The sequence below is a fragment of the Electrophorus electricus genome, chromosome 20, assembly GCF_013358815.1.
Source record: "Electrophorus electricus isolate fEleEle1 chromosome 20, fEleEle1.pri, whole genome shotgun sequence".
In the NCBI taxonomy this organism is placed as follows: Eukaryota; Metazoa; Chordata; class Actinopteri; order Gymnotiformes; family Gymnotidae; genus Electrophorus; species Electrophorus electricus.
Genome location: NC_049554.1, coordinates 10,003,338 through 10,125,837, shown reverse-complemented (window position 1 = coordinate 10,125,837; position 122,500 = coordinate 10,003,338). Strand labels below are relative to the sequence as shown.

Sequence of the window (122,500 nt, the reverse complement as noted above, 5' to 3'; positions counted from 1 at the left end):
AAGATAACGATAGTAAAATAACAATACTAGTAATAGTACGATAATAGTAACAATGGTAAGATAGTAAATGATAGTAAAATAATAGTAATATATAACAGTTAAAATAAAATGTAAAATAAAACTTTCGGTTCTCATATTTACAATAAGGACTACCTATATGAAAATCTTGAACCAGGATGAGGAGTAAAATTGGTGTACATGACAGTCTTCGAAAACTAGTGAAAGGGTACATAGCTAATATGAAACATTCATATTTACATTTAAGTCATTTAGCAAACGCTCTTATCCAGAGTTCATTACAAACGTGCTATATTTGAAACGAATACTAACAGTCACTGCCTCTTTTTTTCCCTTAGCCCTATAAAACTATATTTACCATAAACCCTGCAGCAACTACAGACAATAAATTAAAACCTTACCTTCTGATTAAAGGTTTTTCAGAATTTCTGTCTGGCCTCCTTTACTACGTCGTTTCTCCTTTATCTTAAAGCTGTGCAAAATTAAAAGTGAAACGAAGTACTTCAGGAAGTAACTCAGCAGTTATCATGATTGCATAAAACATTTGCCTTGAGCTGGTAAAAAAAAAAAAAAAAAAAAAAAAACCAACAATAAAATTTAAAAAAAAAAAGGTTTGACATACACATAATTAACCTCAGCATGACTGAACTACAGTATCGAGTAACACATTTCTGTTTATTAGGCTATCGATGTTCCTTCTTTTGTAGTACCAATGTTTTTTAATCTAATATAAAAATGATGGCTTTGAGGTTCTTCTTGGTACTATAGACGTATATTCTGTATATTTGTTATACGTATAATTCAATTGTAGTTTCTGTATTTTTTATCGTTGTTATAAATCCTGTTTCCGCCAAGTTATAAGATAGATGGCCAGGTAAATGTCCAGAAAAACAACGCTGGACGAAGTTCTGCGAAAATTCGCTGATCAGCAAATGAGTAGCCTATTATCATAGACTGTGTATACACCATTTTTAGCATGAATTATCGGAGGATCTGCGCAGTTATTGCCTCCCCTTTCGTCCCAACCGCGTGTAAATAGCTATCGTAGTTTTCAAGCGATTGTGCGCAGATCAACAACATCTGCGTTATTTGAACGCAACCCAAATTCGCAGCTCTAGAGCATTGTCGTAAAACACGTCGCGAAACGTTTTTCTATGTCGCGGTGGACATATTCTCGGTAGCTAACTTAGTAACATTATTTGTAGTTTCTGTGACTAAACATACGTATGGCTAAATCAGTAATTGTAAGATGTTAGTAAGCCCAACATTAATGTTGATTAACTTATACCCCCGTTGCCTGCCCGATGGTTTCGGTTTAATTTTTCCTTGATTCATCAGATAGCGTAGCTCATTGCTAGTTCAAAAGTGCAGTTCGACTGTGTGGCGTACAACATTGTCTGTCGTTAATGTCTTTCTGATATAAATATTTGTGCTTTAGATTTCTGCAGTGTATCATTATGTTCTTAGGGAGGCTGCAACTGTGTCGTCGGTGCCAAGTCACCCTTCATTAGCTAGCTTGCTAGCTAACCTAGCTGGTTATTCTGATTCACCTTCTTGTTTAACAGGGCAGTGTTGACGCGCTATGGATGAGGAACCCTCGTCTTATGAGCGAGTCGCGTATAAAAACGACTCCGTGTATCACTATATGAAGATTTGTCTGTAAGTTGTTTTTAGGTCTTCGGGCCTTTCACCAAGTATCCTTCTGAGGGTTTTGACCAAGACACAAGCGTCTTAACGATGTTTCAGTGACCATGGAGTACTTGTTTGTTAGTAGATCATCAATGACTACAGCGTGGTCACACTGCACCAGACGAACTAGCCCGTCCTGCCACACTAAGCCATAAACTGATTCCTGCTCTCATAAATCACCCTCCTCTCATTAATAATGTGTAACAGTGCTTTTAACGCAGGGTCCTCGTGTTGCGGGCGTTGTTTAGACTTATTTTATGGACGTTGGGATCTGTGTCAGTAAAAATGTGGCCCCTGAGGACTGAGTTGAAAAACATCGTTGAATGTAGTACCGAGGTCAACCTCAGTAGGTTTACACTTTTGTCCAATTTAGAGATTGTGCAAACTTTTTATTTTTCTCCCACATGAAATTTTTGGTCATTACTCAGAATATTTGGGAACGAGAGAAAACCACTCAGTGCAGAACAATTCAAGCAACTGATAATCTCTGGACTTAAAGAGTTGTATGGAGAGGTAAGGACTTTAAGTCTGCAGTGGTCTACCTGATGAATCCACCACATTAATATATAAAAATACAAATAATCATGTTGTTGAAGTGTAATTTAGTCATGGTAGTTTCACTTGAAGAGTAAGATTAGCAGTTAAATCATTCATTACCTGGTTGTCTTACAGGTAGGAGCTGCTTTCCCTTTTGATGTGCTAACGTTTGACCAGTTTGTACTGTCGGCCATACTTCGTGTGTACAACAAGTAAGCCGCAGAACTGAGAAGTTTTACTGAAACGAATTCAGAGTGGAGTACTCTCTCAAGTTTATTCTTAATCTGTTGTGGCATGCTTATAAAACACATATTGCATAACAATTTAGAAATGGTGTATAATATGTGATTATTATTTTTTTAATGTATGTTTGTATTTTGTTTATATTACGTTTATTTTTGTCTTAGTGGTCTGGTGAAGTTGTGGAGTGCACTAACCTTGATTGGATCATGTGAAAATGAATCATGTGCTTTCAGAGTCACCCAGGTAAGTTCTTCAGTTAGCAAACTTATTTTAGTTTTGAAAAGTACTGGTACAAGCTGTCGCTCGTTAGCTAAATTGCGGTTTCGCAATTGGTTCAACTGAACCAGTAAACTCGGCAGGATGTAAAGTTCGAAGGGTTTACTCTAGCAAACAGAAGTTTAGGTGACAATTTACTAGACTCATTAAACTGGATATACCATCAATTTACTTTTATTCTGACCCGATGATTGACAAAGGATGATTTTTGACTTCTTCAATACTATGCCAATTCTTGGAATAATAATCATTTATATGGAATTTATTAAATAAAGTTTACAAAGTGTTTTACATAGAATAAAATGGAAGAAATTAAAATAAAAATATAGAACAAAGAATAAAATACAACATCAGAAAATAAAGCACAGGAGTCACAAGTTAAATAAAATAGTTAAAATGTTCCGGATGGATGGATAGATTTGTTGTGAGTTAGGATGCACTATTTGGCAGAGCTCTTATGATTTAAAAAAAAAACAAACAAACAAAAAAAAAAACTAAAAAATTAAAAAGGCAGAACTAAAAAAAATAAATGGATGAAATTCACATTCACCCATCCATACACACTCCCATTACACCCACCACAAACATATGTACATGTTGTCTACGTATATATTTTTTTACAATAAATATTTTAGAGAATAATTATTTCACAGGATTTGCTACATAAATATTGCACAAGAGTAGCTATTGTAGAATGAATATTGCACAGTCATTACACAGTATCTGTTATATAGGATAAATCTTTCAGTGCCGAGCTCAGTACAGTGTTGTAGGGTTCAGTGTACAGAGTTCATTTCTTTATAGAGTTCAGTGTGCTTATAGCCTTAGGGTAGAAACTTCACAACTTGTGTAGTGTGAAGAGTATGTTATAATGCAGGAAGCTTTCAGCTGGCTTCAGGAGCTATAAATATATTCAGAGCAGGCAGATGAGTGTTGGTAAGCTTCTGGACTGTGTTAATAACATGCCATCTTATTAGCTGCCCTGTAAAATCAATGATCAGGTTCTTTTTTGTGTGTGTTTAATGCGAAGTTATTGTTTAAGCACCTGCTTGTTAACCTCTGCACCTCCTCCCTGTAAGATGATTCATAACCCTCAGTGGTCAGGCATCTGTTGTGCCATCTGCAAATCTGATCATCATCTTTGTGTTGTGGGTTGATATACAGACATGTGTGCAGGAAGTAGAGAATGAGGTCAAGGTGAAAGAGTGATGGGGGCCCATTCTGACTGTGCTTGGTTTGATAGAAAGTCTTTTATCCAGAGGCAGATGTGTTTGAGGCCCAGGTTGGACAGCTTGGAGCTAGCCTGCTGGGGATGATGGTGTTAAATGCAGAGCTGTAATCAGCAAACAGCCGTGCATATGCTCACCCTTGTTCTAGGTAAAGCAGTACAGTATGGAGCGCAGTGGCAATGGTGTTATCGGATTATTTATTTGCCCAATAGGCATACTGGTGTGGATCCAGAGTGGGTGGAAGTGCAGACTTGATGTATTTAAGGACTAGTCATAATTATTGGCATTAATGCAACTGGCATATAGTCATTGAGGCAGGTTATGGCTGTCTGCTTTAGGACTGGCACTATTTCAGATGGTTTTTGTGCCAGGGATAAACTGAAGATGTTTGTAAGCAAGCTGTCAGTTAAATATTAATAGTTTTTTTTTTTTATATATATATAGGCCTGTTCAGTTTTTCAGAACAGTACAAGGAAAAATGGAAAATTAAATGAGCCAAAAATAAATCAGCATTGTTTAGAAAACTAGAGCAGATACCTTAATATTTTTATAATATATTTAATTAGTGGCCTTAAATAGGCTATTGCAAATTATCTAAAATACTAGACCTGTTTAAATTAGTAGTACCCTTTTAAACCTCTGGAAAAGTGACAGCTAGTGGAAGTTGGGTGATCTTTGAAATGAGGCAGTTGTAGTGGTTTTGACAATCTATTAAATCACAATGGATAAAATTAATTGGGGCATCACCCTGGTTAACATGGAAAATTTGTCATGTTAATTTATTAATGATTTATAGTTCAGTCTCAACTCATGGAAGTTGCAAATTCGATATGTGATTATTTCTCGCCTACTAAACATTAGAATATCACTTTTGACACACAGACGTAATAACCAAGTTATGTTTATTGAATAAGCATAAAGAGGAAAAACATTAAGTTCATTAGAATAACAATCCTAACAGGCAACCAAGTGAAATTAAATGCAGATAATTCATGGTGGATAAAGATAGCTGGATAATGAAGGGAATAAATTAATAAAGGGAAAAGGGACAAAACAAAAAGGGAAAGGATACTGTTTAAACAACTTCTAGGAATGACCAACCAGGTAATCTACTTATCCAACAACAGGACCAACAAAGGAAACTTATTACTGAAACAAAATTCATGATACAGGCATAACTGAAATATCAGATTATAATAGTTTAATTGATTAGTCTAATTATTAATAGTCAAATTATAGTGGTGAAGAAACAGTATCACAGATGCGAGGAAACAGTTAACTAATCCAATTTGAACAAAGTCACTATTGATACCAACTGGTAACAAGAAGGGAAATGCCAGTTCTTATGACTCGCTAGCATCTGCGGTGGTCCAGATTGTGTGTATCTAACTTTGCAGCGGTAGGTTAGTGTGGCACTGAAATTGGTGTCCTTTCTTTGAAATTGTCTGGTGGCTCTGAAAGAGAGTCTCAGTTCCTTGAAGTCATTCTGGTGGTTCTGAGGGAGAGTCAATGATTCCTTGAAGTCGTTCTAGTAGCTATGAGAGTGATGAAGGCCGATGACAGTGAGGAGACTGTGATTCTTAGACCTAGGGATTGGATCTTCGGAACTGGCTTGGACATTGGACAGGGAGCCAGCCATAGCCTTCGTGGGCGGACCTTTCCGAATCAGTAGTCTTGGTTCATTACTGGCCGTACCATGGAACTTGTTTTAATCAACTTACTGAGTTTGCTCGACATAAGCCAGGATAAGTACATTCAGATGAACACACAAACAATAAGAAACTAGTCAACTAAAAAAACAAAAGAAACAAAGAAAACATCAACATTTATATATGTTGAACAAACTAAGGTAGCCCGGGTTCGAATCTTTCTAGCCGTTTAACAAAAGGTTATAGACCTAGTTTAGAAAATGAAAAACCAAAGTCTTTGTCTAGCCTCGCAGAAGCTCGTTGAGGGGGTTTGCCTTTCCACCTTTTCCTGTTTTCTCAAGTAAGCAGCTCCCCGATTAACACCTCGTGCCAGGCTAAGTGAGAGCAGCCGAACCATTCCAGGTACATGTTGGGCAACAGGGCATGCCTAGTTAATGCATATTCAGTAGTCTTTGTTCCTGTGATGGGGGAGAGGAATTACTCTAGGACATTAGGAATACATAGGATCCACCAGGAAACAACTATAAAAAACATAAAGAAATTTATACATCACTACCCATTTATGCCTTCTTGTCTTGGAATGAAGTTCATAATAGAACCCTGGGAAGGGTCAAGTAATTGTATAATCAATTTAATTAGTTTCCTAATTTCTAGAAGTTACAAAATACTAACTTTAATATATTGTCTAAATGGTTCATCTAGGATTTCTGGTAAACACAACTAGGAGTGAATAACAGTTTGTTTACAATATGTATGCGGTAAGCAACACACAAATTAAGTAATCTGGGTGAATAATGAAAATTAATAAGGAACAAGTAATGAACAGAATAATATGACAACAAATACTTATAAAATAACAGGAGGAAATGTCAGAATTTGGAGATTATAGTAAAATAACCATACATTACTGGTTGATTATCATTGGACATCATAGTAGGTTAAATGGCAAGTTGTTACTTTGTGAATCTGTGGGATGAGAAAAGTTGGAGAGGGGGTTGAGGATCAGAATGCCAGGCCATCTTCATTGCTAGGCTGTTTATGGCCTTGTTACTCAACCTCAAAGCACCAGCAGGTCGTGGGTCTTGTCCATGGCCTGGGGTAGGAGAGAGCCCCACTTTGACCAGGTCAAAATTTCATCAGGGGAATAATTTGTAGTGTATCTACACTACACAGTATATGGGTTTATCTTAAATACGTGAGAGCTAAACCACAGGCTCCAAGGACACGGTGTTGTGTGATGATAAAAAGTGCCCTTCTCTGGTTTATGCTTGAAACCATGGCTAATGATAGAGCAGTAGCCTTGCAATGTCTTATGTGCATCATTTGCTTCCTGAATGGTGGTAGTGAGTTTTTCAGGATTCTTACAAGGGATGACTCTGTACCATTTTCAAAATATTATAAATGTGTGTGTGTGTGTGTTTTCCTCTGAAGGATATTCACATTGTAACCAACATACTGAGTATGCTTATGGTCTTCAAATAATGTTTATTTCCGTTTAGCCTTTTACAAGCTGCAGAGGAAATGCCTTTCTGAATCACTTTGTTGAAAAGAGCAAACCTTTCCCTGAATTGCCACTTTATATTCTCTACCCTTGCAGGTTTCTCCATTCTTATTAGCCTTGTCTGGAAATAGCCGTGAGATGGAGGTGCAGTAGCCTTGTTGTGGTCTAGAGGTGGTGCTCCAAAAATGACTTTCATTTTGAGAAGAAGCCTGTTTGGCACAAACTTGCGCCACGCCATAGCTGCCTGTGGGGCAAACAGGCTTCCGTCGATGGAGCCACACAGCTGCAGGGCTCTTCACGTTGATGAATGCGCCTCGCTCACCAAGGCTTTCACTACCAGAGATGTTGCACTGTTCGCTCAGCTAACTGGAGACACCAACCCACTTCACCTTGACCCAGAGTTCGCCAAAACAATGTCTTTCAAAGCCCCCATTGTCCATGGTGTGCTGATTAACGGACTCATCTCAGCAGTTTTGGGGAGCAAAATGCCCGGCCCAGGCTGTGTGTTTGTCTACCAGGAAATTCGCTTCCCGGCACCTTTGTACGTTGGAGAGGAGGTGGTGGCCGAAGCAAGGGTGAAAAAGATCAAAATGTCTTTTGCTTTTATTTCCGTTTCCTGCTCGGTCAGAGACAAAGTGGTTATGGAAGGGCAGGTTGTGGTCATGATGCAGGAACACACAAGAGAAGAAGTGTGAAGAAGTATTTCCTGAATTTAAAAGTTGCACATTGCTCTTTCAGTTTTTTCCCTTAAGATTCCTATTTTATTTTCTACTTCTAAATTTATTTTCTATTACAAATTTGATAAATTGGCTCTTTTTTTTTTAAGATCAAATAATCTTTTCCCCTTTACAAAGGCAGTAGATGGAAACTGATGTCTTATGATGTCTTAAAGGAGTCACAATACTTGCCAAAAGGACAGTTGTTTAAGTCCTCAAAACACCTGAAAAATCTCCTTTTCAGAAACAAAAAAAATTTAAAAGTATAGTCCTGTGATGTTCTACCAGTAAAATGAATAACTCCCAAACCATGGTTTCTATCAGGATTTATTGACTATGTACACAGACGTTTACAAATAACTGGGATTTACTGTGTAATAAGGCGCTCTATTCAAAACGTCCTCAACAAAGATGTAATACATGCACATATATACTGTGAGTTTTATCCTCCAGCTTTTAAAAAGGAGATTTATCTGTTTCTAAATTTCAAGTGAAATCCCTTTAGAAATGCTCTGTGCAGCAGTATAAGAAATAAAACAAGTCAACTTTCTTATTAGACAGTGTCTGGGTTGTCCTGGTAGTTGGTGGTGTGGATTAACGCCTGTTCAGGTCTTCTGAAATCATCACAACCAACCATTAATCAAAACTAGAAGGGAGTTTCGTTTTTCCCTCTCTCCTACTCCCATGTGGTTTGGTTCTAAGGCTACTGTTAAGGGTGGTCAGAGAGCTTAAATTTGACATCCCATGCTTATTTTCTAGATTGTCCTGTTAGATGCAGCAGGGCCACTTGTAAGTAAATGATTGTATGAATATCACGTCCTCTTCTGTTGAGCAAGTTTTCACCACCACCGTCGTAATGTTGATTGTGCCGTTATAACCGGGCACTACATTTTGACGTATTAAAATGTTTCATTTTGTTTCCTTGAAGTGTTCCATGACCGTTTTTTCTGAAATTATCTTGCCACCTGACGTAATACATGTATTGTGCAATGACATTTAGCAGTATAAAACACTTTCTTGTGGTTCATGTTTGTATTTTATCTTATTTCGTCTACGTGTTTCCGTTACCGTTCAATACCGTAGGAGGCATCGCAGAGGTCTGCGTGTACTCTTACCCACTGAGGCGGGATCGTTGCGGTAACGTTTAGTCTACTGCTAGCTAGAGGAAGTAATGCCAGTCTATCACCCTCCGTCACAATTACGAATAATAAGAAGCTTTTTGGTTGAAGGACCTTCCAACCTAATTACGTATTGGTACGAGATATAATTAGTTACTAGTTATCTGTGGTTCACCGTAATGGCTTTCATGGAGAAGCCGTCAGCTGGGAAGGTTCTCCTGGACGACACGGTTTCGCTGACAGCGGTAATCGAAACCAGTCAGAGCTTACAGTCTCATACAGTAAGTGAAAGTGGAAAGACTACGTTAACATCACCAGAATGAACGCAGATAATTTAGGAAGGATAACCTAGCTAGTTTGTGACGAGTGGTAATCTATCCTGGGAAAATAAGGACCTAACCTACCTAGCTAGCTAGGTAAATGGCTAGCTTTATCTGTCTAACATACCCCAGTTGGTAACCTAGCTGACTAGATAACAAAGTGTCTAGTTACTAAGATAAAAACACAGTTGTGTATCATAGCTAGCTTGCTAAGTTACCTATCAAGCTAGTTAACTAAATAATGTGAATGTCATACAGCTAGCTAGTTATGAAGTAGTTAAACTATTAGCGAGGAGATATTTTAAGTAGCTAACAAACTATACGCAGCTAACGTAGGTTGGCTAACCTAGCGTTAGCTATCTGACAATTTGCATTTCACAGGTAATAGCTAGGGTTAATTAAGAAACTGACTAAATCCTTATTTTTAAGGTTTGCTTTAGCTAGCGAATTTGCTAGCTATCTAGGAAATTTCAGTTGCTAATTATCGCTAATAGACTTGTGATTAATTCGTAATCTAGCTATCTTATCTCATGTTGTAAATAAGATTCTTAAACCAACGGGAGTAGATTTTCGATCTCACATCTTGGCTAGTACCGAAGGCGAGCAGGCTTACTGTTATAGTTTTCAACGCGACCTGCATTTTCGTCATTTCTCACCCATTTAACCCTAGGTTAACTTGGTTAGCTCGCTAGCGGACTACTCCAGTTCAGATAGTATGGGAGCTGCATTATATTATTATTATTAAGAACATTAACGCTAACGAGCTACCAGTTAGTTAATCTACTTGTTAAAATACACACTTCAAATGGCTTTTATAAAGTTGCAGATCTCAACGTTTGTCATTATTCTGGTTGCATGTAAAATGTTGACGCCTCACGCATCGAATTGGCGATTTTCGCCTAGCTTCAGGAGCAGGCATATTAATGTATTAGTCACTTAATAATAATGGTGTAAATTTGTGGTTGGATTTGTAGTCTAACGAAAATGTTTTTGAGGGGAAAAACACTAAATGGAAGTAGCTAATTGAAAGGGACAGACGCTTTCCTCACACACTAGAACCTGTTACACCTTAACTTTGGATCTCCAATTTATCCCCCTTCTAATTTCGATATGATTGTGTTTATTCATTATGGCCAATAAACCACAGAAACCAGTCGTATATTTACATGACACTTGAGGGGTTAACGACCTTGAATGTTTGTTTAGCTATGAAACTTCCTGTTGGGAATTAACAAATGCTTCATTAATGTAGACTAATAAATATTAGTCCTAGACAAAGTCATAGATATTTCCTCACTAACCAGCACTCGTGCTATTGTGGATTTGTCAGTATTTTTAATATGGATCTTTATTACCAGGAATACATTATTCGTGTACAAAGGGGAGTCTCCACAGAAAACAGCTGGACTGTAAGTGAACTGGATCAACTCAATTTAGTTGAGTAAAGGCTTGTATCTTACATCCTTCCCTTTTTGAGAAGTACAGCTTGGGGCCAATTTTATGAACTGGAGATCCTGCTTGAGCCCCCACACACGATACAAATGTTAAATGGAACTAAGCCCGACATCCTAAAATTCACACTTGATTTATTAAAATGAATCAATTGGTTTGCAGTTTTACTGCACATGCTCAAATGCTCAAAACCTTGTCAGGTCAGCTGACATGGTAATAATTTACATTTTAGTTGTAAAGCTGGTTTGTTTATAAACTGAGTTTTGAAAAACAGTGGCACCCATTTTTGTGTGTAATATGCACTGAGATCTGTGCACAGGCTGTACTTGTAAGCAGAGTTTCCATTTCTCTAAGTTTGTCCCTAGGTGCATAACTCTTAAAAAAGATGTAAGTTGATATACATTTCTTTACATCAGTTACCAGCTAAACAACTTGATAAATTTGCAAAAGTTAAAAAATAAATGTTGCCTTTCTTCCTGTTTGAGCTTTAGCTTTTTAGGTAATAACTTTAAAAAAGTTTACTCTAACTAGACTGTACTGCTGTACTGTATCTTCCCCCTTATTCTTTTTCTGGTTAAAATATTGTTTGTAAGAGAAAAATATGTGATGCATATAAAAATAGATATACACACAAATTGATGTATATTGTTTGAAAGAGAAAAACTACATTTGTGATTTCACATCTGAACTATTCTGCTGTCAGTTTCTCTGGTAAAAAAAAGTTGGGTATCGATAGCTGTTGTATTTTTTATTACTGAAGGAATTTTTTTTCCCTCTGATATTTGCAGGTCATTAGGAGATACAGTGACTTTGACATGCTTAATAATAGTTTGTTGGTGAGTAAAAAATTCTGATTTCTTTGTTCATGAAACTGGATTACTGACTAGTATTTCCACTGGCGGGACCAGCGGTAACGCTGTAGTTTTCACACAAATTGAGATGTTTTGCTGACTCTTCAACGGTGTATCTCCTGTGAATTCCCAGAACCCCCTCTTTCCAGTAAAAGCATTTTTGGGTGCATTGTTTTTCTCTTTTTGTCCCTTCTTTCTTACTGTCCATGTACTTTTTATGTCTCTGTCTCCCCCCATTCACTGCTTACTTTCTTTCTCTACTTTTTGCGTCAGATGTCAGGCCTCAACCTGCCACTTCCTCCCAAAAAGTTAATAGGGAACATGGACAGAGAGTTCATAGCCGAGCGACAGAAAGGTCTTCAGGCGTATCTGAACTTTCTGACGCAGCACCACATCCTCTCAAGCTGTGAGCTGGTCAAAAAGTTCCTTGATGCTAACAGTTATTCTGCAAACTACACAGGTATGCTCATAGGTTAATTACTGGAGGGGTTGGGAGGCTGCTCACTTGCACTAGCAAAGAAACTTGGTAAACCAGGTAGAACATATGTTATCCATAAAACACAAAAAGCAAAATCCCTGAAGAAAGAATATTTGAGATTAAATGAGTGTAATAATGATCTTGAGCAGGCTTTCACTCATGGATGACTTGGAGTGACTTGGTGAACAAAAAAAAAAATTTAACGCATTAATTTAATAATCATTATTGAATTGAGCTGGGTGAGTGTCTATGCTATGATAATGAAAAAAAATAAGTTTATAGTGCCTTTCACAAACCAAAGGTTGCTTTACAGTGCAAACATTTAAAGGCAAAACTGGTGAACAAAGTAGGTCTTAATGGATAAAGGACATATATGGTTTTGTAGAGAGAGTGGTAGAGAAATACACAGTTTAGGTGCAGCAGCACTGAAGGATCTGTCACGCATAGAAAAGAGGTTGGTGTCAGGGACTGCAGGTGGACAGCTGTTGGAGGATCTGAGAGACCAGGGATTTGTAGGGTTGGATGAACTTCCTATTGATAAACTAGGGCCAGCCCATGAAGGACTTGGAAGTGTGAAGTGAGGAGTATTTAGTGGGAAGTGTTTTATATGGCATACATGATGCAGGTGTTAATCAGCGCAACTTGCTCTAAATATGGGTAATCGCTCTAGCTGCTGCATTTTTAATAAACTGAAGCTTGGTTTTGGCAGGAAGACCAATAAAGAGTTACAATAAGCAACGTGAGAAAAATATGAAGGCATGATCATGAATTTTGGCATCACTAAGTGTGAGTAACTGCTGAAGGTGTGCCACATTATGAAAATGGGGGGGGGGAGCAGAGCAGAGTGCATGCTTTGGACATGTGCGTGTTGTTACTAAATACAGTAATACTAACTGATGAATCATTTTTGCCTTTTCTGTTGTTGGTTCTAATGTAGTTTCTTAAACACTTTTTTAAAATTTGCAGTCCCAAATATCCCATATAACACAGTATTTAAATGTCTTCTAAATTATATCATTAAATAAATGGTTGTAGGATATCTGCACATATGTTTATATAGATCAATATAGGTTTCCCTGTGCTTATATAAAATGCAATAAATTTGGCTTTCTACTTCTGGTGACTGCGTGTGTGCGTGTGTGCGTGTGTGTGTGTGTGGTTTTCTAACTTTCAAACTTATCTTTTCCAGAAATAGCCTTACAGCAGGTGTCCATGTTCTTTAGGTCAGACCCAAAATGGGAAGTTGTTGAGCCTTTAAAAGACATGGGTAAGTCAAAAAACCTTGTCCAGGTGTCAAGGGTGGTATTACCAGTAGCACTGGTATGGCAGCCTGACGGTTCTCTCTTGCTCTGTTTTGATATGTTTGTGGATGTCTGTTTAAACCCGTCACCTGTGGTTTACAGTAAAATCACAGTGCTTATAACAAATGTTAAAATCACATTATGTGAAATTTATTTGTTTCATACATATTTTATTCCAATGTAAATATTAGAATATTTAATTACTGTTTAATTATGTCAAACTTACAAGGTATGTGGGCCTGTATGTGGGTCTTTTTAATTCTACTTTTTAGTCACAATTTTTCCTTTCCAGTGTTTGTGGGGTTTTTTCCCCCCCTTGTGTTTTAATATCACAAAGATTATAATAACAAAGATTTACCAGATTCGACATTACTGAGGAGTTAAATAAAACTGGCAATGTTGTTGTTTTGTTTTTTGTTTTTTTGTTTATGCAGGCTGGAGATTGCGAAAACGGTACTTCTTGGTCAAAAACAAAGAGCAGATCAAGGAGCGACAAGTCTTAATTTGGGTTAGTTGTTTTTTGGGGTTTTTTTTTTTACACTTCAAACCTACTCTGATGCAAGTGTGCTCTCATGCTTTTCATAAGCACAGTGTGATCCTGTATCGTTGTCCCACATTGCTTAATTCTGCTCATTGCGTAACATTGACTTAACATGGGTTTGCTGGGGGATATTTGTACAAATCATTGTCCCCAAGTAGTACTCGGTTACCATGATACTTCCTCTTTGACGCAAGTTCCTATAATTAACAATTGTTTGTGAGATCCAATTAAGCAAGCTTTAATGTTATGGACTGGTTGCCTTGTTGTTCCTGCCTGCAGGTTGACTTTGGTCCAGATAAGTTCTTGTGTGACAAAGATCTGCAGACCACAATGAAGCTTCTGCCTTCTTTGACTGTGAGTCTTCCTCTTGGATTTTTAGCTGTTTGTGTATGAAACATACTCTAGTAAGTGTGTTCAAATACTGTATTAAAAAATATTGGCCTCTATTCATCAGTGTTGCATGGAAAAGGAACATAGATTTGAGTGCTATTACTCCACATATAATTTCATAGTGTTGTTGTGTGACATTGAAATGAACAACTCACTTATTTGCTTATCCCATGCACTCTAAGCAAATACATGCCAGGTCCTTATTTACATATAATTTATCCTCACAAACATTATTTACATACAATTTCCTAATTTAGCGTGAGATGCAGTACTGAACCAATAAAAGGAAAGTTTTCAGCAGATTTTCTAGAAATGGAAGAAAAGAAGCAATACAACAATGTAAGACTAAATTGGGGAGAGAAAATAGTTTTTACTGATTCTCAATTGGAACTCTTGTGTGCAAGGGTGCAAGTATTGACACACATCTTCTGGTAGCCTCAAACTCTCTTCAGAGGAAAACACAGAATGAAAAGTTTCAAGCCCTTGCCATTTACACTGGCCAGACAGTTGTAGCCAGAAGTTTTGAGACTGACACAAATTGTGGTTTTCACAAAGTCTACTGCCTTAATTTCACATTTTTTTGCCTCAGATGTTTATATGGTATAGTGAAGTACAATTATAAGCATTTCATAAGGGTTTTTTTATTATTATTATTATTATTTGTAAGACTTTTTATTGAAAAATACATGCAGTTTAAGCAAAAACGTAACATTTACTGTGTTGACCCTTATTTTTAAAGACTTCTGCAATTCGCATTCGCATACTGGACATCAGCTTCTTGGCAAAATCTTGACTGATGGCAACCCATTCTTGCCTAACAAACAAACAAAAACTTTGGAGCTGTGTGGTCACCCAGCAGAGATTATTGCTTATATAATAGTAGGCCATAATATGCAAACCAGTGAGAACAAGCCTAGAGAACCAGCCTCCCCCTTGACTGCACTGTCACCCCAAGATACACCCATGCTGGAGCACCTCAGTTATCAAGACCTAGACCCTTTTGGGTCTGCCAGGCTGGCACTTCAACCCTAATTTCAGTGGTTAATGTACTTGACATTGTATTCAAAAGGTTACCAGTTCAAGCCCCAACACTGCCAAGTTGTCACTGTTGGGCCTCTGTGCAAACCTTCAAATGCTCAGGTTGTACTCAGCCATGATTGTAAGTCATTTTGAAGACATTAACATCATTTAACTGACGCTTTTATCCGAAGTCCCTCTGTAAGAAAGGTTTATCACCTCTCCAAGGACACATGGCCCAACTTTATGACCCTCCAGACCTGGCCTGGGGAACTCAAAGACCATAAAACATCCCTCTTGGAACTTATGGAGAAATTCACATTCCAGAATACCTAGATCTGCATGACTTATTCCTGAAGAGCTACTGGATTTTAACCTTTCCTATACAAAGTGTCCTTTCTCGAGCATCGCAACAAGTCCAAACTCAAAGAAGGAATATGTTTCTTTATTATTTTTAATGAATAAGAATATTTGATTGTGTGGACTATGAATCATCAGCCTTCAGTGACTGCAACAGGTTCCTCAACCTGGAGATTGTATGGCCCACCACTGAAGGTTGTGATGCATATAACATTCAAAGGAAACTTAATTCTGAGCAAAATGTAACTAGTCTCATTACTGCTGAACTGTTATCACAAAGTTTGCTGCTTCCGTTTTTATGGTGGCAATTTTCATTAACTCTAGATTGTGAAGAGTGATGATATGAATTGCAATTAATTGCAAAGTCATTCCTTGCCATGAAAATGAACTTAATCACATGGAGCACCATGTCACAAGGCAAAAGTTATAACCAAGTGGCTCAGTGAACAAAACATTTAAATTTTGGCTCCGTGGCTAGGAAACTCCCCAGATCCCAATCCCGTTGAGAACCTGTGGTCAATCCTCAAAAAGAGGGTGGACAAACACAGAAATTGTGACCAACTCCAAGCACTGATCAGGCAAGAATGGGTTGCCATCAGTCAAGATTTTGCCCAGAAGCTGATATCCAGCATGCCAAGGCAAATTGCAGAAGGGTCAACACGGTAAATATTAAGTCTTTGCTTAAACTGGATGCATTTGTCAAAAAAAAATTTTATTATTTTTTTTTATTATGAAGTGCTTATAATTGTACTTCACTATACCATATATGCATCTGACAAAAGGGTTATGGCAGGCAGTAAACTTTGTGAAAACCAAAATTTCTGTCAGTCTCAACTTTAGGCCATGACTGTATACATGTATGCTGACTGAATTACTTACCATTCCAGTGGCAGGATTTCCATGTGTATTATAATTGCTGTTTTATGTAAGATTCGACCATATCAGCATTTTTGCAGATTTTAATTTTCCCCTAGATTTAGCCTACAGGGTCTCTGACCAGACAGGTTTGATCCTACAGATATAGGAATGACAAAACTATGTGGAAAACCTATTTGTAAGCTTCCATTTTATAATCAATAATTGATTTTACAGCTTTTGATGAAAAAGGGCCCTTCTCAGTGCCTGAAATTCTACTCTTCTTGCCAAACCGAACTGGTCTAATAATACTGCTGTTGCCTTTCCAAATTGCATTACAGCCATAGTCTGGTTTTTCGAGAGTTATCCAGAATCATCTGGATAAATGTGCCATGCATCCCCTCCATCTCCTTGTGTAGTTACTAATGATATGATGAAAATAATATGTCAAGACAGTGTGTGAACAGTACCTCATTACCAAGGAAAAGCACCCAGCCATGCTGTGCTCTGCCCTGCTCATGAAGAGAAAGATCACTGAAACCTCGGTGGTGGTGGTAGTGCATTTTGTTTTGTTTTTTTTGTTTGTTTGTTTTTAGTTACCCCACCACCACCACCACCACTGTTTCTGTGCATGGTGTTTCCCAGACAATCAGTATATGATGTTCTTTTTCTTTGCCTAAGCAAAATGACCGTCTGAGTTTTCTGTTTCTTCACTATTGCTGTTAACTACTTGCACTTGTTAAAGGAAAACGTGCCGACATTTAGCCTTTGTAACTGTTTGGGTTTTCTGCTTCCTTATTTGGCCTTACAGCATCCGTTCATCTGTCCAGTCATGTTTGCCTCTACTAGTGAGTCTTCAGCTTTAGTGATTCGAATGTTCAACGACAAAGGCACGCTTAGGGATCATATTTGCAAGGTTTGTTTCATCGCATTTATTTTATTTTACATTTCATTATGATGACAATTCTAGTGTTTGCAGATGTTTGTGCAGTCGCACAGATGTTTCTGTGCAGTCACCTAATCTAACTTCTTTTTTTCATCTCTCCTGGACTGATTCTGTAGGTGAAGCCAAAGGAACCATTCCTGAAGAAGTACTGTAACCCCAAAAAGATCCAGGGTTTGGAGCTCCAGCAAATCAGAACTTATGGGAGACAGATTTTGGAGGTCTGGTTTTATAACTTTGCTGGCTAATGGTAGAGAAATTGGTTACAATTGGCAACTATACGACTTTTAGCACTGTTGTATGAATGTAATTCATTATTTACTTTTGACTACTGTGGTAAAAATAACTGCGCTGTTCTGTAATCTAATAAGTGTGTTTACACTATTTTCTGTCATTTAATTTGAGCTTCTGTGTCTTTTGTTCACTCTTGTTTCATCATATCTCTCTTTCTATATTGATGTAGGCTTTAAAATTCCTTCATGATAAGGGATTTCCATATGGGCATCTCCATGCCTCCAACATTGTCATTGAGGACAACACATGCAAACTCCTGGACATAGAAAACTCCCTGCTAGGGCTTCCCTCTTACTACCGGCCATATGTAACGCAGTTTAGAAAAATTAACGTGAGTTGCTTTTTTTTGTTGTTGTTGTTTTGGGTTTTTTGTTTTTTTTTTGTCTTGTCCCATTCTTCAGCAGTGCTGAATGCAGTCATTTCTTTGTTTAATATGTATTCCCACTGCACTCTTTTAAATCGAAGGACTGTTTCATCATACTTTTGACATAAGTCATTGCTAATTATTTTTAACATTGTTTCCAGACCACAGAAAGTATTGACATCTACTCTTTTGGACACTTGCTGTACGAAATGACGTACGGGAGGCCTCCTGATGCAGTTCCAGTTGACCAATATCCGTCTGTAGCCTACATGTCAGTTGGTCAGTTGGCTAGACCACTTCCTCTGATTTTTTACAACTGGCACAGGAATTATAAATGTATGTGAGAGTTTGTTTAACTTAAGGTTGTGCTGCCCTTAGTCTCGGTCCTGCAGTCCATCCTGACCACCGAGGCATGTAAAACAGGGATGCCCACTGTGTCTCAGCTCTTACAAACACCGTGAGTAGTTATACCAGTCACATCTAGCTTTTCCTACTGCTGTATAATGATGTGGGAAAAAAAGTACATTTCCACACACACTTTGTTCCTTCACAGCCTGTTTAGTGATGTGCAGCAGTTCAACTCAGAAAAGCCCCAGTTCAAGGTATTTCTACATCTTGGTTTACAAATATATTTATGTGCAGAATCTGTACTAATAAATGAATGTGAATATTTACACATCCAACATACTGGAGTATTTTTAAATATCCGGATTCTCTCAGTCTTTTAATTTTGCCCCCCCCCCCCCCCCCCCCCCCCCTGATGTATTTTATGACAGGACATTATTTATTCTTCTATGTAAATCATAACAAAGTACAGGTACTGTCTTATCTGGAATCATGCAATGTGTCCTCCATATAACACAGATCACATCCAAATTGAAGGAGGCCTTAAAATCATCGAAAGAATGCTTGGAAAAGCGTCTCCAAGAGGAACAGAGAGCAGTCAGTGCATTATGTTTTATCCATGCCTGCTTTCATCAATTCATGATGTGCAAAAAAAACAGGTAGGGTGGGTGGGTGGGTTGTTATAGGTCTTTAACTTTTTGTCTACTGGTGCAGATTCATCAGCACAGAAGACTGACACGGGCAAAGTCGCACCACGGCTCTGAAGAGGAGAAGAAGAGGAGAAAGATCCTGGCACGAAAGGTAGAAGAATTACTACAGGGTCAGAAATTTAGACAAAAAAAACCCCCAGAAAACACAGAACCTACGCTGTCACCAGCAATTCTTGTAGCCAAACTTTAACCTAATGCTTGATGAACGATTTTTATTATCACATTTATTGTCATTTGAAAGGTCTCAAAAGTAAGTACAACATTATACAGATACGTATATGATTACAACAGTAAGTGAATAAAACAGTACATCCTCAGAGGTCACATCAATCAGAAGCTCTGGTTGTGTGTTTGTTTTTTAAATACACCTTCAACGTGAACTCCCTCGCAGTCTTCAGATCTATCCACTTTGAATTGGAATGTAGCGCCACTAGTGTTACAAAATGTTCTTATGCAAATTTTGTACAATTATACATTTCCATTACAGAAGTTACAAAGTGCTGCTTTAAAGGTTGCGGTCTACGTAGGCAACAAAATTAAGAGCACAAATGAAACTGCTTTTGATTTTTCTGTTGCTCTCAGAAATCCAGACTGTCCACATATGAAAATGATGAGGATATTTCTGTGAAATACAACAACAACAACTCTGGTAGGTTGATTTTTATTTTATTGTAATTAAATCATTTTTGTTTTACACACTGACATGGTTTTCTTGTCAGTATGAAATTTCTGTGCATTGACTGGTTGTTTAAGAGAGTATTGGTTGGATATAGGCTATTTTGCTGCAGATTAAACTGAGGAAAGTGTGTGTGTGAGTGAGAATTTCCCAGGATCAACAGGCAGTTTCACTAAAGCCTAAACAAAGAAACATAAGAATACCTCTGACGCTTATGAGCTTGCAAGTGTACATGCACATGAGGCCACAGCTGATTGTGCCAGCATAGTCACCTGCCTTTGAACCCGTGGACCATTTCCTAATGTAGTAACAGTGTAATAGCAATACAGTGTAATGGAACTGTCACTGCACAAATGATGAGACCTTGAACTTGCATGTCCTTCTGCCAGGTTCAGGAGCAAGTTCTCCACCTACTTGCCCTTCTTCACCCACTCCTCCAGCAGGTATTTCAGTTTCTCTATATGCTACATTCTGAACTTGCATAATCCTTATGGTTAGGAGCCAGGATTATTGCAGTCGTCTAATTTGACAGCCACAGATAAGGTAAATGAAAGAGTAAGTTTCCAATTTGAATGTGTAAGCAAAGCTACAGTCTCTGAGCAATCATAAGTTTAAATAAATAAATAAAAATTGCCCCCCTGTGGTAAGAGATGAGTAGTGTAAGTAACCATTGCACCACTCCCTGCATACATTAGTTTTTCTTTACTTCAAAAACCTCTGTTCAATAATTGCTTTAAAATGTAATCTTGTCTTTTACTTCAAATATGTGACAGTTAATACAAATATTTTATTCACTCCTCTTTCTCACTACTAAAAAAAAAAAAAACATTTTTGTAAACCTGACCCAGTTGTACATTCTCTAAAATGACTTATAATCTTTGAATGCAACACCAAGGCTCCACACCAGACATGTGTTTTGGATCCTCTCATTCTAAAATGAACAGTAACATGTATCTGCCTCTTTTTCCTCCTCTTCCGCTGTCTTCAAAGTAGAGCATGCACCATTTTGAACGTGTGTGGGGTAAAGTAATTTAATACTAATTTCTTCTCCTCATAAAGTTGCAGTGCACCCTTCCTCAGTAGCAGTTTTTCTACCCCCCTGTACCCACAAAAATAACATCGGGCTCTGTGGTAACATTATTTGTTAGGATGTTCATCACCTGAAACCTCCACGGAGCATTAATCTATGCTTATAAATCTGGCTTACTGATGAGGGTTATTGCAACTTTAAGACTTCACAATCTGCAATGGACTGCTCATCTGCCATTTGTTTATTTTAATTGTTTATTTGTTTATTTTCTATGTGCATTTGCAGTGTGAGATGCTCGTAATTTCACAATGGAAGCAGAGTATACAGTACATTTTGATGCTTTGACTTTGTGTATTGTGATTCCATAAATAGTTGTTTGTTTTTGTTTATTTTCTGTTTAATGGCAAGAAAACCTGACTAATTTGGTGGTGTGATTTTGATTTGAAGAATTAAAATCTTGTCTAATGAATCATCTCACATCTTTCATCATTCAAGATTATACATTTGTTGCATCATGTATAGAAAATATGAAAACGTCAGTGTTTGCACTATTAATGAAGTGTAAAGGCTGGATAAGGAGGTTATAACAATTATTGTCACTGGTTCACTCTTTAAAAAAAATAAAAAAAAAAAAAATCTGGCAGTGGACGCTTTATTAGTAAGATATCTTTGATGCAGTTTAATTGTTACTGCTTTGGGTGAATTATTAGCATAGCCATGGCATGTGGCTGTTTTATCTATAGTTCTTTTATTTTCAGAACAGCCCATAGGAGTTGTGGAATTTTGTCTCTCTGTGCAGTTGCCTCTATTCATGCAGTGTTTGTTGTGTGGCAATCGCAGGTGTCCAGCAAGTGACTCCGCCTCTCCCACCACCACCTCCACCTTCAGAGAATGAATCCAGCCCTCCCTTCCTCCACCCGCCCCCTGTGAATGGCGAGGGGCGGAGTGCTCTCCTCAGTTCCATTCAGACCTTCAGCAAAGGCAGACTCAAAAAAGCAGAGACCAACGATCGCAGCTGTCCACACATCTGAGACACTGAGACTTATCCTGTGCAATTAGCCCATGGCCTGTTCCCACAAAGCATCTAGGGTTTGGTCAGGCCGAGATTGGTCAGGCCGAGATTTTTTTTTAACTGGACTGCAATGCTTAATTTCTATTTAGTTTCACTCCTATACCAGCTGCAGATCGGGGGGGGGGTGTAGTATGAGGTTTCATGACTTACTATGTTGCTATACAGAACCCAGTCCTGGAAACTAGAGCTCATATGTGTGTTAACACACATCCTACAGTCATATTACTGACCTCGATAAAACACTCACTGCAGCTGCAAAACATTTTATGATGCATTTTCAGAAATGTAACACATTTTTATTAATTTCATGCAGAAACATCTTTTTAAGTACTTTGGCTGGTGATTTAATTTTGATAGTTTTACTTCTCATGCAAATGCAATTTATTTTTAATTTAATGTTATGTGGAGGCCTTTTTTTTTATGAGAAAATGGGAAGAAATACTTTAGGGTTTGTGCCACATTTAACCGTTGTGCCTATACAAGACAAGTGGTGTTTCCTATTTATGGAATTATGAGCTGTAAATAGTTAATTCTCCAACTAGCAACAGTAAGAATTATTATGCAAGATTACAATCAATTTGTAAGTTATACAAATTATGATATTTCCAATAATTAGACCGTTAATCCTGTCCCAGTACCCTCACATAAACCTTAAAAGGAGAGGGTTAGTCTTTTAGAACATCTAATCAGTCTTGATTTTGTCTGGTATAGATATTTGTGTTGAATACTTGCTCATTAGTCTCCATTCAATGTTGGTTACGTGAAGGACAATTCAGAAAGAATTTGATGGGAGTGTTGACTGAAAATATTACTTCTCTTGCACAGATGGAGAGAATGACTTAAAACTCCACAATCATTGTTCACTTGGATAAAGTACTAAGAAACCTGATGGACCTGATGATTAGCGTGAATAAATGTCCAGAAAAAGCAATGTTCCTCTATAGTTATCTGCCCATTTGTATATACATCCATGCATTTGCACTGCAGACAAGAAAAAGATTAAAGGTTTTCAGTGAAACCATGGGCTACTTGTACTCAGAAGTAAATTATATTGGCAGAAGAAAATCAGTTTATTTACAGCACTTTACCACTGTTTGTCATTGGTCTTAAAAAGAGGTATAAAGTTTACATGAGATTAAATTATGTAAAAAGATGGTAGGATGTAGGGGAGATGGGATGAATATATTTGAAATTGAAGATTGTGTGTTTGCCATGACCACTGTTGTAATCACTGGAGGTGTATCGTCAAGCTGTTAAAAAGCAAAACATGGTCTTGTTTCCCATTATATAAGACTTGTGTTGACAATATTTTAACAAAATGGTGTTGTGCTTTTGGATGTTTTCAAGTAAAATGAAATAAACAGTGCTTTGTAACATTTACTTTTCAGATGTGCCATTGTGTCAAAATGCTTGTGACTACTGAATTTGTCTGGCATGTATTTAATGCAGTTGATTATCCTGGCTTTGGTCAAAGCTAAGGTCATATGCACAGCCTCTATTGTGAATTCAAATTAGTAGTGGGGCTGATTATAGAGCCTTTCCACAGAAGAACTGCATAGAGAATGCTGCTTTCTCTGTCTTTGTATGTATGATTAACTGACGATAATATTTGAGCCCTGTCAGGGAAGGAAAAAAGTCAGAATTTGGGTACGAATAGAAAATAATTAAAAATACCGTACTAGACACATTGAGCAAAACCAGTAATTGAGACCAATTCTAGAAAGACACTGGTTTTACTTGTGACAGCTAGTCTATTGGTTTACAAGTGACAATCAAATGTAGGGTAATGGCTACAGTTTAATAATTGTAATTTAAATAATTACCAGGAGCTGTGAAAAATACCCAAAAGGAGCGGTCATTGCAATTGCCAACAATCTTAAGGGTACTCAAACTATCAGCTATTACAAGGCTTCATATGCAGAATGAAGCTGAAGACATAAACCATTCACCTGCAAATAACTAAACTGAGATCATTATTAGCATGGTGGAAATATAAATGCGCACAACAAAAACATTTCAGACAATCTGAGACACTTCCTCATTGAAACATTTCAGATGATCTAAAGGACATTTTGTCATGGGTTGGAACACTGGAGACAGTACCATTCTTTAGGTATGCACAGCAGTTAACTCATCTTTACTGGTGATGGAAAGGAAGTGTCTGCATTAAACATTTATTTACTACAAAATGCTTCCAGATTGAATAGGTGGTGTTTTACAGAGCAGTTAATGGAAAATATATGGTGTCCAATTTATTACCAATAAAGCATTCATTCTTTATACCAAAATGCACAATATGTTCAGAAACCCATTACACAAACGAGCTAAAAAGGCTTAAGAAACAGCTTGGCAAACTATCTGAAAGATATTGTAGTACTGTATGTTTAATAGCTGCATACTGTATAGTAAAAACATTTCTACTGTTTAGGTACAGTGTACACTCACCACTCCATTAGACCACTCCATCTTGTAGGGATATAATTTTAATAATAAAATAAAATCCCAGGTATGACTACATCAATCTCAACCCAGCAAAAGATGTCCAGTGTTAAACAAGATGGAGGCAAATTTACCATACCAACAGATGGGCTACCCTCTGTATTTTGGTCAATGGTTGTAGACACAAACAACCTACCCCAGGGCTGCTAGCTAAGTTCTACACCGTGATCATAGAGTCAGTCATCATCACTTCCATAACAGTCTGGTGCAGGTCTGCCACTAAATATAACCTTCACAAACTACACCATCAGCTCTGCAGAAAAGACAATCGATGCAAACCTGCCTAACCAGCAAAACTAGGAAGTGGGCACTTAAAATCACCTCACACCTTAGACAGAACCTATTCCAACTCTTTCTTAAGGGGAGTGTGCTTAGGAGGGTCAAAACTATCAGACCACGGAAAACCTTCTGACCAGAAACGGTCAGAGGTGCATAAAACCACATTTACTGACGTCTGTCTGTCTCACTACCACGCCCCCATGATTTCCAATGACCAGCAGAGTTTTCATTTTGAAACTAGATGCCCGGTTTCACGCGATGTTCACGTGAAATCTCACGATACAGAATCACGAGAGGCCACGCCTGTAAATAGAGGACACAGGACAGACTAAAGATGGCGTCGTTGAGGTGCTTTTTTCGCTCTGGGAGGGTAAATACCATCATTCAAGGTCCTTTTTAATAAATGAAACTATTGGTAATTCATGTATGAATCGTTCTCTCTTTTGCCTCAATCACAGAATGCTATTTCAGTCGTCCTCCGAAGGGAGTTTCATAAGACTTCGCCGGCTACCTTGCAGGTTGGCATTGATTGGATGCTCTACCCTTCATTAGCCATTAGCTAAAGCAGCTGTAGTTAGCTATGCTAGCTAACCTAGAGATGTCAATATGTAGGGTACGAGCTAAGTTATATTGCTAGCTACAGACAGAAATGGTGTGCTGAGGGGACTGGACGCTATAAACGTTACGATTAAATGCATTAAAATTCTTTGTATTGCTAGAGTTACTGTATGAATGTACTTGTATAGCTAGTTTTCTACCTAGCCACTTGTGTTCACCGGCAAGCCAGTTTGCATATGCTCAAGCTATCCAAACAGTAGTAGATAGTGTAGAGGCTAGTAGTTGGTATGTTGCCAGTAGTTGGTATGCTAACTGAAGCCAGTTGTCAAATGAGAAGTTTGACAGTAAGCTATGCTAACGTTTCTGTCTACAGATTGGATCTGTAGGTAGATCAGTTTGCTATAGCCATTATAAAGTAGCTGACAAAATACTTCCATTTCATAGATTAGAGTCAACTAGTTTAGTTTATAGCATACCAGCTGCAATCTCTCAAACTAGCCTTTATATCAATATTACTTATGTCACAGCACTTGCAAGATCCAAGCATATCAGACAATTTCACCTCACCAGTCATACTCAAGCTCTGCTATTCTTGGCCATTACTTGTGAATGCCTGTGTTATTTCCCATTGTGTTACAGATAATATAAAAAAGCTGACAGTTTTATCCAAAGCGTCTTACAATTCTGACTGAACTTTAGTAATTGAGGGTTACGGGTCTTGGTCTGGGGCCCAGCAGTGGCAACCTGGTGGTGGTGGTGGTGCAACTTGAACTGGCATTCTAATTAATAGTCAAGTACCTTAACCACTGAGCTACTACTGTCCCCAGATAGAACACTAATGCTGATCAAAGCAATAAATACTCTTGCCGGAGACAGTTAATTCTATGCGGAGATATTCGGACAGCATGCTGATTTGCACTCATTGTAGGTGACCGTCAGAGATGCTCTGAACCAGGCCATGGATGAGGAGCTGGAGAGGGATGAGCGCGTCTTCCTCCTGGGTGAAGAAGTTGCACAGTATGATGGTGCCTACAAGGTCAGTAAGGGTCATCTTGTTCAGAGCAAGCTTTAGCTCTTTCTCCATTCTCTCTGTACTGCTGTACTGCTACCTCTCATTGCATTGAAATTTGTCAGCACAGGTGAGTAGAGGGCTTTGGAAGAAGTATGGAGATAAGCGCATTATTGACACACCCATTTCAGAGGTGAGCAAGATTTGTCTAAGCATAATTTTTGCCATTTTTTTTCTTTCCTTAACACCACCAGGCAAAATGACTTAACTTTTGTAGTAGCCTATTCTAAAAATAAAAAAATTGTGCATGTGTGGGTGTGCTCCCCGTGGTTGTTGGTTTTAAGTTAGTAAAAACCACTCTAAGGTTGCGTTCTATATAGATTGACAGTGATGTGTGTATGTATCCAAATAACTTTAATCAAACTAACTTTAAACAAGAAAAGTTTGTTTCAAGAGTATTGTGATGGTTTGAGGTCTTCCAGAGGAAGACCTGTAGTCTGGAGTTAAATTAAACATCACCCCATCCAAAGTGAGCTCTGTGTGCCAGCTCATAATGTCTTCTGCGTCACTTAAATAGAACTGAATAGATATTATTAGCTATTGATAATGAAACATATAATTACCATAATTTTAAAATATTCTTTCCATTTTTCTTTATACACAGATGGGCTTTGCAGGAATTGCTGTAGGTGCTGCCATGGTGAGTCTTTTTCTTCCTGCAAGATGCAGTCTTTATTCCCCCCCCCCCTCCCTTAAAGGCAAGATTAAAGTTTAAGGTATTACATAATATGAATTCTGTATTCCAAGTTTTTTTGCTTGGATTCACAGTAAAATGGTAGTGGAAAGTAACACACATCCTCTTGCCTCCATTTTCAGGCTGGTCTGAGGCCAATCTGCGAGTTCATGACCTTCAACTTCTCTATGCAAGCCATCGATCAGGTCATCAACTCGGCGGCAAAGACATACTACATGTCAGCCGGTCTGCAGCCTGTCCCCATTGTCTTTCGGGGGCCCAATGGTGCCTCCGCTGGGGTGGCAGCCCAGCACTCGCAGTGCTTTGCTGCCTGGTACAGCCATTGTCCTGGGCTTAAGGTCTTAAGCCCCTGGAGTGCAGAGGATGCCAAGGGCCTTCTGAAGTCTGCCATCCGGGATGACAACCCTGGTAAGGCTTGTTCTTTCTTTTGCACTTGGCTTGCCCAAGTGTGACTTAGCAGTGACCTTTCTCTGTCCAGGAAATAAGACCATGTAGAAAAAAATGTTTTGGTCATAAAGTTCTTTACCTTAATTAGGTTTGGATTCATTTAATTATTGCATTTAATTTTGTTGAAAGATCATCACAACTTTGAAACAATAAATTATATTCATTAACTTGACTAAATCATATGCAGTCTAGATAAGCTGTAAACCAGTACAAGGACACAATCTAACACAAATGTTAATACTAAAATAAATATTACTTCAGTGTTAAAGTTTCCAGTGAAGGTTGACAGCCTTGTAAGTTGTGTTGATACTTTGGTTGTTTGGGTTTATATTTCACAATATAATATGGCCAATAATGCTAGACATTACATTGACACTAAAAGGTTGGAGCTGTGTTGGGAGTCACATTTTCCTATTTATAGGGTTGTTCATGTATTTGAGATTTATTTGTTTGAGAGAATAGCAAAACACCAGCCCTCTTCTCCTTGAGGAGCCTTTAAGTTCATCAAAGATGATTTCAAAGGAAAACTCTTAAGTTGTCTCAAATACTATAGATAAAAAACAGTATCTATAATGAGGGAGAGAGAGGTAATTAGAAACAGCTGTCTATTTGGTAAAACAATTTCTATATAGTTTATCTTCATCCATTGTGATATTGTCCTGTGATGCACATTTAAAGATCATTTTCAGAAGTTACTGGTGAGATAAATGGTTGCTTTCTCAGTTTATACTATCCTTTGGAAAACACTTGCATACACTTGCTACATACACATTGCACACCTTGACACACTATTTTTGACTGTTTTGTTTTTCTCTCTTCTCACATCTGATCTTTTTACCTTGACTGATAACATCCATGTTTGCAAGTGAGGTGTCTGTTATTGGTGTGAACAGACCTCTACCCCGAATGTACCTGAAGGTGCACATTAATGAAAACATCACTTGTGTTACCCAAACATGCACGTGCGTGCACATACACCACCAAAAGATGTCATATTTGTAAATGAGTCCATCAGTGAGATGTGTAATTAATTTCATGGGGGGTAAGAATTTTTTTTGATGTTCACAGTACTCAAATCTGTGTCAGATTTGGGCCACGTCCAATCTGTAATGTAAGCCTGTGGCCTTCTGGTCAGACTGAATCGTTTGTTATGTTGTCATATTAGGGCGTGGCAAACTGTGCTTCACTGCACTAATCCAAATTGTTCACTTTTTTTTAATTGATTTCAATTTTCGGGTTTAAGTGACGCGTGGAGCTCTAGCTGATGTCATGGAGATAGGGATATTGCACCTCCTTCTCGGTTTTCTGCAACAGGAATGTGTTCGGGGAGGTTAGGCTAAATTGGACTTTATTTTTCCCCCTAAAAGAAGACAAACACTGCCATCTAATAGCACAATGTATCAAACTCCTTTTCTTGCATATGTTAAGTGTGTAAAAATTCATAAGAATCTGTTTGGTGAGGAACACCTAAAGCATGTTTATTTGTGCTTTAAAATGAAATACTGTTAAGACTTTTTCTCTCTGATGTCAAACAGTGGTGGTTTTGGAAAACGAGCTGATGTATGGTGTGGCTTTTGAGTTGTCCGATGAAGCTCAGTCAAAAGACTTCGTAATACCCATCGGGAAAGCAAAGATTGAGAGACCAGGTGGGTATGAGCCACCAACGGATGCCCCATACCTGTATACGTCAGCTATGTTTTCACTAACTGCTGAATTTATAATGTGTTTTGGGTGTTTCCATACAGGAAATCATGTCACTCTTGTGGCACATTCCCGAATGGTGGGTTTTTGTCTTGATGCTGCTGCTGTCCTGGCCAAAGAGGGTGTTGAATGTGAGGTGAGCTGCTTTTTTTTTTTTTTTAAGTTTAAATCGAATACTGCTGTGCTGTCTTATTAAATATATGCACATAAAATTCTATTATATACATTTAATATATTTGAGTTGTATTTTAGTGATACCTTTTTGCAATTGAATTGCAGGTCATCAACCTGCGAACAATCAGACCTCTTGACACAGATACTATTGAAGCTAGTATTATGAAAACCAACCACCTGATATCTGTGGAGGGAGGCTGGCCCCAGTTTGGTGTTGGAGCTGAGATCTGTGCCAGAATCATGGAGGGTAAATGTTTGGCCTTTGTTTTGCTTGGATCCTTTTTTATGTGGCTTGTGCTTCACATCAGACATTCCAAGGGCTTCAGCCATTGAATTATATATGTAATATGTAATGTAAACTCTCCTGTCCTTTCTAACTGCAGGTCCAGCATTTAACTACCTAGATGCTCCTGCTATCAGAGTTACTGGAGTGGATATTCCAATGCCGTATGCCAAGATTTTGGAAGACAACAGCGTGCCACAAATCAAAGATATAATTTTTTCTGTAAAAAAGACATTGAACATGTAATATTGCAGGCAGCAACCTTTTTCACTTCTCAGTCAGGAAATGTCTACAAACATTTAATGTTTCTCATATACCAAATAATACCTATAGGGGAAACATTAAGCATAGTTCAGTACTACAAAGAAATGCACATTGGTCTTTCTGTTACATGAGGGGTCTGGACTGATTCAACAATGATGACACCATACTTTGTATTTGGATCATTTCTTATGTCTCTGAAGATAATTGGTTTGTTATGAAAGGGATATTTATTGGGGATGGGTGAATAATAGCCTTTGTCTTTTGTGCACTTCAAAATTCCTGTCTAAATAATGGAAGCAGAAATTATTCAATAGACAACATCTCAATCAAAATTGTATTTATATAGTGGTTTGCTAGAATTTGACAATTTGAATGTCTACTGGTGGAAAAAATGCCCTGTAAATTCAATGGGAAAATAGGGTGGCACTGACATTCAAAATAAGATATTTTATTGTTTTTAATAAATAAACTAATCATTTGCTGCTTAAGCACCACCTGGGCTATCAACTGCTAGAGAACAAGGCAGCATATAGATAAAGTAACTCTGTATAAGTTCTTAAAGCCACAATAACCCTGCAACTCATATATATCTATCTCCCAAACAAGCCAGACGAAGCAAGGAATGCAAGAGATGCTGTTCGAGATCTGTCATTGGTTTCTGGGCCCTGGTTATTTCAGTAGTGATGGAGAAGTGGCTGCAACAGATCTCAGAAATGATATCAGTCTCAGCCCAGAAGAGCACCTTCCTAGAACAGGGAAAATACTGGGCCATGCCCTCAAACTCCCAGGCCTCTGATAAAGTAGTGAAACACGTTTCACTTGGGACTGCCACCTCTAATACAACTGCTGTTTTCTGCAACTTGTCTACTGTCATGATGTTTGGTTGATTCCCCAGTACTTGTTAATCTGTTTGGAACTGCAGTTATTTCCTGGAATTCCTCATTTACTATAAAGTAAATATAACGGTGAATTGTTTCATAGATCATTTGTGTTAATGTGTAACAGCCGATCATTAAAAAACACCAAGTACTTGTGTCAGGCTGTATGATTCAAACACTTTGGTGTGGTTTTTTACTAAACTAAAAGAATATAGACACTTGGGCTCAGTTATGAACATGAGTGTAGCTATTAACATCCAAAGGTATATCTCAATATAAGCATACTATCAATTAAAAAAAAAAGATTTTAAAAACATAGTTATGTGAGTGTGTTTATGTTATTACAACACAGATGATCATTAGTTTGTTAGCATGATAAGTTTATGACAAAGATGAACAGACTTGTGAAAAGCCTGTTTTAGGGCCTACATTACCAAAATGATACAATTTAGCGCTAGTAGAGCTGGGTCAGAATTATTACTGGTTTAGTTATTCTTTTCAAAGACTTGTGATTAAAAAACCTTGACATCACAAGCTCTTCCTGTACCATTCTCAGCAGTCAAAACCAAATCTTGATTTAGACTGGGGACACTCAGGCTCTAATTCTTACACACTACTTAGATGCCTGTCACCTCATAAGTAAACACCACAATTAGACGAAAAAAATATACCCTAAACCATCAAGAAGTCAGAAATAAACTCTCCTAATCCAACTAGAAGTCAGAAAGAAACTATGAATAAGAGTATGAAAAATTCATTCATCAACATTCAAGGAGTGAGGGAAACAAATTTAAAATAATCCCGTGGTAATCCCAAAACGTCCACACATAAGGGAAGGGAGGAAAAAAAGTATGTTGTGATGCGTCCAGGGATTTATCAATATGAGATGAATAATGTTTTATAGAACACTCTGGAAATTCTACCCTGTTAGCCTACATCCTGTATGCAGGCTCAGATCCTGTTAGACATGCATTGTATTTCAGAATCTGAAGTGAGCACCTAAAGAGCAACTAGATATAAGATGGCAATAAAAAAGCAATAATGTAAATAATAATGTAAATAAACTTTCAAAGGGAAAGAAGGGGGACATTCTATAGACAAACAAACTTATTTCCATGTCAAAGTTTTGTTTAATACAGGCTTGGTTACATATGAAGAACACATTTATTATTCAAAAATTCAGAGTAGAACAGATTCCACCACACGAATGGAGAAATTGTATTTCAGTATTTTTTTTAATATCTGCTGTAGGTTTTTTTGCTACCGCCCAGACAACTACTGAACCTATTTGTGCTATATCTTTAAAATTCCACTTTTTATTCTGTTGTTTCTCTGGTTTTTCTCTGTGTCTAGTTTCAAGTCATATGCGTTCTCCTGCGTCTTTGAGCAAATCTTTTACATTCTTCAGTATCTTTAGCAAACCGTAGAGGTAGCCTACGTCACGTACAAACCTAAAAACCAGATAGGCCTAATATGCTGAGAACAACTACAGGATGATGGCTCAACAGTAAGGAACCTTTTACTTAAACAGCTCCTTACTATAGTTAGCTCGAAGCTTAATTTTGAATAGACTAATAACAGAGGCCTGGAGCATCATTTCATCATAACATCATGTGAACATCCTGTGCTGACTTTATAAAAGGTTTGCACGTTTTTGATCTTTTTATGATTAAAAAAAAAGCACCTTCAAAGGTGACCCGCGACAATATTTTATGAATTTGCCCAAGCGTATGCTGAAAAATCATATAAAACATGTTTTAACAAAATAGTGAAATTATGGTATATGAAACTGCCAACATGGCTTTGATCCCAAATGATTAACTTATTTTGGTTATACAGGCCATCAGAACCGCAGATTGGCTCCATCGTGCACGGAAATCAAGCAGCCCGGCTAAGAACAATGGTCGTCGATATTACGACGCATTACGACTGAAGAGGCGGAGTTTAAACTCGTAAATAGCCTTTCACTCGACCGTGACTGAAAGTGTGGGACCTGGAGGTATCCTCCACCTAACGAGACCAGAATCAGGTTAGCGTTTGGTTGTTTTGGTTTATGCACAAATTGTTTATTAATTGTCCATCACGTGATAATACACCGACTCATCGAACGCGCACAGAATTATAGTCATAAACTGGTGGACGTACTCGAAACCTCTGCGGAGCGACGTTAGACTAGCGCAGCAACATATGACTATGTGTCACGTATTTTTTGTTCAAGTTACCGAAATCCACTCGTAGGGTTCTGTTGCAACGCCCCATGTTTGGGAAGTTTGCAGATATGTCAAGGGAGGAAAATCCAGTATGGGGATGGGTGGATCCCACCATCGTTCTGAACTCTCCGTTTCGTTAGCTATTTATATTTGTGTTTGTCGCCCGTTGTTTGCTTTGCTGAATCAATTATTTGTTAGAAAGGAGCATTTAATGGCTACACACCCACACCCACCCACTGTGTGTATATGTGTGTGTGTGTGTGTGTGTGTGTGTGTGTGTGTGTATATATATATATGACAAATGAACAAATGAAGTGATAACATGCATGTTATAGTGTAAATGTTGCAACATGGGATTCAGAGTTCACACTGTTCGAGTGAACCTGCGTCACTCAGATGCGTTGTAGAATTGACGATGGCTGTATAGTGCCACTACACAAACAACCCCAGTGTGAGAGTGCATATGCAGAGGATATGGGAAATATATCAGCTCTCCAAACACCATACCTTTATTGATTGAGGGCAGTGGTATCTTAGTGGTTAAGGTACTTGACTTGTAATCAGGAAGGTTGGTGGTTCAAGTTGCCACTGTTGAGCCCGTGCGTAAGGCCCTTAACCCTCAATTGCTCAAGTTGTACTCAATCATAATTGTAAGTTGCTTTGAATAAACGCTTCAGATAAATGTATCTGGGCTATCTTTTAGTCTTGTGTTCCAGATGACTACATTGCATGAACAGATAGAAAAGGAATGTGTCTTTCAAACTCAATTCAGTAGTTTTCATCTAAATCAAAAGTAATCCAGGCACAATAATATTTACAACCTCCTGCTACCTGTGAAGTGCGTGCAGCAGCCACTTTACAAAATTCAACTGCAGTTATTGCAGGTCCAGACAGCCTGCAAAAATGTCTGCATTTAGACTAAGTAAAGATGGCTTGTTCATACTCCCCACTGTTTGAACAGGAAGTTGTCTGTACTGCAGAACATTTGAAATGTGTTAACATTTGCCTTTCTATTATCAGAGGCTAATGAACAACTCACAGTATGGCAAAATGCTAAGTCAGCCACATGCTATGCAATTACACACAGTCCACGACAGTGAGGATTTTATGATTGGTGACTTTATTTTCCTACAATATAATCACTGTAATCTTTGGGGCTTCTTGGCATCACTTACTGAATCTCTAGGAAGTTAATAATTTCAGAGTTCTGGATTGAATTTTGCAACACTGCCACTGCTGTATATTTGTGTTACAGATGTTTATAGCACTAACAGGAAAGTCTACACAGAATCCATTCACCCCATCCACTGCTTTGGGAAGGAGCCAAGAAGTGCTTCAAATGGAGAATGGAGATTGGCGATACGTTGTTAGTTTTGTCTTTCACTTCCATACCAAAACTCATAGTTATTATTACTTTGAGGCCAGTGGCCTTAGCACTATAATTATGTTACAAGCCAGTTTTGCATCTGATTGTAGCTTAAAATTTGCTGCTCAACATATTCTTTTCTCACAGAATATCAAAAACAGCACAATATAGCTATTTTTCTCTTTGTTGATGATGGAAATAAACAAGATCCCTATATCAGTGATGTCATTAGACTTATTTAGAAGTTAAGAAAAAACTCCTTGCAACCTAAAGCAGGAATCTCAACCCAAAGCAGGTTTGTGAACAGTGTCATTGTTTGAAAAAACATACTGCTTGTTGTCTAGGAATGAGATGCTCAGAACTGTGCTAAAACAAATATTCCGTTTATGCATATTGTCAATGATAATTTATTAATTTTTTTGTAGATGACAGATCCAGTCACCCTAAATGTTGGTGGCCATATATACACTACCTCTTTGTCTACACTACAACGGTACCCAGACTCCATGTTGGGAGCCATGTTCCGTGGTGATTTCCCCACAGCACAGGACACCCAGGGAAACTATTTCATAGACCGTGACGGACCACTGTTTCGTTATATTTTGAATTTTTTGAGGACTTCAGAACTGACTCTGCCATATGACTTCAAAGAGATGGAGCTCTTGCGTAAAGAGGCAGACTTCTATCAGATAGAGCCACTGATCCAGTGCTTAAGTGAAACAAAACCACTCTATCCATTGGACACCTTTGAACAGGTGGTGGAACTTTCAAGCACTCGAAAGCTATCAAAATACTCAAATCCTGTGGCAGTGATTATAACCCAACTCACCATTACAACCAAGGTGCACACACTACTTGAAGGCATCTCAAACAACTTCACTCGGTGGAATAAACACATGATGGACACCAGAGATTTTCAGGTGTCTTTTACCTTTGGACCTTGTGACTATCATCAAGAAGTGTCCCTTAGGGTTCACCTTGTGGACTACATTTCCAAGCAAGGTTTCACCATTCGGAACACACGCGTGCATCACATGAGTGAGAGAGCCAATGAGAACACAGTGGAACACCACTGGACATTCTGCAGGCTTGCACGAAAGGTTGAAGACTGATTAATATTGCCAAGGTGCCCTGAGTTTTGCTTATGAATAACTGATCAAGGCAACATATCTTGGACACCATTATCTGTCCTGTGTTGCATACTTTATAACTTAGTTTTCGCCGTAAACACGCAGAATTGAAGGCCTGTTAGGGAGTACTACCTAAGAGTAGTAGGTTTTAAGTTAGTTTTAAATTTTAAGTAAGTAGTAAGTAATGTGCCATGATGACAAGAAGGAAAACCTCACAGTGGTCCCTTAGCTGAGATAACACATTTTTCTTTCCAAAACAGCAGAAATAACATTTGAGTTACTAAATAATCTGATGCTGTGAAGAGCCAGCAGGAGAACCAGATAACTAGTATTGAATTATTAATATTCTAACTTCATATAACTAAGTTAAAAATGCAACAAGAGCACCTACAACATTACTAAGCAATGTATCTTTTTTAACAGTGGTCGTTTATTTTTATATAAATAAAATTTGAATTTAATAATTAGTGGGCCCTTTAATATTTATTGATTTATTTATTTACATTTTTGTAATTTAGTTCATTTAATGTTTGATATCTGTGTAATAATAGTGTGTAGGAATGTCTTTATTTTGAGAGCAAAGCTCATATGAAAAATAGGATTTGGTCTGAATAAAAGCTAAATATCAACACTATTTTTCACATTCTTTCGATCTTTCAATTTTTTCGTCATTGTTTGATTTTTTCTGTTCCTGTTCCAGTCCTTGTTTTGGTTTACACTGTTTCATTAGTTTCACCTGCTTGTTATCCCTCATTACTCTTTGTATATATACCCTGTGTTTTCTGTCCTAGTTTACTGGACATTGTTAATCCATGCCTCTTTGGGATTTCGCTACCTGTGGTGATTGTATTCCTAGTCTCTTTTGTGTTTGCTTGTCATAGGTGTTTAGTTCATACTGCTGCTTATGCAAGTCTTATTATTTGGAGTAACCTATTTCCATTTTTTTCTTCGAGTGTTTTGTTTCCCATTTTGTATTCCTGGACTCTGTGTTGGCTCTATGACCCTGGACTGTGATCATGATTCTGAATTTGGATTTGCCCCTAATAAACCTTGCTCTTCTTAGTGAATGCGTCTGCCTCCTAATCGCTCACCATTACACAAATTTCATAGAATACATCATAAACATGCAGTTAAGACCTTAAAATGTCTGTATTTAAAAAGTGGATCAGCACCTTAAGTAACCTTTTTGGTTAACATTAATGAATTCCTGCTGCATTATGCAAAATTATTCCTGATGCAAAATACCACCTTTTTAGGACAGCGCCATAAGGTTTTGGTTTTTGACATTTAATATCTTTGAACCTATATATGCTCTATATAAAAGTATATTTATCTTGTTAATATATTTGTCCATACATTGCTGTTCACTTTGATTTGTAGTGCTTAATGTGTTTTTTGTCTTGATATGTTAATGTTAGTAATATGAGATATGTGGGTTGTTTTTGCTCATAGATCTGTCACAGAGATAAAGTTGTGTCCCTTGCAATACAAAGCAAATACTAGACTAATACTTTAAAAAACCTCAGTTGTGGTGTTGGGATGTCCATTGAAGTCTTTGTTGAATTTCAACATAAACACAGTGCTTTCTACTTAATTAGATAATGATAAGGTGATCACCTGAACCAAATCATATATAATAAGCAATGTGAAAGACTGGTGGATACCAAGCATGCCAAGATGCATGAAAGCTGTGAAAATCAGGCTTATTCCACCAAATATTGATTTGTGAATTCCTAAATTAGAACTGTGTTGTTTATAAATGAAATAGTTTTCTATGCATTATACCTGAAAAATACTGCAGTATTTTTCCTCAAATACATGTGTAGAAATACCAACATATACATATAATTTATATATATATCCTTTGATGTGTCCCTTGAAGTATCCATTTGTGATGTGAACAGAATTTGGTCACTCAGCTGGTAGAGCAGGTAGAACAACACCAAGGTCATGGGTTTGATTTCCAGGGAGCATGTATTTAATTCTCATAAATATAAATAAGTAAAATGTGTGCCATATTCTGAACTATGGAAAACTTCAATGCCCTAGAGAAATCATTAACTGCACATTATCAAAGGCCACAGTCTGTGATTCAAAAGTAATTGACATATTTAGCACAAAGACCAACATTATGTTTGCTTATTCTTACTCTTGGACAGGTCTGAATATTAGGAACTGTGATATGTCTCTAGATATATGCTCTAACAGCACCCTTTGAGTTAGTAATTTATTATTTTTTAGTTTATGAGTCAGATACATCGTATTTGCAAGTTGTTCTTCAGTTTAATAGCAAATTAAAAGGCCTGGTTCACACTTTGTTGGCGTTAATACTCTCCAAATACTTTATTTCAATCTAGTCCTTGAGCCATCTAATAGAGTTGGGAATTGTATGAAAATACTCACCAACAACTCTGTTACACACACATAGCTTGCATCTACACTTACAGGACAATTTATAGGCACACCTATCTATAAATGCAGTTTATAAAGAGTTGTATGCCTACAGATAACCTCGACACCTGCTGTAACCCAGCCACTGATTTATACATGTGTTGTTACCTGGGAATCAACAAGCAGACTAGCTAAATATCTTGGATATTGCAGGGTGTTTAGTGTGCTGATACTACAATTGATCACAGAATTGTCTAAAAAAGTCTAAAATACCAAAGTGTTTTGCACAAACACAAAGAAAGTTTGCATAATAAAGTACAAGGCTGATTCTGTATTGTGATGCTTCTGGAAATCAGACTGAAATCAGTTGTGCTTGTTATTCCTATTCACAAAAGGTGAAGCTGGTGTGCAACAACTTTCTCCAAAACCTTGGACAGAAATGCTGCGTTGGAAATAGAGAAAATGGAGAGGGGGATCAAGATGTGCTTTATTTACAAAAGAATATTCTAATCTGTTGAAACAGTCGATATTAAACATTAAACCATTTCTGTATTCAAGTAACTGACTCAAGCTTAGCTGAAAAAGGACATCCGTAGCCATTTGTTGGAATATTTATTTATTAGTGCAGTTATCTTTTCAGCATTAATTATTGGGATGCACCATGTGGTTTTGTTTTTCTCTCCGATGTTTTAGTTTTGTTTCCCCTTAACTAATTTGTGTATCTTCGCCTTTCCTTGTTTACCTGTGTCTCATTTCCCCCTAAGTATCCTGTGTATTTATACTCATCGATTTCCTGCCTTAACTGTAAATCTTGTGTTCAGTGTCTCGTTTTTTTCCTCTGCAATGATTAGTTATCACTCTGTATTCCAGCTTTATATTTCGTTAATATAAACTTATTTCTATAATATAAAGTGATGACTATATTTTAGAGATAATCAGAGATAAACTTATTTTTCTAATTGTAACAGTTCCAACAAGAACAAGGCGAGAGACAGAATGCAAATGCAGGAGACGGTTTATTGAGCTAGGGTAACAAAAACACGGAAGGCTATTAAACAGAGGCAAGGGGAAAACATTAAGGCAAAATAACACACGAAATAAGCAAACGGGAAAGTAAGGGCGACGACAGTACTAGCGAGCCTAATCTAAACACGACGGAACAACCCTAACATATCAAACACAGAACCACAACCATTCAAATAACGATCGGTCCAAAACACAGGGAACACGACATGGATTAAATACATGAATTTAACAAGGCAGAAACGAGGGAAAGGTGTGAGCAATCAAACGAGGGGCGGAGAAAACGAAATTACGGCATGGAACTCAATATACACACGACAGGGAAAACACGGAACATGGAAGCTGGGAGGAACACTAATAAAGTGTGTGGTGGATATACATTTCATATCAAATAGAATCAGATATTTTAAAGACCACAATACTGTGATAAACGTTATTTCGATACAAACTCTCTACTAATATGGGCCTTCCAGAATGATTGGCAACCCTATAAATTCCTAAGAACAAAATCTAATAAAAATATAGTAATAATCATCATCTAATTAAAATATAGTAGTAATCATCATCTAATTAGATTATACCTTAGCTATTACAATATGCTATTATTAAGAACAGAACTCTTACCTGGTCATCATTACACTACATTTCACAGTAAAGTGACATAAATATATGACCTATATGGAATGTGCATGTGTTGTGCCTTATAGAGTGGGAAGACTACTGTTAAAGGCAGAACATTCTCTAATGTTGGTGGACATATCTCTTGTTACCAAGTCAAAATTATTATTACTATAATCAGATTCAGTGAAGCCAAAATTAAAATTTGTTTGTGGTGACTAATGAGGAAATTATATCACCTTGCCATTTAGAAAGCTTCCGATAAGAAGGCCTCTACATTAATTAAACCATAACCATAAGTTTACTGAACACAATTAGAGCTCTGACAAAAGCCTTGATCATTGGTCAGATGGGACCATATGACAGCTGAGTAAAAGGTTGTGGCCACGAACACCAATAGCTGGGAATGGCAAAAAGAGCAGGAGCAGTTTGAAAGAAAAAACAATCCTTGCTGTGATATTGTGCAATTATGAAACTGTAAGCATTTCACTACTTTTCTAATGACTGAAGAACCAAACTCAATGAAAGGGTAATTCATGCTCAAAACAAAGGCCATGCAATAGTTCTATACCCAGGGCCTTATAATAAGTAAGAAAGTAATTCAAGAGAGTAGAAAATACAGGCATGAGAACCCAGAAACCAGTCAGAGGAGTGACAGGACCCAGAAGGAAGCAGGACACAACAAGAGTAAACCAAATGATAAGCACAAAGACAAGAAGAACAGGCAGAACAAAACCCATCAGATGGCACATGGACTAGTGACAAAAATTGAACAAACAGAACTGGCCTGGATGGACACAAAGAACACAGTAGTTCACAGTCCAGGGAACACTGAAAACCACCCAGAGAGCAAGAGCGAAGAGGGAAACAGACAGGGCACCAGGTATGGGTTGACCAGACATGACAGTCCAGGCTTGTGAGGAGCAGTCTAACAAACGTATAGGTTGAGACAGGTTCAATGCTTATGGAGGTGATAGCAGGTCGGGTGTACAAGGAGACGAAGGTTGCCATGTCTGGCATGAAGATGAATGTAGGTCAGATAGATGAGGATTCTCTGGATGGCTATTCTGATGTGGAGATGAGGACATGCCAGTCAGATGCAGAAAAGAAGGCCAATTGGGCTGACATGAGGATTCTGGCTGGATTGGAATGCATGGAGACCCCAGCAGGGTTGCAGACCTAAACTTCAACACAGACACAGGAACACGTTGAGACATAGACATGGGAACAGACTGAAACATAGATACACACAGACACACACTCAGACAAACACACAAACAAACACTTGGTAAATTCCTGGCAAAAGAGCTTCAGTTCCTAGGTGTTGAGTTTTGAGATGAACTTTAGAGATGACTTTAGAGATGACTTTAGAGATGAACTTCGTTCAGGCACTACTACCTCTTCTTTTCCATAACACTCTCATAACTACATAATCCGATGCAAATACAAAGGGAACTAATGTGTCGTAAAGTATTCAGGTGTCTGGGAGAATTAAATATATCTCTATCCAAGGGAAGGCATCCTTCCCCTCCTAGGAATACTGAGCTTCTTGTCACAGTGACTCATAAGTAGTTCATTTTAAAGTAGTCCAGACATATCTTTAGACTCCTAGCATCTGAATATTGACTCTGTCCATACTTATAGCCTTCCTTTTGCTAACAAGTTAAATTAGACCTATTATCCATGTGTTTGTAGTTTACTGTAGGGTTGGTGTGGAGTTGTTATATTAGTATGCATTGATGAATGAATAATTAATCATAAAAACATTATCTAAAGCAAAAAATACAGTCTACAGTATGAAATACATAGGTCTATGGTATGATGATTAGGGTTAGGGTTTTTGTGACCTTGACTAGCAATTAAAAATTAAAATAAAAAGCTTGAGAGTAACACCATAATAAGCTAAAATCATTATAAGCTTATATTAATTTCTATATTTGGCTTTTGAATGTTTGTAGGCCTACTATTATTAATACTCTTGCCTATATAAACATAAAATCAATAGTTAGCTAAACCTCCTAATGTAAAAGAAGAATGTCTTCATTATGGCCAGAGTCCATGTATTTAAAATGTTTCATACAGTTGCCTTAACTCCAAACACTAATAAGTTACTGTTACAGATAATGACAGAATGATCTTTTCTTTGTCTTACTGAATGGAATGTTGCCTGCCAGTTCACACACAATCTGTTGTTAACATGCCTAAATTACAGTTGTACAGTGGAAGTCCTGATGATGCAAGGTGATGCAACAGATGGGCTTTTATTTATTTATTTTTAAAATGATTTGTCCTTTAATTTAATCAGGTGAGTCATTAAGAATATATTCTGATTTAAAATTGTGTCACTGGATATACTACTTAAAAACACAAAAGAGGGATAAAATAATATAAAAAATAAATAGACTATGCACTATGAGATATTAGTCTATTAAAAATATTATAGCAATCATAAATAAAAGGTGCAACATGAAATGACAAAAGACAGCCGAAATGAGCATGACCACAACATTCAAATAATGCACCAGTGATAGGACCCAGTAATAGATCCAGTAAGTACCAATTGCACCAAGGTCATGGGTTTGATTAACATAGTATACATGCAATGTCATACTGATAAATATGTAAGCAATAACATAAGTAGAAAAGCTTGGTTCATTTTTAAAATGTAATTTACATATTTTTTTAAATAGAAATTGAGAATTTTAGTTTGAATGTTTTTTGTCATGTGTTCCAATCTTAAGTATAAGCAACTGTGTGACATCAGCAGGGAGGGAGCAAATTTCACTCTTTTGCACACAAAAACGAGAAGTAATGTGCAGCACTGGATGAATGTATGGAGAAAAAACGTAGAAAAACAGGTGCAAGCAGTCAATAATCAGGTGATAGGCAGCAAGGCAGGAGCGATGTGTGTGGGAGTGACAGTATGCGGGTCCATCAGGTGGGGTGCCATGTACACCATGACAAACAGCCTTACATACCCATCATTGAGTGACTACTAAAATGTCATTTTTAAAGTTTTCAGACCATGCTATAAGGTGATGTATTTTAGATAACTTCCGTATATGAATATCTGTTTGTAGGTACAGCAGAAGAAAACAAGACAACGATGACCAAGAGAACAACAATTGGGAACTTAGTGCCACTTTCTGACATTCAATGTATGTCCATTTGAGCCCACAGGTAAACTCAAATATGCCCTTCAAATGTTTCAGGGTATGTGACATGCTGACAGGTTTTTCTGATTCAGTTGTATTTGAAAACCCAACCCTAACCCTAGACTGAGGAAAACAGGCCTTACCTGAGCATAATGGGTACCAAGCAAGCCTTAACCTGTTAAAGAATCCAATGCTTCTTTTTCCTGAAATTCTTTGTTCTTACATTGGTTCACCTCATCTACTGGATAGGTCCTCTAAATGCTAGCCACTTAGATGTTTGCAATGGTGGTTATTATTAGGGGTTATTAAAGTGGTCAACCTAGATATAGGGAAGTAGAGAAAGGAGTATTTGTGAGGTTGCAGGGTCATATTGATCAATGTTGTCATGTTCGCCACTGCTTATGCATAGTGGTTCACCTGGCAACGCCTCTGTTTAGTTATTTCCTGGTTTTGTTTCCTTGTGTTTCCTTGCTTTGGTTTCTTTTGGTTCCACCCCCTAGTTAGTTCTATTACCTATCAGTTATTGTAATCACTTGTATTGTGTTAGTCCTCGTTAGTCTCTGTATTTAAACCCCATGTTCTTTATCAGTCTTTGTGAAGTCTTGTCAACTTGTGTTACGATTCTGAGCTGTTTGTTGGCTCTCTGCCAGTTTTTGGATTGCTCTCTTTGCCTGTTCCCTGTCTGTTTTGTTTATATCATTGACTGATGTCTGGATTTCAAACCCTGACTAGTATTTGGATTAGGACTGTGGAATTTACTTGTTCTCTTATAAAGCTGCATTACTGTGAGCGACTCCATCTCTGCACGTGCTCAGAACATTACAAAGGGGAAGTACTAGGAACTGTATACAAGTGGCCTTGATGTAGTAGTCAAGTCAAGTCAGATTTATTAATATGGCGCTTTTTACAACAGATGTTGTCACAAAGCAGCTTTACAAATGTTCGAGTCCAAGCCCCAAGTGAGCAAGCTAAGGGCGACAGTGGCAAGGAAAAACTCCCTAGAGCATGAGAAAGAAACCTTGAGAGGAACCAAGACTCAAAGGGGGGGCCCATCCTCCTCTGGCTGACAACAGTCATCACAATATTAACAATATAAATAAGGAACAGAATAAATAGTAAAAGTGAAAAATAAATTAAAATAAAATTAAAAATAAGCAATTTAATGTCTAGTCCAGGTTTCTAGAAGTCCTAGTCTGGTTCTGATGGTGTGTGCATGCCCGAAACCCATCCCGCAGAAGAACGTCCATCATGGGCAACAGAGAAATAGTTGGCTGGGGTGGAGGTGTGGTGGACTACAGATGGGGACATCAGGGGTGGTGGGAGTAGCCATGGCAGCTGAGACAGGTTGAGGCTCAATAACATCATGACATCAGGGGTAGGTATACCTCGGCAGAAAGAGAGAATAGATTATTAGGCATGTCTAGGTACAAATGTGTGTAAATTAGAGAACTTTAATGTGCAAAGATGGAGCTATGGCAGCTAAAAGGATAGAGCCATAAGGAACCACAAGCATGAGGGCACCCTGGAACATCAGCATTCTGCCACTCTCAGGCAAGAAACTTGAGTGACAAAAGAGAGGTGACATGACAGCATCATAACATCCCAGTTTACCAAAACTCTCAAAGCTCATGGACACCCAGAGCTACAGCTTTACCTAAGATGGGAAATAGTTATTAAAATGCCTGACTGTACAGATATGTTTTCAGCCTAGCCTTAAATATTCAGACTGTCTGACTCTCAAACATTTACAGGAAGGTTAGTCCATAGTGTGGGAGCTTTATAGAAAAGCTCTGCCCCCTGCAGTAGATTTTCTAATTGATTGCCTATTCTAGTCTATTTTCTAGTAGTTTTACATCCTCAGTATCCCAGTAAAGACACTGAAAATAATCAAAATATTTAATCAAAAAGGAAGAAAAAGACAGGTTTTTTTGTTTCTGTTTTGGCTCGGTTTGTGTTGTGGTTGCTTTTTGTTTTTTCATCCTGAACAAAGTCTCTATAAAGCAATGATATTGCTGCACACTGATATCAAGGAATCGCCGGCTACCGTGTTGTCTGGCCCTTGGATGTTTTTTCTGTTACTCTCCAGTGGCTGTCTTGCAAACTACAGGTGACAGCGTCAGTTTTCCTGCCTTGGTGCCAGTCCCATCACCTGTCTCTTCACTTGTCCCATCTACTGTTTCAACCTAAGCTCCAGGCCCTCAGTGGTGGTGTGGTTCTTATGGCCACAAGGTTCGGTATGTTTGCAGTCTATTTCCAAGCTAACAATTGCCATGTGGTTTTGATTTAACTGTTGTTTCCGCCCTTGGCTGTGTGAAACCCCACCCTTTATTGTATTCAACTGCGTCTCATTTCACCTCAGTTTACCTGTTATTTTGTTGTGTTTGTCAGCTCATGGTTGTGTTTTTTGTAGTGTATATTATGTTAATATTTAAGTGCAGTTGTGTTTGTTTTCTGTGGTTTTGCTTTCTGTTTTATTCCAATTTGGGTTAGATTTTGTTCTGGTTGCTTTTTGTCTTTTTTTTACTTTAAATTAAATCAAACTGTGATTTAATGCAACAAGTTTGGTGAAGCAGCCAGGCCAGGCAACTGGCTATGCCATGTCAACAAGCTTTGACATGTCCTTCATTATGTCTATATCAGTAAGGATATTATTAAGACCATGCACAAAATTTGGCTTTAGAATGCATGCATTGGGCAAATGGTAACAGCAGATCTGACCTCAACAGAGTCCCTACTGATGCAGTTCATAGACTGGTGCATATTTTGCTTTCTGGCTGGCAGGTCTTCAATCACATTTTTTTCCTTAACTCCCCCAATTCCTTAAAGCCATTTTCAACATTCTTTTTTTTGCTCTAAGACCTTTGACTTAAAAAAAATTAATGCAATTTTTTGCATGAGGGATGGCTGAGTTCTTCTTGCTTTGCTGATACAGAGTGACTCAGCTGACTCAGAACGCTCCCCTTCCCACTGATCACGTGGTACGGCCTGCCGTGTGCAGTGGGAGTTCTTCCTTGGTTTATTGTGACTTGTCCTATTTGTAACCACACCCACTTGTTAGCACACACCTGCACCTAGTTCAGTGTAGTTTGTGTATGTATTTAAACCTCTGTTGGTGTATGGCTCCTTGTTGGTTATTGTTCATGTTACTTGTTTGTGCTATTCATGCTGGATGTTATATGCGAGTGCCATTGTGTTTATCGAACGTTGTAGCTGCACCTCCAAACCCACCACTGAATGCTACAGCTGTGCCTTCAGAGCTGTTGGACCCACCACAGAGCATAACTTGACTACCCTGGGAGAGGCTCGGACTTTACCTTTCCCCTTCATGTACTGAGAGACCTCCCTTGTTGGTGGCTCCTAGCCCGCCTTGTGATGAGTGGGCACCAGACGCTGCTGTGCTGTTTGTGTATATGTACACACAGCAGCCTGGGGTTTGCTGTCCTGGAGATGGATGCATCATGAGCCACGCCCATTGGGGGGGGGGTTGTACTGTCATGGAATGCTCGCCTTTGATCACATGGTACAGTCCAGTGTGCAGTGGAAGTTCCTCGTTGACTGTGTTCATTTTAGCTTGTCCTATTTGTAACCATGCCCGATGGTTGGCACACACCTGCCCCTAGTTCAGTGTCATTTGTGTATGTATTTAAACCTCTGTTGGTGTGTGCCTCCTTGTTGGTCACTGTTCATGTTACGTGTTTATGCTATTCGTGTTCGTGTTAGAAGTGGTCATGCTGGATGTTATATGCGAGTGCCATTGTGTTTATTGTATGTCGATAAATGTCTGACCCCGTCGAGGGAGTCTGTACGTCCTGCTCCTTGCCCTGCTTTTGACTTTTGGCGATGCATTGAGAATTTGATAGTTAGGAGAAAGCAATTTGGAAGCAAGAACAAAAAGGGTCCATTGATGTGGATTATTAGTGCATGTGTACACTCACTGGGGAGTAAGGTATATTTGAGGGTGTTTTCCCATTACTGAGGCTGAGCAAAGCAAATATGTGTGGGAACAGAGCTAATCGGAATGTAAACAAAAAAAAAAAAGTCCACCATTCTCTCCTATCATGTTTCTTTTTGCTATCTCTCCAAAAGAAAGAAACCAAACTATTACTAGGTTTCAGTTAGTATTAGCTCTTGGCCTTTGTTTCTTCAAACATTTTCTTCAAGAAAGCCTACTTATATATGGCCTTTTGTACCCCACCTTGGGATCTAGTCCGGTACCTTTCCTAATACGTTCTAGAAAAAACTTGATATTTTTTTAAGCCCTGGCAACAACTAAGTTATAAAACGGGATTCTTGGCAAAACTCTAAGGGGATCCTTTCCATACTCTGCTTCTCGACTGCATGCACTACTCTGTTTTTTTGACTGCTTCAACATTCCAGTGCACAAGGTACACTGGATCATACAATCCAACACATCTAACTAAGCTTATAGCCTAACACATGGTCCGATGTCTGTTCTTACATTAGCTCCTTTAGATTTCTTTCTAATAAAGAGAGTTCAACATAATCACATTTTAGAATGATAAGTGGTTAGATACTTAATTTATTCACTATTCATACATACACTGTTAACGGCCCGAATGGCGCAGGGTGTGGAGCAGGACACACAGACTCCCTTGACAGAGACAGACGTTTATTAACATACATACCCAACAGTGGCACTCACATATAATGTAAATGGTGAACACAAACAGGGGCATTGACAATGTGAACACGGACACGAACGAAGGCAATGTGAACAGAGGCAATGACCGACAGTGATGCACACACCGACAGGGTTTTAAATACATAAACACAGAACAACATTAACTAGGTGCAGGTGTGTGCAAACACATAGGCATGATTACAATCAAGACAAAAACAAGACAATCCCATTGCACGCAGCGGGCCGTACCACATGAGCAGTGAGAGGAGAGCGTTCCGCGACATACACACAATAGTTCACAGAGAGGGCTGTCATATTATAACAATGAAACTTTTTCATGCACCAATACGACTGAGGAAAAAGTAAATTTTTCCAATAGTTTTGTCTTTTTTTACATTGTCATTATTGTGCAAAAATCAAACCACAAAGCAGGCAACGAGAGTCAGCATCCTGGGTGGTAGAGAGAAAGAGAAGATAATCTTTATTGTCACCATAAAGGTATACAACAGAGGAGTTCCGTTGAGAACAACTTAAAACCTTAAGTCTGGAGTCTTCATTTATCCTTGTTCTTACCTTCTAAAAAGTACCATTCCTCCAATCCTAGCCTGTCCTTTTACCTGTTTATCTTTATTGGCCCCTCCTCCCCAGCCCCAGCCGAGAGTGTTTGGGGAAAAATACCATTGTTTACTAATATCTGCTTAACAACCACTTTTCTCATGCCATTGTATACAATACAACTGGTCAAAGGTTTTTTAAAAATTAGGCCCCATGCCCTTCATGGTCCTTGGCCTGGTAGCTTTAATGTCTGAGCCTCAAACTTTTACCTATTAGGCCTCAGGCTTTAATGTATGTTCAGAAAACTAGCACCCACCTCCAACCAACAGATGAACATGGATGAAGATGTTGACCATTTACTGGAAATCCATTCTATAGTTTGATAGACTAGGAAAAGATACAATATCATTACATCTTTTCATTGTCTGCGTAGACTTAATGCCTATGTAATATCTAACCTCTCAAGTTTATTTATTAGTTTTACTACCTTGACAAAATAAAAAGGAGTACTTCTAGTAAGTGTTCCATTGACATTAATCACTGGCATGGCTCTTTCTGTGTTCCATTTCCCATGTAAAAAGCACAAGTTCTCTTTGAACACACCATTTTTAAACTCTGAAAGATTGAAAGACATTGAAAGACTTTTTAATTAGTTGTGAGGTACTCTAAAAGGATTTCCCCAAAATAACAAATAAGCTGTAAATTGGTGAGGTTGGCTGAATACAGGCTGAATACAAAATAGCAGTATGTTTATTATTTTTAAGTGATCATTTATTCCTGGATAGGGTGCCTTCAAATCAGCAGCAACCAGGCAGTAATGTTCCTCCTAATTTTACAGGTACCATTATTACAGTCTCAAGTGGACACAGGTATTACCAGTACTTTGTCTTGAATTTTACTGTGGCATCCACCTTGTGTAGTAGAACAGATATGGGCAGGGATAATAATCATACAGCATAGTCATCTACATCAGAGAGGGTCAGCGGTTTCAAATTATATTGCCAAAAGTATTCACTCACCCATCCAAATAATTGAATTCAGGTGTTCTAATCACTTCCACAGCCACAGCATGCAGACTGCTTCTACAAACATTTGTGAAAGAATCGGTCATTCTCAGGAGCTCAGTGAATTCCAGTGTGGTACTGTGAGAGGATGCCACCTATGCAACAAGTCCAGTTGTGAAATTTCCTCGCTACTAAATATCAGTCAGTCAACTGTCACTGGTATTATAACAAAGTGGAAGCAATTGGAAATGACAGCAACTAAGCCACAAAATGGTAGGCCACGTAAAATGACAGAGTGGGGTCAGCGGTGCCGAGGCACATAGTACACAGAGGTCGGCAACTTTCTGCAGTCAATCGCTAGACCTCCAAACTTCAGATTAGCTCAAGAACAGTGCGTAGAGAGCTTCATGGAATGGGTTTCCATGGCTGAGGAGCTGCATCCAAGCCTTACGTCACCAAGCACAATGCAAAGCATCAGATGCAGTGGTGTGAAGCATGCCACCACTGGACTCAAGAGCAGTGGAGACGTGTTCTCTGAAGTGACAAATCACGTTTCTCCATCTGGCAATCCAATGAATGAATCTGGGTTTGGCAGTTGCCAGGAGATCTGTACTTGTCTCACTGCATTGTGCCAATTGTCCCAACGTTTGGTGGAGGGGAGATTATGGTGTGGAGTTTTTCAGGAGTTGCGCTTGGCCCCTTAGTTCCAGTGACAGGAACTGTTGATGTTTCAGCATACCAAGAGATTTTGGACAATTTCATGCTCCCAACTTTGTGGGAACAGTTTGTGGATGGCCCCCTCCTGTTCAAACATGCCTGCGCCCGAAAGCACAATGCAAGGTCCATAAACACATGGATGAGCGAGTTTGGTGTGGGAGAACTTGACTGGCCTGCACAGAGTGCTGATCTCAACCCGACAGAACACCTCTGGGATGAATTAGAGCGGAGACTACAAGCCAGGCCTTCTCGTCCAACATCAGTGTCTGACCTCACAAATTTGCTTCTGGAAGAATGGTCAAAAATTCCCATAAACACACTCCTAAACCTTGTGGAAAGCCTTCCCAGAAGAACTGAAGCTGTTATAGCTGCAAAGGGTGGGCCAACATATTAAACCCTACGGATTAAGATTGGGATGTCACTCAAGTTCATATGCATGCGAAGGCAGAAATGCGAATACTTTAGGCAATATAGTGTATTCTGCAATTAATAAAATCCACCGATGCCTGTTGATCTTCAGGAAACTGAAAAACTTCGGAATGTCACAAATAGTTCTCACCAACCCCTGCAGGTTTTTGTTTTGTGTGTGTGTGTGTGTGTGTGTGTGTGTGTGTGTGTGTGTGTGTTTTCACCATCACTTTTAACAAAGTGTAAGGGCCCCAGTGCCACGGAGTAGGACGCACAGATTCCCTCAACAGTGATGGACGTTTATTAACAGACGCATACAACATTGGCACTCACATACAACGTAAACGATGGCCACAAACACGGGCATTGACAATGTGAAAGTGGACATGAACAAAAGCAATGACCGACAGTGATGCACGCACCAGCAGGGGATTTGGATTATTCTTCAAATGTATTAGTTAATTATAATCATCACTTGCCATCACAAAACCGCCTTTACGTTCTGTTACTTAGTATCATATACAATACTTTTTGAACGCCTGTTCCCTTAAACAGCATTTTAGAACTTTTAAATGCTCCTAACCGCAATCCTTACTAGAGTGGGCTAGGGAACGTGGTGAATGCCTAAGCAGCGTTACAGACTATTCCAGCAACATTCAGAGACAGGTCTTGGATTTGTGTTTCTTGAAGGAATTCGAATAGTCAAACTAAATTTATCTAAATACCAGTTGCACGCTTTAAAATTTTGGGCTTAGCGACAGCTATAAAATAAGCCTGTAAAGCACTGCTAGCTGCAGTGTGTAGTCTGTGTGAAAACACATCAAGGTTATTTTAATGTTTATCCACCGTCACCTTTAATTTGAACTCATCCTCATGCTTGATCTCATGGCAATGACATGCCCAAAGTGCTCAGTCACAGCCTCATATTCATGTAGTTCCAACTGTTGTAGCTGCAACAATTGGCTGGGTTTAAGTCCCATTGTGGTAGACCCATAGTATTGGACCCTGTTCACACCTACTATTAACATTTCTAGTTAATAGTGATCTAGTCTGAATTCAGTGGCCATTTGAAAGGCATAGCTATTTCCACCTGGCACTACTTATACCTGGTGACTACTTATGATTGGACTTTGAATATCAGTTCTGGATAAAAGGAACCACATGCATAATTACGATATCAGTCCACCACATATATATGTGTGTGTGCGCACACTGCATATCTTGTGAGCACATTTTCGAAGTAGTCTTGCAATGATTGCAGATTTTTTTACTAGAACAATGACACAGTCAGTGCTACTTTGCTGTTGTCTGGTATGAATTTGAATGCTTTTACATTTACAATTCAAATAGTATGTAGTCATGTGTGTTCCAGATCACACCTCTAGGTAATTTGAGTGATTTGATCACAATGTGTTTCTGAGACACCTTGGACTTTGTTCACACCTGTATTTGTGATTCTAACGGCATGTGTGAACAGGGATTGAACCTCTTTCACTAAATCCAGTTCATCATACAGGAAGCTGAATAGGGTGGGAGAATATGTCATCATTATCCAGATTACGTCACTATAGGCCAACACCATTCTGAGCATATCATGTTTCAAGTTTCAAGTTTCAAGTTTGGTTTATTCATCACATACATAGTCATACACAGTATAACTCGCAGTGAAATGGTGGAGAGTGCTCTGTCCAAACTGAGGAAAAGAAAACAGGGGTGCATAGAGAAATATAGATATTCTCTATATGTGAAATATATATATGCAAGATAAATATATATATTCTATGTATGTACAAAATATATTAACAATGTATGTACAATATATGTATATTATGATTATATACACAATGTACAATGTATATGGTTGTGTATATATGTACACAATCTACAGAATGTACAGATCCAATGTGCAGATGTACAGATCCAATGTACAGATCCAATGTACAGATTCATGGTTAATGTCAGTATGTTTATTCCTAACAAATGTATGTTTCATTAAAATAGAGATTTATTTTATACAATGACCAGTGATATCACACCATATAGAGTTGTGGAGTAACTGTAAATTAGCCAATTACTCATTTTTAAAGCCTTTCCCACTCATTTTGTGCATTTGATTGAACAAAATCAAAAATGTTTTTAAGCATTTCATAGCATTTTGATTTTTTATGTAATACTTCTACTTTACTGGTGCATTGTAACTATTGTGACTTGTAAACAAGCCTTACAAAATTAAATATCATATATGTCCTCAATTAGCATATACAGCTGTGGAAAAAAATTAGAGACCACTACAAAATTATCAGTTTCTCTAGTTTTATAATTGATGGGTATGTGTTTGACCAGGCTGAGCAGTTTTGTTTTATTCTATAAACTACTGGCAACATTTCTTCCAAATTCAAGATAAAAATATTGTATTTTAGAGTGTGTTTTTTATGAAAATGACTAATGGTCAAAATAAAACAGTTACAGAAATTTCAGACCATCAAATTCAGATTAATTTATAAACACAGTACTAATATTTCAATTTAAGATGAGTCAAGAAATCAATATTTGGTAGAATAACCCTGATTTTTAATCACAGCTTTCATGCATCTTGGCATGCTTTCCAGTCTTTCACATTGCTATTGGGTAATTTTATGCCACTCCTGGCACAGAAATTCCAGGAGCTTGGCTTTATTTGATGGCTTGTAACCATCCATCTTCCTCTTGATCACATTCCAGAGGTTTTCAATGGAGTTCAGGTCTGGAGATTGGGCTGGCTATGATAGGGTCTTGATCTGGTGGTCCCTCATCCACACTTTGATTGACATGGCTATGTGATATGGAGCACTGTCCTGTTGAAAAAAACAATCATCAGAGTTGGGGAACATTGTCAGAGCAGAAGGAAGCAAGTTTTCTTCCAGCACAATTTTGTAAGTGGCTTGATTCCTGTGTCCTTCACAAAGACAGATATTCCTGATTCTAGCCTTGCTGAAACACCCCCAGATCATCACCAATCCTGCACCAAATTTCACAGTGGGTGCAAGACTTAATCATTAATCATTACACGACCAGGTGTTGGACAAGGCTGAAAATTGCACTCAAAGAAGATGACCTTAGTCCAGTCTTCTATGGTCCAATCCTTATGGTCTTTCGCAAAATTCAATCTGGCTCTTCTTTGCTTCTCATTGATGAAGGGTTTTTTTTCTAGCTTTGCACGACTTCAGCCCTGCCTCCAGAAGCCTGTTCCAAACCGTCCTCACTGTGCAATTCATCCCAGCTGCTGCATGCCATTCTTTTTGTAGGTCACTTGACGTCATCTTACGGTTGTTAAGTGACATTTAAATGAGGTGTCGATCCTCTCAGTCGGTAGAGAGTCGTTTTCGACCTCTGCCATTGTGTAGCTGTTGTTGTCCCATGTGTTTGCTGCTTGACCTTGTTCTTAGGAACCGCAGTTTTCGAAACTTTCAAGATGGAAGCAACCTGACGATCACTGTATCCCTCTGCCAGTAAAGCTACAATTGAACCCTTCTTTTAAACTCTTTTGGCATGGTCTGTAGATGTATTTTGACTACACTTACTTTTTGGATAGTCCTAGCACTGCTTTTTCCATCCAGCTGGTTCTATAACAAGAGAATAGTGATTTCAGGAACAGTGGTTTTTATACTGTTGCTCGTTAGAATAGGATTTTGTTAAGGTGATCATCTATTCAGCATCTCTTTAAGTAGAATGAGGTGTGACTGTGAAGGAATTCAACAAACACTTGAATGGAATGGCTGCTGTACATGTGGAGATGCTGATTTAAGAAAATAATTGGAGTGGTCTCTTATTTTTTCCAGAGCTGTATTACATTTATTGCCATAACACCCAGCCAGCATAGTATTTTTGTCAATGTACTTAAAAATATATATTTTGTCTGTAATATGATATTTTAGCTGTTTTAAATGAAAATCTCTTAATTGTTAAAAATTGATCATGTGATCAAAGACAAACGTGCCCCACTTAATAACATCATAAATAATACGTTATACAAAACAACTGAAACTAATTGAGAAATCTTGTTGATCTCAGACACGCTGACATTTTACTTTAAGGGTACATACATCCTATGTAATCATGATCATGTTATTTTTAAATTTTGGTTTATTGGGAGACATCCAAAAAGGCAAAAAATTATCAAATGCTGACTGCATATTTACAATTAAAATGGCTATGCATGCTCTGTTAAAAAGTGTTCTAGCTAGGTTAGCTAACTAGATATTACTAATTTCAACGACGTAACCGACTGCTCCGCCTTCCCTCACAACCAGCCACTCCAAAACTCCCCTCACTGAAACGGAGCAGCCATTTTTGTTTCATGTCGGAAAGCTCCGTTAAGTGCGTTTGATGCGTTTTGGACTCTAAAGGTACGGTTCTCAAGTGACTTTTTAAACATTTTACAGCGAATTTGTTGGTCACGATGTGTTGTGGAAATACGATGTCTATAAAACGCTTCGCTTAATTCGGATGTATAGAGTTACAGGAATTGCTAACGTAGATCCAACAAAGATTCAGCTTCTTGTCGTTAGATAACGTTAGCTAGTTGCTTAAGTTAAACGACATTAGAACGAATGGATTTCGCAATTTAATATAATGTTGCTATATGAGCCGAACATAATCTAGAAGTAAATACTCCGTAGGACAAATAAAAAGGTCTTGACATCCCTTCCTTATAGCTAAAGTGTCGTTTCCACATATTCTCTATTGTGTTGGGTTGCCTCGCCAGGTCGTGGCACTCGTCAGCGAATATCTGATATCTGTATAAACTAGGCTTATCTATCCTCTAAATTGGTAGTTCGTTACGAATTTTACACGAAATATATACGGTGTCACCGAATAATGTTGTTACACGATACAGTAATTTAGTATGAAGTGGTCATACGGTTTTCATTAGCTATACTGTTCTTTGTAGTACGCGTAGAAGCTAGCTAGCTTGCTACTATCTTAATTTGAATGTAGCTAGTTAACTAGCTAGGTTAGCTATTTCTAGCTAGCTAACGCTAGTAGGCGCTTCGGTCCTTAGACTGGCCTTACGTAGATTTAGAAATCTGATAAATTACCTACCAGTTCAGAAATGTAAAGCAAACCCAGAGTTTTCTCATTCAGAAAATTAGACAAAATAGTATTAAAATGTAAACTCTAACTTTTGTTTTTTAGTTCTTTCTTCTGTGTTTTTACACTTTACTTCCCCTCCCATGATTGAGTCTTAACTTAAATATGCGTATGCTGACTCTTAGCCACGCCCAGTGTGTAACAAATGGCAAGATGGTGTGCCACAAATGGCAAAATGTGTTATAGGCATTTTTACAACATAGTTTTAAAGTATTTCAGTTGTAAGAATGGTTTTCTGTTGATTTCTGTTTTATACATTGTATCGCTTATTTTGTGGTACATTGTTTTTTGAGCTATATTTTATTTTGGTATATTTTTGGGTTTTTTGCTTATTGTCATTGTAGAGTGCTGAAACAATGTTATCTTATGTTTATTGAGATGACCAGAAAACTATACACTTACTGTACATTCACGTTGCCAGGCAACAAAGCAACAGGTGCTTGTTAATTTCTTATAAGAACAGGCAATTTATAGCTGAGATTTAGCAATTCAGCAGCAAGTGACAAATCAAATTGAGTTTTTCTCAACTGCATGCAAATTAATTATGATGCAGTGGCCTGACGTAAATGATGCAAATTCTATGTATTATAGACAAGCTTTGCCTGAGCCCCACATCCTCGCTGAACTTTTTGTTCTTACTGACATCTCATGGCAATGACTAAGCAGTTAGGTTTACAAGTTGATTCATTCACAACTCACTTAAGTGTTAACATGGTCTAGTCAAGATGTATTTACTACACAGTATAAAATTGTTTGAACTATATTCTGACATACAAAAGTGAGTCATAATTGCAGAATAAAAGTGGGCATGCTACTTGTTGTATTTGTGATTATTTTCCCTCCAAATATATAGCTACATTTGTAGTGGGAATGTGATTGGAGTGTCAGTGTTTGGTTAAAGTGTAGATATTTCTCATAGATTAGTATATTTATTGGGTTTATTCATTTAGTTGAATTGTAGTTGACCTGTATAGTAGATATTTTGGTCAACACTTGCTTGTCAGAAGCGGAACAGTACACACTCACTCAGCTTTTACCAATGGTTCATATACTTCTGGTATGTTGTACATGTCTGTATTAATTACCACCATATTTTCTGTGGAAAGAGATTATTAGTAGCTATGTTGTAAATGTAATGATGGCTTTTTGTGGTCCAGTTGGTTTCTGAATTTGTTGTAGTCACTTTCTTTAGGTCAGTCTTGTCAGTGCAATATTGTGTTGTGGGTGTTAGAAACCACTAAAGTGTGTGACTGACACCTATATCTGTAGGTAACGTGAATTAAAAACTTTGTGTGGCATATGTAATTATACCCTTTAGAGATTGTTATACTGCCTTGACTTTCAAGCAGGCCCTTTTATGACTGCATTTTATCTTTAGATGGACAATGGCTACATACTAACCTCTTGTGAAATTTCTTTTTATTATTTATTTATTTTTCTTTTTGTTTTGTTTAATGGTTATACACAAATGATCCAGTGTAAGTGATCCCAAGTGATTGAAACTTGGTGTATAGCTGTTAGATCAGTGTTAAGTTGATAATGGTACTGCCTTCCTCATTCTCTTCACACTCTCTCGATAGCTTTTAGCTCTGGGCATTGCCTAAACCAGGAACTACATTTATTACAGCAGAATGTGATGTTCTTGAGCTCTTCTGTGGTGAACATAATGACTGACAGAGTTGCTTAGAGCCAGTTAGATAGCGAGCCCTGCTCTGCTAGTTGCCCAAGAAGCATTCCATTGTGGCCCAGAAGTTCCTAGGGGAGTAGCTGAATAATTAAGTCTGATTAGGATCTGTGAAAATGTAGGGGTATGAGATGACCAAAATATCATATCCCGATATAGGACATTTATATTGAGATTATACATGTCACAATATAATGCAGGTTTTCTGTAAATTCAATAAAGAGTAGATTATTTAAAGAATAGATTGTTTAAAAAGGCCACATGGAAAGAACTAAACTCATTTTTTACTTCTACACCAAGTTTAAATATCTGAAATCATCCATATAGCACAATGTAGGCATCTGAACTGGTATACAGGTAGTTATGCTAGTTCTAAGAAATTTTATCTGGATGGATGGACTATTTTGAGAATATTTGATGCTATCGAGTGATTGATTTATTATGTCAGAATGGGCTCGCTAGGGGGCGTGGGTGCAGAATAAGGTTGAGCTACGTTGCTTTACCATCCATGAGCTCTCGCAATGCCACTTTTGTATCTTTGTATATTTCCCAGTGTCATTATAGTTTCCATTTATTCTGAGTGTAGTTGTAGGCCAAAGCATCCAAATAATGAAAAATATTGTAAATAACGAGCATTTTCCACAATGAAATATGATGGCACATAACCTGAAACAATGTAAATTTTTTGGTCACACAATGTTTATAGTTATATCTCAGTCCTAGTTAGGAGTTAGAAACATAGCATCGGTACTCTTATGCAGTGAAGGTGATTACAGCAGGGAGAATGGCTCCTAGTCTGCTTTAGTCCATGATGACATAATAAAACATCAGAAGTCTTTTAGAGGTGGCCACTGCACTTTGATTAAAGGTTACTGAGAAAGAACAGTTTTGCTAGTTAAATGATTTGTCACTATGACTCATACTTCGTATGACACTGGCTATAAGAGAGGGGGCAAAAAACATTTCCATTCCATGTTGACTTGGACATTTGACAGTGGGCCTAATGCTGTGTTTCTTAGGCAGTTAAAGTGTGCATGCCAAAAAACGAGTATTTTCTTGTCTTGAATTGTAGATATTTGTATTTTGAAAAGCTTGGACAGCTTTGAGGACACTTGGTAATGCCTGTAGAAACCCATTACAAATTGCCTTGTGAAACAGTATTATACATTCTATCACTTAATGTTGAATTGGTTAAGATTAAACAAACACCACATCTAGTGGTTAAGTAGGTGAATACAACAACAGTGTAACAATTTTTTTTGTTTGTTTGTTTGTTTACTCTTTGGATCTACATTCCATTCCTGCCCATCATCACAAAGTTTGCCTCCTAGATCTACAGTGGCCAGCATAGTTCAATTACAGTTTTCTAGCATTATCCATGTTTTCATGATGTTGCTTTCAAAGTGGTGGGATGTTAGTTTATGCTTATAAATACTTTATTATTTAACAAGTTGTTAGAAAAAGTGAACCACGTGGTTGCTATTATCTCAGGGTGGGAAAGCTTGCCAAAGCCTAGATATGCTATGCATCAGGTGAAAACTTCAATGCTGCTCTCCTCCAGCAAAGAGTTGATGACATACCATTAGATTTCTTTTTCTCCTCAGAGAGACTTGGTCTAATCATGTTATTTGGGTCAGGAATGGCAACAAGTGACCAGTACCAATTTCTGTGAGGTGAGGCAAACAAACCCCTCCCTGTGGGCAATGTCATATGGTAGAACTTGCAATGAATGTTTTCAACAAGGAAGGCCTCATAAAGCCATTTGTATACCAGGGTTTGTTAAAAGGTTTTATAATAATGAGGTTAGGTTATAACAATAATAAAGTATAATGTTTGAAAATATTTTGTTCTGCATATATCTTTATTTACTTCTATGCCTGTATTCTAGAAAAAAAATTGCTTCTGTGTGTTTCAAGTTGCAGTCATCAGATTTTGCACATTAGCTTATTTGTCTAAAGCCCCCTGAAGCTGCTGGTGCTTAGGGACAATTTGGTGGTTTTTCTGCAGTAGCCAGATCAAAGTGAAAAGTTTTCCCCAAAGGTCTTAACTGATTTAAGCATAGATTATGTACGTACGTACATACAAGTGGACTGGACAACAGCAGGTGAAAAGGAAGCCACTAGGTGTCTGATACTCTCTAGTGCCTGGCTACATTTAAATATTTTTAACCCTGCCCATTCCCTTGTAAGTGAACAGCTCAGACAGCAAACTTCAAATTTGAAAAAGAAATTTCACATGACAAATCTTTGAGTTTTTTGGGGGCATTTGTGTTCAGTCAATTCTATAAGGTTCCCTCATATTTATATTTCTCCCAGTATCTTTCTTGTCATCTTTCTTCTTATAGAAGTGTGGCGCTGAGGGAATTGACAGCATTTGGCTGTGTTTGACACCTAATACTGACAGTCAAATGTGAATGCACAGGCAGTGGACTTGATGATGTATGCTATATTAAGCTACTTTGTTAGCTAGCTAGTTTGGCGAAATGTAGCTAAAGCACTTCACATCAAACTTTACTTAGGGTTGACTATTAAAATGTTGTTCCTTTTGTCACATTACATTTTAAAAATGTGCAAAATATCTTGTAATTAGCTAAAAGAAAAATAATAGGTGATCTATTAAATATCTCATCTAGGACTGAATATGGAAGCTATGGTTTAGGATTTGAATTTTGTGCTGAAGAAATTTTCTTTCCAGAACACGGTTGATAGAAAAGAAGGCAAATGTTTACTGATTATGGACTATCAGGGATCACAAGCTATTATATAAGAACATATCCTTTTGTTGTTGTGTTGCTCCTGGCATTGAGAGAGAGGGAGGGTATGTACATTAACAAATGCAGCCAGGGTTTGGGTGGAGATGCTGTCCTGCCAACAATCTCTAATGCATATGCTCTGGCTTCAGTTTTCATCTGCTGAGCAAGTGCACCCAACATGGCAGCTCCCATGTTTGGAAGCTTGGTGACTTCAAAAATTCACAATGGAAGTCAACAGTGACATACCGTCTATTGTATATACAACAGTGTATATAGAAGTCAAGCGAAAGTTTATTCACAAGCTTTCCTTTGTAGTAATTATTTTTATTTTAAACTGAAACGAACAGCTCAGCCTATTGTATATAATTAATCACAATTAATAGATTGGCAATATGTTTAAATGATTAATTACCTCATGCCCATTTCTTTGAGAGTGGGCAAAAATATTTGGTGGGCTGTCAGGCTTATGAAATGATTGGGTAGAAATCCCTGCATTATCATGAGCTCAAAATAGAATAGCCTTGCAGGAGTAGCCAAATAAGAATGCTAAATATCCACATGGCTCTATTGCATCATCCCAAAATATAAAGCATACTGTATTGAAGAATAATGCCTGTGGTGGTGAAGCTCTTGTACTTTATCTACAGGGCTTTAGCTTTCTTGCTTTTTCATCTAGCTATGGGAATGTGGAGGTGATCATATATCTCTCCCAGAGATTGGCTTTTCTGTGAACCAAATACTCCCAGATAAAGGTTGTGTACATTAATTTAGTCAACATAGTTGGTCATTCACAATTGAAAAGCAAGTGTTTCTTTTCTCGTTAATACCAGAGCATTAAGCATGACATGTTTTGATTGGCCTGGAACATTGAAGCAAAAAAATGGCAAGAAATCTGAGAGATCAGCATCATGCAATTTTAAAATTGTCCTAGTCTGACTAGCTTTTTATTGCACTATAAAGTAACCAATGTCAGTGGTAGTGATGGTCCGATCCAGATTTTCAGCTTCGAACTGATTCCATTTGCTGATGCCAATACAGAGTCCAATACAAAAGGTCTATTTACTTTAATATTATCATTATTTTTATTGGTATTGTATTCATGGTTACACCAAGACTGAATTAAACCACACAGCACTTAGAAGACCAAACATGCACACAAATGCATTGAATTTAAATGCCTTCCAAAGAAATTTGTTACACTTCACATAATAGGTAGCAGCAACAGTTGTAATATTTTCATTAAAATTAAGTATTTGAAATGCAATAATCTTAAATATCAAATATTTGAAATATAAATATCAAAGGCCTTTCTGGTTTTTTAACCCATAACACAGCAATAAGCTTGACTGCATCTAAACAGGTCAAGTATTATTACAATTGCAGCAACAACAGTGAAAGGATTCAAAATTAAATCTTTAAAATAAAGTGCAAAACTGAAGAGAAATGTCTGAAGTATATATTTTTAAAAAATCTTCAAAGGTTTAAAACAATAAGCCTGTGTGCATGAATTCAATGGTTCAAGTAATAGAAAAATTGTAGCAGTAACAACTATGTATGCCTTTAAAATAAAGTGCAAAACTGCAGTTAAAAAAACATGTTCACTATCAAAAAAAAAGTTTCAAGTCAGTAAAAAATGTATATCTGCTTCCTAAATCTGAAGAGAAACAAGTAGGGCAATAAGTTTGTGCAACAGCAGCCACTGTAAAACAACAAAACAACAACTCTGAACTTTGAGAATGTGCTGTTCCCCCAGTATTGGAAAGGGCTTTTGCTATGAAGAATTGTTAGTTCTTTTAAATATGTTTGCCATTTAAAATGTAGCCAACACAAGAGCATTAATAATTAATTTTTATTTTAGTAACAAAAATCTCCCACCTGTCTTTGGAGGGTCGAGTAAAGTTGCAGCTGAATATAAGGGATTACCTTTGATGCTGCTAAATGGTTTGCTAACAACTTGCAGGAGTGTACTTTTCTTTTCTTTTTTTGATGCCGCTGTCAGCACTATTCTTGGAAAGCAGACGTTTTAAGACTGTAATGGCTGGCATTACATTGGCTGTAGTGGAGGTTGCTGAGCTGATGTTCCGGGTTAACCCCTCAAAGGGCTCCAACACTCAATTTTTGTTTCTTAAATGCCCACTCATTCGCTGACAGTGATACAGGAAGGGTGTGATCTGCAGCACAGGCACAGAGAGCTTGTGAATCATATAGAAGGACATTTTTGAATGTCTTGATGTAGACCATTTGTTGGCACTTTCAGATCAGTTTGGATTTTTTCCAAGCAAGACTGTGCAAGTTGAGTCTTTTAAAATGTCCCACGATCTTTTTCGCTAACATTGCTGCGTTGTGAAATAAGCCCCTTATGCACAAGGAGCTGCAGTTTATAAGCAACAACCCAAGCTAGGGACTGTCATGTCTTCCATATCCGCCTTTACGTGCACTTTAGCCAGTGAGATCTTCCAGTCCCTAAGCATATCGGTAATGGATCCTGCAGTTGAAGTACTGGTGTGTGACCCCTACGCATTTTCACTTGAAGCACCATGCATATGCACTACTGCATATGTTTGAGTTCACCCAGTGTACAATGAGACTTAGGAGAGACATTGGGCTCACATCTGAGGTCCAAATATCAGTTGTATAGCCTATGGGTTTAAAGTCTTCTAATTGCGCTGCTAGCTGGATGACACCATTTGTACGTTGAACATTTTAGTAAAACAAACAGCTGTTATTTGCCCCTTTAGTTACTGATTGAAGTTGCCATGAGTTCATGCTAAGCTGTGTAATGAAATCTGTATTGGTGACCTGTCTTATGTTACATTGTTAAGTTACAGTGGGTTCATGGTCCAGAGCAAGATGTGGATGTTGGAATCTGGATCGGTAAGTGGATCGGCCCTGGCCGTCCGATATCCGATGAGTGAATGACATCAGTATCGTACCTGATACTGATATATTATCAGATTGGACCCATCTCTTATCAGTGGAAAAATTGGCTGTTCTCTGGCTGTTGTGAGGGCAAAAATTTAACTGGACAATGCATAGTTAAATGTCAGCGCTCATCACTTTTTTTCCCCTGTTGCTATGAAGTGATAACTGAGAACATCACATTTTAATGCATTTTTGACCTGCACAAGTTCACCTTTTGAATCTGATGTGAATTTAAATTTAATAGGCACCAACATTCCTGGTTTTTACAGCCTTTTTGTTGGAATTACAAGCATCATTATGTTTTGGAAGTTGTTTGAGGCTTCGTCATCTTGCTAAATTAACGTTAGCAAGGTGCTGCCTCTCAAGAACTGTGACGTGGAGAGAGCCAAATGTCAAAAGTATTTTTATCTCAGTGAGGGAGAACGAAGCCTATGTCTAGGGACACACAGAAACAACATTGAAGAACTAATGCAACTGCCCGCGACAGATGTTTGCCTTCCCTCAGCTCACTGTTGCCTGTCATTGGCCTGTGTATATTTCCACACACACACCAAACAGACAACAGCTGATGAACACCACACATGTACGTTCTGTGCCTATGCAAACCAACCCCCCCCCAAAAAAAAAACTCAAGACACTGCTTCCCAAAGGTTTAACTTTTTATAATGAGTATACTCATGTTGAATCACTCCCACCTCTGTTTGAGCTCCTTTCTTCCATAAAGTTTCATATGGTAATGTCAAATTAATGACATGTTCCACCTGTTTTTTAGATAGTTAGCACAACAAAACTATATTTGGCTACACGGAAAATACAATGTTAGCACACTGCCTCAGTAGATCAAGCCTAAATATGACATAACACTTTATGCATTTTAACTCTCTCATTTTGAGTCAAATTCAGACTAAACAATCAGAAAACTTTCTTTCAATACCAATCGTCAACAATGATTCAACATGCACAGTCAGTGAAAATGGCGGATTTAGGCTCCATTCAGTGATTAAGGTAGGCTGTTGGCTTAGCATTGCAGGCTAGCCTGGTGATGCTACTTTACAGTCCTAGCTAACTATGTAGTTGTTTTAACAAATGCCTTGAAAGTCTGTGAAATTTGTAATTTTTGGGAAACTAATTCAGCCAGTTAGCATCACAGGTGAATTGACAACACTGGCAATCATTGCCCAACATACTTTTTTTTTGCCCCCAGGCCATTGGGCCATTGCTTATGTCGAATCCTGCTTGTCATCCATTATTCGTAACAGAACTCGGTGACAAATAAACACTGTTCTCCACCGGAGGTCATATTGTGGGAAAACCGAAGACAGCAGTTTGTAGATTTTCCTGCGTTAATACACAAACCCCAATGAAGTTCTGAGTTGAATCTGATTTGTCTGAGTTGGAAAGAGATTGTGCAGGACTCCTGCATGCCCCCTCAGAACTGGGGTTCCCCACCACTGAGCTCTAGGTTGTCACACATTGTTTAAACTGTGCAGGGTTCCAGCTCCCACTGGACTGGCATTCCCCACTGCTGAGTTATGGGTCATCACACACTAGCCAAGAAGCCCCACACCTTGTAGCATAGCTGAGCGCATGGGGTCACAGAAACATGCCGATAAACATTACACTTAAGCAGATTTTACTCTCTATTCATAGATTTAATTAAGTAAATCTTTCATTATCATTTTATGAATTCATCACATATTGTATAGGCCTGTGAGAGAATACATTTAGGCAAATAATTATCCTCTCAAGAATCATTGCAATAAACTATTGTCATGTTGTAAATTCAGTAACTGTATCCCATGTGATGGTTACAGGGCTTTTTGTCTGTTTTTCATTTAATGTTTTTCTAGCAGCAGTTATGTAAGTGATCTGCTGCATCTAAGTGGGAGACTGAAAAAGCAACACTGCTAAAGCAAAATTTTAATGTTTTAACAAAACAGACTGGTTCAGATAAAAAACACACAGCTATAATTATCAGCCGGTCATGCCAGAAAGCTTTTTTTTTTTAAACTACAGCAAAGTACTTATTGTATTTGTATTTATCAGAATAAATTATGAACTTCAAATTATGAACTTTGAAAACCTTGTAGAGGTTAATAAACAGAATAAAATTAAATTAGCCCAAACACAGTTTAAAGCATAATGGTATTTGCCAGCTTTACATTTTAAACTCCAAGCAATAAATAAAACACAACACAACTATATGGTCTTTATAGGAGGCCATTTATCGTGGAATATGCTGAAAAATTAACAAAGGCCACTGAGCAAAAAGTACAACACTAACAAAATTATTACAGCACATTTACACATTCTTGCAAAGAGTGTGAGGGGCTAACAACATTGCCAACTGTGAAAACGTGCAAAGATGGGATGCTTTTGTGCACACTGCATGCAGGTCTTGCCATTAAGGCCAGGTGTGTTTAATTTGTATTGGAGATGGCACAACACCAAATTTCACCGCAAAATTGGGGATCCAGGAATGTTCTAATGGATAACAGTCTTGATCTACTGGCAGTCATATTTCAACTACACCTCTGACAGGATGTTTGGTTGTCTTGTGTTAGCTGTATGTCTGTTTCAGATTCACTCAGCTCAGAAGCTGTACTGTTAGGAAATGCAATATGATTCCACAATTATCTCCCAACAGAATATCAGTGAGGTTTGTGATTGCCTTAAGAACCTTATTCATTGCTTCTAGCACATCAGTGTCCTGCCAGGTCAGTGGCTGCAGACCTCGGTCAGAGGCCCGAAGCCATCCAGTTGCTTGTACCCTCTCACTTATTCTCTCAATATTTATTTAGAGTTTTTAAATGATCACATTTTAAGTAAATAGCTTCCCCATGTGGTGCCTTAATTTTCCAACTCTGTTTTGCTAAAAGAACTGGTCCAGACTGTTGCTCTTCCTCAGGATGCGCCCGTTTGATTCTTGGAAAATGTTTTTCAGTATTCATTAGGAGTGTAACTGCACTCTGCTCACAATTTGGTATGATTCATGATACTGGATTCATGATTTGATTTTCTCATGATATTAAACTACATTTTTGAAAAATAAAATGGTTTTAAGAGTAGAAACAATACAAAAACATATTTTTAAAGCATTTTAAATTTTTGAAAGGAATTTTTAGTCCCCCACAGGGGAAAAAAAATTAGGATTACCAATTGTAAACAAAAGGTACTGTAAACAAATTGTAGCTTCACCACCCTTTGGGTCACAGAGCTATCAGGAACTCCGAAAAGCCAAGCCATGTTTATATCTCAACACGAACTCCTGTTGTTTTTCCTTTTAGATTCCAGCTCTTAGTTTTGTTTTTTTCCTTTGACCACTGGTTTAGCAGCAGAAAACAATTGAGCTTGTCATTCCAATATCTTTTTGAGCCTCTGTGTGACATGAATGCATAAAGATGATGTTCAAAAAACTGAAATCTGACCTAACAGCTCTGACTTTTGAATGAACATTTCATGCGTTAGAGGGTGACTTGCAGCAGTAGGACTGTTTTAGCAGATTTTTTCTACTCTTGACTCAGTAATTCGAAGGCTTTAATTTATCAAGCAAATCTAACGCAGTACTGCTAGAACATGGCTAGTGACAAATGCTACCATCAAATCAATTTTGTCATATTATTGTAAGACAAATGCAGTAAATTATTGCTGGACCACCCAACAGGCTTGCTCAATTCTTTTTGGGACAGCTGTAGTGAGGAAGGCTAGTTTAATGTGTGGTCTCATGTCTGAATGTCCTTGCTTGAGCTATTATTGTAATAAGTTAAATGGGAGGTTTTGAGGATGTACTGTGATATGAAGCATTTGTACATGTCTTCTAGCAGAATTGATCCTGCTACAGGTGTGCTATTATGCCAGAACATGAATGCATATTCTGTGCTTACTTTGCCATTTAACACCCACATTTGAATGTAACTGATGTTGGCTGGCAATCAGTGAGTAATGGGTATGTATCAGCTTGATTTGTTCTCAAGTAGCCTGTCCATGTCACTTTCTGATAATCACAGAGATGCAAGGTAGATTTTGTGGTTGTTGGCCTGCTTGAAGTATTATTACAATACCTTATCTAAGTTGTATCAAGAGGTGTGAGAAAGCATTAGAGCAATGTGCATTTGTAGCTACATATGACATACATTATGTCCATTATACTTAAGTAAGTGAATGTATATCTAGTCACATTTCAGTGTAGTTAATGGTAGCTAGAAAGAAGCAAGTAATACCAAGGGCATTTTGCGATCTGCTGCATTTGTTCACAACGTAGGCAACATCCATGGCATAGATAGTTCCAGAGATGAGGGATAACTTAGCTATACATTTCATGCAGCGGTTGGTGTGTGTATGTGACAGTGTATTGGGGGATAACATTTTCTTTGAATTGGTTGTGAAATCTATCCAAAATCCATTGAGTACATATATCAACTTGTCAATATTTATTTGACTACAACTTTGATTTTTTTTCCATGTCTTCTTAAATAAATAAATATAATAGAATATAAAAACTCTTGGCATTTATATCTGTGCTCAGGCTATGAAGAAAAACCTTTTGGTCTTTATTAGACAGGTTCTCACACAATTATGCAGGAAACAATGATGCCCCCTTTTACCACATCATTTTACACCACAGAGCGGTTCCCAAGAGTCCAAAATACAAAGTACCAGTGAAAAGTTTGAACACACCTACTCTGTTTATTTTTTCTATGTTTTACATTTTAAAAACAGGGAAGGTATCAAACCATTAACACACGTGATTATGCTGTGTTTATACAAATATTCACTACCTTTAGACTTTAGATTCTTCAAAGTAACTATCCTATGCTTTTATGAGAACTTTGTATACTCTTGGTGTTGTCTTAACCAGCTTCATGAGGCAGCCACCTATGATGCTTTTCCATCAGTCTTGAAGACCTTCTCATGCATGCAGTGTGCTTGTAGAGTGAATAAACTAAAGTTCTGAATAAAAACTATTTACTGAAAGTGTGTGTGAAATGAATTCATATATAGGCTAACACCCTTTTCCAATTTATATTGGTCTTAGAAAAAATTGAGTATAATCCATTAGATTAAAATACCTTTTTTACTATTAAAAACATGCATTTTGTCCGGTGTGTCCAAACTTTTGATTTGTGGTTCCTAAATCCCTCTTTTGATATGGAAGTTATAAATCCAATAAGAAATAATGATGCAGACCCAGTTAATTGAAGAGAATAGCTGGTACATTCTTTATTGCAGATTAAAGATAACATGCATTTGAGGCACCTATGCAGAATAAATTATTTACCCAAAGACAATCCAATTTTTGTACGGTGTTCAGAATGGTACGGTAATTGTCTCTCCTTTTTATTTAGCATTCCAATCTTTGAAATTACCACCAATATGTTCAAAATATTAATTTATTCATTATTATACAAACTGAAATTTGACACCTTTTGTATCTCAATGGAAGTGATGAGAATTTGAATTATTTTACTGTTGGAATGTGTGTGTTCATTAAACAGTGGTATCTAGTTTAGTGTACCTACCGAAAATGATTTGGTGCTTTTTTCTGAACATGTTCTGTATGAAAGTGTTGCATGATTGCCATTTCATAAAGATGTGATGTTCCAGAAACACCCTGTTTTAATCATAAACCTACCTTCTTGTATTGTGATGAGGAAGGCCTGGATTGTGGGTGGGAATTGGCTTTTGGAGAAAGTGAGGGCAAAAGATTTATCAGGTTCTGTCATTGTAGATATTTACTTGTTTGGGAGAAGAATGAATGGAATGCATAGAATGTTGCTTTGAATGTTTTTGTTTTTTAACAGAAAAGTAACCTTATATATTTCATTTCTTCAGATACCTGAATTATTTATGCATCCCATCTTTGGATGGGAACCATGAATTGTGAAGCACCAGGTGTGGAGAGGGCAGTTCTTTCCTGGTCAAGATTTGCTTCAGCTGGCCAGACTGCCCTCAAGGAGGCCCTGAAGGTCTTCAATCCCATATCCCAGGATCTATCTGACACTGAGAGGCAAATGGTGTCCTTTCTTCAGGAGTTAAGAGATGAAGGTCTTAAGCCTGTGGTTCTAAGGAGCAAAGATGTATATGGATACAGGTCTTGCACAACATGGCCTCTCACATCAGAGTCTGGCAGTAATATACAGAGAGTGCAGAAATCTAGCAAGAAACGAGGACGAAAGTCATTGAAGAACAAGGACATCAGTTGCTTGCTTCTTAGTACAGATGCCAAGGCCATCCTACAAAAGCAACCCAAGATTCTACTGACCAATCTCTCAGTGGACACTCTAAAGCAGACCATTTCGTCAAAAACACCAGTGCCGACTGATAGTTTTGTCCAAGCACAGCAGTGCCTGAAATTAACCAACATAAAGGGCATGAGTGGTGGCCATACTGCAAGGCTGCAAATCCACTTTGGAGCAGATCCACAAAGTCCAGTTGCTCCCACTCTTCAGTGCCCACCAACTCTATCTGGTATACCACACTCTCCTTCAGAAAACAGCAATCAAACATCAAGTGCAGTTTCTTTGGACAATAAAAGAGGCTTGTCCTGTCCAGTCAAAGTGGATGATGCCCTCATTGGAGATTCTGCCCCAGTGGTTTGTCAGAATGGGATAAGCCTGAAAGAAGTTAACAAAAAGATCCAGTCAGTATCAGGTAAACCTGATGTGACGAGCAGTGGTGCACACTGTGGGGAAAGTGATTCAGTGAGGAGGATGAACTACGAAGGTTTAGGTTGGTCTCAGCCAACACTCAGTAATGGCCAGGACTTGTCTAGACTTAATGAAAATGGTCTTCAGTGGAAAGTCATCAAAGTAGATGAGTCTGTCACTGATGAGGAGCTGAGGAGGGAGGCTCAGAAAATCTTGCAAGTTAATTTATCGCCTGTGATACAGATTCAGCCGCTTGTACACACTGTATAGAAATCAAAAGTGAATTTTATATCTATATATACTGTTAGATTTTCTTACATTGTGTCATAGCTTGGGTCAAAACATGACAGTCTGGATAGGAGTCTTATTCCAAATTATGCATTATTCACATGTGCAACTGACATCAGTGATCCAAAGAGGGAGATCATACTTTCCTTTTCTTTTACATAAGTGTTCCTGCTTTCATATTATCCTTGTAGTTGAATTGCATTATACCTAAAAGTTAAATCACAATTCTATCACTATGCAGTGTTCTAACACACTTCATCTTTCTTAGAACTGCTGAGAACCAGAAATTAGGAATGAAACGTTTCTAGAGTGACTTCAGTTCAATACCGTTTGGGAGAAGTGATGCCCTAAAAGTTTTTATTTTGTTTGATGTTTTCAGCATTTTTGAACATCCTTAGGTATTTAATAAATTTAAACACCATTTGCTTTCCAAAGTATAAGTATATAGGCAGGAACTGCGGAAAAAATGTATTTAGTTTGTAAAGGTGCAGGGGGAGGATTACATTTGCATCACAAAATGGTGAGAGTGACGACTGTCACTTGTTTTCCTGCAGCTGATTTCTGAATGTCTTGCCCCTTGAACCAGGGCTGTTGTCCAGCACAGCATTGTAAATTTGCAGGCCTTTTGTAAAAAACATCATAGTAAAACTGCGATTTGTTAGTAACAATTGGTGAATGTTTTATGTAATTTAGTGTACCTTCCTAATTTAGGAAGTTCATAGCAAGTTCATTGACGAATACATAAATGATACTGATATAAATTCTTGTTCTGTCAATTTATTGGTCTCTCTCTTTTTGCTCTATGGTTTAAGTATTATTTTATGTTCAGTTATGTTAAATTGTTGTTACATGCTTTTAATAATACTGCTGGGGAACTCGGGACAACCTATTACTACAGCTAGCTGTCAAATTAAAACAAATTAATTTCCAGTTGTTGGACAATGGCTCTGCTATTTCTATCTTGCTGTATTTTTTTTTTTTTCTTTTATTAGTTGGCATCTACCAGTCCTGTAGGTTTTCTGCAGACAGCAGAAGCAGCACATTTTAGCTTTGTTGACAGAATGGGGAAGAAGGGATGATATTTACAAAACCATCTGGACTTGGTTCCTCAAATACTATGTGATGTGGTAGAGTGGGTATCCTCATACACGCTTTCCCAAGATGATTACTGCATAGCAAATCTTTGGGGAAAATGCATGCCTGATTACAGCTCGTTTTGCAGATCAATGTCTTATCCCCTGCACCATTTAATGTCCATAGATTGGGAGCACTTTGTTAGATTCATTTGATTACAGGGCAAAAAAGGCCTTACTAGTTTTGAACACATTTAAAAGTACATACAGAATGGAAAGTATTTCTCTATCCAACACATTTCTTTGAACAAACACTGATATTTTGGTGCTTAACATTCGCAGTGTTGCCATAGCCACTACCATTCTTTAACTACGGATTACTTGGGGCTATTCCTGCCTTAGCATTCAAACACATCTTCCTGGTTTTTACTGCAGAACAAACCTGAGATCAGACCTTTTTGTATCTACTTGCTTTGTGTAATTTCTGACTCTGATGTTTGAAACTGGTTCCTTCTAGGACGGTCACCTGTATCAGTAGATGACAGCTCCATACTCCAAAATGTTGGGTTTATACATTGTCAGTTTACTTTTTTTTCCTGGGGGTTGTCTGTGTGCATTACAACTGTTTGTAACCATATCATGGTAGCAGACATGTTGGATATAATACATATTTTACCGCTGCAGTCTGAAAATGGCTGAATGTACTTTTTGCAGTTCTATATTCCCCCCCCCCCAAACCACTTAGTTGAGAGAGAGAGCGAGAGAGCTTTGTGGATTTTAGATATGGCTACATTTTTCAAGACTTGCAGTGTAAATGTCAGCAAACATTTTTGATCTTTTACAAAATTATATCCTGCACCTTTTTGAAAAATCAGTTTACTTGTGTACAGGTGATCCATCATTCAGCATTCATCAATTGCTCATACCTTTGGATATCTATTTGGTTTGTGGGATGTTTATATGGTTGTTTTGAGAGATGTTGCACCTGGAGTCACAAGCTTGCTGTTGAAAACATCTTTTACAGCCATGTCATTCTGCCACAGTGTCACTGGGCTTAAAATCAGCATATTCAGAAAACCCCCATCATCCATCTACACATTTCAGTTGAATCTGTGTCTTTGAAAGCTGTAAATGTTGTTGTTGTACCTTTTTAGTTAATAATAAAATTGTGATTTAAAAAATATCCTCTGTTAATTTGTGAGCATTTGAGGTTAAGAAACTATTTCAGCCCAGTATCCACTAAACCTTTAGGAGATATGGCTACAATTCAGTGATCATGCAGTTTTGTTAATATATATATATATATATATATATATATATATATATATATATATATATATATATAATTTTTTTTTTCTTGGTGGACTTTTAAAAATGTGAACAGGTTTTCTTGGTATTTGAGTCTGTGCAGCAATAATGTTCCAATTATGAAATAATCAAATTATATTGCTGCTTTTATTATTACATTGTAATGTTATTATTACATTGGATTTACATTGTAGGTATAATCTTTACATGGGTTAAACCTTTTTTTTTCATCCTACTTTTGTGATTGGCTATGAATCAAAAATATACATATTAAAATACAAGAAAAAGAAAATTCCATGTCAGGTGTTTAACGTTTTTATTGTAATGGATATTTGGGGGGGGGTTTTTTAATACCTCGAAATGGCCTGTTTAACTTAAGCAGAGCAGTGCAATCTTTGCAAATGACAAGTGTGCAATTTTTAACATGAAGAAATTAAAATGATCAGACATAGAAAAATTTAAAATTGTATACAACGATGACAATTGCTAAAGCAGATTCATCTTCAGTGGGGATCAGTAAACCTAATTGTGAAGTTTTACATTTTGAGTTGAGGTATAGCCTATTTAGTAAGTAGATCATCTGAAACCCTGCTTGAAATCCTTGTTCTTTGAAGGCATATGGTCACCTCACTAACAATTATCCTATTGTTTCATGTAATGCAATGGCAATGTTACCATTGTTAACTTTAGCAAACACCATCCAAGAAGGGGCAAGAAAAACTCTTGGGTAATATTACACTGCAGATGTTTGGTTTCTTCAAATTCACAATGTGAATTGTGTACATTTCAGTGCAGACTTGTGAATGACTGGTAGCTCAGTGGTTAAGGTACTTGTAATCAGAAGGTTGCTGGTTCAAGCCCCACCACTGCCAAGTTGCCACTGTTGGGCCCCTGAGCAAGACCCTTAACCCTCAATTGCTCAAGTTGTACTCAGTCATAACTAAGTTGCTTTGGATAAAAGCATCAGCCAAATGCCTTAAATGTAAATGATTATTCCTATACATCATAAATCTTTGAATACGTCAATAGGGTTCAGCAGTGCTGAACCAGGAGATGGCTTTGCAGTCTAAATGGTATACATTTTGCTTGTTTTCATAGAACTTTAACAAACATCAAAAGTTAAAGCTTTTATGGCATATTTTTCTTAATCTGGAGCGAGATAACTATTTTGCTGGTGCTCTACTTTGAATAAGTTTTTCCCCTCTGTAGAGACTTTGAATATCAAAGTAGTAATTTCACGCATAATCACAACATACTTTTATGCGTGCAAGATATGTTTAAAAAAGAGGGGCAGGGTCTAGAGGAATTGTGAAACAGTTAAAACAGTTGTCCTTCAGATAACCAGTATAGTATTAAATGAAAGGTAAACGTCCTCTTTACATTTACGACCCTTTAAAACATTAATTTACTGACTAGATTTTTGCTTTACTTGAGCCCCTAGATTGCTTCAAATCACAATATTTACCAATGCGAATGCTTCTTTTCTGACCGGGCTACACAAGAATTTGCAACAAGGGCATCTTCCTGAAGACTCCAGGCTACATGTACTGCTTCCACAATTGTGGGGTTGATCTGTAGGACAGTGTTTCATCTATACATGTAAATAAATGATCCCATACACCATTTATGAATTAGTACATTTTCATTCTGTATTAGTAGCTATTTAATGGGCCATAAATTGTACAGTGTCTGTGTGAATCATTAGCGTTTCTTTATTGCTGGATAAAAAGTATCCATTCAATCAGGCTTTGCAGTGCTATGTAGGAGGACACCAGAAGTGGGGGATGGGAACTGCATGTGAAAACTGGAGGAAGCCAGTAAATTTTTCTTGGCCTATTGTCTGCCACTGGGTCCTAAAGCCTAAAAGAAACTACTAAACATTTGCCCCATAAATATTTACCATTGTCTGTCTATTAATCTCCTCTGTGAGTCTTGGCCACTCTTGAGTCCCATTTCATAAAGTGAGGCTGGAAATTAAAGTTAGTGTAGAGAACTCTTACACACAGGCTAGCTAAACGAGGGAGAGCTTATTTTGCGTTGTCAATCCCAGCATAGTTAATGCGGTGGGATGTATTTCTCAATTTTCCTGTCATCCTCTTTCAAGATGGCAAATTGGCTCTAAATTTTAAAAGGCAAGTTACCTGCATCTTGAGGCCACATATATTCAGCAGTATGGCCATTCTTGTCACAGCTCTGTCATGCAAGTTTTGCAAATAATTATTTGTTAGAAGCCATCTCTGTCTTGAAAATATTATCTTATTCACTAATTGGTTGTGCACTCTGGCCATGCAACTGTGATGATATACAGTCTTACCACTTTCATGGACATCTAAACAGTCAAATACGGAAAGTATGTTCAAAGAAACCACAAGAGGCTTGTATGGTTCTCTCCCAGGTATCAAGTACTGTGTCTGTCTTGCACCAAGGGACCAAAGCTTTTAACACCAATTTGAGTTGTATAATAGGAAAAATATTAAGCTTGTCTTTGTAACAATTATTTCTACAGTATTCAGCTTATACAAATAGCTTTTGATTAAAAATTGGGATTTGTATTGCTTATCTTTCATTTTTTTGGTGCAGTTTCTTAATGTGGAATTATCATTTTAGATGACAATACAGATGGTTTTATGTCACTCACCACTGACACCATGCCATCGTACCAGTTCTGTTTTTGCAGGTTTCATTTTTAGTGCTTCTCTTCCATTAATAGAAGACATCCCTTAACATATCTTTCAAAATAGGCACACTAAGCACCGGGTTTGCCTTTTGATAAATCCTTTTGATAAATCCTCCCTTTGAATAGACCAAGAAGTAATGTTAGAGTTGTTTTTAGATTGCAGGAGATGGATTCATGTTAATGTTTGCAAATCATTTGGATCACTGGCTGTGGTGGTAATTGTGCTATTGTTGAGGATTGCAGCAATCTGACAGGATGCTGTCAGGTGTCAACCAGTTTTTGCTCTCTAAGCACCGACATGTTCTATGCCCAAAAAAGACATTAATTTCTGTTTCAACTGTAATCTGTAATCCAAATATGGGATATTTTGAAAATATTTTGTTTATATGCAGTATACTTGCAAAGTCAGTGTAACACAAACTCAAAACATGCTTCCTCTTCAAGGACAGATCTGGCTTCAAGGACAGACTTTTGCATTGTTTTGCTTGGTTCATTAATGGATAAATTGGATGTGTAAATGCTCATGGTGCTTGCAGTTATCAGGTCTGGCATTTACAGTATAACCATGTTGATATAATCACAGCATGGCAATCTGTTACACTGCTGAAGGTTAGGCTTCTGACCTTGTAGATCAGTAAATGAAAATGGAATGCCCATTGAAGATTAAGTGAGAAAATGAGTGCATTACTGCTTTTAATCATCATCCCTTTAACCAGCTGCATGCAAACTGCTTCATTATCAGAGTTGTGCAGCTAGAGCTCATTTCCAAGCAAGCACATTTCCAAGCAATTGTTTCAGAATATGCCTTTTGTTTGTTGCATTTAATCAGTATTTTGATTAACAGCAGCTCACAAGTAAATGGACATTAGCATGTTAACAAGAAATGAACACTAATATACTTTCAACATTACGTAAGTTATATAGTTATCAATTTCACTGGTGATCAATATTCATTAGTATACTCATTAGTCATCATCAAACCTTAGCAGTCAAGGATGTTCTTTTAAGATGCTCCCCTGCTGAAAAAAGGGAACAGTTAAGCAACATGAAGACCTAATCTAGGGTTATTTTTCACCATTATGTAAAAACTTGGAGGTACCCCTTCTAATGAACTTTAACAATGTACTGTGGAGTAATAAAATGCATACTGATAATGTATCAAGTGAATATTACTGGACTCCTCTTTGGTTGCCCAATAGATATATTGAGCCTGTGTTGTAATTTGTTTTATTACAGTATGCCATAAAAATTCATAAGAAAGCACCAGAGTAAGTCATATCAGTAGTTAAAAAAAAATCTCATACCACTGTCATTAGTAATATGCAGTTGGGATATATGCTGCTTTCTCATGAGTCATTTCATCTTGATTCCAAAGACCCTTTAATTTCAAATTAAATGGATTTTTTACCTTATGAGTGTCTTATGGCTATCAACGATCCATTCTTACAAGCTTGTATTCAGGTAGACCAGTAGGTTTACTCACTCAAATTACAACTTGAGGTTGAATGGGAAAGACAATCTGCTAGTTTTTCACATATCTGTCATACATATAGTGAATTTAAGCCCCCAGTCAGGAGTAGAAGTAACAGTAAACAGCACTACAGTCACCCAATCATCAGATCAGAGTTGACCTCTGAGCATGGTAAACATACACATTAGAGGGAAAAAAATGATATTCATGTAACAAAACTGCAAGTAGTATTTCCAGACTGGGTCTTTGATTGATTAATAAACAAAGCTGAAAGTGAACAGGTTTATATGCAGAAAATGGTTAAACTATTAATAACATTAAACTATTAATAACAATAGCTTTGTGTGTGCCTGTGTTATTAGTAACTTGGGTAACACACACTTGGGTCCTAGTTTAAGAGGTCTGGGGTGTGTGTCGCCTCCACAGCAGGTGGTTCAGATTGCGCTGATTCAGTCTGATCTGCTTCCTGAAACAGAGAGAACAGCTCAGAGTGTGTATTCCTTCTGATCTGCTCATGTAGATACATTTGTACTAAGCTAAGGTATTCAAGCATTTAGAGAAAAGCCTATACCCCAAATGGCTCTGCAAACGCTCTATAGCCACTGTATAAAGGGTTAGGTATGGATACGATGGCTGCACTCCCACTTTCCTTTGTGGATGCGCCATCTTCATCTTCATTCTGTTAATGAAACATGCATGTTTGACATTACAAACTGCCCATCCATACATCAACTTATAGAAAATTCAGTCAAATTATGTGGTCTAAATAACTAGACAGCTGTGGCATTTCGAAGCCAATACCACGACAGTGTCACTGCTTCTCTGATAATGATCAGCCACGCAAATAATACCCAATCAGCAGTAGTACTGTGGTCAGAAAGTGACGAGTTATGAACGTGGTAGAGAACAACTGAAGTTGTGCAGTGCCAGCGATAGACTTCGGTATCTAATTTAGTCTGTTTTAGATCGGAGGTTAGCATTTTATTTAAAAACATTATTTTTTTAAGTCATTTAATAGACAGCATTGAGAGATATGCAGAGATGTACTTGCTTTAAAGTACTGGAAACGAAAGGCATCATTCTTATGCTTCAGGAAATAATGCACTACACCAGCAAGAACACTGACAATCAAAATGATGATCAAGACAATGATAACAGCAGGTGCACTAGTCTGTAGGTGGACATGTGGTGCAGTTGAAGGCATCACCTACAAAAAGAAAAAACAAAAACACACCACCACCTTTCCCTCAATGCAATGCTAGTACTTTTTAAAATGTTTATTTACCAGCAGTCTGTAGATTTCTTTATTACAAAAGTTTATCTTTCAGGGCATATATTTGTGTACCAGCTCAGAATTGGAAAAGTAGATAATAAACAGAAGTTGTTTTTTAAGGATGGATCACACATACAGTGAAATTAACCTTAGTACAGATGGTAACTCACAATGATAGGTGGAGCTTTTAGAGGTCCCTCGATGACATGGATCAACCCATTTGTTGCTGGAACATTCCAGTCTATTATTATCTGTTTATTCACCAATTTCACTGGTGGGGAGTCCTGTAGGAATAAACACAATGTGTGTGTGTGTGTGTGTGTGTGTGCGCGCACATACAAAAAAACAACATTCCTATGTGAAAAGTATTGATTGGTAAGACTTACATCAGCCTGTGTATTGTCCGAGGCTAATGCTACTACAAGGTTATAACCCAGTCGAGATGGGATTGTTGTATTATGCTTCAGATCCTCATAAAAGTGAAGGCTGTTGTTAGCAGATATGTGGTATTCCATGTCCCGCCATGATATAGTCTGAAAGTGGTACATATGGGTTATGACAAGACACAAGAAGTTACAGGAGCCCACAAATAGCAATGCATGCAAATGATGCAACCAGATATGAAAGAGAATGTAGTTGCAATGGATAGCCTATGTAAAGGTTTTGGCTATGCTTGAGCATGGTCTTTTTAGTTTTGGACATAACTCTCATGGCCACAGTACTTGCTTTCCATTTATATAATGTTCCTGAAAACAGATTTATGTACAACAGATATGGTCTGTTTACCCAACAAACAACTTGCCTCATTTGCAGAAAATCCTGCATCATGTGGTACAAATACTGTAATGTTTGATGAACTCGTTGATAGGAGGTTCAGGAGAGTTTTTCCTTCAAGGGCAGCCTCAGCATAATTCAGCAAAGTCTAATGAGGAGTAGAGCGTAATGGTCATGACAGCAAAATCTATACTCCACAATATGCAATTTGTGTCTTAGCTTTTCAGAATGACCAAAGACTACCTACAGAGTAAAAGACAGAGAAATTTGAATTGGTAGCAACAACAGATACAAGGTCGCCATTACAGAATTCTCCACTGCCAATGTATCCAGGTCCACATTCACATGTCACCTCTGAAATGGCAAACCAAAACATTTGTGGTTTGCACAGTGTAAATGCAATTCACTCCAAGCTTTATCACATTCATTTATGATTTTTGTTATATTACCTTTCATACTGAAGCAGTAAGCATCATAAGGAGAGCTTACGTCAACAGGATCTTTGTACAATACTATGCCAACGTGGTTGTCACCACATTTCACAGAGGGAAACCGAATTGGGTAACCCACTCTTTTCCCATCCATCCATCCAGCAACACACAAGTGCATACCCAGCTGGGGCAAGAAAAGATGGAGGTTTTGTAAACTCACAGTATTCCTTGATGGAGCTAGGCAGCTCATGAAGAATTCCTTCCATCAATTTTTTTTTCTAAGGTCACCAATTATAAATATTTTAACTAGGCATTTAATAAGCAAATTAAATTTCTCGCAGCTCAAAACGACCACTTTCATTGTGGTCAATACATGATTGCTAGTTCCTTCCCTGAGTTATTTTGAGTTAGTTAATGAAAGTATGAAATACAATACAAAGGAATTACAGCACCCTATGGAAGGACAAGCAGAATGACAAAGCCAGTCCTGAAAAGGTCCTACCTGCTGAGCATCAGAGAGCTGGGACAGAGTAGCAAGGGTAGCCCCTTCAGCACTGCAGGCTACCTCCGCATCCGTGTAGTTCATCTTGTACTTCCCCGCTGGTGATCTCAAATGGAAAACACCTGCTGTTTTGGCTGAAGGGAAAAAGTTCAATTAAATATCAGTTAAACTCACAGTTGAAAGCTACTTTGTCATTTGGGAATTAGCATATATTCATATATCTATATGGTATAAAGTATTTGGGGCAATATATATAACATTTTCCCACCACAGGTCACGAATCTGGTACACACAGGTAAATATTATGGTTCATTAGGAAAAATTCACAAAGCAGAATAATTAAGAAAATGTATAATTTGCAGCAGAGAAAAAGGAGCTGGCATATGCAAAGAAAAATATTTAATTGTACTGTACACAAACACACACACAAACACACACACACACACACACACACACACACACACACACACACACACCATATATATATATATATATATATAGATATATATATAATATATATATATATATATATATATATATATATATATATAATATATATATATTCCATCTGACCAAGAGCTTAACCTTATTAAGGAGACATAGTACAGTAAGAGTTGGATACGGGGACTGCCAAGGGCTTAATATTGAGATTATTATTGTGAAAATGGCAAGTTACAGTACTTAATCTACGATGCAGCAGAGATTTTAGAGATTTTATATTCCTAAAAAGAAAACTAGATATTCTTTATTTCAGAGCTTTTTCTATTCAAATAACCAAATGCAGTGTTTGTATGAGTACTGAGGTTTTTATATTGCAGTTTTTATTGTTTCAGCGTCCCATTTAACATTTCTAAACAATAATAGTCTACATTATGTACTCACCAGCCTCTTTATTAGAAACACTTTGTAGTTATTCTATGCACAGTTTATATTAGCCATACTCAAGCCCTGTATCACTGGATAGTTTCTGACCACATGATTGCTGACTGTTGATTTTGGGTGAACTAAGAATGTCAAAAGATGTGCTAAATTCTGTACGTTTACATTTATCTATTAAATGCAACTCAGAGTGTATCTTAAAAAAGTGGTCAGTGAATTTTGGTAGTTAGATGTTGCTAATAATGGCTAGGTAGAACTGTCAGAGATAACCTGAACCAATGGTATACATGTTAATCAAGACTCAGCAGAATGTATGTTAGTATTAATTGTCTTGGAACCAAGATGGAATGAAACATGAATATAATATATTTCAACAGCCATCAGAATTTTTCTAATGAATTAATCTAATGTCTAAAGTTAAAATAAGGTGTCTAAAACCCCAAATTCCTGCCAAAATTGTGTCTAGTAATAATGGTCAACATAAAATACATTAAGAACAACAAAGTCTTACTGTGGAATGCAAATCTCTGCATACTGCGTTGGCATCACAGCCTCCATTCTCTTCTAGGCAGCGGTCAACTGGTGGTACCACCTTTTCGAGACACTGGACTCCATTTCCCACATAGCCCGGGAGACATTCACACCTCCTCTCATTCTGACAGGTGTAAATATACTTTATGAAAACTATGTTGACAAATGTCTGCACTGTTCTTAAAACCTAACCTCAACTTAATTAGAAAAATGTAAAGAAAAAACAATACAAATCATTGCACTCACAGGTCCAGTGACAATGCAGTTGGCAAAATCACTACAACCACCATTATCTTCCTCTACGCAGCGGTTGATAGAAGAACAGACAAAGCCATCTCCAGAGTAGCCAGCGTTGCATGTACAAGTGACATTGATACCAGTCTGTGTGCAAATGGCCTGTTCATGACAGCCCCCATTATATTCACTGCAGAGAGCAGAAGCTAGAACAAAAGCACAATATTTTTCAAACATTAGCATGGCTTAAAGAGCATTGGACCTAGCACTTGATAAAAGTAGCATATGTTTAAAATAATAATAATAATAATTATTATATATACATACTATTAATTAATTTTTTCACAATCACTACAGCTTTATGGTGACAGAGAAATTAAAAGGGCAGATGTACCTGTACAGCTGAGGCCATCTCCTTCATACAGAGGTTCACATTCACACTGGTTGTCAGAGCGGCACACTGCATTAGAATGGCACTCAGGGGAGCAAACAGGCTTGATTTCTAATCAATCACAAGAAGAGTCATAAGTGACAGTCAAAACACAGATTACTGATGTCACCATGGTGAAGTAAGTTAGACCCTGTACCAATTTTGGACTCGCATGATAATCCTGTCCAGCCCTCTTTGCAGAAACAGCTGCCACCACCATCTTGGCCATCATCACACTTGCCATTAATGGTACAGTTACAAGCTGCAAGCAGAGGCCAATTAATTAGTGGTGTTGATTTGTGTCATTTTAATTAAAACCACATGAATGCTTTTGTTACTGATATGTTAAAAGGACTGACTTAGCTAGATTTTTTTTTTTTTTTACCAGAATCAACAGTGCATCCTATTTGGCAGGAAGAGATGCACTCAAATTGGGTTTCAGTCACGTAACCACAGCCAATAATATTCCATTTGAATTTGGGTGTCGTTCAATTTGAAGCTGTCACTAGAGGCCACAAAGCCAAGCCAAACTGGCTGTGTTCGATATGATTTGTCTGTGGTCTGCATGCTAGCTAGAGAGACTGGCACACCTCTAAGCGAACTAGAACATGCTAGAACCTGAAAGAACAATGACAAACTACATCATATTGTAAAAGGACAGCTACCTGAGAATAAGGATAGGGCATATAGTGCCCTCCTAAAAATTATAGGCAGTACATGTAATGCAAAAGCAATGGGTCAGTAGAAAAGAGCCACATTTAAAATGAAGAAAAAAGAAGTGCAAAGAGTGTGTCCTTGCATGCAGACATTACAGAAAAATGCTAGATAAGAACACAACTGGCATACAAAAACACAAATGAGAACTTGAAGAGTAGTTAAACTGATCAAAGCCACCACAAAGTCTAGACATTGGGGTATCCTCAGGAAAAGATGTCACCAAGCACTGAGTGGAAGCACTGAGCTTTAAAGCCAAACTTGTACAGGAGCATAGGAGAGCGCAGTATCAAGGACAAACAGTGAAGCATGATGTAAGCTCTTGGGGCCTATCAGAAAGAGACCTGAGACCTGCAGAAGAAACCTGATTATCATGCTTGATGCATGAGCTATCACACACTGACGCTCCTACACAAAAGGTGAAAATGACTACATATCCAATGACATAGGCCACAAGACACAAAGCAGGAGGAGTAAACATCTGGTTTCATCTATAAAATGTATTTTGTGCTTTGCTATAAACTTGCTAAAACCAAAGATTAAGCTTCTACTCCCCGTAAAGATCTGTATGGTTTCTTTATACAGTGCCTGCTTTTTTATGAGTTTCTTTACTAAACATAAGGTTTGCATATGAAATAGACTCTGTGAGATAGCACCTGTAGAAGTGTTATTTGACGAATATTATATCCTCTTTTATATATATATATATATACACACACACACACACACACACACACACATATACACATACACATACACACACACACATACATTTTATATATATATATATATATATATATATATATATATATATATATATATATATATATATATATATATATATATATATATATATATATATAAAAGAACAAATAATGCTTACTGATTGTATGGAGACCACTGGTGTCATACATGACTGTATCTGCATGAAGCGATCTCTGCAGTTTAAGTGACCTGTTCAGTTAGGTTACCTGTGCAGTTAGAACCATAGTGGTTGGCCTCACACAGCTCACATGCTGTGCCTGTAAAGCCAGGGTAACATTTACAAGTCCCACTACTATACTGCCCATCATCACAATCACCATGTCCTCCGCAAGGAGCCTCCAAGCCACCAGGACACACTAGAACAAAAACAATTCATACATATCACTACTGTATATGTACTTCTCAATTCATACCACTTTTCTGGGGGGGGTTTCTTAAGATAGTGATTTCAAGTGGCTCATTGACAGTATCATTCACAGCCATTTTTATAAAGCAAATCAATATGGGCCCCAGGGTGACGAGAAGAACTCTGCTTTAAGATATTCCTGGTTCTCTGTTACTGCACTGCTCTGAAGGGAAAACAAGCTTACCTTGACAGTCTCTTCCATAGTGGTTTTTACAGCATTTTGAAATCCACGTCTTTTTCTTGCACACTTGGCTACAGCCAATTCTGGCCAAATGAGAGGTGTAAGGGTCCTCAAAAAAGGATCTTTGGTGGATATTAAATCCAATATGCCGCCTATAGCCATAGTCCCAGCGCATTCTGCACAAATGGGTTTGGTTCTTTGGAGAAAGAGACAGCACAAATTTCAGCCTAATTATTAAAAGCCACACCCTGAGGTTTGTAAATCTACTCTGGTCTTGGAGACTAATTAGGAAAAAAATGCAACAGACTCAAACAGTTATTCACTTATAGGAATGATGATGTGTTACTCTGACTTTTAATGATTCCTCTAGTATGTGCTCAGTTCACAACTACAGCTCTTATGTCTATGGGAATCTTCAAGTAAGCACCAGTAAGAAGGTGCTTCAGCCAAACACTCAGAACTTCATGTCAAAACAGTATCCCTGATTGAGGCCATTGTGGGGCAGTAATGGAGTCAGTTTCAATGTGAGCAAAGTCTGTGAGATATATATATATGTATATATAATCTCGAACATATGCACATGCACATCATCGGGACAAGACTTGGACCTCTATCTAGATAGTTGGACTACACATTAATTGCTTATTTTTTCATTTTTTTATTTATTTTTCTATTAATTGTTATTATTGTGGTAACCGTTGTCAGCTAGACTAGGATGGGGCCCCCCACTTTGAGTCTTGGTTCCTCTCAAGGTTTCTTTCTCATGCTCTTGGCTTGCTCACTAGGGGCTTGGACTTGGACATTTGTAAAGCTGCTTTGTGACAACATCTGTTGTAAAAAGTGCTATATAAATAAATTTTGATTTTTTTTTATATATATGCCGCTTCTAAGCATGTTTTTGCTCCTAGTTGTTTTGATCGTGGGAATCTCCTCCATCCTCTCTTCCTGATCGATAAAATGCTTGAAGTCAAACCTATAAGCCCTTGTGAATTAACCAAGTTAGCCAGGCAATGTACCTCTCCAAGCTACAATAAAGCTAATGAGTTAGCAGTTCATTTGCGTGTGATTCACTACATAGAAAAACATGGAACTGGTATAAATTAACTGCTTTTAATATCAGAACAAGCACATACGAGGAGAATGTGGAAGGGGTTCGAGCAATAGAACAGGGTAACATGGTACATACTGGCACATCATTCCTCATAATGACAGAGGAGCAGTACTGAACTGTATGTTTGGAAATAAAAATAATTTTCAACAAAACTAAGGAGAATAATTTGAAGGTTTACTGTTTTCTCCGTTCCGAAGGGACATCTGGGCGTATTAATGCATGTTCCACAGCGACCCTGTGACAATCACATAGCTGCTGTTGCAATGTCTATACTTTGTATGCTTTTTTAAAAAACAATAATGATAACCAATAATAACAGGGATCGCTTACTGTAATCTCTGTAGTTGCAAAATCATCACAGTGTGCCCCTATGTTAGGTGGTTCAAGCACCTTGTCGATCCCATAAGCAATCCCCGAACTGAAGACCAGGTGGCGTTCTATGATTTTTGCATCATTCCCATTAATTAAAATCTCACCCTAAAAATTGTCAAGAATAAATTAAATTCAGCATAATGGCTTCTTAAACACAATGCATTCAAGAGATGACAAAAAGCTAAACATAAAAATGAAAAAAAAAAAAAAGAAAGATAAAACTTACAATCAAATTTTTGTTACAGTTGAATGTCAGCTGGGATCCATACATCGATCGGACATATCGCTCACTTGGCAGGGCACAAGCAACCGTCTATTACATCACACAGTATTAAGACAATGAATAAAAATGACCTTAAAATGTAACACAGCTTACACTATTGTATGATATACTGTGGCAGACCAAATAGAATTTGGTCAATCAAAGTAATAATAAAAAATAGTATGACAACAGGGTAAAGTGATAATACAACCACAAAGGATGGTCTGGATGATGATGTATTTTTGGTGTGGCATTAAGGGGATGTTTGTTTAAGGTTGGGTGCAGTGGTCTAATAAGTACAACACAGAAGTGGTTAAGGTTTGAGAACGGTGCAGAGTTAGGTTATATGTACCATGGACAGTTTTGGGGTTTTTTTTGGTTTTGTTTTGTTTTTCTAGCAATTACACATTACAGTTGAGAAGGTAAGCAATAGCAAGGAACATTACAATTTCTGGAAAGGAAGTGATACAGCTGGTCCTCTGATCTTGTGATTTATTATATCACATATCTGGTGAGACCTTTAGAAAAGCCCAGCTCTAAAATCATACAGAATGTGCATTAAGTTCAGTATACAAAATATTCTGAGTCATGACTTGGTTGGGGACAGACTTATTTGTCAGTTCTAGAGGACAGCAGAGAGTACTTTTGTTCAGGACCTTCAGTCAGCTGTCTCTTCAATCAAATACCATACAATTAAACACCCTACCAAGGACAGTGAACCAAAAATGTCACTTACTCGCTGGTCACGAACTATGTGAACTTTCATGAAGGCTGCAAGTTTGTCACGATGGTCCTCACTGTACAGCCAGTTCTTTTGCTCATCTGGGAGACTGTTGAATGCATCATCAGTGGGCCAGAACATAGTGAACGGATGGAATGGTGTATGATGGACCATGTCCATCAAATTCGTTTTCTGCCATTAAACCAAAATTCAAGAGAAGTGAGTCCAGTGTGAATATACTAAGAAGAATTTCATATAAAGAATACTTATGGGTCAAAGACAATGTGGCTTAATCAATTACTTTATCAAAGCACCATTTTAAGTGTAAATTTGGACATTGTCAAATTGGTTAGAAGGTTTTGGCTTAAACCAAAAAAAAAAACAAACAAACAACAACAACCCTTCCCCCCAACCCATATATAGAAAAAAAACACATTAACTCCCACCCTAAAAATGGCAGTTCAGAGCAGTACATGCTCACCTGGAGCAACTTGCTGAACATAGAATATCCATATGATTCTGCAGTTACCGTAAGATTCTCCTGAAATATGCACATAAACACTTAATTATAAAATAAAAAGGTTTATAGTATGATAGTTAAACTTTGTTGAATAAGAAAAGATGCATACATTTATTTTAATCTCTGCAGTCTGGTTTGTCATTTCATATGGCAGAAGGACTTTGTCGATGAAATGCATAACCCCATTAGAACACTCAAAATCACTAGTGATGATTTTTGTGTTGTTGTTGATGTATACAATACCCTGTGAAGATTAGATATATGATCAGATATATAATGAAAGAATAAATCTTTCATTGTGGTGTCAAATATTAAATCACTACTGCATTAGATAGCATCTACAGTACTTAAAGGAGTAATAAGTCGTTTTTTTGGTGATTCTTATACATTAGAAAACAGCCATTGTACTGACATCCAGTGGTCTGGATTTATTAGATTCTACACTAAATCTATATTAAACATGACTGCCTGCATGTGGAAGACCCGCACTATTGAGTTCAAACTGGTTCCATCGATAACTACAAAGCAATCTGATTGTTCATCTCATGTGAGCTGCACTTTATAGAAATTTTTTTAATGTGATAATTACCTTGATAAAAATTCCTTGCTACTTTATGGTGGTAAAAATGACTGATTACTCCTTTAAAACAAGTAATTTCTAGAAAATTGAGTAAATTACATAAAATACTTTGTTTGCTTACCTCTCGTACACTGAAATTCAGTACATGCCAGAGGCAGCAACCACATGAGTGACAGTCTTCAAATCTGATTCATACAGTTCTTGGCAACCTACAATGTGGTACCTCAGCAGGTCTGGGGCACGGTTTTTATCCAGCCACAGCAATGTCTGCAAGTATAGGTGCAGAACATTTGATTATTTCACACTGTCAAAAAGAATAACTGGTTTGTCTTGACATTCAGGCTTAGATGGCAATTAATTTGTACACTTTTCAGTATATTTGCTTATAAATTAGTGGCATTGCCTCAATATTTAAAAACAAACAATTGTTCTAGTACTGTTTGGTTACATGTTTTTTGAAAAATATGAAGCCGTGTAAGTGTAATATTAATTCCAAATTCCCTTTTTCATAACTGCCTTATAATGCTTAAGAGAAAATCATACCGAGAAGTTTGCAATGTAGTCTGGTGGAGGGACAAATATGTGTGAACGGCCCCTCTACCAAACAAATCTCTCACCCTTGCCCGCTAGGGGGAAAAAAAAACAAACATTGTTTACTGTCATTTTTTAATATTAATTAAAAAGTATTTTTAAACACATTCATGGCAAAATGTATAGCAGAGTTGTTATGTAAAGTGGCTTTTGCTTACTCCAAGATTCATGCGGAGCCAGGCTCCACCTGTTTTGTGTAGGAGCTCCTGTCTCAACCAATAAAGGAAATCATATGAAAAGGAAAATAGAACATTTCAAAGGTGTCCAAAACATTTAGTGGCCCTCATTTATGACCATTATTATCTAAATTCCCTATTCATTCTGTTTTCCTATGTCTGTCTTATTTCTTCAGTGAAAAGTTACTCACTCTACTGACAGTCCCAGCACATTCAATGCCATCTCCTTTGTAGCCTATGTGACATGTGCAGTTCCTCTCCCCTGGCCCCGTGTATCGACACACAGCATTGAGGCTGCATCCTCCATTGTTCTGCAAAATAATTCACACAGATCTCAGCTGCACATCATTCACTCTAAAGACATTTCAACTATGTACTATTACGGATTTTCATTAGTTTTATCAAAGGCTTTGTGTTAAAATGCAATGAGTATGTGCAAACAAATGTGATATGTTCTTTCATTTTGCTGCTGGAGAAATTATTTCCAAAGTCCTGAAAGCCAAGGGAAGCTATAAGTTTAATCTCTCTAGGAGCCTGTTAATTCTGAGTACATTAATATGTGAAACCAAATAGGAATCAATGACAATTACTAATTTCCCAACAGTCTAATTAAAAGGAAGGCCTTGTAGTAAGAAAAGCTGCAGAACATGTGGTAACTCTTTACATGAAGGGTGTCTACATAACACATTGTTATGTGCCAGGCATGCACGTTTGTGTTTTTTGTATTGGTTTGCTTTTTTCCAGTTACAGGTAAACCAATAAGAAGCCTCATGGGCCAAGATGGCGGCAGGACTACTGCTTTAAAGGCGGATCACCTGCAAAACTGTGCAGTGTTGATTCGGAACATGCCTGAGAGTTATTACTTAAGGCTTCTTGTGACAATGTATGAACGATACTGTTTAGTTTACATACGAGATTGCTGTTATGTTTCCCCTATCTGTCGGTGTGGACAAGTCAGGTAACATGGTTACAGGTGATTTCAATGTATAGATGTGGTAGATTAGGGGCGGGTGCCACTTTGTTGCATTGTTGATCAGGAAAGGTATGTGGTAGGCAGGGAAGCTATTTTATTATTTTCGTTTCTTTGGCACCGTCCACCCATACTTTATGGTCACTCACTAGAACTGTTCTTATGCTTTGAACTACTCTGTGCTCTCACCATTGATTTTACTGGTACAAGTAAATTGAAAACACAGAGGTTACTGGTGTTGGTCTCATCCTTGGCTATTTTACACATGCCTCACACATACACACACACTCACTCTCTCTCTCTCTCTCTCTCTCTCCTCTTAGGACTGTTACAGCCCTGTCGATTTTGCCACCAACTGGGGGCTTGTAACACACGTTTATAAGATGTTCCATAAATATTCCATAATATAACAGCCCAGCCTAGTGCTGGGCCATCTGTTAGGTCACCTCCGGCTATCAGAGGGGAGCACAGGGCAGTTCCAGGTAATTAGGGCAATTAGTTACACCTGTACTCTTGGCTACTTAAGAGCAGCTCATACTCTCCTTGGCCTAGTGTTTGGTCCTTGTTCTGGTAAAAGACAAGGTAAGTATTTCAGTTACAGACGTCAAGGCCTGTCTCTTTAGTCTATTTTTCTACCTCGTCCCTTGAGCTTCTCATAAAAGCCTCAACTTGCACTTTCTTTTTTCAAATTTCTCTCTCCATCTGTAGCCTGCTCCCCTTTTTCAGTTGGGAAAGCCAATTTTTGGTTAGTTTTCTTTTCTTTTGCTCCATCATTTGAGTATGTCAACCTGTTTTCCCCTGACAGACTCAGTTCTTTGTGCTGAGCTCTTTTTGATGCTTTTGCTGCACTAGTAAATTGCTGACTTAGAACCCTGAAAGTGGCAGTTCTAATCATGCCTTGGGTCTATTGGTTTTCTCTTTCGAGGACCTGTAGGTACCTAGGTCCAGCTAGTGCTTGTTCTTGTTGGATCTGCTGTTTAGTTTTCATTTCCTTTTGGGTTTTCTGAGCTCTTAGCTGGTTTGCACTTTTACCTCACATCAGCTGGTGGCTCATTCAGGTTGCCCACAGTCTCGCATACTTGCAGACCTGGCATCAACACTACCTTGGGATAAGTCCTCCATTACACCATGCATTCAAGTATTTGCCATGGGTCTGTCCCAATGACAAGTTAATTGATGAGTCTATTGTTCCATTTGTTTGTGTTGCCCTGTTTATTTGTATTTGATATTCATCTAGCATGTAGTATGCAACTTATTCCTCTGATGAGATTTTTTTCTGGTCAGGGTGGGCTTTCTCTCACCTGCAGCCCATGAACAAGAACCAAGACCCCTCTGGTGCCATGATGCCTAGCAACAAAGCTATAAAATTGTCTAGCTGAAGGCTTATCATCATGATGGCCTGACTTTCTGACCCTTCCCCTCTTCTTAGGTGTCATAAACCCACAGATTGGAATGCAGGAAAGTCTTACCAGCCTGGTTAGACTTAAAGGAACTATGACCCTAAATTCCATCAGACTCAAAAACCTACCAGGACAACTAACTTTTCTGTGATATTTATTTCTTTTCCCACAGCTTCACAAAGTAATGACTTGCTTTTTTTTAACCTACTGCATCAATTGGTAATCAACTTTGTAATACATGGCTATCGTAATATAATCTTCAAATTTTTATGTTTTCTTCTATTGTTTGATAATTGTCTATGGTTTCATTTTCTTCATTACTTGTTCCTTATATTTTGCATCATTCATCCTAATCAATTCACTTGTAAGTTGTTTACCTCATGTTATCATGTTATTTACCTCAAATTGTTAACCACTCCCATATTCACGAGAAGTGTTATATGAACCAATTAGACAAATTATTATATTAAAGTTAGTAGTTTGTAATTTCAAGTAGAAGAGGAATTAAATTGACTATCCAATCACTTCACCCACTGTAGGGTTTGATTCTTTTGTTTCCTTACTAGAATATCTTACAGGAATCCTTTCTCCCCATCATGAAAACAAAGGCTACTGCATATGCATGAACCATCCTCAGTATTTACCTGAGAAAGGTTGCCCACTAGTCAGTGCAAAATACAGAGAAAGAGTACATGGGTGGAGAAGGATCTTCTGCAAGAAGAAATTAAGACTTAATCCTTTCATTCTGAAACTAAGCCTAAGTGATTAAAACAGACTTGAATCTCATCTTCTTTTGTTTGTTTAATTTCTAATCTTTAGTTTGTATTTTTTGGAATTCGTTAATCACATCTTATACCTGTGATGAAACAGACTTGCTTTGTTGTGTTGACTGAATCTGTAGGTTAATTGTGCTGCCAGTGATGATTCATACCAGAATTTCCATAAAAAGCAAGAACGGACTACATAACCACAGATACAAAGACTCCTGCTCCTGAGAGACCTAGGCCTCTGACTCTCTAATGAAGCCAGCTCTGGAAATCCAATCTCGCAAATCAAGAAAGCCCAATTGCTTCATTGTTATCAACCTACATCACTCGCACAGAGAAAGCCAGCAGCGCTACAGAAAATGGACACTCTCATTGCTGTCCAGAGAGCTTGACATGGCCAAGCTCAACAATTCATAAGGACAGGCATTTCCTTTTTATGTTACCAGTTGGTATCAATAACAAGTTATTTTCATTTGTCTTTTCATTTATTTCTCTTTCCTTTTTATTTAGTTAGCCATATTCGGTCCATCACAAATCTCATTTGGGTTAATTTTGTTTTGGTTACGTTGTTTGTTACATTGGTTTCACTACAGCAATTTTAGTGAACTCAATACCTCTGGTGATTATTAGCATTGTAATCAGTGGTCTTATGTATGTCCTCATATCTTTGTTTTTCCATAAAAAGACCCTTAGTTATAATGCTTGTGATTCAAGAATATTCTAATTTTGGGTAGAGGTGAAACAATCATGTCAAACTTATGGCTTTCATGAGTTGAGACTGAATTAATTTTCCCTGCTAATCAGGATGGTGCCCCAATTAATCTGGCATTTTATTACAGTGTTAATATCACTCTATTCATGACGGTTGATATGAACATTCGTGGATGTGCTGTGTAGTATTTCTGTAAAATGTTCCATATATGTTATGTAGACACTTTTTTCTAAAGTGTTGATGAGCAGTTTAAAAAAAGATTAACCAACTTAATTGGCTTTCTGCTGTAGCACACAAGTTGACCATACATTTTGACCACACACAGCATTAACTATATTATGGTCATTAATAATGATATAACACAAAAATTATGGATTTGTCCTTAATATAGCTCACTTTTCTCAGTGTTTATGTCTGCCTATCAGTCACATCACGTTACATTACCCTAAATCAAGGATGAGCCTGGAACTCAAAACATGCTGCTGGGGTTTCCTGTTACTGTACTAAGTGGCTTTCATTTAGTCTAAAATGTATTTTAATGTAATGACAGTGGTATCTTAGTGGTTAAGGTACTTGTAATTGGAAGGTTACTGGTTAAAGCCCCTCCACTGCCAGGTTGCCACTGTTGGGCCCCTCAGCAAGGCCCTTAACCCAAAAGTTGTACTCAGTCATAATTGTAAGTCACTTTGGATAAAAGTGTAAACTAAATGTAAATGTATTTTTCTACGTGGACTGTCACATACCTGTAAGCATAGGTTTATTGCAGAACATATATGTCCCCGAGTAATGTAGCCAGATTTACAAACACAAGCAGCCTGGAATAGGAGAATGTAGCAGTTATGCCCATAGGTACCTTCTTAATCCCGAGGTCTAGTTAAGACAAAAAGGATTTTCTGATATGTTTAACAGTTAAAGATAACTAGTGCTATCAGTTGGGATTAATTCTAACATTAAAGTCGTGCTTTCACAACTGAACAATCTAATACTATTTAATTTGTTTTTCCCCATGGTGATCAATATTGAAAAATTTTTTTTACTGTGTTTGGTCCAGTTTTTATGCATTCTGCATTTTCAGAACATCCTCCATTATTAACTAGGCATGGGTCTTGCTCTGTTAATGAAAAAAACAGTACATAATTATGTTTGGTTGGCTTTAGACTTCAATTTGTGCTAAGAGGCAAAAAAACCTTGCAGTTGTAAAATTGGACTGAATATGGCACCATGGAGCACTCCTTTAGTGGAAAGAGAAGTACAGGATAATGCCAAGACAGCATTGATAATATAATCAATTGTAGCTATATTATAGGCATGGCCAAAAGCAGTAGACAGTATTGGAAAACAAACCAGACAATACCCTAAACAACAAAAACTCTAAAAAGAAATTCCCTCTAAAAAAATCTCCCTAGGGGTCCTGCAACAATGCCAAGTTGTACTCAGTCATAATTATAAGTCGATTAGGATAAACGCATCAGCTAAATGCCATAAAGGTAAATGTATTTTGCTACATTTATGACAAGTACAGGATAATGCCAAGACAGCATTGATAATATAATCAATTGTAGCTATATTATAGGCATAGCCAAAAGCAGTAGAAAGTATTGGAAAACAAACCAGACAATACCGTAAACAACAAAAACTCTAAAAAAATGATGAATTGTTATCTTGCACTCTTACCTAAACACACAATGCCATCTCCTTTATAGTCATCCTGACAGGTGCAGCTCCTCTCCCCTGGTGAGGTTTTCATGCAAGTTGCACGCTCAGAGCAACCTCCGTTATTAGTCACACACAAGTCAATTTCTGTGAACATCAGGGTATTTCCAAAGGCATTATTTTAAAAAGCTGCAAACTATAAAACTATAATGTCTTATAAAAATTCTCCAAAAACAACAGGAAAAAAAAAAAAAAAAAAAAAACACCTTTGCAGAAGGTTCCGTTTCCCTGGTAACCTGCTACGCAGACACATGCTGGTTTTATTCCTAACTCCCCTGTAATACAGCTGAAAGAAAACAGCTACAGCTATCCCTGGGTTTACACAAAAATTGTGTAAATGCATGTGACATGTTTCTGTGGTGTCTTATGTACTTACTTTGCATTTTCATCACAAATGCCTCCACATTCATCATTAACAATTTCTGAAAAAACAGGCAAGATTCAAGAGTCGAGCAAAGGGCATTTTTACAAATGCATGTATCTTGAGATCTTTATTAGGCTCATTTGTAGCACTGACCTACAGAACAGCCCACTCCTTTCCAGCCCTTGTCGCAGATGCACTGGCCATTACCATCCATGCCATCCAAACATTTTCCATGTTCACAATGACATTCTGTAAATCACAGTGGTGAAATATAAGTACCTATTTTTCCCCTGGAGCTAAACCTTTTATACCTTTTACATAAAATGACATCACAGCTCTGAGGTTCTGAGATTTTAGGTGAGTGAAAAGTGCATGTGATTCCTCTAACCAAATGACTTTTGTTGGGTATGAATGTGCCCATGGGATTGCACTAACCCTGAGGCTGCCATGTGACTTGCATGTACCTTTGTTCTGGAGCCAGCATTGGCCAAGTAACAAGCAACAGATGCAGAATTATGGAATAAGGTGTTTAAATGATCTAAATAAGAACCTTGCCATACATATCAAAGTCCAAAGGTACAGAAGAGGGATGTCACCTGATTTGCAGTCTTTACCATATCTTCCAGCCTCACACATCTCACACGCAGTGCCATGAAAACCTTCATTACACAGACATGTGCCATTGCCAAAAAGGCCATCCTGGCATTTGCCATTGTTAGAACACCAGTTGTCCACTGTCCCAGGACATTTAAAGCAATCATTCCCAAAGTAACCTGGACAACAGGAGTGGTCCTATAAGAGACAGGAAAACCAATGTCCAGTTGTTAGTTCTACCATCAAAGTGATTCCTACTAGAAAGATGAAAACTGTAGAAGGCGATTTCATACCTGTGAACTTTTTATGCAATCAATCATGCAACCATCCACTAATATTCTCTTTTTTCCCACTTTTTTCCTATATCTACAGTTGGATTTCATATTTTCAGGGAATTTATCCTTCATCTTAAACACAAATGTAATACAATTAAAAAAACAAATGTATACCAAGACAAGCAGTTACAAGACAAAGGGACAATGAGTCAGCAGTATGCAGCAATAGTGTTCAGTTTCAGTCCCCTGGGACCCATACACTGTATAATTGTGGGTGTTCCTATTTCTGACCCATCTGATTCAACCCTCGACAAGCTTAACTAATGAATCAGGTGTGTCAGAGAGGAGAAAGCACTGAGAGATGCAGGGTTCTCCCAGGATCTGCACTGACAACATGGACCATATATCACAATGAAGTGCAACATGTAAGTATGATAATGTTATTATCTTACAGGCTTGGCACTGAAGGTGCATTTAGGAGGAGAATTGCATGGAACACACCTTCCCTGTAAGGATCAAAGAACATTTAATTTGTTTACATGTCCTATAATTATTGATATCAGGAATTCCTGTCAAAAAACAATTTTAAAAAATCCCTTAAGCAACCATCAGGAATCAAAAATATTTTTCTTGAAATGAAAACTCTTTAAAATGGTGTATTTTTATGTAAATGTTACTGTTTTACATAAAAAATCTTTTTCATCGATCCTAATGCAAAATGTCATTTGCAAAATGTTTGCTTCTAAATGAGCACAAAAATAACCTCTAGAAGGTTTCAGAATTGAATTCTGTTTTGGGATCAGAAATGCAAACATCAAAACAGATCAATGACCTCACAACCTCTAATACTGTGAGAATATAAAATCATTTATTGGCTTCATAGCTAAATTTGGTTCCTATGGAATCATGAGAGAAGTCATCCACAAAGATCAGACAGTATATCCAACAATCTACAAATTATATATATGCAATGTACAGGAAACGATGACCCTACTAAAGCAAGCTGAGAGCAATGAAATATTCCTATGAGAGCTAGAGGATTACATGCATTTTCTTCATCAGGTCTTACCATATAAAGAATAAAGATTAAAGAGTAAAGAAGAATGTAAATATATTAGATTTTCCAGTTTGGCTGCCTTTTGTATTGTTTTATCTTTTTTTATATCCTCTCTTCCTCCAATAAATAAATAAATAACCAACAAAACAAAAAAACACCAACATTGTTTTAAAACATTTTGAAACAGGGCAGAGTATCGCTGGGATTTTCCTTCATACAGTGGTAACCAGGACCCAACAGGCCTGTCAGGAACACTATAGGAAAGCCCCTTTCGAATATATTTCTGTTGCCTGCTTGCTGCCAATACTTCTGAGTGGTCCTAGATGAGAAATGTAAGACATACCAAGACTTTCAGAAACACATCTTTGCTGCAGTGGTTTTTATGAATCTCCAAAACACGGGGAATACCGATGACAACACCATGCTTGGTTTCTGTGAAGTTTCCATCCATGGGTACATCATTAGCCAGTGTCTAGAGAAGGGAAGTATCGCCTTTTTAATATATAAGTGCACAAACTTTCAATAAATGTAAAGTTTTTCCAAACAAGAATTTTAATTCTTATATACTTTGCTTTATATTGCATAAAAATAGAAGAATTACTTTGGTGTATACCTCATTGTTACTATTTACATGAATCATGATTTGATAGCCACTCCCAAGAAGTGTACTTTTCAAGGTTCCATCAGTCAAGTGTTGAGGAAAAAGTTGCTCTTTTGGAATTATATGATATTTCACGATATTTTCATCCTATTACAACAGAGGGAAACAGCTTTACTTGACACAAGATGCATCTGAGAAGAATAATAAGTAGACAGCTCATTTGATACCTTACCAGGTGTGTAGAATTTGATTTCTCCAGGTACTTCTCAACTGCACTGTCATATGGAACAAACATGGTGTAATCCTTTGAGGGGATGCTTTCTGGAAAGTTGTACAGCTACAAAAAAAAGCCAAAAGAAAATAGTACTTATTTTGAAAGAGAAGTAGTTCATTGGATCCAGCAATTCCCAATTGCAAATACAGGAACCCTAGGCTCTGTGCATTGTTTGTTTTGTATTTCATCTGTTCTAGCATCTAGCACATCTGACCCAGTGCAGGAGGCCTGGGTAGTTTCTTAATCAGCTGAATCGGGTGTTTTAGGTTAGATAAACAAAATACGCAGAGCAATACTGAAACTGAAAGTCATGTTTTTAAGATCTTTAAGACCTCTAGCAGCTAAAAAAGTATTAATTTCCCTTGAAGCAACATATAACATCAACGTAAAAATATAATTCTGTAATGTATAAAGCAAAAATTAAAACCCCACATACCTTTCTAAATTAATTACAAATAAAAAGTTGTATACGGACACCCACATCCTTTAATGCACCTAATTTACCTCTGAAGTAAACATCTCTCTTCTCTAGATCACAAAAATGGTGAATTGGAATCACCCTGTGTGTGATGTTATACTATTACATACTATTTCATAATGATTGCAGAAATATGCCTGTCTGAGCACTTCCCTGGCTACTTAGTGCATTCCAAGGTACACACTACAACATGAAGTCCAAGGAACAGTCCAAAACGGTTCTAGAAACACACCTACAAAGACAGGGTTTTTATGGTATTGAATATACCTAAAAGCACAGCTTGATCCCTCATTTAAAAATGGATAAAACAGGGAACAACTATGAGTCCAACCAGAACCAGCCATTCTCCAAAACTCAGTATCTTGGCAAGAAGAGACATAATAAGGGAGTTCACTATGAGTTGATCAGTGCTGAATTATGTCGGGTCCTCCATGGTAGAGGTTTGAGAAATTGTGCATGAGACAACAATAACATCCTTGCTTAATAAATCTGACTTGTATGAAAGGGCTCACTGGAAGCATTTGTTGAATTTGCCCAAAGGCATGTGAGAGAAAGACTCCATGGTCTGATGAGACTAAAATGTAACCTTTGGCACTAAACCAAGCAAAACTGTAAAAGACCAAAGGAGAATGAATGGAGAAAAGCACTGACAAATTCAGGAGGAAGACCAGCTTCAATCTACAAGAGTATTTGGACTTGATTAATCTCAAACAGGTCCAAACCATGCAGCAAAAGCTACACTGCAGTGACAAAGCCAAAGAATTTGGAACCATGAAGTGGCCTCACCAAAGTATATACCTTAACTTATCTGAGTAACTGCAGATTGACTTAAAAACTGTTCATTCCGAGTTCTCATTCAACTGGATGGAGCTTGAGCAATCTTTCCAAGAAGACACCAAAAATTCCAATGATGAAATGTGCAACACTGCTAACTAATTAACCAAAGATACTCACAGCTGAGCTTGTCAAAGCTGCACTTAGCAACTATTAACTCTACAAGCAGAATACTTATGCAATCAAATGTTTTTGTGACAGTTCCATGCATAAAACAAAGGTAACTGTGGTTTATTCAATGTTTTATTAATTGAACAAGCAGTGTCTGATGGCAATCCTTCAGCAGCGCAGATGCAGGCCACCATGAGGCTTGTACCTGTGAGGCTTAAATAGTGACGGAAACAAGGCGCAGGTGCAGTGGTTATAACTCATTAGGTGGATGATTAAGAGCAAGCAACACAAGGGAGTGTGGAGATGTGTGTGTGTGTGTGTGTGTGTGTGTGTGTGTGTTTGCTGCTGCGTGTAGAGCACAGGAGACAAGGGAGTGTGGACATGTGTGTGTTTGCTGCTGCGTGTAGAGCACGGGAGACAAGGGAGTGTGGACATGTGTGTGTTTGCTGCTGCGTGTAGAGCACGGGAGACAAGGGAGTGTGGACATGTGTGTGTGTGTGTGCTGCTGGGGGTAGAGCGAGGGAAACAAGGGAGTGTGGAGATGTGTGTGTGCGTGCTGCTGGGGGTAGAGCGAGGAAGACAAGGGAGTGTGGAGATGTGTGTGTGCGTGCTGCTGGGGGTAGAGCGAGGGAGACAAGGGAGTGTGGAGATGTGTGTGTGTGTGTGTGCTGCTGGGGGTAGACCGAGGGAGACAAGGGAGTGTGGAGATGTGTGTGTGCATGCTGCTGGGGGTAGAGCGAGGGAGACAAGGGAGTGTGGAGATGTGTGTGTGCATGCTGCTGGGGGTAGAGCGAGGGAGACAAGGGAGTGTGGAGATGTGTGTGTGTGTGTGTGTGTGTGCTGCTGGGGGTAGAGCGAGGGAAACAAGGGAGTGTGGAGATGTGTGTGTGCGTGCTGCTGGGGGTAGAGCGAGGGAGACAAGGGAGTGTGGAGATGTGTGTGTGTGTGCTACTGAGTATAGCCCAGGATGTGACAGTTTTATCTTCATTATTTGTGATTAATTTAGGAAAATGTGGATTTTTTGCCTTCATGTTATAAAGGGCTATATTAAAGGGTTATAAAGGCTAATTAAATACTTGATTTGATGCTGTAAAACTAAATTATGTTTAGACAAGAATAATTATTGCTGTCAGCATGTCAGCAATGTTTTTTTGCCAGTAAACAGCAAAAAAGATGTATTCTGCAGTGTATGATTTTATTTTATTAAAAATACAGTTCTGTTAATTTGCAGTTCTGCATGGCCTATGGTCTAACCGCTTCAACTGATTCAACTAATTATTTGATTACTAATCCCTTTAAAAGGTGAAACAGCTGCATTAGAGTAGGGCAGACTCTAAAATGCACCTTGCTCTGGTCTTCCAGGACAGGGTTTCAAAACCCCGTGATCTAATAAACATTGTCATGTAAAGTGCTATGTATGAATTAGGTGGCAATTACCAGTGCTGCTTGTCTGAACAGGCTGAATGAGGGAGTTTTATTCAGGACCTCCATCAGATCAGGGGGTGGTGGTGGGAAGTCAGAAACTGGGGGTTTCAGAACCTTCAGATATGAAATATGTTGTATTTAAAACAGCTTTTCTGTGTTTGCAAGCTCAAGCTCATACTCTGAAACAAATGATTAGTATTCAAAATGCTAAAGATAATTAGATGTGGTTAGTTTAACATTCATGTATCGTAAAGATAATGGTTATGAGTGGTTAAGAATCCCTGCTCTAAAATGCATTGACACAACTCTAGACCCCAAAAAAAGTGTTCTGAAAGAAGTTGCTTTGGTATAAAAACAACTGTTCTTAAGTATACGCACAATATTTATGCATCATAAATTTTGTTTATGAATTTATGTAGTTTAAAATTAAATATTTAGTATTTATTCTTCAATTTAAAATTAAATTATATACTATAATGATGTTAGAATTCACTTTACAGCATGTTTTATAAAGTGCACATAAAATCAGCTTTTTAGACTTAGAGACTGGAGGATATATGATTATAAATAATTACCGTGTTGATGATGTGAATGTACCCATTAGTTGCCTTGATATCTTGGACAAGAATGGCAGCATCACCGATCATGAGCTCCTGAAATCAGAGCACACTGACTCACACACACACTTCAGCAATGGAGCAAAATAAACATGCCAGCAGCAATCTGTCTCATTTGAAAAAGTTACCCCATTTTTGTTCGTGATCAACCATTTTGTCCTGATTTTGGTTGGGACCATTTTGTTGACCTGCTTCTTCAAATCATCATAAGAATATATACCGTCCAAAAAGTGAGCTCTGGAAAGAAAGCACACACAAAAAGATGAGTTGACAGGGTGGTTGCCCATCCTCCACCCCCAAATATCATATTATATGCATTATGATAAGTTGAGGCCTTACTTGAGAAAATGAGGCATTCGGTAAAAGTCGAACAAAAAAGTTTCCTCTGAGTTACTCAGGTTTTTGAAAGCTTCCGCAGAAGGAACCAAAGCAGTCACTTTGCTGTCTGCAGTAATCACTTGGTACCTCTGGAGGTAAGAGTAGTATAGGACAAAGAACAGATATTTAGAGAGTAGTGTGGAACAGTGCAGGCATTTGGAGTGTAGTATGGAACAGTGCCAATGTTTGGGACAGTATAGATGTTTGGCTTGAGTCATTATGACACTGTTTCAGCACTCACTTATTCAAGAGTAAAATAAGTGAAACTGCCTACTTGTACGAAGTGGTTAAAATGGTAGAAATCTGAGTTTCCATCTAGCTCCTAAAAAGAAAAAAGGACATTAGATTAAGCACTTTTTTATTACTTTTTCCTTGCTTCCTTTCCACCATATAATATTAATATACAAACTAGCAATTCTGAACAAAAGTCAGCTATTTTATTTCTAATCTCTTTGTTGAATATTGATTCACTAGTTTCAGAAGGTACTTACCACAAGTATATTGCCATAGCATGAGATACCATCTCCTTCATAATCTGCAGGGCACGTGCATGTGTGTGTTCCATTAGCTTTAAATTCACATGCTGCCTATTGCAAAAAAAAACCCAAAAAACTTATTATTTACTCTAAAACCCCTAGGGTATGACAGTTCAGCTTGAAATCAAATTTTGGTAGAGCATGTGATTAAAAAATGCAAGTCAAGTCAAATTGAGTATGTAATGACTATGTGTACAAACCAGTGAATGGCAGCCTCCATTTGCTTCCAAGCAGGGGTTAACAATCTGACATATAAGACCATCTCCCATGTAACCTTTTTTGCATTCACAATTATTCTGGAAACAAGGTAATAAGTAAAATGTAACTGGTAATTTGGTTTTGGCCCAAAACAATTTTAAAGGAGTCAAATGTTCATAAATCTAAAAGATTACAGGTGTGAGCAATGTAGAAGTGGAGGTTAGCATATTAACTATTAATTAACGTTTTACATTTTAACAGTTGTTGGATCTAGCCTCTCCTTGATCTTGTAGCTTACTGCACTTCATATTATCTATTATTTATATATTTATATTATTTAAATTTCCACTCTAACACTAAACTCAAACAGACTCAGATGAATACTACAAGGATGTTAAAGTTCATACTTAAAGTTCACTTACATATTACTGTAATGATACTTAGGCACTTTTTTTTCTACTGTGATTTCATTTACATGAGAATAGCCTGAAGGCATTTTATTATACTGTGCACTTTTTTACAATTTGTTTTTCTGATAAGTAAGTATTTATATATTAAGTATAATATATGAGCATTCTGTATATCTGCTTTAATAATGCTGCAAATAATTAATAATTAAATAATAAGACTGAATGTATTAAAATATTATGTCAACCCAGATTGAAGTTCCAATATGTGCTTGGGACACTGTAGCCTCCACTGACTGTAAAATTTGTAGAATAAATAAATAAAACTAAAATCATAAACATTTTATTAAAGGTAAAGTATTTGAACCTTACCTGGCTTGGCCCAGTGGGTGTGCACTCAGCATGTACATGGCAGCCACCACGATCCTCCATCAAGCAGTTGTTGACCTCCACACACAAGATGCCATCACCTGTCCACCCCTCATTGCACACGCAGGACAAGTTTCCAGAACCCGCATACACACACTGAGCCTGCAAAACACATGTGCCTGGGGTGACTGGAGCAGATATGTGTGCAAAGATATCCACAAACAGACTATACTGCCATAAAATAGCTACAGTAAAATAACTTTAGCTGCAGGAGTATGGCTGACTGAGCTAAACATAATAGTTAAATAGCTATAGAAGATAATGGGTTTCTCATGTAAAAAAATCACTATTTTATACTCCTATAATAGTACTATTAGAATACTATAATACTACTATTTTACTTTTATGATACTTCTACTACTGAGGCCTTGGGCAATGCACTTAACCCCACCTAATGCCAGGGCTGACTGTGACATTGTATTTTGGACAATTTGAGGAGTCACTCCTAAAATGATTCAAATATAGTTTTACGGATTGTTTGCTAGGATACCAGAGGTTTAATTCAAGGTGAGGTGCTGATTTACTTAGATCCCAAATAAAGAGTGCTAATTTGTGTGGGCACTCCAATAAATTACACATATAGTTAGGATGTGTTTTAAATAAATGACTAAAGTCAATACAGTAGCTAAAAACATAAACAAACCTTAAGGAGCTTAAGACAGTATAGAAGAAGATAGGTGAAGAACAACAGAAAAATTAACATAGAATAAAACTAAAGTGACATGGCTAGTTAAGCTATATATCTTAATTATTTTGGTCAGATCCAATTTAGAATACTCTGTGTATTCTCCTTTCTCGTTGTTTCCTTCTCATCACAATAGCAGAAGTCACAAAGTGTGGGACTTAATTAACCTATTTTGCACTGACACTGCCCTATTTTGCACAGAAATGCTCCAAATTGAATATTCACTATTCGTCTCATTTTGCTCATTTGAAAAACATTCTACTGTAGACCCTGTTAGTAGATTAGCTTTTGCCAGTTTAATCAAATTTGCCAGTATTTGCATATGCACACCTTTTGTAAATTAGGGTTAGAGATGAAAATGTCAAATATACTTGATCTTGGTATCTCAAACGATTGTGTTTTCTTTATATTCCTTGTGCTTGTCAGTTTTAAAACTATTAAGAAAATTATTTTGAAGTGGTACTTTACAGATAGCTCAGTGACATCTTTTTCTAAGTAAACGAATAGTTTATTTAATAGAGTTAACAATTCCATTTGAGGATGCAGTGGATGTTTTTGAAAGGAAAAAGCTGAGGTACACAGACTGAGGGAGAACGCCAGTGAAAGTGGGTGAGAAAACGTTCGTGGCAGGCACGTGTAATAGATATAGGTGTTAAGGGATTTGTAGTTACGTCCTCCACATCATTGCTTGTGCAGTTCAGCCTTAGAGGCTATAAGTTAAGAGTAGCTGTGAAGGAGTTATTAGAAGTTGCTTAAAGGGCTAGTCAGTGGTTAAGGAGTGGATAAGGAGAGCTCAGACTTGTTGGGTTAATGCACCATAAAGGTGGAGTGGCTGAAGTTGTTGTGTCATTGTGTAAATGGCACAGATGGAAATGGCAGCATGGAGCATGTATTAACAGTGCCTGCTTTAGTCACTGAGGAGGACAGGATGGACCTGCTGTATTGTGCAATGCTTGCTGATAATGATAGGTAAAATCCATTTGGAACTGGTGGCACTGAATATGTATTAACAGTGCCAGTGGGGCTGGGTATGGTTTTAGTCATTGGGAGGCATCATGGATTTTACGGGCTGTTTTCTAGTGACATAATACTTAAAGAGGTGCGGCTTGCTTTAAAAGTGAACTTGGAGGGGCTGATGCTGGGATGCCAGATCTCACTTTTGAGCCTTCTAAAGGTGTCATGGGCTTAACACCAATAAAGGGAGGTGACTACATGATGACCCCTGAGAAGAGCTCACATTGTTGTGGTTTCTGGAATTAAGAGTGTAAGGAGGGGCCTATGTGAAGCTCTAGTGGAGCTCTAATGGCATAGGATATTTTACATTTTATTCTGTGTATATGTACAATTACTAGTATCATGTACCCTCAGGGAACCTCAGATCAGTTGATAAAAACATGCTGGTGGTTCCCACCACCTCACTAAAGAGTGCTGAGGCTGCATTCTATTGCCATGGTCCCAAACTCTGGAACTCTCTTCCAAACAACTTGAGGGCTCTTGATTTAAATACATTCAAAAAGAATATTATGACCTTTTTATTCTGGAAGGCCTAAAATTAGACTGCTCTGCTTTTACTCTATCTTTTCTTTACTCATTTAAAATTTTACGGTTAATTACAGAATTTTATATTTTATATGCTGAACTTTTATATTATGTAGTGTGTGATATCTTTTCTTTTATCTTATACCTTTCTTTAAATTCATCTTTTATTGTAAGGTTTGGTACCAGGCCGAGGCCCCCTCCGGCCACCAGAGGGAGGCCTCAAGTCAGGCACGCTACTAATCAGGTTTAACACCCAACAGCTGGGCTAGACCTTATATAAGCCCAGTGACCCAGTCATTCAGTGCTGGGTCTTTGCCAAAGTTCTGAGCCAAGCCAAGCGCCTAGCTGGTAACTTCAGGTATTGAGGTCTGTGAGCCCTCATGCTACACCTCACTTCTTGTCTGTGGGGGTGTTTGTTTTTTTATATGTCCCCTCCCCTCTGCAGGTTTCCCCCTTGCGCTACACCTTACTTCTGTGCTGCAAGGGTGTCCATGTTTTTACATGTCCCCTCCCCTCTCCAGTTTTTCCTGCAGGGTCTGTCTCTCTCCCGAGGCTTCCCTTCACCATTCAAGTTCCTCCCCATTTTCTGGTTTTGTTTTGGAAGTGTTAGTTTGGTTTTCCCCAGTGCATCAAGGTTGCCATTTCTTCCTGTGGCGTCCTTTGTTCTCCCTTTTTCCACGCTTGGTGTGGTGTTTAGATTTTTCCTTTTGTTTTACCTGATCCAAGATCTAACTGTTCTGCACACAGGCCCACCATTGTTAGAGTGTGGTTGCTCACCCAGTAGGCTGTTGATGTCATTACCTAGCTGACCTGGGTTTGAGCCCAGAAAGACCCAGTCATGGACCCAGCTCAACAGTTAGATCTGACTAATCAGGGGGTGACAGATCCTCTCTCAGTTGCAGGCCCTGACAGACCTCCTGACACAAACACCAGTGCCTCCAGCTGCTCCTAGTGTGGAGGTAGCTGGGGCTGCAGAGGCTGCCCACCTCCCATTCAGAGCCATTGCTCCCTGCCCCGAGTGCTATACTGGTGAGGTGGTAGGGGGTTCCTCCTTCAATGCTTGGTTCCCCACAGAGCAAGCAAAGGTGGCGTACATCATCTCCCTTCTGACTGGGTGGGCTCTGGCATGGGCCACCCCAGTCTGGGAGCACCAAACTGACATATGTTCCACTGCAGCAGAATTTAATGCTTCCCTTAAGCGGACTTTCAACCATCCAGTCACTGAAGGGGAGATGATTTCCCGTCTCCTTAATATATGTCAGGGGAAAAGAGCGGTGAATGCGATTGAATTCCACACTGTGGCAGCCAAGAGTGGATGGAACCCCACAATCCGCCAGGGTAGGGAGCTCAGGGGTTGTTCCTCAGCACCACAATGGCTTGGGGAACATCTGAAACACGTCTCCAGGCACTCTGGGGCAGTGGGTAACTTTGGCCAACAAGTTAGCCCTGCCACTGGTCCCACTGGACGAACCCCTACCCATTGCTGCCGGTCCCTTGACCCAGGGGTTGTTAGTCATCAGACTAACAGTCACGATGCGAGTCGGAGCACACTTTGTACTGTTACATTATCTATGCTCCTGACTTGCAACTGATTTTGGGGTACCCCTGGCTTCAGTGACATAATCTTCAGGTAGACTGGCAGAGCCGGTCGGGTCTGTCATGGGGTTTGACGTGTCAGACCTCCTGCCTGCAGCCACCCAAACCTTGGTCTGGATCTGTCTTGAGTCCCCCAGGAATATTGGGACCTTAGGGAAGCATTTAGCAGACAGAAGGCCCAACTATTGCCCCCCCACCAGCCATACGACATGGCCATAAACCTCCTCCCTGGTTCCAGTCCATAGAGGCCACTTGTTCTCCCTTTTGGGGCTTGAACATTAGGCAATGGAGGAATATATCCAGGAAGCCTTAGCCCTAGGATTCATCCGGCCATGTGCTTCCCTGGCTGGTGCGGGGCTTTTTTTTTGTTGGGAAGAAAGACGGTGGGTTACACCCCTGTATAGACTACCGGGGCCTTAACAAGTTCTGAGCCAAGCTCCTAGCCGGTAACTTCAGGTATTGAGGTCTGTGAGCCCTCGTGCTACACCTCACTTCTTGTCTGCAAGGGTGTCCATATTTTTACACGTCCCCTCCCCTCTCCAGTTTTCCCTCTCAAGTCTGTCTCTCTCCCGAGGCTTCCCTTAGCCATTCAAGTTCCTCTCCATTTTCTGGTTTTGTTTGAGAAATTTTAGTTTGGTTTTCCCAAGTGCAGCAGGGTTGCCGTAGGCTGTTGGTGTCATCACCTAGCTGACCTGGGTTCGAGCCCACCTTGCATTTATTTTCTATAAAGCACTTTTAATCCGGGTTTATTTATATAAGTAAACAAGTAAAGTTTATTATCATTATTATTGCCAAGCATGTCTGCATTACAGGACTGCTATCAGTCCATTTATTTATTTGTTTGTTTGTTTGTTTGTTTGTTTATCTATTTATTTATTTGACTTCTTAGATTTTTCATTGTCTAGAGCAGTCAACATCTTCACTACACAACAGCACTGTGAGAAAGTTAACACTGCAAGCCACAGACCTATGAATCACTGGAAAACTGGGTTTATAAACAGGAAGCCATTATGGTCTGACAGAGGAGTTCCTGGAGAGCCAGTTTAATGACAAGGTTTTATGGAGGGAAAAAGGAGAAGAATAGAAAGTTTAGCTAAAAATGCCAGTTTATAGAAGAGGACTAATTCTGAGAAATTATTATATAGATTTTTGTTAGCCCTGAATTAGAGTTACTGTATGGTAGCAAAAATAATATGTGAGTAGTTCCTTTTTTGGAAGTGTGCCAGCAATTGTTCTATCATAGTATAGGTGCATTAAGTGCATTACATGTATACAATTGTGAAAACTAAAATTTTAACTGTGTAATCATGTAATTTATACTACTACAAATAACACTTGAAATCTGTACGCTACCAACTAGCTGCAAATCATATGATTATATTTATATATAAGTTCATTCTTATATTTAATGTCATATCAAGACCAGCATCACAAAAAGGCAGTGAAAAACAAAGTGTAGATAGATAGATAGATAGATAGATAGATAGATAGATAGATAGATAGATAGATAGATAGATAGATAGATAGATAGATAGATAGATAGATAGATAGATAGATAGATAGATAGATAGATAGATAGATAGATAGATAGATAGATAGATGCTCACATTTATATGGCATCCCCCCCGTTCAGGTTTCAGGCAGAGGTTCACTTCAGTGCATGAATAACCATCCCCCTCATATCCTGGCCCACAGACACACCTGCATAAAACATCACAAAAAGGACATTCACTACAATCTGCAGGGCAACTAAAAACATGAAAAATACACTCAAATCCAAACAATGGAATACACAAACGTTTGGTTAGCTATGTGTGATTTCTGCATGGGTCACAGCAAAATTGGACATAAAAATGTTTGCATCGATGCAACTGACGTCATTTGGTCGCCAGAATATTTGCAGTAACCGTGGATGTGGCAGTGTGTGTAAGCGCCATCCGAACTACATAGCGCGGCCGCCTGGTCACACAGCTCCCCAGAGTATCCCGGGTGACAGGAACCCCTCCGGCACACCCCCAGGCTGTTGGGCCTGTTGTCACACACCCCGTGAACACAATGGCAATCTGCAGGAGTGTATGCACACACATGCACATATATAGCAGTGGCCAAATTATGACTTCATCATAAGAGGATCATCATCAAAACACAAAATGGATAGCTGGACAGCACAGCCAAAATTGGCACTGCATACAAATTGAATGCTACAGTGATATGTTGATAAATAGTTATTGATATTTTTACTTAAATGTGAATGTATTACAATTGGCCAATTATATCATATTTTGATGTAAGGTTCACAATACAATATTGATGATTTGGTGTTATTTATTTATTTATTTATTTATTATATTGGTATTTTTAAAACCAAATAAGTACATTTCATAGTCCCATTACCTGCCTCATTCAAACAATGTAATCTGTAAGTAATTAGGCAATGATACAATTTTTGTAGTTTTAGCTATTAACTCCAATTTAAAATGAAACAGTCACAGTGCAGAATGTTTGCTTCAATTAAAATGTGTTTACATACTTGGTGAATCATATAGATCATATAATCATATACAGGAAACCATAATATCCTGATCATAAATACAATTTTGACATTTAGTAGTTGTTTGCATATCCCTTGCAATTAATGGCCATAACCAACAACCACAATATGATTTGTTTAAATGGGATTCTCACCTTGGTCACAGTTCTTTCCATGTTTGTTAGGGTCTGAGCAGATATGGCAACCAATTCCCTTGAATCCAGGATTACACCTGCAGGTGCCGTCTCCATGAATGCCATCGGAACACTAAGGACAACACCAGACTGGATGTAGGCACTTTTATTCATCTGCACATTTTAAACTTGGCAAGTTTACTCACAGTGCCATTGTCGTAACATGGGTGCTGAAATCCTCCAATGCAAGGTTTACAGTCTGGCCCATAGAATCCTCTGCAGCATTCTGCCCTCTAAAACACAAATCGGTCGTTCGACAGAACTGATTTACTTGCCATACTACCAGCAGGCAATTATATACTTATTACAGACAATATGAAAAAAACACATGCTCCATGGGTATGGGACGGTGAATTAAAAATTTGTTAATTTTGCTGCAGTGTATAGGTGAAACTTTATACTCAAGCTGTCTTTGTTCATAACTAAGCCAATTAAATGACAAAAACGATTTGACTTGACTTTGGCTTTTCTCCTACCATTTGTGTTCTGTTGCAGTATTTTGCACACCCTGGGATGGTGAGGAAACCTCTCGAGTGCATATCAGGAGGGGGTTCACAGTCTTTAAGACGAGGCTAACAGGACAGGAGAGGGAACACATGCTTTCACACATGGAACAGCAGTCAACTGCTGCATTAAACAGCAGATATTTATTTTACAGTGGAGTAAGAATTCCTGTGAAATATACCAAATTAATTTTTTTTTTCAACATAATTTCCATAACCATCAAATTTTAAAGAATCTTTTCATAGTATTCCATAGTGTACCATTTCAATGCTTCCAGGTGGGCACTGTGACTCTGAAATAGAGCTGCATTTTACACAGGGACTCTGAAAAACAGCATTAAAAATATTATGTACATAGTGAAGCACCATCTCAGTACGGACAGCTTTTACGGTCATGATATAAGAAATATGAATAGCCTTGTCAGCAAGTGTAGGAAATAATTTTGAGAAGCTTATACTGAACTAGCCACTGTCTACTAGTGAATAATATATAGGTCTACACTTATCACAAATTCTTTTGCATACCGTAACAATCACAGTCTCATTCACATCACAACGATGCGGCATAATCGGAATGATGGAAGGTGGCACAAGAATTCCATCTATTATGTGAATGATCCCATTGGATGCCACTATGTCTTTTGACTCAAAAGGTATCCCTTTTTCACCAAGTAACACTCTTCCCTGAGGGCAAATAAAGGGAAAACTATTTATCAGACCACAAAGCCACACTTGAAACTACTTTTCAACTCATTCATGCTAAACAACAAATGGATGCAGTCACTTACATCACCGGGAACAGTGATTTTCAAAACCTGATGGGCCAGGGTTTGAATCTCAGTCATAAGAACCAGCTGATCCACAGTAACCTAGGACAGAGATATGCACTGCAGCTTTTTATGGTAACTCTTATAGGTGCCTTAAATATATAGAACAGCACTAAGCAAACTGTTGTTCAAGCCACAGGAGTACAAGACATCAATAAACCACTGTAACAGCGCTGTAAAAAAAAGTTTCTTCTTATTATTTCCTGTATTTTTTTTTCTGATTTCCTCTATATATTTTTCATACTAAATGGTTTGACATACTTATAGAAAATACAAGACAAGTACAACATTCAGAAACACAAATCATTTTTGAATGATCGTTTGATTTACTGAAGGAAAAGGTTTTTCAACACACATATATAACCAATGTTAAAAATGGATTGCCTCCTAAATGTGCCACCTTTTAGATTTCAAGCAGTGCCCATTGATGGTCCTGCCAGAGCATATCAAAAGCAGGACTTTTGACCAATCAGTCCATTCAACATTATTTCAAATAGCTTGGGTGCTCAAGTTGGGGTTTTTTTGTTTGTTTTTTGCAAATGTAATTTTAGCTTTTATGTTCGTATTGGTTAGCAGTGGGTTTTGTCATGTAGCTACCTCTTTTGCCTAGTCTCTTTCTAAAGGTGGAGTCATGACCACTGGTGTCATCTGAGGTAAGTGAGGCCTGAAGTTCCTCAGATGTTCTTCTGGGTTCTTCTGTGACATCCCAGATGAATCATTGCTGTGCTTTGAAGCAACTTTGGTAGTCAGGGCACTTCTAGAAAAATTCAGCAGTTTTCTCCATTTGGAGAACTAGTTCTCAATATGGTTTCCTGGAGACTCAGAGCCTAAAAATGGTTTTGTAGCCTTTTGCAGGCTGATATATTTAAATAACTTTCTTACTCATCTGTTCTGAATTATGTTTGATAACGTCATAGAGTGCTACTTTTTGTGAGCTTTTGGCCTATTTCACATTGTTATTTAAAGTTCCATAAAAAGTGATGTTTAGATTTACCAGGGTGGCAGTAATAGAACTTGTCTCTAATGTAACTGATCCTAATTATCAACTAAACTTGGTTAAATGTTTGATCTAGTAATTAAGGGCTTTTTCACCATGGACTAGTTAATGTTGCACAACCATTTTCCTTCAATACATGAAATTATCATTTAGAAACCTTGTGTTCGTTCAAATCCTACTTATCTTTGTGGCTTGATGCAGTTAAATTAAATTAAATGTGGTAAATATGCAAATACTCTTTCATGGCATCATATGGGCAGCCTAAAATGTCTCTCAAAAAACACACAAAACAAGCAGTGCTATGTTGTCACTAAATGACATTTCAGTCAGGCTTGCATAACTGTGTGGCAGAGGTGACCATTTAGCACTGCATGGAGCATGAACAGACTGCTCAGTAGTGCAGTCTCAGATCAGCTGATAACACTGCAGTACGGCTGCAGTTTTGAAAGACATGAAAGAATAGACATCAGCTGGCTGGTACTGCTTATTCGTGCTTGTAGAGAAAGCTGTAATTGGAGCAGCTGGCAACTATATCCTGAGGAAAACTGGCTAAAGAACAGGAAAAAAATATAACGGATAATGTAACTCTGTATGGCCTTTAAATGGTAAAAAGCAAAAAATGCCTTACTGCTGCCTTGGAGTACATATGATGTTTCAGAAGCTCCTGAAGTTTGTGCTTGGCCTTGGGGAGAAACATGCATGTGAAATGTCCTATAAATTGATCATGTTCATTCCCCTAAGCAAATATGTTTACATTGATATTGACTGACCTAAAATATTACTTACATCAGTTAACATATATATAAGACTGCCATCCCTGGACCTGTCCACTGCTTTATTGCTTGGGGCAAACACTGTCAGTGGTCCAGGACCACTGAGTGGCATTGGAGCTCCACAGTTCTGTAATATAGTATCTTTTAATTCTGTAACAAACTCTGTAAAAGCTTCAGTTGAATTAGAAAGAACCATTAGACTATGCACCACATTTTATTTGAAACGACGTAAATTGTTGCATCATAAAGAGTGAAGGAAAATGTGACTGGATGAGGCTGAATACCCCAATCATCCAAGCATTCAGGAAAAAGGAGAAGATACTCACATCTACCAGTGAAAGTAATCGACTGAATCTGTCATCTTTTGTGAGAATCTCCCCAATGGTCTTTGAAGAAAACTACAATGTATAATAGAACATGAGTGAGATGACTGAAAATGCCACTCATTTATCAATCTAAACAAAATAACTGAAACATAATTTGAATCCTAATTTTACCTCAGCATTGTTTGAAGTGTCCATACTAGCAAATGTGAATGCCTTGTCAACTATATGAATAATTCCATTGGATGCTGGAATATCACTCTCAATGATCGTAAACAATGAATCTGGATCCTTTTTTGCAATGAATTGCTGACAACACAAGCATAAATCAGGCATTAAATCATAGCAAAAAATAGGTAAAGAGTAAACCATATTTACAGAGTAAACCATATGTACAGAGAAATAAAACATGTCCTAAACCTAAGTCACCTTGTTTGTTTTAAATCTGATCATTTCTCCTGCATATGTCCATAAGTCCTTGCCTTCCAAATCTTTGTAAAGTAGCTGCCCGAGGATGAGGTGATTCTTACATATGGCTTCTCCTCTTCTGGCCTGATAGTAGAATTTACCCATGGATATATAAAACTGTGCTTGAATCAGTAAGGAAGCAGTCTGGAATGAATAAAGAACTGGACAAAGAGGAACTATGACTTATGCAGTTTTTCTTTTGAAACTTTTTTCTTACTTGTGATGTATTCACTGGGATGAAAGCAGTAAATGGTCCATGCTTGCTTAAAATTAACTCACAATTTTTCTCTGCAAAAAAAAGGAAAATAAATAAACTTTCAAAGAAGCTACATTGCTTTGATCATGTTGCTTCTGATAACATACATCTACAGTTCCACTGAGATTTCGAGAAACCTTGCCAAGCCTACAGTTCCACTGAGATTCTGAGAAAACATGCCAAATCTTAAAAGTAGTACCGAACAGTGCAATGCTTCCAGTGAGTTTTCCTGACTGGCTGCCCTCTCTGTCCAGCTCCAAAACTCGCTCCATGATGTTACCATAGCAACGTTTCCCATCCATTATCTGATGAAGGTCGCAAAGGCACCTAAAAGTGAAAATGGCAGTTAGAGCTGCAGCTTTCAACCTTCCCCCAGTAGAGTTCAGCTCTACACTGGCGCAAGGTCCATAGGTTACAGTTTAACATTTACAAGTAGTGGTATTACTGTAAAATTACACAATGTAACATTAAGCAGACCCAGTTCATCTTCTACCCCGTATGTTACAACATATGCTCGTATTGGCTCGTACATGATCACACCTCACAATGGTGTAGGGTCACGAGTTTCTGTGATTTGTTTTGGGGTTTTGCATTTCAGACATGTTATTTTTTAAAACCAGTAGATTTGCTCAGATTTATAAACAGCAGTTCAGCAGTCATATTACTTATATTTGACAAAAGGTCTTGCATTGTCAACAAATGCCAATATGTTTTTGATAATTAGTGAGTATTCAGTCTTTTGCACATGTCAAAATATTTTGGTAACTGTTTACAAGGAAGCTATTTAAACATGAAATTGTATATGCTTGTTGAAACTCCCTGTACAAACCATTCAAGTTTCGTGCAGATTGGCCAATGTTAAGCCCAACAAAAGCCTGCTTAAAATGTATTGGCTAATGATGGCCATGTTTTTTCAATTACTGAATCATGCTTATTAATCCTTCATCCAACTCGTCCACAGATGCAGCAAACAAAATTTCAGTTTGATCAGCCCAGCAGTTACTGAGAAATTATAGTGATCCCTATTTACAAACCCTGCCAATTTTAGTCAGTTACTTCAGTCAATAGCAGTATAAGTCTTTCAAACTTCATAAAAATTGATGAAGCCTTTCAGACAGACGAAGCAGCTGTTTAAGTAAATAAAGCTACACCCTTTGTTTAAGTAAATAAACCTCCACCCTTTGACTCCACACATGACTGAACAATGGCATGTGACAATTATATCAATTATCAATGAAATGTAAATTTTTTGATAATTTTTTAGGTTACGCGTCTTGTGAATATTTTGACACCAATTTTTGACAAGAATTTCACCTGATCTGTAGGTTTGTGTATTATGCAAATAAGCAAAAAATCTATCATAGCACAAAAATCATGGGCAGTGCTTAGCTGAATTCATCAAAAGCCAAGGACAAAAAAAATAAAACATTTGTTTCTATCAGTGCATTCCAATCACTAGTGGTTCCTTGCAAAGTAGACTACAGAGGAGTTTGGCCATTTTAAAGGAAGTGAAGATGATCACTTTGAAGGGAAATTCAAACTGTACAGGGTTATAATGGTTAATAATGGTGTATAATAGTTTATCACTATGCAGGATGTAGACACTAAAGTTTACCCATCAATATTTCCTTGTATCATCAGGATCTTCTAGAGAATTGAGCCAGTTGGATGGTTAATCACCCAAGAGCAGCAAATAACTAGGAATATGTCACTTATGTTCACTTGTGTGTTAAGTTCACTATTGTGTTTAAGTGCTACTAATATTTCATACATTTTTTGCTGACAACTATGAATGATATGAAAGTAACCACTTCAGAAAAGTTGCCAAATCAAACAAGTTTAGCTTGTTATCATTTACATAGTTAGCTAATATTAGCTAGTTTTCCTCAAGTAAATTGGCTCTAGTGAATTATTTGTGTAAAATATAGGGTTAACATTACATAGAGTTCAGTACAATTTGCTAGCCACATTAACAAACTAATGAACTATCTAACTGCCCAGCTATCAAGAGAAACAATGAAACACACATAATGTCTTCTGTCTGATAACATTGCAGGGCATTCCAAATGAATGGATTTAATCAACACTGGTTCCCTTGACCTACATCACATGTGTTCTGCAGAAGGTGCCTATAATCAAGTGCAGCGTTTCACACATACTGCACCTCCAGTATGTGTGAACCTAAAATATAAAGAACTGAAAATGGCACTACAAAACAGAAAGAAAACACGTGGATATGACAAACCTAGCTATTCCGTCTTGGCTGGTTTCACATCGCGCACTCCTATGACATGTGCTTGTGGTGCAGGTGGACCTTAGCCTGCAGCCAGCAGCAGGGTTTGAGCCCTCCATTCCACTCATGCACACACATCTAGCCTGAGGTCAGAAATGGACATGGTCTTGTTGTAAGTGGAAGGCAAGCATATTATCATGTTATGCGCTAAAGGGCCATCACTGCCCAAATAAGAGTTCATGGAAGCATAATACATGCTTGTTCAGATATATATATATATGTATATATCATATAGGATGTTCATTTGATTTTCTCATGTGCAGAACAGTGTATCTGAGGATTATGTGCTATTACAAGTGTTTTGCAATAGTCTGAATACAGACCCAAAGCTCACCTTCCCTGGACCTGTGTATTCACAGGTGGTGGAATTAGATGGACATCCTCCATTATTCTGTGAGCAGGGGTTGATTGGGGTGCAGAGTTCACCATCTCCCTCATAGCCTTCTTTGCATTTGCACTGAAACTGCCCTCTTTCCTTGTAAGAGCACTCTGCATTCACATCACATACATTCGGCAAGCAGATGCCTGAAATTTGGATTAGAGTGACATCAATACAATTATTGTGGCAAGAAACAGAAGACAGTGTGCTACAGGATACATTGATCGTTTTAGTCATTTAATCAAACTGAGTTTGTTATTAGAGCACTACTGGTTCTGCAGGTTGTGATTTTATTAGTTTTTTAAAGAGTACGTTTGCATTAGAACAGTCTTGGCAACTTTCTTGGCAATTCAAAAAGCTTGGCAACAAATCTACAAAGCCAAACCAGTGTTTGAAACAAAAACATATGATTTTTGTGTTTCACTGAAATTTATGATTATAATATGCCTATAGACCAGTGCTATATATTAGCTGATTACATGGAAATGAGAATAGAAGAGCAAGTAACATTTAAAACAAATGTAACTATAGATGTGAATTTCCCTCTACAGGATACTTATCAGACAATGCCATAATAACACACTAGACCTACTACCAAACTGCACCATTTTCATATTTTCTAAAGTCAAATCATGATTTTTTTTAGTACAAAAAGATGTATGAATTGTAATCTATGTCAGTGTATTTAGTTTGTATATATATTTAAGTCAAATCTGTTTTCTTATCAAGCTAGCTACAAGGACAATTTCTGTTTGCTTCAATTTAAAAAATCAGAAAATCACTGTATTCTGAAAATGTATGAGAAATTCACTTTTAATACATACTGGGTCTGTAAGCCCCATATGATAAGACTTGCTCAGTCTGACATACCACATGTCACATAGCAAATTGAGAAAAAATGTAGCATGTTAAAAAAAAAGGGCACCTGTACAAATATGTCCAACCTTCTTAAAACCAGGTAGGCATTCACACATAGCATTCTGCCCCTCTCCCTTACAGTAGGAGTAGGCAGTGCAGTTTGAACAGGAGGCAGTAACTGAATAAAGAGATAAATAGTAATTGTTTACAATGTAAAAATCTACAGCAATAGTTGTTATAACAATCTATATGAATCCTCTTATTCAAAGTAATATCACTAATAAGTGGTATTCATTGGTTAAGGTACTTGACTTGTACTCGGAAGGTTTCTGGTTCAAGCCCCACCACTGCCAAATTGCCACTGTTGGGCCCCTGAGCAAGGCCCTTAACCCTGAATTGCTCAAGTTGTACTCAGTCATAATTGTAAGTCACTTTGGATAAAAGCATCAGCTAAATGCCGTAAATGTAATAACACATAATATTAATAATAAAATGTATAACTTTTAAAAACACAGTTCCCAAAGTGGTTTACAGAAAAGAAATGATTGATAAAAAGTGTAAGTTCAAACAACAGATATTACAGAGTATATAATATTCATTCATGGAAATTAAAGAGGAATAAAAGCGTTTCAGAATAAAAAGGCCTTGGCTTTCTTCTTGAATGTTTTTAGATCATGAAGAGCCCTCAAACTGTCTGGAAGAAAGTTCCAGAGTTCCAGAGCCTTAGCTCTCTTTGGTGGGGGGGTTGGAACCACAACCATGTTTTTATCAGCTGACCGAGGGCCCTTGAGGATATATGCCTAGCAGTCATGCTGCTTATGTAAAGAGTGGCAAGACCATGTAAACACTTAAAAGTCAGCAGAAGAAATTGAAAATCTGATTCTGAATGACACAGGTAGCCAGTGGAACTATTTACAAATTGGTGTAATATGCCTAAAATGCATGCCATGCCTCTGGCCTGTACTATCTGTAAGCTTGAAATAGGTTTCTTTGGGAGTCCTGCTAGCTGTACACTACAGTAGTTCAAATTGATACAAATCTGTGTATGAGCTTTTCACTATCAGTTGCTGTGAGGATACTTGGCTGTGTTACGCAAATGAAAGAATGTTGTTTGAGAGACATGCTGTTTAAAGCTTAGGTCGTTAATTTGAATGTTGAATGTTATTGTTATGATGTTGGGATTTAACTGGTAAGGACTCTAGATATGCTATTGCATCAATACGCTCATGACTATTCTCAAAGGATAATCATTTCCATTTTGTCATTGTTGAGTTGCTAGAAATTGTGACCCATTCAGTACTGGATGTCTTCTAGGCATTTAAATATCAAGTCAATGTTACCCTGGGGATCAGCAGCTAAATAAATATATGCAGTGTGCAGTCTGCATAGTGATGAAACAAAATATTGTAATTACTGATGACTCTGGCCAACAGAGATTAAAGAGATTAAAGAGTGTTGGACCCAAACGCGACCCATGGGGGACACCACAGAAAAGCACATAGGACATAGTGTTTAGGTCCATGCTTACCTAGCCCTACATAGTACTCATGGTTGGGCAGATAAAACTGGAACCAGTTCAGAACAATATCAGTTAGGTGAACCCTTTCTTCTAGACATTTTAGCAGTATACAATGGTCAACTTTGTCAAATGAAATACTAAGGTCAACAAGAACCAGTATAAACAGGTTACCAGTATTATGGTTTAGTTTAAGATTGTTCAGGCTGAAAAGTCTTATTTAGTTCAATTCTGTTTAGTAATCTTGTAAATGAAAAGATGCCACCTTCTCAATGATCTTTTCTAAGAATGTAATATTGGAATTGTTAACATTTATAGGACCTAGTTTAGTCTTCTTCAGCAGAGGCCTGATAACTGCTGTTTTGAGACTATGAATAAATTCCTTGGTTAACTTACTGATGAACAATATTAACAATGTCATTTGTGGTAAAAATGTTTTTAAAGAATTTGTTAAATTGTATTTAGTATCTAGTATCACTTGTTTATATATAATAATTACATTTCGCAAAGACTAACAGATTGGACTCATTATGACTAATAGACTAATTATGTAATTACCCCAAAATGCAACTTTATTTAAGAGAATCGGACCCACCCCATAGATAAGTCAAGGTATTATATAATAATAGTGAGAAATAAACAGAATTACCTTTGTCACACTTTGGTCCTGAGTATGGTGGCTGACAGTAACATTGTCCGTCTCCATCTGGGCCTGAATTACACTCTCCGTGCACACAACTACATACTAAACCAAAGATGTATGATAACACTGCGGCATGTATATATACTGCTACTGCACAGGCATCTAGAAACTACATATAGCCCAAAATATATAGCCAGAACAATATGTCAGTTTAGATTTACATTTTTCTGTAGCTCTTATATTTTTTAAAAAACATAGATTTTATTTATAACAGGGTATTTTTAAAAAAGAGACTTACAGCACAGGCAGACAAGCATGTACATAAAGCATGTACATTAATTGCATTAACTCTATTACACATCACTGACTCAAAGTCAGTGTTGGCCCCAATTTTCACTCATTAAAAATATCCACCAACCTGAGCTGCAGTGTTCCCCATAGGCTTTCACATTCAAGCACTTCTGGCAGGCAAAACCAGTGTAACCCTCCTGAAAATACAATCTGTCATACATTTGTCCCATTTGTTGTGTGCGCCATATATCAAAGCTGGACACACCAGAGACTGAACTGAAAAGCACTTTGAGATGCATGTGCTGAGGTCACTTTATAACCAAACCATAATGGTCTAGCAGAAGGTATGTAATCTTAGTCTATTTGATTTATAAAAAAATTATTTTATATACCTTTTATAATAAGAAATTTCACAATATTTCACTATAATGTACTTTTAATAAATTGTGATGATACAAAAAGTAACTCCTGAGTTATATAAAAGCTATTTTTAGGAAACTGAAAGACCTCACAAACACAGGTGCCATTCCCCAAATCTCCATCCACACAGGTACCGTGCCAATTACATGGCCTCCCTTGCCAACTGGGGCAGGCTGAGGAAAAGGAACACTATCTTAAATCCATCTGTTCATCAATGCAGTTCAGAAATGCTTGTCTCCAAAAAAAATTAACAAATAAATAAAACACTCACGCAAGCACAGAGAGCCCCAGAAGTTAGAACAACATTTCTTGATTGTGATGACCTTCTCACAAGAGTGAGCGCATCCAGCCTGGATCTGCAGATGTTCCCCAATTAATATTGAGTAACTAGAAAAATCAGGGGACAGAGAAATCAGGCACAATATGCTCCAAACAAATTGACAGAGATAGGAAAGGGGGCACGTGAGGCGTCATCTCCTACTGGCATTTAGTGCTCACTGTGGTCTTCCTGAAACCTGGCGGGCACACCACAGCAGGTGCCGCAGCACAAGACGTACAAACAGTGATTGGCTGTGTAGTGCGTGCTTCATCGCAGTGGTTTGAGATAGCCTTAAACAAAGCACCAGAGCAGAAAGTGCAGAAACATGAGACTAGTTGCACTCATGTTAAATCTTATAACCTTTGATGCAGGAAAATCAGAAAACTTCAAATTGCACTGAGGTACAGGAAAGAAAAACTAGGTTTGATTATAATGTCTGACCTATAAACTTCCTGTGTTTTTTTTTTCCCTGGAAAGAACGAAGCCATAAACATTCATGCCAAACAGTCATGAAGTCCTCAGATACTGAAATTAGTGGAGAAATTCAACTTACCACAATTTGTAAACTAAATGGTATCATGAGTCCTAGAAAGAAAAGATAATGCATGCCTTCTTCCTGAGATCAAGGAGATGCCTAATATCCTGAAAGATAAACATGCAAGGAAAAATATCCAAGCTTCCCTTAGGATCAGCTACAATCTTGAGTCAAGAGAGAAAAGTTTACATTTTTTATCACCTCCTGTATTTGTCAACCTGAATTTTGTTTTCATGAAACACTGGTTTTTCTGCAACAGTGTTGGATCACTTCACGTGAAAAGAGGGAGGTTCTGTAGCTGACCACACCAGTTTTGAAGGAGAGGTGTCCAAAAAAGTATTCTTTCCTGACAGGAAAATCAATGGATTTCCTCTGCTGTATCTCTCACATGACTGTTAGGAAATCCGTACTTATCAGCTGACTGGTCTGCAAGTTCATCAAAATTTAGGGGAAAAAAATCTATTCAATTAGCAAAAGTAATGTTATGAGATGTGTAGAAAAATAATCAGAATGCCCAGTACAGTGATGGGTTATATTTCGTAAACTGTACAATACCTCCATTTTCAAAAGTGATTGTTAAAGGTTTAATTTGTCAATGATGACAATCAGTACAACATTGTTTAACTGATGAATCAGTTTCTGAATTACTTGTGGTATACTCAGCTGTAACTTAGACTACATAAAGTGTGTGTGTTGCAGGGATGAATCATAGGTATCTGGAACACTTAGTCATTTGTTCATGAATGAATGAAACAGCTTTTAATTATTATGTTCTAAATTAACATAAATACAAAATTAACATAAAAGAAAAAATTACACAAAAATACATAGTTGATGGAGGAATTGCTGAGAATGCAAAAATTTCGCACAACACTATGACATCAAAATAACAGTCCTTTCCTGGCATTGTTTTGGAATTTCAATGTTACATTCATCATTTTTTAAGATACAAACAAGAAACAGATAAAATGCTATCCTCAGCCAAAAGGCATTTGAAGGTCACATTTTAGCATTGTTGACCTTTTCGAACCAAGTTACATTTTTGTAATGTCATTACTAATATTATCAATAGAGTATATTAGGACTATAGAGAATTATCTTTGAAATGATAATAATCCTAATATTATCTAATAATCCAAAAATATTAACATCCCTTTATTTATTAATATATAGTGGACCAAGTAGAAGAACTATTTGGAAGATCCTTATGCTTAAGGTTTGCCCATTACATAACAAAATTATAAGTTCTAAATTATATCAATTTAGATATTAAAAAAAATTTGACACTCTGAGAATACTATTGTCACAATGTTGTGTTATTATGCTTGTTAAAATGCCTGATTTATAAAAACAGCTTACTTTTACATTTTATATTTAATTTACAATTAATGAAGAAATAAAACTATATATTTGATAAGAGCTGAACATTACTCTGTGCTGTTCCAAAAGAGAACAGACTGTCTTCTCTGGAATAACAGGAAGTGACGAGGTCAAAAATAACAATGCCCGATGCTAGACCCTCAAACACCACAGACTATACCACACGTTTCCTACATTTTCTGTTTTCATAAATACATTTCCATGGTACAAAACAACTGAACTAAAATTCAAAATGCAACTATTTTAAGTACTTTTATGTGCATGAAGAGCAAAACCTGGCAGTGTAACTAGCATCTGATAGTTTTTTCACAATTACTGACATTACTGTGGATTGTTCTGCTGGGTGTAAAAATGGGACATAATAGTGCTATTATTTCTGGTTAGAGAATAATGGCTGAAACAAAAAGGAGGACATCAAGTTAGCTTGACTAAATTATTGATTTGCAACATATAATACTCTGCAAAATTCAGGACACTTCTCTTTCATTTCACCTTTCATCTTTTCAACATTTGATCAATTCACTGATAATTGTTCAATTCATCAATAAATATATTAGTTGTATTAGTTAGAAAAGTTGTCCAAGAAAAGAACTAAAAGCTACCAATATCAAGACCCCAAAACTCTTCACAAGGCATGGAGTGCTTCACCCAAATCCAACATTCAAAGACTGCACACCAGTGGGAAAGGGACCATGAAAGGGACCGTGAAAGGGTAAAATCCACTGTCCTGAATAAGTCACAAAACATCTTTGAGTACATCCAAAGACTCCAAAGCATGAGCTGTTAAAGAGTGTTTCAAACAGCTAGAGGACATGGGAGAACAGAAACAGAGGAGGTGCCATGGAAAGATAAGCCCTCTCTAAGGAATGTACAGCTGATAAAAAGCAGAAGTAGCTGACATTAAAAAAGTCTTACCGATGGTGTGAAAAATGTAAGACTAAAAACTTAATTTTAAGATGCACTTTTTTTGTCCATTGTGTGATGAAAATTTATTATTTTGCTACTCCAATAGGAGCAGAGCAACACCACCTGCAGTAGGGGTTAAGTGCCTTGTCCAATGGCAGACTGGTTGTATCTAGAATACTAATAACCTTCCACTTCACACAGCTCAGTCACCAACCAAGAGTATCGCGTCGGTCCTAGGATTTGGACCAGTAACCCGTGGTTGCAGACATGCATTTCTAACTGTGAGATTCTCTGCCATTCTTGTTAACCTGTAGTAACATGCCAGATCAGCTGAAGTAGGGGTGTGTAATAGAAGGCAAAACCCAAGGCACATAGTGTGTAAAGAAGCATCTGAGACAATCCAGTGTTTTGTACAAGATGCCAAATCTGCAGGAAATGTTTATAGGAACATCTGTAAAAAATATGAGAGGAACCTCTAGATCTGGAAAGATAAAAAAGTAATTGGGAACCAATTAAATAATAGAATAATAGATTTGCAAAAAAAAAAACAAAACTGCAGTGCTGAAAAATGTGCAAATCCTAAGTGAAGGTTTACATGAAAGAAAGGAACATGGGAATCTAGAAAGACACCATGGACCAGGGCGAAAACAATCTTCCAGAGTGAAGTCTGTACAGTAGATATGC

General features: G+C 37.7%; 8 protein-coding genes across 22 annotated transcripts in view; 6 read left to right on the top strand and 2 right to left on the bottom strand.

Moving 5' to 3' along the window:
- Positions 1–1,058, bottom strand: part of rbck1 (RanBP-type and C3HC4-type zinc finger containing 1) — a 13,134-nt gene extending 12,076 nt beyond the window's left edge. For 2 of the 4 annotated variants that reach the window (XM_035520257.1, XM_035520258.1), the window contains exon 1: positions 420–572. The gene's annotated coding sequence lies outside the window, so the exon portion shown is untranslated. Of the gene's footprint in view, positions 1–419; positions 573–640; positions 722–984 lie in introns of those variants that run through there. The other 2 variants (XM_027015245.2, XM_027015244.2) reach the window with 2 other exon arrangements.
- A 56-nt stretch (positions 1,059–1,114) lies between these two features.
- rpp14 (ribonuclease P/MRP 14 subunit) lies at positions 1,115–7,324 on the top strand. The gene is made up of 6 exons (XM_027015250.2): positions 1,115–1,195; positions 1,584–1,677; positions 2,136–2,220; positions 2,380–2,456; positions 2,652–2,730; positions 7,239–7,324. The coding sequence occupies exons 2-6, from the start codon at positions 1,601–1,603 to the stop codon at positions 7,293–7,295; spliced, it is 375 nt and encodes a 124-aa protein (XP_026871051.2). The 5' UTR covers positions 1,115–1,195; positions 1,584–1,600; the 3' UTR covers positions 7,296–7,324.
- LOC113580586 (hydroxyacyl-thioester dehydratase type 2, mitochondrial) lies at positions 7,305–8,883 on the top strand. Its single transcript, XM_027015249.2, has one exon. It carries the CDS (start codon positions 7,328–7,330, stop codon positions 7,835–7,837), a length of 510 nt encoding a protein of 169 aa, XP_026871050.2. The 5' UTR covers positions 7,305–7,327; the 3' UTR covers positions 7,838–8,883.
- A 67-nt stretch (positions 8,884–8,950) lies between these two features.
- Positions 8,951–23,362, top strand: pxk (PX domain containing serine/threonine kinase). 10 transcript variants are annotated; one of them, XM_027015267.2, is made up of 19 exons: positions 8,951–9,257; positions 10,655–10,732; positions 11,537–11,584; positions 11,873–12,059; positions 13,267–13,344; positions 13,813–13,886; positions 14,199–14,273; positions 17,353–17,457; positions 17,604–17,705; positions 17,948–18,109; positions 18,304–18,421; positions 18,521–18,599; positions 18,696–18,744; positions 19,007–19,084; positions 19,202–19,288; positions 19,780–19,846; positions 20,263–20,316; positions 20,867–20,894; positions 21,744–21,827. In XM_027015267.2, the coding sequence occupies exons 1-18, from the start codon at positions 9,156–9,158 to the stop codon at positions 20,881–20,883; spliced, it is 1,560 nt and encodes a 519-aa protein (XP_026871068.2). In that variant the 5' UTR covers positions 8,951–9,155; the 3' UTR covers positions 20,884–20,894; positions 21,744–21,827. The 10 variants fall into 10 exon arrangements, 9 of the variants coding, with proteins under 9 accessions (XP_026871068.2, XP_026871066.2, XP_026871062.2 ...); XM_027015265.2 differs by having other exon boundaries at positions 20,864–20,894; XR_003410981.2 differs by having other exon boundaries at positions 20,263–20,894.
- A 1,687-nt stretch (positions 23,363–25,049) lies between these two features.
- On the top strand, positions 25,050–30,984 carry pdhb (pyruvate dehydrogenase E1 subunit beta). The gene is made up of 10 exons (XM_035520632.1): positions 25,050–25,123; positions 25,212–25,271; positions 26,240–26,347; positions 26,451–26,513; positions 26,985–27,020; positions 27,197–27,482; positions 29,057–29,167; positions 29,267–29,358; positions 29,502–29,643; positions 29,780–30,984. The coding sequence occupies exons 1-10, from the start codon at positions 25,088–25,090 to the stop codon at positions 29,923–29,925; spliced, it is 1,080 nt and encodes a 359-aa protein (XP_035376525.1). The 5' UTR covers positions 25,050–25,087; the 3' UTR covers positions 29,926–30,984.
- A 1,789-nt stretch (positions 30,985–32,773) lies between these two features.
- On the top strand, positions 32,774–36,581 carry kctd6a (potassium channel tetramerization domain containing 6a). 3 transcript variants are annotated; one of them, XM_027015231.2, is made up of 4 exons: positions 32,774–32,850; positions 34,287–34,397; positions 34,545–34,692; positions 34,823–36,581. In XM_027015231.2, exon 4 carries the CDS (start codon positions 34,823–34,825, stop codon positions 35,507–35,509), a length of 687 nt encoding a protein of 228 aa, XP_026871032.1. In that variant the 5' UTR covers positions 32,774–32,850; positions 34,287–34,397; positions 34,545–34,692; the 3' UTR covers positions 35,510–36,581. The 3 variants fall into 3 exon arrangements, with proteins under 3 accessions (XP_026871032.1, XP_026871031.2, XP_026871033.1); XM_027015230.2 differs by lacking the exon at positions 34,545–34,692; XM_027015232.2 differs by lacking the exons at positions 34,287–34,397; positions 34,545–34,692 and having other exon boundaries at positions 32,808–32,850.
- Positions 36,582–54,345: 17,764 nt separating this feature from the next.
- si:dkeyp-87e7.4 (uncharacterized protein LOC557283 homolog) lies at positions 54,346–71,810 on the top strand. The gene is made up of 2 exons (XM_027015284.2): positions 54,346–54,425; positions 68,361–71,810. Exon 2 carries the CDS (start codon positions 68,393–68,395, stop codon positions 69,443–69,445), a length of 1,053 nt encoding a protein of 350 aa, XP_026871085.1. The 5' UTR covers positions 54,346–54,425; positions 68,361–68,392; the 3' UTR covers positions 69,446–71,810.
- Positions 71,811–75,184: 3,374 nt separating this feature from the next.
- Positions 75,185–119,835, bottom strand: stab1 (stabilin 1). Its single transcript, XM_035520538.1, is given in 71 exon segments — positions 75,185–76,458; positions 76,564–76,671; positions 77,044–77,199; positions 77,436–77,549; positions 77,652–77,798; positions 78,068–78,187; positions 78,287–78,393; positions 78,489–78,654; positions 78,973–79,097; positions 80,353–80,506; positions 80,629–80,822; positions 81,011–81,118; positions 81,204–81,308; positions 82,732–82,881; positions 83,116–83,308; positions 84,402–84,458; positions 84,554–84,700; positions 84,822–84,908; positions 85,594–85,770; positions 86,060–86,119; positions 86,208–86,342; positions 86,800–86,828; positions 86,831–86,945; positions 87,222–87,263; positions 87,266–87,304; positions 87,428–87,475; positions 87,637–87,756; positions 92,038–92,109; positions 92,332–92,405; positions 92,969–93,094; positions 93,214–93,293; positions 93,384–93,429; positions 93,525–93,620; positions 93,968–94,163; positions 94,259–94,372; positions 94,693–94,746; positions 95,641–95,769; positions 95,911–96,045; positions 96,131–96,235; positions 99,033–99,134; positions 99,596–99,673; positions 99,766–99,874; positions 99,977–100,104; positions 100,290–100,337; positions 100,507–100,602; positions 100,752–100,847; positions 101,529–101,687; positions 107,013–107,106; positions 107,282–107,468; positions 108,091–108,202; positions 108,276–108,362; positions 108,606–108,701; positions 108,894–108,956; positions 109,158–109,316; positions 109,421–109,501; positions 111,085–111,138; positions 111,243–111,356; positions 111,556–111,627; positions 111,727–111,861; positions 111,982–112,104; positions 112,238–112,308; positions 112,476–112,603; positions 114,522–114,652; positions 114,904–115,094; positions 115,874–115,984; positions 117,972–118,067; positions 118,384–118,453; positions 118,764–118,849; positions 118,948–119,063; positions 119,158–119,285; positions 119,549–119,835. Coding segments are annotated over 71 exon segments (7,683 nt in total). The 5' UTR covers positions 119,603–119,835; the 3' UTR covers positions 75,185–76,380.
- Positions 119,836–122,500: the final 2,665 nt, after the last annotated feature.

Coding starts and splice junctions, on each gene's coding strand:
- pxk (XM_027015259.2), top strand. CDS start 9,156: ATGGCTTTCATGGAGAAGCCGTCAGCTGGGAAGGTTCTCCTGGACGAC. Junction 17,706..17,947: donor ATGGGAGACAGATTTTGGAG/GTCTGGTTTTAT, acceptor ATATTGATGTAG/GCTTTAAAATTCCTTCATGA. Junction 18,600..18,695: donor TCTCAGCTCTTACAAACACC/GTGAGTAGTTAT, acceptor GTTCCTTCACAG/CCTGTTTAGTGATGTGCAGC.
- si:dkeyp-87e7.4 (XM_027015284.2), top strand. CDS start 68,393: ATGGGAACCATGAATTGTGAAGCACCAGGTGTGGAGAGGGCAGTTCTT.
- pdhb (XM_035520632.1), top strand. CDS start 25,088: ATGGCGTCGTTGAGGTGCTTTTTTCGCTCTGGGAGG. Junction 26,514..26,984: donor TTGACACACCCATTTCAGAG/GTGAGCAAGATT, acceptor CTTTATACACAG/ATGGGCTTTGCAGGAATTGC. Junction 27,483..29,056: donor CATCCGGGATGACAACCCTG/GTAAGGCTTGTT, acceptor GATGTCAAACAG/TGGTGGTTTTGGAAAACGAG.
- rpp14 (XM_027015250.2), top strand. CDS start 1,601: ATGGATGAGGAACCCTCGTCTTATGAGCGAGTCGCGTATAAAAACGAC. Junction 2,221..2,379: donor TTAAAGAGTTGTATGGAGAG/GTAAGGACTTTA, acceptor GTTGTCTTACAG/GTAGGAGCTGCTTTCCCTTT. Junction 2,457..2,651: donor ATACTTCGTGTGTACAACAA/GTAAGCCGCAGA, acceptor TTTTTGTCTTAG/TGGTCTGGTGAAGTTGTGGA.
- kctd6a (XM_027015230.2), top strand. CDS start 34,287: ATGTTTATAGCACTAACAGGAAAGTCTACACAGAATCCATTCACCCCA. Junction 34,398..34,822: donor ATGGAGATTGGCGATACGTT/GTTAGTTTTGTC, acceptor ATTTTTTTGTAG/ATGACAGATCCAGTCACCCT.
- LOC113580586 (XM_027015249.2), top strand. CDS start 7,328: ATGACTTTCATTTTGAGAAGAAGCCTGTTTGGCACAAACTTGCGCCAC.